This window comes from Equus quagga, chromosome 3 (genome assembly GCF_021613505.1).
Source record: "Equus quagga isolate Etosha38 chromosome 3, UCLA_HA_Equagga_1.0, whole genome shotgun sequence".
NCBI classification, from domain to species: domain Eukaryota; kingdom Metazoa; phylum Chordata; class Mammalia; order Perissodactyla; family Equidae; genus Equus; species Equus quagga.
The window spans coordinates 53,649,363-53,793,541 of NC_060269.1; the positions used below are offsets into that span (position 1 = coordinate 53,649,363).

Here is a 144,179-nt window from a genome sequence, read left to right on the forward strand (position 1 = left end):
TCAGAAAAAAAACACTTCCAACAAACAAAAGTGCAGCACCAGATATCTTCACTAGTGAATTCTACCAAACATTCAAGAAGATTTAATATCTATCCTTCTCAAACTCTTCCAAAAAATTGAAGAGGAGAGAATACTCCCAAACTCATTTTACAAAGCCAGCATCACTCTGATGCCAAAATCAGAGAAGGATGCCATAAGAAAAGAAAATTACAGGCTAATATCCCTGATAAAGATAGATGCAAAAATCCTCAACAAAATATTAGCAAACTGAATTCAACAATACATTAAAAGGATCATACATCATGATCAAGTGGAATTTATCCCAGGGATGCAAGGATGGTTCAACATCTGCAAATTAATCAACACAGTGTAACACATTAACAAAACGAAGGATATAATCATATAATAACAGATGCAGTAAAAGCATTCAACAAAATTCAACATCCACTTACGATAAAAACTCAACAAAGTGGGTATAAACGTAACATACTTCAACATAACCAAGGACGTATATGACAAGCCTACAGCTAACGTAGTCAGTGGCAAAAAGCTGAAAGCTTTTCCCTTAACATCAGGAACAAGACAAGGATACCCACTCCTGCTGCTTCTATGCAACATAGTATTGGAAGTCCTAGCTAGAGCAATTAGGCAGGAAAGAGAAATAAAATGCAGCCAAACTGGAAAAAAAGAAGTAAAACTATCACTATTCCTGGATGACATATTTTTATATATAGAAACCCAAAAGACTTCACCAAAAAAATTTAGAACTAATAAACAAATTCGGTAATGTTGCAGAGTCCAAGCTCAATATACAAAAATCAGTTGCATTTTTATACACCAACAACAAACTACCAAAAAGAGAAAATAAGAAAACAATTCTGTTTACAACTGCATCAAAATGAATAAAATACCTAGGAACAAATTTACCAAGTGAGGTGAAGGACCTGTACACACTGAAAACTATAATACATTGATGAAAGAAATTGAAAAAGACACAAATAAATGAAGAGATATTCCATGCTCATGGATTTGGAGAATTAATATTGTTAAAATGTCCATATTACCCAAAGCAATCTTTGCTTCAATGCAATCTATATAAAAATTCAATGGCATTCTTCACAGAAATAGAAAAATAATCCTAAAATTTGTTTGGAACTACAAAAGATCCCAAATAGCCAAAGCAATCTTGAGAAAGAACAAAGCTGGAGGCATCAGGCACCCGATTTCAAACTATATTACAAAACTATAGTAATAAAAACAGTACGGTATTGGGCATAGAAACAGACACATAGATCAATGGAACCAGATAGAGAGCCCAGAAATAAACCCATGCGTATAAGGTCAATTAATGTATGACAAAGGAGGCAAGAATATACAATGGGGAAAGGACATTCTCCCTAATAAATGGTGTTGGGAAAACTGGACAGCCACATGTACAAAAATGAAACTGGACCACTATCTTACACCATACTCAAAATGGTAAAAGATGAATGTATAAATAAGATGTGGTACTTGGAATAGTACTCAGCCATGAAAAAGAATGAAATCTTGGGGCTGGCCCAGTGGTGCAGTGGTTGGGTGCTCACATTCCGCTTCAGCAGCCCAGAGTTCGCCAGTTTGGATCCTGGGTGCGGACTTGACACCGCTTGGCAAGCCATGCTATGGTAGGCGTCCCACATATAAAGTAGAGGAACATAGACATAGATGTTAGCTCAGGGCCAGTCTTCCTCAGCAAAAAGAGGAGGATTGGCGGCAGATGTTAGCTCAGGGCTAATCTTCTTCAAAAAAAGAAAAAAAGAATGAAATCTTGTGATTGGCAACAACTTTGATGGATCTTGAGGGTATTACCCTCAGTGAAATAAGCCAGGCTGAGAAAGACAAATACTGTATGATTTCAGTTGTTTGTGGAATCTAGAAAATGAAACAAACCAACAAAGAAAACAAAACCAGACTGATAGATACAGAGAACAGAGGGGTGGTTGCTAGAGAATAGGAGAGTTGTGGAGTGAGCAAAACTGGTGAAGGGGATCAAGAGGTAAAAGCTTCCAGTTATAAAGTAAATAAGTCATTAGAATATAATGTACAACATGGAGACTACAGTTGATAATATTGTATTAACTTTGTATGATGATGGAGAGTAAGTAGCCTTACTGTGGTGATCATTGTGCAATGTATACAAATGTTGAATCAAGATGCTGTACATCTGAAACCAATATAATATTCTATGTCACTGTACTGCAATTAAAAAAAAGACAGAAAAGGGGGCCAGCCTGGTGACCTAGTGATTAAGTTTGCAGGGTCTGCTTTGGCAGCCCAGGGTTCTCAGGTTCAGATCCTGGGCATGGACCCAGCACCACTTGTCAAGCCATGCTGTGGTGGCATCCCACATAAAATAGAGGAAGATTAGCAGTTGTTAGCTCAGCAACAATCTTCTTCAAGTAAAAAGAGGAAGAATTGGCAAGAGATGTTAGCTCAGGGCCAATCTTTCCCACAAAAGCAAAAGAAAACACAGAACAGCATGTCAAAGGCAAACAGCAGGTCCGAAAAGGCAGAGTTCATATAGAGTACCTCACCAAGTTTGCTCAGGGTATGCCTCTTAAACAAAATCAGTATCTTCCCTAGTCTACAGAGAGAATATGTATAAATCTTATTTGATTAAGCCCATTGGTCAATTGTATCAAGAAATAACTGGAGGCTTACCCTAGGCAATCATGCTTGTCTTAATGATTAGCACAAATATCATTTTTCCTCAAATGTTTTCTCTGAAATACTCCAACAACAAAGGATCTAGGCAAAGATGTAACAGCAACCCTGGCAAGCATACAATCTCATTGATGTCTCATGTTTCACTTTTTTTTAGCAAAAATGCATATAAATTTTGCATTTTAACCCATAATGTATCAGAATTTTTTAAATATGAAAGTATGGGGTTTTTTGAAAAGTATTGTCTACACGTTCTCCGATAGCCCTCTGAATAATTCCATATTGTTGGACTTATGAGCTCTAATTTTACAGATGAGTAGTCTGAGAATCAGAGAGGTTTCATAGCTTGTACAAGGCCCTGCAGCTAACAGATTGAATAACTGAGTTTGTCTGATCTAAGGCCCCCAAGAGACCAACAACACTACCGTGGTCATCAAAAGGTAAGTGGCTACTCCAGTGAGGCTCAAAAGTAGATGTCAGAAATAAGGACAGAGACAAGAACGGACTACCTTTGATTTCCAAAGTTAATTATTATTCAGAGGACTCCTATTTAGTTGAGTCACCACCTATCCTAAAGTAAAATACAATTTCCAACTATTAAACCTGGAAATATGCTCAAGCTAACTATGTTAACGGTGTTTTCAAATCCAAGTTTATGAACCACGTTTAAGGTAGATTTCTCACTTATTAACACCATTGTTTCTCAATCAATCCTGTCAAGCTCCTCATTGCCCAACCCTTGACTTACCAAATCAGTTAGAAATATTCACTTAAAAAAATGTATCTAATATATACTCGTGCCCTTTCTATGTTTGCCTTGTCAGTTACATTAAGCTATAAGGTTAATGCAATTGTGTATCACATTTTTTTAAATAATCAAGCTGGTACCAGGAAGTCTGAGCATTTTTAAAAGTTATGAATTCAATCTAGAGGGGCCATTTTAACAATTTCAAATGGATCTTGGAGTTAATTTATTTACAAATAAATTATTTTGTTTTGGGACTGAAATCAGCACCACTACCCTGCCCCAAGTCCAATCTTCGAGTTTAATTTGGCCCTTAGTAGTCAGTTCTTCTTCCTAAAACCTCCCTAATCATATGCATTCATTTTGTCTCACCACTTCATCTATACACAAGGCACCAAACCCCCTTCTACCTGTGGTCTGTAGTTTCCTTGTCACTGTCCAATAGCCAGCAGCAGTCACAAGATGGTTGGAGTGAGTCCTCAGAGGTGTCCTGAGAAACTCTAGAAAGGCAGACAGAGCTACGCTATTGCTCCAGCTGAATCACTGGCAGCACCCTCCCTGCACTCACTGGATCATCCTGATTTAGGTTTCATTTCCCAGAGAGGCTGAGAAAACAGGAAGGCTGAATAACTTACCACAGTTTCAGTGTTAGCCTACTTGTTCCAGCCACACCCTTTAGAAAAGTGTATGTCTAGGACACTAAGGCAAAGGTCAAAAGTACACACCACACACACACACACACACACACACACACACACACACACACCTGTCTCAAGGTCTCACTTCAGTCTGGCACATGCCCCAACTATCAACTACTCTAAGGACTTAGTTCAACCATTCCTTTACCTTCTCTTCCTCCTTCTTTTATTTACTTTTTAAATTCTACAAAAATTAAAGCAAGTATAGAGGAAATCTTGAGACAATCAATTAAGGTCTTGAGACACACTAAAAATTATTCATTAACTCAAAAGTCGTTATCAATTTGGACTAGGACCTAACACTTTGTATGTGCTCAAAAATGATCTGTTGAAAGAAATTTAATGTCCAGTGGAAGATAAAATCCAGCAGTGGAGACCTTTTCTTCAGCAACAGTGCTATGTAGAAAATTATCACAATGAATCTTCCTCAAGGCTTCGATGGGACAGAGAAATAATACTCCGCTGTCAAATGCCTATTTTCTTCATATTTTTCATGATACAGGTGTCAAAAATTGGAAGGTTAGAGAAAATTTGAACCACAAGTTTCTTAATTAGGAATCTTTCTCTGATTGCCTTATACCCATTAATTTCAGAATACACAGTCTATTCAAGCATATAAGAAAAACTTATAGAAACTAACCTCATGCTAAGTAAAAAAATAAGTAGACAAAATTCAAAGGCTCAGTGTCTTAGAAACCATCTTCTCTGACTACTTAATCAACAATGGAAGATAAATAAGACAATAACAACAATATATCTCACCTCTGGAAGTTAATAAGAGCCCTTCTAATTAATTAAAGGGTAAAAAAATTAATGAAAAAAGTTAAATGCTGAAATTTAAATAATGTTAAAAATATTCGTAAAAATGTATGGAATGCATCAACATTGCGATTAGAGAGAAATGTTTATCATTAGCTACTTATATTAGAAAAGAAATTAAGATGACACTTAGTGAGGTAAGCATGGAACTTAGCTAAAGAAGTTTAAGAAAGAACTATAGGAAAAAAGTTAAAAGAAGAACATGTTTAAAAGAAAGTGAAAGAAGGAAATAAGATTACAAATTTATTGACACAGGGGCCAGCCCGGTGGTGCAGTGGTTAAGTGCACACGTTCTGCTTCTGGCGGCCCGGGGTTTGCCAGTTCGGATCCCGGGTGCACACATGGTACTGCTTGGCATGCCATGCTGTGGTAGGCGTCACACATATAAAGTAGAGGAAGATGGGCACGGATGTTGGCTCGGGGCCAGGCTTCCTCAGAAAACAGAGGAGGACTGGCAGTAGTTAGCTCAGGGCTAATCTTCCTCAAAAAAAAAAAAGAAAGAGAAAAAAATTTATTGACACATAAAAAAGAAGAAAGGATTAATAAGGACAAAACTAATATTTTAAAAGAATAAAATCAACAAAGTTTGTCATCATTTGTCAAGAAAAAAGGAGAGAACAAAAATAAAATAATTTTAGGAATAAAAAAGGGAATCAAAACTAAAAAAATGGATCAAAGACTTGAAGACACTTGAAGATACATCCTGAAACTATAAAACTCCTGGAAGATAATATTGGTAGTACTCTCTTTGACATTGAGCTAAAAAGGATCTTTTCAAATACCATGTCCTCTCAGACAAGGAAAACAAAAGAAAAAATAAACAAGTGGGAATTCATCAGACTAAAGAGCTTCTGCAACACAAAAGAAACTAGAGTCAAACAAATAGACAACCCAACAATTGAGAGAAAATATTTGCAAATCATATATCTGACAAGGGGTTAATCTCCATAATATATAAGGAACTCACACAAATGAACAGTAAAAAAGCAAACAACCCAATCAAAAAGTTGACAGAGGAGATGAACAGACATTTTTCCAAAGAAAATATACAGACAGCCAATAAACACATGAAAGGATGTTCAACATCACTAATCATCAGGGAAATGTAAATCAAAACTACACTAAGATACCACCTTATGCCTGTTAAAATGGCTATAATCACTAAGACTAAAAATAAGAAATGTTGGAGAGGGTGTGGAGAGAAGGGAACCCTCACATTCTGCTGGTGGGAATGCAAACTGCTAGAACCACTATGGAAAACAGAGTGGAGCTTCCTTTAAAAACTAAAAATAGAAATACCATATGGCCCAGCTATCCCACTACTGGGTATCTACCCAAACAATTTGAAATCAACAATCCAAAGTAACATATGCACCCCTATGTTCATTGCAACACTATTCACAATAGCCAAGGCATGGAAGCAACCAAAGTGCCCATCGACCAATGATTGGATAAAGAAGATGTGGTACATATATACAACAGAATACTACTCAGCCATAAAAAAGACAAATTCATCCCATTTGCCATAACATGGAAGGACCTAGAGGGAATTATGCTAAGTGAAATAAGCCAGTCTGAGAAAGAAAAACACCAGATGATTTCACTCATATGTGGAATATAAGCAAGTACTGGGACAAAGAAAACAATTCAGTGGTTACCAGGGGAAGGGGGGTGGGGGAGCAGTGGGGGTGAAGGGGAGCACTTATGTGGTGACAGTCAAGAAATAATGTGCAACTGAAATCTCACATTGATGTAAACTATTATGGACTCAATAAAAAAATAAATAAATAAATAGAGGAAATTAAAAATAGAACTACCATATGATCCAGAAATCTCACTTCTGGGTATATATCCAAAGGAATTGAGGTTAGGATCTCATAGAAATATCTGTACTCTCATGTTCATTGCAGCATTATTCACAATAGCCAAGATGTGGAAACAACATAAGTGTCCATCAACGGATGAATGGATAAAGAAGATGTGGGGTGTGTGTATATATATACACAATGGGATATTATTCAGCCATGAGATAGAAGGAAATCCGGCTATTTGAGACAACATGGATGGACCTTGAGGGCACTATGCTAAGTTAGATAAATCAAACAGAGAAAGATAAATACTGTGTGATACTACTTATATGTGAAATCTGAAAAGGCGAACTCAGAGAAACAGCCAGTAGAGTGGTGGTTACTAGGGGTTGCGGGGGGTGGGGGGGAATGGGGAGATATTGGTCAAAAGGTACAAATTTGGAGTTCTAAGATTCACAAGTTGTGAGAATGCAATGTACAGTGTGGTGATTATAGCTAATAATACTGTATTATATACTTGCATGTTGCTAAGAGAGTAGATCTTAAATGTTCTTACCACAAAAAAGGAATGCTAATTGTGTGACAGGCAGAGTCTGTTGTTATTTCTCCCCTTTCATTTCTGATTTTGTTTATTTGAGCTTTCTCTCTTTTTTTCTTTGTTAGTCTGGCTGGGGGTTGTCAATTTTATTTATTTTCTCAAAGAACCAGTTCTTTGTTTCATTGATCATTTCTACTGCCTTTTTTGTTTCAATAGCATTTATTTCTGCTCTGATTTTTATTATTTCTCTCCTTCTGCTGACTTTGGGCTTTGTTTGTTCTTCTTTTCCTAATTCAGTTAGGTGCAATTTGAGATTGCTTATTTGGAATTTTTCTTGTTTGTCAAGGTGTGCCTGTATTGTTATGAATTTCCCTCTTAATACAACTTTTGCTGCATCTCACATGAGTTAGTATGGCATGTTATCATTTCCATTTGTCTGCAGATATTTTTTGATTTCTTCTTTAATTTCTTCAATGATCCATTGCTTGTTCAATAGCTTATTGTTTAGTCTCCACATCTTTGTCCCTTTCTCAGCTTTTTTCTTGCAATTAATTTCTAGCTTTAGAGCATTATGATCGGAGAAGATTCTTGTTATTATTTCAATTTTTTTTAAAGTTATAGAGGCTTGCCTTGTTTCCCAACATATGGTCTATCCTTGAGAATGTTCCATGCATACTCGAAAAGAATGTGTGTTCTCCTGTTTTTGGATAGAGTGTTCTATATATGTCTATTAAGTCCAACTGTTTTAACTTTTCATTTAATTCCACTTTTTCCTTGTTGAATTCCTGCCTAGATGATCTGTCCAATGATATGAGTGGGGTGTTGGGGTCCCCTACTATTATTGTGTCATTTTTGATATCTTCTTTTAGGTTTGTTAATAGTTGCTTTATGAACTTTGGTGCTCCTGTGTTGGGTGCATAGATATTTATAAGCATTATTTCTTCTTGATGGAGTGTCCCTTTGATCATTATATATTGCCCCTCCTTGTCTCTTGTCACCTGCCTTTGTCTGATGTAAGTATTGTGATACCTGCTTTCTTTTGTTTGCCATTAGCTTGGAGTATCATCTTCCACCCCTTCACTCTGAGCCTGTAGTGGCCATTGGAGCTGAGATGTATTTCCTGGAGGCAGCAAATTGTTGGATCTTATTCTGTAATCCATCTTGCCACTCTGTGTCTTTTTATTGAAGAGCTCAATACGTTTACATTGAGGGTGATTATTGATGTATGAGGGCTTAACGCTGTCATTCTGTCACTCGCTTTCTGGTTTTCCTGAATTTCCTGTTTCTCGTCCTGTGTGTTTGGGTCTACCCATTGATTTTTGCAGTTTCTTGTGCTGCATTTCTTAGTTTTTTCTTTATTTATTTTTTGTGTGTCTGTTCTGCTTTTTAGTTTACTGACTAACCTGAAGTTTGTATTCAGAATCTCGTGCATAACATAGTCCATTTTCTGATGGCCTCTTATTTCCTTAGTCTAAACTGATTCAGTCCCTCTGCTCCTCCCCTCCAAAATTATTTTAGTGTGTTATTCCAACTTGTGTTGTGAGTTTGTGGTTAAAGTGACAAGATTGTCTTGTTTTTGGTCCTTTCCTCCCCTTAACCCTAATGCTATAATTGAATATTTGTTATCCTGTTCTGATTCTATCTATTTGTCTCCTTACTCTGTGTTTTGCGACCACTTTCTCCCTTTTTTTCTTTTTTCAGGTATGAGGGCCTTCTGGAGGATTTCTCGTGGGGCAGGGGGTCTCGTGGCTATGAATTCCCTTAGCTTTTGCTTGTCTGGGAAAGATTTGATTTCTCCCTCATATCTGAAGGATATTTTTCCTTGATAGAGTATTCTTGGCTGAAGATTTTTATCTTTTAAAGTTTTGAATATGTTATTCCATTCTCTCCTAGCTTGTAAGGTTTCTGCAGAGAAATCTGCTGAAAGTCTGATAAGGGTTCCTTTGTAGGTTATTTTCTTCTGCCTTGCTGCCCTGAGTGTTCTTTCTTTGTCATTCATTTTTCCCAGTTTTACTACTATATGCCTTGCAGTAGATCTTTTTACATTGACAAATCTAGGAGATCTGAAGGCTTCCTCCACACACATTTGTCTCTCATTCCCTAGATTTGGGAAGTTCTCTGCTGTTATTTCTTTGAGCACCCTTTCTGCTCCATTTTCCTTCTCTTCACCTTCTTGGATACCTATAATTGTTATGTTGCATTTCCTCATTGAGTCGGATAATTCTTAGAGACTTTCTTCATTTCTTTTTAGTCTCAGTTCCCTCTCCTCCTCTGTCTGGAGCCATTCAACTTGTCTATCTTCGATTATGCTGATTCACACCTCTATGGTGTCCACACCAGCATTCAGGGGAATCTATATTTTGTTTTATCTCTTCCATTGTGTCTTTCATTGCTAGTATTTCCGATTGATTCTTCTTTATAGTTTCAATCTCTTTTGTGAAGTAGCTCCTGAACTCATTGAATTATTTCTCTACGTTCTCTTTTACCTCATTGAGTTTTTTGATGATAGCTATCCTGAATTCATTGTCATTTACTTTACTTATTTCTGAGCCTCAGGACATAATTCTGGGTTTTTATTGTTTTCCCTCTGGTCTGGAGCTTTGATGAACTGACTGATGCTGGAACTATGGGTTTTCCCCATTGTGATATTATTTGGTTGCATTTACGGCCTATTGCCACTAGATGGGGGTCAAGAGCTTTGTATTCTGAGCCCTCCTCCTTCAGCCAAGATGGCGCAGGACAGCGCGGGTGGTCGTGGGGGGGCATTTCCTCTTGCTTGCAGACCCAGGTTTCCCTATCAGCTCCCACTATCTGGTGTCCTGGGGTCTCGGCTTGATGAGGTCACCCAATGTGAAAGCTTTCACCCAGTTAGAGGGCTTCTCTCTAGGCTGCAAGGGCACTAGGGAGTCCTGGATGATCCTGTGGATGTGTGACCCCTCCCCAACTCCTTTCCTCATGGAGCCTCCCATGGCAGCCCAGTCTTTAGGGGAGGGAGCAAAGTTCCCTTTGCTGCATGAAACCATGCTGTGGCAGGCATCCCACATATAAAGCAGAGGAAGATAGGCATGGATGTTAGCTCAGGGCAAGTCTTCCTCAGCAAAAGGGAAGAGGATTGGCAGCAGATGTTAGCTCAGGGCTAATCTGTGGGCTGGTTTAGTTTGGCCAGATCATTAAATGTATAACATGTTGATGAAAAGTAGACAGTATGGCTCAAAAGACAGGTTGACGCCAGATTGTAGAGGTCTTAAATTGCATCTCAAGCAGTTTTTATTTGATCATAAAATCAGTTTTATGATAAAATGTCATGAGTTTTTGAGCATAAGATATGCCTCTGTAGCTCCAAACATTAAATATTCACTGATGACTGTTGCATTCCTAACTTTTATCTTTAGCTTAAATATCTCTCCTGAACCTCAAATCCCATCATTCACGTTACCTACCAGAAATGCTAATGAGGCAGCTCAATCTCAATATGCCTCAAACTGAAATTATTACCTTCTACTTCTCAAATGTTTGCCCTGATATATCCTACATAGTTTAATGGCATCCTAGTCCATTCTTCCATCCAAATGAGAAATGTACCTATTCTCCTGCTAGACTCTACTGAAGCCATCATCAGATCCTGTTAATTACATCTCCTAAATATTTTTGATATCCATCCCTTCTTTCTGTGCCTAGCACCACTGACTTTGTTAAGGCTTTTATTTTATCACCTCTGATTATTTTAAGGGCTTCCTAATTAGTCTGTCTCCAGTATTACTTTTTATTCCAGCCACCACCTAACTGCTAGAATTTTATTCCAAAATAGAAGTCTGGACATTTTACCCACATGCTTTACTGCCTCCAATGGATCTCCATTAAGTCTTTAATAAAATCCAACTGCCATGTGATGTCTTCCTCAATAATTCCAAACAGATATAGTCGCTACCTCCTCCATGCTCCCCAAGAGTATTGTATTATACATACCTGTCTCACAAGGATGCCTTAGGAATTAAATGATATATTACCTGCAAGACCTTTAGCATAGTACCTAGCATATTATAATTTCCCAATAAAGATTAATTATTATGGTTCTTACTGTCAGCTAGAAGTATAGTATGGCAGTTAAGAAGGTACGTTTTAAAGCCAGATTCCTCAGGTTCAAATTCCTAAGAAAAGTGAGCTTTACACTCAGTAGCTGCATGATCTTGTGGAAGTTATCTAATTGCTCTGAGTCTAAATTTCTACATCTATACAATGCAAACAACAGTTATGTCTATCTCAGAGGCTTATTGTAAGGATTAAAGGAAATAATTTTTATAAAATACTCAGCACATACCAAGGATAAAATTGTAATTAGTCTTTAATATGTCCTTCCTTTAATTTAAATATCCATTTACCTTAATCTTTCCACTTGACTCTAAGTTATGGTGCCTCCTGCTGTTTATGGCTTATGGTAATCATCAATCAATGTGTACTAAGTTTAAGTATGACTATGTGAAAGAATGAATGAATGAATGAAGCATTTAAAGAGCTTATCTGGAAAGTGATATATAGACTTGTTCAGAAGACAAGAACTTGTAATGTAAATCAATAAACATATAATTATTCAATAACATAGACCTAGGTAGGCAAGGTGGACAGAATAGAAAATAAATTTGAGAGACCTTGTAAAGGCTATGTCAATAGAACTTTAGTATTGATTGTATCAGAAGTTGGAAAATTCACTTATAGATGACAATTTTCTTATGACAAAGAAAAAGATACAAAAATTTTGCAGAAAATCTCATGCTTTCATTTCCTTCTATTGTTATGGCATGCATGAATTACCTTAAGGAAATGGAACAGCCCAGACCTTCAGTACTATGCTCTGGAAACACTAGGGGTAGTTTACTTATCAAACTCATATTTTGCAGTGAAGGAAAGATTGTTACATGGTACAGAGTCAAGAATCCACCACATGCATCCACACACATATATTTCCTTCTAGTGTACTCTGGAAATACTCCCACATGTCTTCTTTTTATCTTAGGCTTTATATTCTTCATTTCACTCCATAGTAAACCCTAAAAGTGGTGTGGCAATTTCCTTGATGGAAAAATGTTGGAAGTAGTTTGGAAGTTGTGGAGGCCAAGGAGAGAATAAGCCACAGTTGATGACTGTAATGACTTGTGGCTCAGAGGCTATGAGAAAAATCATAAAAATTTAAAATATTCATTATAGGAATCTAGAAAACAATAACAATGTTAGCTAAATATGCCATTTGTTAAATTGAGTTTTATTTTAGCCTCAGCATTAACTAACTGCACATCTGACCTGCATAAAATCAGCCAGGGTCAGGGTATCATCATACATTCTTCCCTATGGGACTAAATATCTCAGTAGAATTGTGTCAAGAGAGCATGTCACTTCAATGAAAGAGTCTGCATTCTTTGATTTTGAGGACATTGTCCAACTGCAGTAGCTATAAAAAAGACTTGTTATCAATGCCAGCATCTCAAAGATATGTGATGCAAGCATTCAATCTATTTATTAAGTAGGAAGTTAGATTTGGTTTCATATCAGCACAACCACGTAAGTAAGAAGAACTAATTTGGTTTTACATCAAACACATGGATATCACTTCCCCTAAAAGGTGCTCAGTCTAGTATGTGTGTTGATCCTCTGTCAGGGCATAAGGATGATAGAGTGAGCCTTTATTTAAAAGGAAGATATAAAGCAGGATCAAGAAGAGCGTTTGAGAGGAGAAAAAATTGGCTTTCAGAAAATCTTAAGGCTGTGGAAGACGTGCCCACCTGCCATGAGCCTTCCTAAACTAGACATAAATTACTGTTGAAATAATAAGACCAAGTTGAAGAAGTGAAACTTTCCCTTGATGCAGTTACTGATACGTGTAAAAAATATAGAATCAAACTTTTCCCAATATGTTCAAATCTTCATTTCTTTAAATAAAAATTAAAGATGGGGTAACTTCAGCATCAAAGTGGAGTGAGTCATTCCCCTTGTCTCTCTCCTGTAGGTTACAACCAAATGGATATCCACTGACCAACAGAGGATTCTCTACATGGCGCAAGAAGATGCCTAAGAGATCCACGCATCTATATATCTGTAAGTGGGTGGGCTGGACCCCAGGAAGCAGTGGAACTAGGGCCACAGCCCCTTCCCCTCCCCTAGCAGCAGTGATCCAGGGCACAGATCCTCACAAAGCAGCTTGGGCAACTGTGAGCAGAGATGAGGGTGACTCAGCCCATGCAACTGCTGGTGGAGTAGATACACCAGCAGCTCAGCCCATGTGACTGCCAGCAGAGTGGAGGCAATGGCAGCCTCACACACACAACTGCAGAAAAACCAGCCCCTGCTCCCGCAGCAGTGGCACATGGAACCTGCAACTAGAAGCATCAGGAACCACAGCAGAATTGATGACCCAGCCCCCAGTGGTGGCACCCTTGACATCAGCTCAACCAGCAATAGGGGCTGCCTGCAAGTCCATAGGTCCCTGGGACCCTGGCAGCAACAGTGACACTAATCAACCCAGCAACCCTGGCAGCAACACAGCCAGCACCCCAAGGCAACCTGTGAACATCAATGCAGGTGATGCATGGGGCACCAGCATCCAATCCCACAGAGAGTCAGTGGAGATGGTGGTGACACCTGAGACTGCAGTGACATCATAAGCAAGGCATCAGCCATCCCAGAGGAATGAGCAGCACAAGGAGGGCACTGACAACACCCCTGGCAGAGGCAGTGGAGGGTGGAAAGTACAGGTTTTCAAATACCACCAGAAGCAGCTCAGAACCAAACTAACCAAAGTAGTGTCTAAGTAAGAAAAGTGGTTATTACCACAAATGCACCAGAAGATCAAACCCATGAAGAATTACATTAACACAGCAGCACAGGAAAATGACAACTCTCCAGAAACCAAACTTAAAGTCACAGAAGATTACAATCTAACTGACAGAGAATTCAAAGTAGCTGTCATAAAGAAACTCAACAAGTTACAAGAAAATGAAGAAATACATTTCAATGAGCTCAGGAATAAACTTAAGGAACAGAAGGAGTACTTCAACAAAAAGATTGAAACTCTAAAAAAAACAAACAGAAATTTTGGAGATGAAGAACATAATTAATGACATGAAAAATAATGTACAAAGCATTAAAAATAAAGCAGACCTTATGGAGGAGAGAATCAGTGAGCTCAAAGATAGAAATCTAGAAATGATTCAGGTGGAGGAGGAGAGAGAGCTAAGATTTTTTTTTTAAATGATGAAATTTGAGAAATATCTGACTCAATTAGGAAAAGTAACATAAGGATTATAGGTATCCCAGAAGGAAAAGAGAGGGAGAAAGGAGCAGTGAGTTTATTCCAAGAAATAATAGGTGAGAACTTCCCAAACCTGAGGAAGAAACTGGACATGTAAGTAAATGAAGCTAATAGAACTCCTAATTACCTCAATGCAAAAAGACTTTCTCCAAGGCATATAATACTAAAATTGTCAAAAGCCAATGACAGAGAAAAAATATTAAGGGCAGCAAGAGAGAAGAAAATAACCTACAAAGGAACCCTCATGATGCTTTCAATAGATTTCTCAGCAGAAACCCTACAGGCTAGGTGAGAGTGGAATGATATATTCAAAATACTGAAAGACAAAAATTACATGCTAAGAATACTCTATCCAGTGAAATTATCCTTTAGATATGATGGAGAAATAAAAGCTGTCCCAGGAAACAAAAGCTGAGGGAGTATATCACCACTAGACATGCCTTCCAAGACATGTTCAAAGGAGTGCTCCTACCTGAATCAAAAAGGCAAAGGTTTACAAAGCTTTGAGCAAGGAAATAAATACAGAGAGAATCAGAAAACTGCAGCTCTGTGTCAGAATATGTTAGTAAAAACTTAATTATAACATAAAGGATAAAGGTAATAAAACACCAAAAATAACTATAACTGCTTCAATTTGGTCACAAAATCACAAAACAAAAAAGAATAATTTGTGACAACATAAACATAGAAAGGGAAGAGGACAGGGACAGAACCTGCATAGGCTAATGAAGATAAAAGACTATCAGAAAAAGGACTCTCTCATATATAAGATCTTTTATATAAACCTCATGATAACCACAAAAATAAAAGCAGAGCAAAGTCACAAATCATAAATAAAGAGAACACCATTACAGAAAACCACCAAACTGATGTGGCGTACAGAAATACAAGAACAAAGAAACAATGGAAATATAGAACAACTGGCAAACAAAAGATAAAATGGCAGTATTAAGCCCTCATATATCAATAATCACTCTAAATGTAACTAGATTGAACTCACTGTTCAAAAGACACAGAGCAGCTGGATGGATTAAAAAAGAAGACCCAACAATACGCTGCCTATAGAAAACACATCTTAGCTCTAAAGATAAACATAGGCTCGGAGTGAAGGGATGGAAGATGATACTCTAGGCAGATGGCAAGCAAAAGAAAGCAGGTGTAGCCATAATTAGATCAGATAAAATAGACTTCGAGATAAAAAAAGATAACAGGAGACAAAGATAGGCATTATATAATGATAAAAGGGACACTCCACCAAGAAGACATAACACTTATTAATACATATGCACCTAACACAAGAGCACCAAAGTATATGAAGCAACCAATAAGAGATCTAAAGGGCGAAATTGACAGCAATGCAATGATAGTGGGGGACTGTAACATCTCACTTACGTCAATGGATAGATTATCCAGACAAAAAGTCAACAGGGAAACAGGGGCCTTAAGTCAAACACTAGACCAGATGGACTTAATACATTCTTCTAAAGTACACATAGAACATTCTCAAAGATAGACCATGTGCAAGGAAAAAAAGCAAGGCTTAATAATTTTAAGACGATTGAAATTATATCAAGCATCTTTTCTGCAAACAATGCTATGAATCTGGAAATCAACTATAAGAAAAAAGCTTGGAAAGTCACATATATGTGGAGACTAAACAACATGCTTCTGAACAATGATTTGATGAATAAAGAAATCAGAAAATACCTGGAGACAAATGAAAATGAAAACACAACATACCAAAACTCATGGGATGCAGCAAAAGTGGTACTAAGAAGGAAATTTATAGCAAAACAGGCTTACCTCAAGAAACAAGAAAAATTTCAAATAAAAAAGCTTACCTTATACCTAAAAGAACTAGAAAAGAATAACTAAGAAATCCCAAGGTCAGTAGAAGGAAGGAAATAATAAAAACAAAATCATAGGAGAAATAAAACAGAGTCTAAAAAGACAGTAGAAAGGCTCAATGAAATTAAGAGCTGATTCTTTGAGAAGACAAACAAAATTGACAAATCCTTAGCCAGATTCACCAAGAAAAAAGAAAGACTCAAATAAATACAATCAGAAATGAAAGAGGAGAAATTCCAAAGGACACCACAGAAATACAAAGGATTATAAGAGAATACTATGAAAAACTATATGCCAACAAAATGGATAACCTATAAGAAAAAGATAAATTCTTAGAATCATACAACCTCCCAAAACTGAGACAAGAAGAAGTAGACCGAAATCTGAATAGATTGATCATTATTAAGGAGATTGAAACAGAAATAAAAACCATCCCCATCCTACCAAACTTTCAAAGATTTAATTCCTATCCTTCTCAAACTACTCTGAAAAATTAAAGAGGCTTGGATGCTTCCTAAATCATTTTATGGAGACCAACATTATCCTGATACCAAAACCAGGAAAGGACAACACAAAAAAGGAAAATTATTGCCCAATATCTCTGATGAACATAGATGCAAAAAGTCTTCAACATAATTTTGGCAAATCAAATACAACAATATGTTAAGAGGATCATACAATGATCAAATGGGATTTATTCCAGGGATGCAGGGATGGTTCAACATCTGCAAAGCAATGTGATACATCACATTAACAAAATGAAAAATAAAAATCACATGATCATCTCAATAGTTGCAGAGAAATCATGTGACGAGATCCAATGTTCATTTATGATAACAACTCTCAATAAAATGGGTATAGAAGGAAAATGCTGCAACATAATGAAGGCCACATATGACAAACCCACAGCCAATATTATACTCAATGGTGAAAAACTGAAAGTCATTCCTCTAAGACAGGAACAAGATAAGGATGCCCACTCTCTCCACTCTTATTCCATATAGTACTGGAAGTTTTAGCCAGAGCAATTAGGCAAGAAAAGGAAATAAAAGGGATGCAAATTGGAAAGGAAGAAGTAAAACTGTCACTATTTGTGGATGACATGATTCTGTATGTAGAAAACCCTAATAAAGCCATGAAAAAACTATTAGAAATAATCAATTAATACAGTAAAGTTGTAGGGTAAAAAATCAACATACAAAAATCAGTTGCACTTCTATACATTAATAATAGAGCAGCAGAAAGAGAAATCAAGAATACAATCTCATAAAAGGAACCCTCATACACTGCTGGTGGGAATGCAAACTGGTGCAGCCATTATGGAAAACAGTATGGAGATTCCTCAAAAAACTAAAAATAGAACTACCATACAATCCAGCCATCCCACTACTGGGTATTTATCCAAAGAGCCTGAAGTCAGCAATCCCAAAAGTCCTGTGCACCCCAATGTTTATTGCAGCACTGTTTACAATAGCCAAGACGTGGAAGCAACCTAAGTGCCCATCAACAGAGGAATGGATAAAGAAGATGTGGTACATATATACAACGGAATACTACTCAGCTGCAAAACAAAACAAAATCATTCCATTTGCAATAACATGGATGGACCTTGAGAGAATTATGTTAAGTGAAATAAGCCAGCAAGAGAAAGATAATCTGTGTATGACTCCACTCATATGAGGAATTTAAAACTATGGACCAAGAACAGTTTAGTGGATACCAGGGGAAAGGTGGTGTGGGGGGTGGGCACAAAGGGTGAAGTGGTGCACCTACAACATGACTGACAAACATTAATGTACAATTGAAATTTCACAAGATTGTAACCTATCAATAGCTCAATAAAAAAAAAAGAATACAATCTCATTTTCAATTGCAATAAAAGGAACAAAATGCCTTGGAATAAATTCAACCAAGGAAGTGAAATATCATGCTAAGCAAAAAGTTTCAGTTTTACACTGAAAACTATAAGACATTATTGAAAGAAATTGAAGAAGACATAAAGAAATGGAAAGATATTCCATGCTCATGGATTGTAAGAATAAACATAGTTAAAATGGCCATACTACCTAAAGCAATCAACAGATTCAATGTAATCTTAGTAATAATCCCAATGACATTCTTCATGGAAATAGAACAAAGAATCCTAAAATACATATGGAGCAGCAAAGGGCCCAAATAGTCAAAACAATCCTGAGAAAAAAGAACAAAGTTGGAGGTATCACATTCCCTTAATTTAAAACATACTACAAAGCTATAGTAATCAAAACAGCATGGTACTGGTACAAAAACAGACAAACAGATCAATGGAACAGAATTGAGAGCCCAGAAATAAAATCACACTTCTATGATGTGTGATACTCTAGGCAGCAGCAAAAGAAAGCAGGTGTACTCATAATTAGATCAGATAAAACAGACTTCAAGATAAAAAAAGATAACAAGACAAAGCTTATCACTGATAAAGGAGTTTAGAACATACAGTGGAGAAAGGAAAGTCTCTTCACTCAATGGGGTTAGGAAAACTGGACAGCCACATGCAAAAGAATGAAAGTAGACCATAATCTTACACCATACACAAATTAATGCTAAATGTATTAAAGACTTGAATGTAAGATCAGAAACTATAAAAGTCTTAGAAGAAAATATAGGCAGTACATGCTCTGACATTGGTCTTTAGCAGTGTCTTTTTGAATACCATGTTTACTCAAGCAAGGCAAACAAAAGAATAAATAAACAAATGTGACAACATCAGACTAAAAAGCTTCACAGCAAAGGAAACCATCAACAAAAGGAAAAGACAACCCATCAACTGGGAGAAAATATTTGCCAATCATATAACTGACAAGGGGTTAATCTTCCAAATATATAAAGGACTCATACAACTCAACAACCTAAAAACAAACAACCTAATGAAAAAATGAGCAGATGATATGAACAGACATTTTTCCAAAGAAGATATACAGATGGCCAAGAGGCACATGAAAAGATGTTCAACATCACTATTATTAATCATTAGGGAAATGCAAATCAAAACCTCAATGAGATATCACCTTACACCCATCACAATGGGCATAATCACCAAGAGAAGAAATAACAAGTGTTGCAGAGGATGTGGAAAAAAGGGAAACCTCATACACTGTTGATGAGAATGAAAACTGGTGCAGCCACTATGGAAAACAACATGAATATTTCTCAAAAAATTAAAAATAGAAATACCATACCATACAGCTATCTCACTACTGAGTATTTATCCAACGAACATGAAGTCAACAATTCAAACAGATTCACGCACCCTTATGTTCACTGCAGCATTATTCACAATAGTCAAGATGTGCAAGCAACCCAAGTGCCGATGTATGGATGAATGGATAAAGATGTGATACATACATATGGTGGAATACTACTCAGCCATAAAAACAACAAAATCATGCTATTTTTGACAACATGGATGGAATTTGAAAGTATCATGCTAAGAGAAATAAGTCAGACAGAGAAAGAAAATACTATATGATTCAACTCATATGTGGAAGGTAAACAAACATAGATAAGGAGAACAGATTAGTGGTTACCAGTGTAAGATTTGGAAGATGGGGGAAAAGGGTAAAGGGGCACATAAAAATGATGTGTTTGGTGATGAGCACAATGCAGTCTATAGAGAAACTGAATTATAATCATGTACACCTGAAATTTCCACAATGTTAAAAACCAATATGACCTCAAGAAAATTAAAGAAAAAAAATCCTAGACAGAGGAGCAATCCTCCTAGGTCTTCCTTCTTGCAAGAAAAAAACCCTAAACATAACACACAAACAAGAATCAGGACCTTGAGACTTGAGATATGACAATGCATTGAGTTCTCTGTGTTTCCTTACTGTGTCCCATATATCCAAAGCAATGTGAGGAAGGGTTAATCACCACTGTACTTTACTCTCCCCTAGTGTCAGTGGGGCCATCTAGCCACTCCCTGACTTGGCATTAATGAGAATAAACAAGACAGTGTGAGACTGAGCTAATTAAAACTCTGTTTTTACCTCGTTCCCTTGTTCATTTGTGTGCTTAATGGGGAGAGCGGCTGAGCCATCCAACATCAGTGAGCAAGAATGAGGTGGTGCAGAGCAGGACTAATCAACTCTGCCCCAACATACATTCCCTGTTACAGCTAAGCTTCCATCCTCACCTTTACAGAAGAGCAGTGTGGATTGGTCTTCTGATTTCCCGCTCCCTGGCGTCAGGAAGGCCCAATAAGAAGTTCAGGATACACCCCGCTGAGAGGTAACAAGACAGTAAAGACACTGCTCTACTTTCATCAGGGAGGTGTCAGAGGGACCGCCAGGGAAGCTGAACTTCAACAATGCCTCTATCTGCACAGAGGCAATGTAAGCCTGTGCTCATTTTGCCAGAGTGATGTCAGCAGGCCTCACAGGAAACTGAACCTGAACCCATCTTCAAGCTACACCTCACCTCACCTTGCCTGATAAAAAAGTGTATTAAATAGGATCCAGAGTTCATCCAAAATCTAATCCAAACATCCAAAATGTTCAAATGTATTTAAAAGGATACAATAAAAAAATCATTCGTCATAACAATAATCAGGGAAATCAAAATTTGAATGAGAAAGACACAAATGCCAATACCAAGATGAAGCTGATGTTGGAATTATCTGACAGGAATTTCAAAGCATCCATCATTAAAATGTTTCAACAAGCAATAGCACATTTTCTTGAAACAAACAAAAAATAGAAAATCTCAGCAAAGAAATTGAAGTTATAAAAAAGAATGAACTGGAAATTATAGAATAGAAAAATACAAGAACAGAAATTTTTAAAAATTGCTGGATGAGTTTAATGGTAGAGTGGAGATGACAAGGGTTAGAATCAGTGAACTTGAGGAGAAATCAACAAAATTAATCAATCTGAATAACAGAGAGAAATTAAACAGAAAAAGAAATGAATAGAGCTTTAGGGAACTATGAGACAATACAAAAAAGCTAACATTCCCATCATTAAAGTCTCAGAAGGAAGGAAAAAATGGGGGGCTGAAAAGATATTCAAAGAAATAATGGCTGAAAACTTTCCAAATTTAGGAAAAGACATACACCTACAGATTGAAAAAAGCCACATGAACCCCAAATAAGAAAAAGAAAGATATAAAGGAAACATCATAATTAAACTTCTGAAAACTAAAGACAAAGAAAAAAATATGAAAGCAGAGAAAAACAACCATAACCAATAGCAGAACACCAATTCAAATGACAGTGCATTTCTCATCTGAAACCATGAAGGCCAGAAGAAGAGGGCCAACATTTTTCAAGAATTGTAATTTTTAAAGATCTGTCAAGCATAAAAATGCTATATCCAATTAAAATATTATTCAGAAATGAAGGAGAAATAAAAACTGTCCATCGAAGAGAATTTGTCACTAGCAAACCTATCCATCAAAAATGGGTAAAGGAAGTTCTCTAAACAGAAAGGAAAGGATTACAAAGGAAAATTTGGAGCTTCAGAAAGGAAAGAAGAAAATCATAATGGGTAAAAATAGGGTTAAATATAATGGAATATTCTTCTTGGGAGCTTCTTAAATCATATTTGATGGTTGAAGTAAAAATTTAAACATCATCTCATGTGGTGTTCGATTATATAGAGAAAACACTTAAGACAATTATCTTTTTTAAAAGTGAAGAGGGTAAAGGGTGCTAAGTAAAAGTAAGGTGCTAAAGCCTTGATAGTGGTAGTCTGTAGTAATTGCAATGACTAAGAAAACTATACAAAGTGATATACTCAAAAACACTATAAATAAATCAAGATGGAATCCAAAAATTTTCAGGTAATTCACAGAAAGGCAAAAAAAAAAAGAAACAGAAGAACAAGAAACAGAGGAAACATAAATATTAACAGCAGTTTTATTTTTAATAGCCCCAAAGTGGAAAGAACCCAACATCCTTCAGTGGATTGAATGGTTAAACAAACTGTGGAACATCCATATCATGGACTACTACTCAGCAATAAAAAGGAACACACTACTGATACATGCAACAACTTGGATTGGTCTATGGGAATTATGCTGAGTGAAAAAAAAACAATCTCAAAGGATTACGTACTTTATGATTCTGTTTATATAAGTCTTGCAATGACAAAATTACAGAAATAGAGAATAGCTAGTGGTTGCCAGGGGTTAGGAATGGAGGGGGGGATGGGGTGGGTGGAATCAGATGGGAAGGAGAAAGGAGAAAGTGAGAGGGAGTGAGAGGGAGGTGGTTGTGATTATAAAAGTGCGAGAAGAGGGCTCTTTGTGGTAATGAAACTGTTCTGTATCTTGACAGTTGTGGTGGATACACACACCTCCACATGCAATAAAATTGCATAGAACCAAATACTCACACACAAATAAGTGCATGTAAAACTGATTAAATCTAAATAATGGATTAATTTTATAGCAATTTCCTGGTTCTGATATTGTACTATACTATAACTATGCAATATGTTACCATTTAGGAAACCGGGTAAAGCTATGTGGATTCTCACTGTATTCTTTCTTTTTCTTGATTATCTTTTTTTATTGAGATATAATTCACATATAACATTATATCAGTGTCAACTCTACAACACAATGATTCAATATTTGTATATACTGTGAAATGACCACTACAAAGATCACCACAATAAGCCTAGTGAACATCACCATGCGTTACAATTTTTTTTCTTGTGATGAAAACTTTTAGCACTTTCAAATATACAAATACAGGACTACTAACTATGGTCACCATGCTGAACATTACATCCCATAATTTATTTATTTTATAACTGGAAGTTTGTACTTTTTGACCCTCTTTACCCTGTTTCGCCCACTCCCCACCTCCCACCTCCGGCAATCACCAATCTCTTGTCTGCATCTATGAATACAGCTTTTGTTTTGCTTTGTGCTGTTTTCAGATTCTGCATATAACTGAGATCATGCAGTAATTGTCTTTCTCTGCCTGACTTATTTCACTTAGCATAATGCACTCAAGGTTCATCCATGTTGTCACAAATGGCAAGATTTCATTTTCTCCTCTAGACTTTTATTTAAAGCTACTTTCTGCAAATATGTAATAACTAATTCACCAACCACATCTTTCCAGATTTAGATTCCCTTTGCATAAAGGCAAAGAAATCCTACATTTCTTAAAGATATGCCTTGGTGAAGCGATCCCCAAAGTTATAGTTGGCTTTACCTAACCATTTAATGCACAAATATTCATTGATTTCATTCATATTGATGTGACATAGACTACAACACTTGATATTCACAGAAAATTAATCTTTTCTATTTTAAGGGATTTATTCACATAGGTTTAGTTTGTGCAGTTAATCACTACAAAATATATAACAAACATTAACTTTATTATCATTTCTGACTCTATTAAATTGTTTTGTGATAAGGTATCACCTAATTCAAGAACTAACTAAAAACTAAAAAGTAATTACTTTTCTTAACTTCATAGTCTCAATATTTTGGGCATAGGTATTATTGGGGAAATAGAATTAAAACCCAAATCTTCCCCCAACACAGAAATCCTCTCCACAAAGGTAGTGGAGAAATAAAACATCTTATGACCAAATAAGCATTGTGAAAATGTGATGAACATTACAGGAAATCAGCAATGAGATTGCAGAGACAGAGAGAAATCTCAGCCTTTTACATAGCCAAGTAGATACAATCCATTACACATGTTTTCAAGATAAACAATAACTAGTCCTCAAGTAAGAGACCTTGACAACACCATTTGCACACGATTTATCTTATTTGGTAATTGGGGTGACCATCTGTATTATCTAACTAACTTTATCCAGAGGAAAAGCAAACTTCTAATATCTTTATGATAGAAGGTAATTTTCCAACTTGGAGCAATTTGCCCACCAAAGTTAGGTTCCTACTCTCCCACAGAAACTTGGAAATAAAGGTGCTATTTCTCTCTCTCTCTCTCTCTCTTTTTCTTTATTCAGGCATAATTGACATAAAACATACTAATTCCAGGGGTACGCCTTACCTCCTATGTTTTCTTCTAGGAGTTTTATGGTTTCAGGCCTTATGTTCAAGTCTTCAATCCATTTTGAGTTAATTTTTGCACATGGTGTAAGACAGTGGTCCAGTTTCATTCTTTTGCATGTGACTGTCCACTTTTCCCACTACCATTTATTGAAGAGATAGTCCTTTCCCTACTGTATATTCTTGGCCTCTTCATCATAAATTAAATGACTATATATACACGGGTGTATTATTTCCTATAACAGCATATGCATCTACAGTTCTCCCAAAATACATTTTTTAAATAAATTCCTCTTCCAGAAGACCCTACACAAGCCCAATGCCAATATGATTTTTCCCACTCTTGGGGAAAAGATGGGAATAAATTATGGCAGTAAAAATGATTCTCTAGTAAATTTCATCAGGGTCTCTGTATATGTTTCTCAAAAAGAAAAATTTCACATTATTACAGCAAATGGACCATAAAATGCTTTGAGAGTTCCTATGCATACTCACACTTCATAAATTCTTTCAAGTTACTCTTTAAATTTGCTCCTAAAAATAAAAAAGGAGGCTTCCCATTAGACTCACCTCAAAGAGATTAGGTATAACTCTCTCTATACCTAATTACAGGAAATAATTAAAGGAATACCAGATTACAGGAAATAATCTTATTCTCCTCCTAAAACTTAGGGAGCCAGAACAGCTCAGTCATATGGAAAAAAAATCTTAATGTCTCCATCATGGGGTGGAATGTAACATTATAATATAACAATATTGTGTATCATTGTTTTGAGTAGAGATTTAGGGACAATAGAAACCACTTTGGTTTCGAAGTTTCTTGGTGTTCAGGAACTACTGTAGTGCATGTTTTAAAATAATGAAAATTGGTTTAACCCAAAGAAAGTATAAATCTCTAACATGGCACATGCAATGATGGGTCAATCCCAGGGAACAGACTATTCTAGCTCCAGACAAGATGAACTACGGGTGTTTTTTTAAGCCAATACAATCTATGTATAAATAATGTCATACAAAAGATCATCTTTCGGTAAAACATCTCCATAGGAAGAGAAAGCAGACCTTTTGTGCAAAGGATGAAATGCTCTATTCAAATTTATGATCCAAAATAGATTCTAGAACTGTGATCTGAGGCTTAGGCTAGGGAGGGAAAGTGATTATACATAAACTATTATATATACAATGCATATGTCTGTGCAAATGGATTGAAAGATGGATAGATTTAACACAAGGAGACAAACAGTAAATAGATTAAACCCATTTTATTTCTTTGTGTTTTCTAGTCACTTATATACAATTGAAATCAAGCCAAATCATCAACTATGTTTTATTTTAAAGCATCACAGAATTTATAACAAAATGCTCATTTATATTTTTTAAAAAGTAATTGAAGCTTACTAAAAGGTACTATTTTAACAGCCCTCTAAGTCACATAATCACATTTAAGTTAATTAGAGAGAATATTTTCAACTTCAAGACACTGTAATCATTTACTCTATCCTTACTAGACATTTTACAAATTATGACATTGAGGAGAAAAATGTTGAGAATGAAGTATTTGTTTCTGCCTCACAGAGTAAAAATTGGTCTTCAGTCACATACAAAATCCTTACATTTTCTCAATATATCTGCAAACTAGCTGAGACATAAGCATTATTACCCAACTATATGAAGAAACCAAAATTCAGAGATATTATATAACTCATCCAAGGCTACACATTAGAGAATACGGCAGATTTGATCACAACTCTGTCTCCAAAGTGCTTGCTCTTTCCACTTCAAATATATGTATTTCTGACAAAAAGCATGAGAATCGCAAAATATGATGTGAAAAAGGCCCATGGCAACATCTGAAGTGGTTTGGATAGACTTCATTTTTAGACTTTGTTAAGTTTTTCAAAAAAGGTTTCACTCAGTTGTTCAAATGCTAAAACCACGTTGTCTTCTTCATTTTCACATAGTTCACGCAAGGAAATACTGTAAATGGAAATGTATATGTATGAAAAGAACCCATTTTAGTGAGAGTCAGTATTATAAGAAGGACTTTCCCCAGGCAGGCAGAATTAAGTGAATCCCACTAGATGATGAAATGTTAACAAAATATGAAGAATAATGATAAGAAACATATTAATCTCAAAACATCTCATACAAAAAAATAAAATAAAGATAACAAGACACCTCTCATGCAATTTCTCTCCATGTCTATTGCTAAGAGGATTTTAAAGGCCACCAAATTCCATGTAACATGATCCCACCTCCCTTCAATAGACTCAACACAAATTCCCTTTCTTTTGTCCACATCTCTCTTATAGAGCCATTTTGTGTTTTTTTCTGCTACTGTGTCCAACATACACTGGAACCCACAGGCAACTACTTCTATGAAGAGTAAAATATTCTTTTCTTTACCTAGATGTGTGCGAAAATGAAAAAAACAGGTGTGGTAAACAGATTAAACGCCCTCCAAAGATATTTACATCCAACTCCCCAGAAATTTAAGAATATGTTGGGTTACATGGAAAAGGAAAATTAAGGTTACATGGAAAAGGAGAATTAAGGTTACAGATGGAACTGACATTGCTAATTAGCTGACCTTGAGAAGGGGAAATTATCCTGTATTATCCTGGTAGGCCCAGTGTAATCTCAAAGGTCCTAATAAGTAGAAGAGGCAGGCAGGAAAGAGCTAATGTCAGATGATGCAATCTGAGACTCTATCCATCAATGCTGGCTTTGAAGGTAGAAGGGGGCCACCATCACAGTAATGCCAGCAGCCTCTAGAAAGTGAAAAAGACAGTAAAATAGATTGCCCTTTAGCCTCCAAAAATGAATGCGACACCTTGATTTTAGCCCAGTGAGACTCATTTTGGACTTCTGATCTCCAGAACTGCAAGACAATGAATTTGTGTTGGTTTAAACCACTGAGTTTGTGGTGATTTGTTATAGCAGCAATAAGAAACTAACATTATATGGAAAGAGAAATCCAAGAATGGATAATGCAGCTAGGCTGATCAAGGACTGAAAACAATCAGGACCTGACATTTTATCAGCCTTTTGAAATTCATTATCCACTATGGTTCCACTAGAGTTCCAGTGGCTTCATTGACTTTCCACCATGGATGACCAGATATGTATCTACAACACTGAATTTCCTCCTGGTTACAGACCTATAGTTGTGACTACCACACATTTCCTCCTGAACGTTAGCCCACAGATGTTACACGACATGTATAAACTCTAACTCACTATTTTTGGTTCCCAGACCCCAAAGCTCAACCTCACTCCTATGTTTCCTATGTATCATTAACTAAAGTAGAAACTTTGGTATCTTCACCAATTCTATGAAGTTTACTGACAACTTCTTTCAACTCTATCCCATAGGTATTTCTCTAACCAGTCTTCTTCAACATTACTTCTGTTTCCTTAATTCAGACCCTCTATCCCTCTCACTTGCATGACTGTTTCAGCCTTTGAGTATCTGCCATACATATAAATCATACACATGTCTGTCACATATAAACCATAGACCCATATCACACTCATGCTTAGGCGCTGTCTACACATTGCTCAAAATATTAAGCCCAAACTCCATAATGTGACAATTAAGACCCTTTCTGATATATATCCAAATTGCCTTTAAAGTTGCTTTAAGCAACTCAGCATCCTCCACATCCCCATCACAATCCTCATATTCTACATGCCACCATAGTGAGTGTGAAGCCTATCCCTATATATCAGGCCCTTTCTCATTTGTGTCCTTTGAAAACACTATTCTCTCTACCCCATCTTTAAGACTTAGTCAAAAAACTACTTGCTTTGAGAATCCTTCTCTGAATCCAAGGTAGAGAGTAAGTCACCCCCTTATCTGTCATCCTGGCACTTACTACCATTGTAATATCCACAAGTGAGCTTCCTCTCACTACCCTATAAGATTTTTATAAAGCAAGGATAGATTCAATGATTCTCTGTATCCCAAGTGCTTAGAAGTATGCCTCAAAACAATAATACTTCAATGGTATTGTTGAATGAATGAGCCCAGCTTTTGAGACAGCTCCAAAGTCTCTGGAGTTTTTGGGAATGCTCTGAAGATTACAACTTGCATAACTATGAGCCACTCAAGGAATACACTACCTAGAGATACTCAAGGAATCTAGAGCAGTTTCCTAGTGCTCCAGCAACCCAAAAGTTTCATCTTCTGTATAAAAAGTCCAAACAGGTCTGACTAATCTCAGATCAAAGAAATAAAATACAATGACCTGACTAGAAAGAACTCCATAATGAAGGGATTCATGGCAAATTATATGTATGTATGTGGGTGTACATATATATATATAATTTTTTAAGTGAGTAATAGAAATAGGAATACCCATTAAGTGTGAAGTGCATGCAGATTGGAGGCTTCAGGAAGATGGACATTTAACCAGGAAACACTAGATGTAGGTAGGACCTAAGGATGAACCTTCTAATGGAGCCTAAGCATGGAGATATCTACAAAAAGTCTAGAACTGCTTGGGTCCCTACTGGGCTCTGTTAAAGACAAAAACAGGAAGCCAATATGGGAGAACGAGGTGAAGCCTGGAGAAAACACTAGATAAAGCAAGAGAATCAGGAATATGTGAGTCGATATAAACCAGAGACTTGATGGAGCCCTAAGAGGCCCTCTGAATTATCATGTCTCTGACATACACTGATTGTGGACATTGAGAACACTAGAGTCCATGGATTCTTGAGGCTTTGGAATATCACTGCGTTTTGGTATGTAGTGCCTGGGGCTGAGGCTTTGGTCTGGGTGAAACTTTATGTCAATGGATTCTGGAATTACTTCTATTATAGAAAAAATGCAACAAGGTGTTGAGAAGAAGTTCTGCAATGTCTTTGGGGAGCTGGAATGCATAGCACCCAAGAGGCTCAGTGGCATCTTAAAGTGCGAGCTCAGCATTTCTCAAATTACCATTAACTTACTGGAAAATCTGAAATCAATATTTAAAATATATAACACACCTGATAGATTGAATGGTGAGTGCAAAGTCTTTCAACAGCAAATAAGCTTCTCCTTCATTCATCCTAAATAAAACAATATTTTGAAAATTAATGGTATAAAAACATTAAAGAACTTCTTATTTCATATTGAAATGCTGGATTCATTAATAATAGATTACTTTTGTCTGTCAACATGTATTTACCGTAATCGTTTCGGCCACACACTCCTAGATGATGATTTAATCTTTGGGAATGATGATTATGAACTCAAGAATCACAAGTATCGCAACCAGAGATAATTCACAAGAGGCCAACAATTCAGAGGGATAAAGTCAAATACCATATGATCTCACTCATAAGTAGAAGATAAAAACAACGACAAACAAACACATAGCAACAGAGATTGGATTGGTGGTTACCATAGGGGAAGGGGGAAGAGGGGAGAGCAAAAGGATTAGGCTCATGTGTGTGATGATGGATTATAATCAGTTTTTGGGTGGTGAACATGATGTAATCTACACAGAATTCGAAATATATTATGATGTACACCTGAAAGTTAGATAATGTTATAATCCAATGTTACTGCAATAAAAAATAAAAATAAATTTTAAAAAGAGGAAAAAAAAAAAGAAGCTGACTATCTCAGGAGAACACCAAACTAGGAAAGTAAAGCTCAAGAGGGTGAATGGGAGCTAGAGAATCAAAAGAGAAGACCCAAATTAATTATTTACTAATGTCACAACTACTTTATTCACAATAATGTGTCATATTTTTTAAGATGATCCTTTTGCAAGAATGTCAGAAATTTTAAATACTTTAATTCAATAAAGATTGCTCAAAATTGTGTGTAAAATGCATATTGAACTCCTGATTGGTGTGACAGAATGCCCCTTCCCACATGTATGTACTCAGTGCCTGGACCCATTTCTCCGTTCCTAGGTAAACCCAAGGGGGTTTTCCCTGCTAACTGTTTTTGAAAATGGTTTACCTGCCAAAGAGCTAAAACAATAGTCATGTTCTCAGTCCTTAGATGTGTCAATTACATACTTTTTGTATACTTCTCTCAGATAATGGAGAGGATGGCATTATTTGTTATTGTTATTCTGTTGTAAAATATCTAACAATGAATAAATAGGACAGTAAAAAATAAAAATATATCTGTGAGTGTTTGTAAATATTTATATCTAGGGTATATCTTTACGTCACGTGAGTCAGCCTAAGTTTCAAGATTTTTCTGGTAAACTATGAACAAAAATAACACAGAATTCACTATTCTCTCTTGCCATTCGTCTGTAAGAAAAAAATCCAGTATGTTCAGCATGATTAACCTATACTTGAAATTATAAAAAGCCTTTTTCCTAAAATTCTTTAAGTTCATCCATTAGATATAGAAATAGAGATGGAGATAGAGATCAACAGAGAGATGAAGATGGATATAGAAATAGAAATAGAGATGGAGGTAGAGATGAAAGAGATAGACATAGACATGGACAAAGATGTGGACATGGAGCTAGAGACAGAGGTAGACGCAGAAGCAGAAATGATAGATACAGAAAGAGATAGAGACAGAGATAGAGATGGTAGAGATATGGATAGAGATAGAGATAGAGATAGAGATAGATGGAGTTAGATAAAACATACCTGTTGTCCTGGACTAATCCTATCAAGGAACCGTGTTTATAGAAATCAAGTGCATAGGCATTAAGTGGCATTCTTCTTCCTTGATTATCAAATGTCTGTGACCACAGCACAGGAGCCCGAGAGTGATCAATACCCATTGTGCGCAGAATGACCTGCAGAAACACAACTCTTTTTAATTTATTTATATGTACAGAAAGTTTATGATTTCTTACATTGTCCTTTGTAGTCACTTCCTTTAATAACATTTTTAAAGCACACTCTTCATAGTGAAGGAAGACAGTGCCTTTCACACCCACTGGGGTGGTGCCATCCTAAACAAGCCTAGAGAATGACTTGGTTTCTCCTATGAACATTATTGCCTCCCAGCATAATGATGGCAATTTCAATGATCCAGCTGCTAGACTCTAGCAAGACTCACTAGGAAAGAAAGGCTAATTTACAGTTTTGCCATTATCCTATTTGGTGCTGGAAATATCTTTGTAAACAGAGGACCAGGAAGCTGGTGCTTTGTGCGTCTCAAGGGAAGGCTTCAACTGAACAACTCTGACAATCTTTGGAACTCAATTACCAGAATAAAAATGAAGATGAGGAAGAAGGAGAGAAGAAAAGAAGGAGAATAAGAAGAGGAAGAAAGCAAATCAATGGTGCTTTATGTCTGCTCATTTTTTGCAAACTGTACTTTATGGGGTCTATAGACACTCTAGCACACTGCTAGTGAGAGTACGAATTGGTACAACTTCTTTTTTTTTTGTTGTTGTTGTTTTTTTTTTGTTTTTTTTTTTAAAGGAAGGATTTTTTTTTTAAAGATTTTATTTTTTCCTTTTTCTCCCCAAAGCCCCCCAGTACATAGTTGTATATTCTTCGTTGTGGGTCCTTCTAGTTGTGGCATGTGGGACGCTGCCTCAGCGTGGTTTGATGAGCAGTGCCATGTCCGCGCCCAGGATTCGAACCAACGAAACACTGGGCCGCTTGCAGCGGAGCGCGCGAACTTAACCACTCGGCCACGGGGCCAGCCCCTGGTACAACTTCTTTAAAAAATGATTTGGTAGTAGCTTGGAAAGTTCTTCTTATTATCATTAAAAACTCTTGGACTGTTCTTATTCCATTATGATCCAGAAAATCATTTTGACCCCCAAAACTCTAGATTTACACTCAAGAGAAACCGTTGCACATGTGTACCAGACATTCATAGCAACATTGCTTGTAATAGTAAAGACCAGAAACAAACACAAACATTTATTAAGAGGAGAATAGATCAACAGGTTGTTTTATATTCACACTATGGAATATTATGGAATGGTAAAAATAAAATAGAGCTTCCTGTCACAACATGGATGAATCTTAAGGGCATAGTGTTGAATGCAGAAAAAGCAACTTCTAGGAGACTACAGTAAGTATTCCTTCACAGTTTGTAAAATTCAAAAGCAGCAAAAATAAAAAGTGATTTTGGATATGAAGTTTTTTAAAGGAGAATTAAAAACACAAAATTTAGGATAGTCGATACCCTGGAGGAAGAGGAAAGACAAGGGAACGAAATAGAGGAGGAGCACACAGGGCTGAGTTGATGTGTACTCACCTCAGTTTTATGCTTTATAGCTTATCTATATGCCATTTAAAGATACGTGTGTGCATATTTAGTATTACACTAAGTATAACAAACAAGAAAAACAAAATAAGTTTTAAGAAATTATAGCTTATACTAGTAAATTAAATTTCTATAAAGCGAGTTGGGTAAGGCAAAGGTCATGTTACCATTAAGCAATGTTCTGGAAATATCGACCAGTGCAAGATGTTTCAAAATAGATGAACTAGAACTGGCCCCTTCTCTCTAGTATGCCATCAGAAAAAAACATGAGTCTGAATCAATTCATGTCCTATATCTTAAAGGTCTCTTCTCATTGATAGTGATCATGTGGCAATAAGATAGAAACATTATATCCTATTATAACTGTATCAGTGTGCCTCCAAAACCCCGTGGAGAAATTTGCATATGGAAAAGAATCAAAAGTGAATAGCACATACTGTCCATAAGTTGAATTAATTGTATAACAAGGAGAAAGGGAAATTATAATGCTTAACAAATATGTCTTTTTTTTTCAATGTGGTTAGCTGCAAGCCTCTTATATAAGTAATTAATTGTTTGTAATCATACGAATAAAATACAGAGGGAAAAGCTTCATAAAATTATTGCTGATGTCCAAAAAGGAGTTCAAAGACCTAGACATATTTGAAATATGTTGGATAATCCATTTGAATGTTGGAATAAACTTTTGGAAATTTGAAGCTAAAGTTCAGTCCCTTATTATTTCTATTCCAGAATTCCACATTCTTCAAAGGCAGTTTATTGTAAGACATTGCTCAGATGAGGGTAAGGCTGATAGAGCTAGCTAGCCACCTCTTCTTTCACAAATGCTTTTTTCTCATTTTATGAAACAAATAGTCTCTTTCAACTCACTATAGTACATTTCCTTGAGGTTTGAGAATGTACAGAGGAACAACAAAGGGCAATATTGCATTCCTATTGAGAAAGTGAATGACTTTAAGACTAAGTAAAAAAAATATATTTTATTTTTTTTATTTTAATGTGGATTTGTTTTCTTTTTTAATTAAAATTTTTATTTTGAGATGATTACAGAATCACCTGCAGTTGTAAGAAATAATACAGAGATACCATGTTACCCTTTACCCAGTTTCCCCCAATGGTAACATCTTACAAAATTATAGTTTACTATCACAACCAGGATATTGACATTGATATAGATAAGATGCAGAACATTTCTATTACCATAAGGATCCCTCGTATTGCCATTTTATAGACATATCCATTTCTCTTCTTTCCACCCCTTCCTTAACCTCTGGAAACCAATAATCTGTTCTCCATTTCTACAGTTCCGTCATTTCAAAAATGTTATATAAAAGTAACCTTTGGAGAATGGCTTTTTTCCCCCCAGAATAATTCCCTGGTGATTCATCCCAGTTTTTGCATGTATCAACAGCACATTCCTTTATAATGCTGAGTAGTACTGCATGATATGGGTGTATGGATGTATCATAGTTTTTTTAACAATTCACCTGTTGATGGAAATGCAGGTTGTTTCCAGTTTTGGGCTATTACAAATAAAGCTACTATAAACATTTCTGCACAGGTTTTTATGTGAACAGAAATTTTCATTTTTTGCAACCTTGCTGAAGTCACTTGTTAGTTTTCAGTTTTGGAGTTTTTTTTTTTATTCAGAAAGATTTGCCCTGATCTAACATCTGTTGCTAATCTTCCTCTCTCTTTTTTTTCCCCTCCCCAAAGCCCCAGTACATGGTGGTGTATTCTAGTTGTAAGTCCTTCTAGTTCTTCTATGTGAGCTGCTGCCACAACATGGCTACTGACAGACAAGTACTGTGTTTCCACATGCGGGATCTGAACCAGCAAACCCCAGGCTGAAGCAGAGCATGTGAACTTAACCATGGTGCTGCTGGGCCAGCCGCCAGTAAATCCTTTTAATCAAAAGATATTTTGTTGAATCTTACTGTGCTTTTCATTATAGTCATATATTGTAAGCCACCATTTACAGTTATTCTGTCCTCCCTTTGTTTTGGATTAATATGATCAATTTGCTTAAAATTATCTTTATTTTTATCTTGACTTTTGCCCCATGTATTATTAATGCTTTTTTCTTACTGATCTAATGTGTTATATAAACCTAACCTACATTTTGTTACTCTTTTAATTTTCTCATTCTACAGACAAAAGTGATGTGTTTGTATCTCATCCTTTCCACATAAATTATGGAAAAATATATTGTTTTGTATTTTTTGGAGCTACAGTTGAAAATTCATGCTGCAGCATTAACCAAGAACATTGCAGTGCAAAAACTGCCACTTTGGCATAACCTAAGTAGTATTTACTTAGCACACATAACACTGAGTGCCGCCTAATCTCATGTTTTCTCTCTGGGTCATTATGTGCCCAGCAAGGTGCTTTGTTCAAAGTAGTAGCTGTGTAAAAAAAAAAAATTTTAAGTTGGGTAGTTTCCAATTACTTGAATTCAACAAAATTGGAAGTGGATCTAATTGTTTTAATTAAGAATATATTAAAAATATATTTTGATGATAGATTGCAAAGTGACTTGGGGCATACAACTCAGAAAGAATTAGAAGAAGTGCATATTATTTTTGTAACGAAAGTTGTTTCATTCTCAGCTACTTATCTATTTGAATAATGTTTCTCAGAATCCAAATTAAGATTGATACTGGAACCCTGTCTCATTCTGAAAATAAGTAAATTTTCGTCCCATTGTTATGTGGACTAATTAAAAAAGAAATAGTCCCATCCATCTCATTAATATATACATTTCCAATACAATATTAATTTTATTTTTAATAACTATAATCAAAATTTATATTATATTTAAGCTTCTGTGATCAACAGGAAATAACCATTAAATTGAAACTGAATATATTTAAGCTAACAAATGTGACAGATGGGATGACTTTATGTTTAAAAATACGTTACATTAAGGTAAAATTATGTGGGAGAATGTAGAATCTAAACACAAGAGAAAAAGAACTATACCAAACTTTAAGCCATTAAAAATTTTATTCTTGACTTGTTTTTAACTTGACAATCAGGGGTATTAAAAGACTTTAGTATTTATATTCCATTTTATATATTTAAAGGAAAGATGAAATGGTTTTATTTCCATATATCATCATTTTATCTGAAGCTGGAAATTATGTCATTAGAAACTATTTAAATTTATGATAAAAAAAGAATGTGTCCATTTAAAATGCACAAGGGTCTATATAGTTTTTCAAAATTCTTGTAAGTGCTACTGTGCTATTTTACACGATAGAGGACTGATTTTGAAATAGAATGGAGTTGAGACACCAATGTCAACCCATAATATCAAATGTAACAAAACTTATTTTCTTTCTCAAATTTTGTATTAAAATATAAATCAAATTTCCACAAGTTTATTCCAACATTCAAATGGATTATCCAACATATTTCAAATATGTCTAGGTCTTTGTACTCCCTTTTGGACATCAGTGATCCAGAATGTAAATGGGATTTGCAGCCTCTAGCAATTCTGGGCAAGCCTGAAGATAGTTTTATGTGCTCTTTTCACAGCAAACCTGTGTCCATCTCCCCTAGAGTCTTCAAAGATGGAAGAAAAGTGGTGGACCTGGGAATTCTGTATCAAAGAGCTTTTATTCATAAACCCGATTTTCCACTTACATGACTGGGAGTTGCTGGTTGAAGCAAATCATCATCAGAGTTCCCAGAGAGACAGACAAATGGAGAAATAGCTACTCTTCCTTCCTTGCAGTTCATCAAGTGAGACACAAGCTGGGAGCCTTTACATTCATTACCTGCAAAATCTGGCCATAACAGGTTGGGATTAGATTAGTTTTTAAAAATCAGCCAAATTGTCAAACCTTGTATACCTGCTCTAGACCATGCTACGAGGGGAGTCATTCAACTTTGCAGGGCCTACATCATAATGGAGACTGAATGAGATATATCACATAAAGTGGGTAGATCATCTTGGCACAGAATACATTCAACAAACGTTAACTATTAAAATTATTATCAATATTATAAAACTTCATATTATATTTTACTTGCTTTGATCAACAGATAACAAAAGACTAAATTTAAATTGTGTACTCTTTTAACACAGAATTATTGTTATTAGCTTGGTACTTTTTCCCACTGAACTCAGATTTGGTCTTAGAATCTTTCTAGACAATGTGTTCCAAACAGTGACTATCAGTAGGTTTGGAAATGGCATGTGAAAAGAAATATTTTTCCCATTGCTACTCTTATAAAGCACCAGACATGCATTCAAAATTAGCTCTAATTTGTAATAAAGGCAGAATATTCACACACTCCAATTATGCCTCCTCTGGAATGCTCACAGTGCTCCACTGCCATTGTCTGCTTTTGTTCATGCTGCTGCTCATTTTAACAGGGCCCAGGACCCTACGAACTCTGCTTCCTTGACTTTTTCTAATTGATGATGTTAGGGTATAATGAAATTGAGAAATTACTACCCACAGTTCAACCCTGTCCCTTCATCCCATCACCTTTTCCTTCCTCTAGAAGATTTCTATGCAATAGCTTATGGAAAATAAGAGCAAGGATTAATGGTGTTTACCATGCACTAGACACTTTTTAAGATATTCCCATATGTTAATTTAATTATTTAAAGCTCACCCAAACTGGGTAGATAATGTTATTCTCTTTCTCATATATCTGTTGAGAAAATTTGAGGCTAGAATATGGAGTCACTTTCTCAAGGTCTCACTGCTAATAAGTAGCAGAGCCAGAGTTTGGATCCAGATAATCTGCCAAGAGTCTAAACTCACGAACATACACATATTTCCTCTCAAGAAAAACAGTGACAGAATGATCTCTATTTTCTCTTCATCTCATAGGTATCCTTACTCCATCTTCCAGGCTTGACCCAAAAGCAACCTTAAATCAAGATGGTTTATAAGTCACCTATTTAGTTTCAATCTCCATTGCCCTTTTAACTTCTAATTATCAAAGTTTCTTTCCTTGGAAAAGCAGAGGCATCCCCTTATTCTAAGGGGGACTGATCTTTCCAGGGCTCTACTCTTCTTCTGGGATAAAATAATCTTAGGCAAGATTATTTTTTCTTTACATTGTTCCACAATGGAGCTAAGATATACTTACTTATTTTTGACAATGGGAGTTGATATTCCTGTTTCATATCAGCCAGTTTGGAAACGATTAGTAGGAAGGAGGCAAAGTCCTCTGTGACTTTCATGTTATACTCATCTAAAGCAGCGTTAAAGTCCTCAGGGAGATCCTCAAGGAACACCTAAAGCGTCAAGGAAATATCAAGAACACCTAGAGGCCAAGTATTTTTCAGGGAGATCTACGCCTCCTTGAAAACTGAAACTGGAAGAAGGGTAAAGAACATTGCAATATAATTCTATAGTCATCTATTTATTCAATGACATCTATTTATTCAATGACGTCACTGTTTCATCCCTTCATCTGTGAAATTGAGGTAAAATTCATCTTTTGTTTCTATTTGCATTTATAAAAACCAATACCCTTACTCTTAAAAAATTTGCTTCCACATTACTTAATCAAAACCATCTTTTAAACAGAAGCATCCCCTCTCAAATGACATTAGACTTGTGAATATTTCAAAGAATCTGGTGGTACATTTGGAGAGCAAGTAGCTAGAGAAACTACTCTTGCACGCCTGGAATAAACTTCATTGGATTGTGAGAGTTTTTTAAACCTCACTGGATTCTTTTTGCTAGTATTTTGTTAATTATTCTTAGTTTAAATTCATAAAAGAGATGCATCTCTAATTTTCTTTTAATGCATTTCTCTTTTTTATAATGTGCTTGTCAGGTTTTGGTATTAAATTTAGGCTTTGCTCCCAAAAAAGTAAGTATTCCCTCTCTTTGTATTCTGTAGAAGAGTTTGTGAAAATTTGACGTTATTCTTTAAATAATGAAAGAATTCACCAGTGAAGCTCTCTGAGCCAAGGCATTTCTATGAGGAAAAGTTTTTTTAAATAACTAATTACATTTCTTTAATAGATATCAGACACTTGAGATTTTTTATATCTTTCTTGATTAGTTGTGGACAGCTGCATTCTCTAGGAATTTGCCCATTTTGTCCAAATAGTCAAATTTATTGGCATTGTCACTCATGATATCTTTTGTTTTTTTGACATCCGAAGTAAGATTTATAGTAATGTACCATTTCCTTTCCTATTATTTGTAATTTGTGCTTTTTCTCCATTTATTCTTAATGAGTCTTGCTAGGTATTAACGGATTTTATTAATCTTTACAAAGAAGCAACTTAGGCTTTATTGATTTCCTTTTTGTACAACTGTTTTCAATACATCTCATTTCTGTTCTCATTTTATTATTTCTTTTCTTCTACTTATCTCAGGTTAGATTTTCTGTTCTTTTTTGGGATTTTTTCTAGCTAGGACGTTAAATCAGTGATTCTTTTTAGCCTCTCTTCTTTTCTAAGATATGGTTATAAGGTCGTATATTCCCCTATAATCATTGCATGAATTACATCTTGTATTTGTATGTTTTCTTCATTATTATTTAATTAAAATATTTTATAATTTCCATTTTATTTCTTTTTTGTCCTCTGTGCTTTAGAAATGAATTTGTTTAATTTTCAGGCAATGAAGGTATTTCTGGGTCTTCTAGTTGATTTTTATGTGGCATATCTTTTTCCATCACTTTACTTTCGATCTTTCTGGGACTTTATAGCTAAGATGCGATTTGTATAAACACCATATAATTGTGAGATTTTTTAAAATACAATCTGAAAATCTTGATATTTTACCCGATGTATTTAGTAAATCCAAATTTTATGAATTTACTTGTATAGCTGATTTTCTGTGTACTGAGTATTTGTTTCCTATTCAGATCATCTGTCATCTATTCCTTTCTCTGCTCCTCTTGTCATTTTTATTCAGTTTTTTCTTCTATTAGTGCTTATTTGTGCGTTATTTTACGAGTCTTCTCCCCAGAGATTACAAAATGCATCTTCAATTTTTACAATTCTTAATACGGCAAGAACTTTAAAACATTTAACTCTATTTACTCTTCCCAAGACTTGCATTATGATTGTCATGCATTTTAGTTCTACATATATTTTAAATTGCATAATACAATTTATACAATAAAATAATTATTGTTTTTGGATGCAGTAGATACTCATTTATATCTAACCACACATTATCCTTTCCAGTGTACTTCGTGACCTCCTGCATTTTTGTTTCCCAAGTTTGGATTTTTTTCCATCTGCCTAACGGTATATAATATTTCTTTTTTTTTTTTCTTTTTTTTTTTTATTATTTCCTTTTTCTCCCCAAAGCCCCCTGGTACATAGTTGTGTATTCTTCATTGTGGGTTCTTCTAGTTGTGGCATGTGGGACGCTGCCTCAGCGTGGTCTGATGAGCAGTGCCATGTCCGCGCCCAGGATTCGAACCAACGAAACACCGGGCCGCCTCCAGCGGAGAGCGTGAACTTAACCACTCGGCCACGGGGCCAGCCCCTATATAATATTTCTTTTAGCACAGACCTCATAGCACACACACACAAAAATCTATTAGAACTAGTAAATAAAATCAGCAAATTGCAGGATACAAAATCAACATTAAAAAAATCAGTTGGGGGCCAGCCCGGTGGCACAGTGTTAAGTGCGCACGTTCTGCTTTGGTGGCCCAGGGTTTGCCAGTTCGGATCCCGAGTGCGGACATGGCACCGCTCATCAAGCCATGCTGTGGTAGGTGTCCCACATATAAAGTAGAGGAAGATAGGCATGGATGTTAGCTTAGGGCCAGTCTTGCTCAGCAAAAAGAGGAGGATTAGCAGATGTTAGCTCAGGGCTGAGCTTTCTCAAAAAATAAAATAAAAAATCTGTTGTATTTCTATACACTGACTAAGTAACTGAAAAAGAAATTAAGACAATCTCATTTACAATAGTATCAAAAAAAATAACATACTTAGGAATGAACTTAACCAAGGAGGTGAAAGATCTGCACACTGAAAAGTATAAAACACAGAGAAATTATAGCAGACACAAATAATGGAAATGCAGGCCATGTTCATGGATTGGAAGAATTAATACTGTTAAGATGTCAATACTACCCCAAGTGATTTACAGATTCAATGAAATTCCTATCAAAATCCCAATGGCATTTTTTTTTTACAGAAATAGAAAAAAAAAATCGTAAAATTCATATGGAACCACAAAATGGCCCAAATGGTCAAAGTGATCTTGAGAAAGAATAACAAAGCTGGTGGCATCATACTTCCTGATCTCAGAGCATATTACAAAACACAATTAAAACAGCATGGTACAAGCATAATGACAGACATATAGATGAATGGAACAGAATAGAGAGTCCAGAAATAAAACCATGTATATATAGTCAACAGATCTTTGACAAGGGTGCCAAGAAAATCAATGGGCAAAGGACAGTCTCTTCAACAAATGGTGTTGGCAAAACTTGATATACCTATGTAAAAGAATGAAATTGGAGCCTTACTATATACTGTACATAAAAATAAACTCAAAATGGTTAAAGACTTAAATGTAAGACCTAAAACTGTAAAACTAGTATAAGAAAATACAGGGACATTGTTCTCGGCAATGATTTTTTTGATATGACACCAAAAGTATAGACAACAAAAACAAACAAGTGGGACTACATCAAACTAAAAAGCTTCTGCACAGCAAAGATAATAATCAACAGAGTGAAAAGGCACTTACGGAATGGGAAAAAATATTTCTAAACCGTCTATCTGGTAAGGGATTAATTTCAAAACTATATAAGCATCCCCTATAATTCAATAGCAAAAAACAAAAAATGGGCAAAGGACTGGAATAGACATTATTCCAAAGAAGGCATACAAATGGCCACCAAGTATTAAAAGCATTGAACATTAAAAGTTTCTCAACATCACTAATCATCAGGGAAATCCAGATAAAACCACAATGAGATATCACCTCAGATGTGTTAGGATAGCTGTTATCAAAACAAAAAACAAAAGATAACAAGTGTTAAGGAGGATGTAGAAAAATTAGAACCCTTATATACTGTTGGTGGGAATGTGAATGGGTGCAAGCACTACGGAAAATGTATGGAGGTTTCTTAAAAAATTAAAAATAGAACCATCATATGATCCAGCAATCTCACTTCTGGATATATATTCAAAAGAATTGAAATCAGTATCTTGAAGAAATATCTGCACCCTCATGTTCACTGCAACATTATTCATAACAGGTAAGATATGGAAACAACTCAAATGTCCATCAACAGGTGAATGGATAAGAAAATGTGATACATACATACAATGAAACATTATTCAGTCTTAAAAAAAAGAAGCAAAGCTTTCCATTTGCAACAACATGGATAAATCTAAAGACCATTATGCTAAGTAAAATAAGCCAGTCACAGAAGGACAAATACTGTATGATTCCACTTATATGAGGTGTCTAAAATAGTCAAACTCATAGAAGCAGAGAATAGAATGGTGGTTGCCAGGGGTTGGGGGTAGGAGGAAATGGGGAATTGCCTTTATTTGATATAACATTTCTGTTATACAAGATAAATAAGTTCTAAAGATCTGCTGTACAACATAGTACCTGTAGTTAACAATAGAAGACTGTGCACTTTAAAATACATTAAAAGGATAAATCTCATGTTAAGTGCTCCTACAAACAAAAAGAAAACAAGGACATTTTTGGAGGTGATGGATATGTTTAGTACCCTGGTTGTTGTGATATCATGGGTGTATGCATATGTCCAAACTCAACAAGATGTATACGTTAAATGTGTGCAATTTTCTATATAGCAATTATATCTTGACAAAGCTAAAAAAAAAAAGAGTAAGGTGGATATTGCATATATTCTTGATATGTTATTAAACCAATTATAGTATGTTTACCCTGTTTTAAATTATGTTTAAAACATATACTAAGTATATTTACACATTTATGTATGAAAATAAAGTGAAGTGAAAACTTTTTTCCCATTTTCTTCTAGCTCCCATTATTTTGGTTAAAAAGTCAGCTATCAGTCTTGGTATTGGTTTTCAGTTTTAATGAGCTTCAGGCTATGTCTGGTTTGTCTCTGTTGCTAGGTCATAATCCTCTTGGGATTCTGAGTATGAGGCTGGTTGGTTTCAGTCTTCTCAGCCTTAAAAGACTCCCAAAGATCCACCTCTTTCCTGTAGAGTTTTTTAACTTTCTTTTACACCTTCCAGTCCTAAATGACTTCAATGATGAGGGGAATACAAGCCTGTGCATAAATGCAGACCCTTCCCTTTAGTGAGTTTTTATTTAATAAATGCTACAAGACTGTAAGAAATTTGGTGTAGTGCCCCTACATTTCATGCAGATCTGGTACCCAGTAACTGTCCTGTGGTTAAAACTCACTATGTCTCTCAAGTTTCTAGTCTGTCATTCCAGCTCCATGTGATCAGCAAAAGCTTTATTGCTGTTTTTTTTTTAATAAAATCTCATAGGAGAGGCTCTCTGCACATGCTAAATACAATTTTTAACCCATGTCCAGAATTGACAAATCCTTTGGGAGAAAAACCGTGGTTGAAAATTCTTATCACATCTTGTATAAGGTCTTGCCATTTTATAATTTTAGCCAATCCAATCCTCATTACTTCCATAGCTCTCTGTTGCAATAAGAGTGATGGCCACCTATTATATCCTACTTGGAAATGCACAAATTTCCAATAATCTTTGATTAACAAAAAAGAGAGGGACAGGAGGCCTCCACTCAAATCCATCTTTTATTATATTTTTTATGATGACCTTCTTCATAAGAATAGATATACTTTTCTTTTGTAAGTTAAATATTAATTTATTTAAACAAAAAATTAAATAGTTCAAGAATGTACATGTGATGAAAAAAATGTGAAGATGATAGGTCAATGACTAAAGTTGTGTTCACTGATCTAAAGAATATTCTGTGAAGGCTAAGATTTGTAATTTGACTTCATGAGGTTAGGCAATACAGATCACCCTTCTCTTTTTGTTCCTTGCCACCTTTTACTAAGGTTATCTAGTATAACCAGCCTATCCCACTTTCTCAGATTCTGGTAGAGTTCGTTAGTAATAGCATTTGGTGCTGATTTAATGATAGGGAATAATGATCAAAGAAAAGGTTGTAAATAAAATTGGAAAAGAGTTTTCCTCCTTTCAGTCCATGTAAGCCAAGGGGTGATTTCTTAGATGACTATTCTAATATTTTTTCAGTGAGGATATTATAGTTCACAACATACTGTCCCTGTCCATAGCCCTACCTCAAGGTAAAAAGATCCTAAGAGCATTGCAGATTCAATGATGGGAACTATTAGTTCATTACCGTACAATTACCTACATTTTTTCTTTAGCCACTTAATGCTGTAAGATGATACATTCAAATGAAAAACATGAGGAAAATTTTTTATGCTATTTTTCCTCAAGGCATTTAATCTTTTGATAGATTTATAGAGGGAAACATAAATACAGACTAAATGTAACACTGATTATCAAAAGAATACATTATTATTCTACAAAACAAAAGAATCCTACATTAATAAAATCCTACTGCTGTTGAATCATTTATGGTAGGATCTATTAAATTATCTTAATTATTTAATGTTGTCAGAATCATAAATTTTACCTTTGATTGATAAAACTTGACAGTAGTATCTTGGAACTTTGCTGGAAAATGTCTTCTTCCAAACAGATTTGCCAATACCAACACTAGCTTTTCCATAACATCTTGAGAAAAACGTTTTGAGCCTATAGAAAACAAAATGTCTTGTTATAAATGTAAAGTGTGTTAATCCCATTTTTCACCTTAAATTAAATGTCATATTGCATTTCATTTCATGGAAAATAAAACTTTTTGTCCAATATAGCAAGTGAGGAATGACTGTGTCTACTAGCCGTTATACATCTGTCCCTTCTTTTCCATTCTCGCTGCTCCCCCTCTAGTTCAGAGCCTAGTCATTCGACCACAAACTGCCTTACCTCCTTATCTAGATTCTCCCCTCTTCACTCTATGATCAGTTTTCCTAAAGCATTTTATGATCACGTCTCTCACCTACTCAAAAATCTCTGATTGCATCATAAACAAAATCCAGTCTCCTTAACCTAGCCTTTCAGGTTTTCCAAAATTCGGCCTACAAATAATCTCCAAGCCTTATCTCCCTGCCTTCCCTTCCTGCCATCAGATTAAACGTAGTCGACTTGCTCTCTATCCTTCACCATAAATGAGCACTACATTGTAGTGGTGAGAAAGGTGCTACACTTAATAACATGGGCTCTGGAGTCAGATCACTTATATTTGAATCTTGGCACTGACCCTTATTAAAATTTTGTGACCATGGCAATTTATTTAACTTCTCTATGTCTCAGTTTCCTCGTTTATAAAATAGTGATAACCATACTCTCTGCCTCACAAAGTTACCAAATTTTCTATCTCCGTGTTTATAACTGCATACACCCACCACACCACACCCCACCCCTCACACACAGCAACAAACACAACTGCACTTCCTGTTGCCTGAAATTATTTCTCCTCTTACAGAGCTTTTGGGGGGATCAAATTTCCTGAGTATCCTTGTTTCACAGAATAATGCATGTTCAGAGCATAGTGACTAGACCTATTGTGCAAAATAGAGTGTTCCTATCAGTTAATGATGGAAGATAAAAGAAAGTAATGGTGTGAAAGGCATTGAATTCATCAGGCATTAGGAACTATAACAAATTTAAGCACAAAGAGAGAAACATTTCTTTAGGGACACTGTTTAAGGGGTCTATTGTTTAATTATAAAAATCAAAGGCTTTTAATAGAAACTGTGTTAAACGGAATATTAGGTCGGCATTACAAATGGAATTCACAAAAAATTTACATGATATTGGCAAAAATATATTCAGGGGAAAAACAAGATTCTAGATTATACAATTAATATAACAACAGCTATTTAAATACACTATACAGTTATATTCAAAGAAAATATGAGTGAAAGACAATATTTACAAATATTAACAGTGAATATTTTTAACATAATGCTTTCCTATATCCTTTTTCTATGATGACTACATGTTATATTTAAGTAGAAGAAAATATTTATTAAAAGAGCATATATTATTTACTGTGTTCTGAATCCTGGAGCCAAGGAATCACTGAAGTTAATAAGAAGTTGATGTTTTAAAATATTCTTGTTTCCCATATAATCTATATTAGTAAGTATATAAAACTTTATTTTGTCTAATTTGGTATCTATAAATTATCTAAATATTAACTTGTATTCTCTTTGTAGAAAAAATATTCCCAAAGTGCTAGCTTCACTCTAGCCTCCGTTGCTATTTTTAGACTATACGTATGAAACATCAAGCTTACCTTTCTTGGTTGGCTGACAGAGATTATGGAAAAGGCCACTTACAAGAAAACTGACAAAAACAAGATTAGAAGGCTCATGATAATGCAAATGTGATACAAGTCCAGCAAACCCCGTCGGATTTCCTTTTTGATTTAAATAGCCCTAAAAGAACAAAAATAATTTAGTAGTTTGACTCAATTCACCACATACATTAATCAATAAGTAACTTATTAAGTACCAGTTTAAAATAGTACTTAACGTCAATATAAGAGAGATTGATAATCATTACCTGGCCCGATTTTGCTAATTATATCAATTATAAGTAATATTAATCATTAGATATAACCTCCTAAAACTACAATTAGTGTAGCATGATAAGAAATGAAAATAGTACCAATCTTATTTCACAAAAACACAAAGCACAATCATACCTCTTTCATCAGGAACTGGAAAGAAAATAAGAAGTAAAGTTTTAACATCTCCATGGCTCTGGGTTGTTTGAAGGACAGCAATGAATGCTTTAGCACTGACATCACCTTTCAAGAGAAATACATTAATCCACAGCATGTTAGTGATATGAAATACATTTGTAAATGACAATACGGGTGCACTATAATTTTTTTACTGTTTCTATATATTATGATCTTTTGACATCTTAAAAAACCTTTCTGGCTGAGGAGACAGTGTTCCTCCTAAGGGTAGCTAATCCCCAAAAAATAACAAGAACTTGCCTAAAATCATGCTTACTATATGCAAATCAATCAATCCCAACTTTATACTCCCAACTACTTCCTTACCTAACTGTCACACACCCAGCCAATATTTCTCCTATCCTAAATCATTCCAGGGTCGGGTACCAGGAGACTAGAGACCACCCACACAGCCCAAAGGAATTATTTAAACTAGTCAATCCTAAACTGTTTACTCTGCCCTGTCTTGCCTTTCATACAAAAGCTCCACTAAAGGCAGTGACCTTAACCTTCTCCCTGCTCCTGTCTTCTGCCTTCTGACCATCTGGTGTCTTTCATATGTGGTCCTGCATGGTGAGGCATGCCTCCCGTCTCTAGGACCTGTGAGTACCATAAACTGCGTTTTCCTGAACTTCTTCTCTGTCTCCTCTGGTGGCCAAACCTGACTGAGCATCACATAAAAGAATATAAAATAATAAGATAGATATTACTCATATCTATTATATCACACAGATACTAGGAATACATAAGATTTAATTAGATTTCATATTGTTTGTTTTACCATATTCTTACATGGCAAATATTTCCTTTAACAAAACAGAACATATAAAACAGAATCATCACAAATGCAACATATTGCCAAATAATCTGGTAACAAATGTTAATCCAGTTTAAGAACTTATAGCTCTTGGTTTGTTCTGGAAGAAAACAAGATATTATATTATTCTATGTCCCGCAGTATTGTTGCAAAACTAATGGAACCAGTTTGATTAAAACCAAATAAAAATATTTCTTGGTTTCAAGTGTAAAACAGCACTGAGAGAGTAATTCAGATATCTTTCAATTGCCCACTAAAATATCTATGAGGTCCCAATAAAAGCAAAATGTCCCAATATCACCAAAGTTTAAGCCTGGCTGCCTTGAGGCCTGAGAGTTTATAGAAGCTGGGAAACATAGCTACTCATTGCAAGGCCAGTGGACTAGGTGGAAGGAAGGAAGAAGGGAGGGGGCAGTAGAGAGGAAGGAAAGAAGGGAGGAAGGAAGGGGATGTGCTCTTCACTACCTTAACTTTGGGGTGATACTATTTGACGTCACCCAAAATGCCTTTCCTACAACTTCTTCTCTCTCTTGCTCTGCATTTAGTCACAGATGGCAACAGCCAGAAAAAAGCAAAGTAGTAATGGGGTGAGCAACTCATGGGGGTTCACTGTAACCTTAGAGATGCAGACTGCATAATTAAAGTCTTATTAAGATAGCAAGACTCCTGATAGCAATGCATACCGTGGTTTGTAGTGATGAACGATATCCACATGATCAGTGTGCCAGCAAGATTGGCAAAAGTAAAAGATGAATTTTCAGTCCAGAAAAGCGTATAGTTGAAAAGCTGTTCAATACTGAGATTTGAACCAAAATCTATTCATCTAGCTCCACATTTGAAAGGATTTTTAAACAGCACTGAGGTGGGCAGAGAGTGAAACCAGAAGAAAAGCCATAATGCTGTTCTTTAGCAAGCTACCAGATTTGGATATATTTACCTTCATTCAAAAGTAAGAAAATAGAAAAACTCACAATAGATCAACTCTTTCTAAGAAACTGATCATCTTCCTAAAATTATTCAGTCATGCTACAAATATTTATTGAATGTCCATACCAGAAATTAAGACAAACAAACATCTTTGGCCTTAGGGTGCTTACATTCCAGTGGGAAATATAGAGAAAATAAATAAAAACTTGACATAGATATTTGGTGCTACGTAGGGAGTGATATGTGCTACATATAAATGGGCATAAATGAGTAAAACTCTGAACAAGCTAAAAGCGTGAGGCTATGCTTATATCTGAGGAAAGATTTTAGAAGCAGAAAAACAGCAAAGCCGTGGTCGTCAGACAGCAATGTGCCTGGAGTGTTTGTGGAGCAGGTAGTGGGTTCATGTGGGAGAGGAGAAAGAGGTGAGTTCGAAAGCTAATCAGAGACTAGCTCCTGTAGAACCTTACAGACCGTCACAAGAACATTGGCTTTTACTCTAAAACAAAAGAGCTGACCTATGAAAGTGTTCTTTATGCAACAAAAAATTTTTTTTTAATTACTTGGTATCCTCAATGGATGTGATATGACCTCTATGAAATGCAGCATAACAGCATAAGGCAGGTGGACAATATAAACTGACATTTTAAAAATAATACATTATTATGATATAAAAGAGTGATATATGAAGTAGAAAAAATTTCAGGAAAACTAAAAATCCAGTAGCAGAATTAAAATCGATCCACATTTGTGTTACCAAAGAGCAGAATTGAAACTTTGCAAGGCTGCATCAGTGATATAGAAGATAAATCTCATATGTTCTCTCATATGAAGAAAAACATAGCAATGGAGAAGAGAAAAAAGATTTTCAATTTAAAAATTATAACCTTTCCTTAAAAAGAAACTGAACAAATTAAAACAGAAATAAATATCAAAGATCTAATTTAAGAAATATATTCTTAGTTCCAAAACTACCTAAGCATTGCACAATGCAAATGTACTTAACAATACTGAATTACACACTTAATAATTGCTATGATGGTTGACAGATGAATGGATAAAGAAGATGAGATATATATATATACAATGGAATACTACTCAGCCATAAAAAAACAAAATCATCCCAGTTGCAGAACATGGATGGACCTTGAGGGTATTATGTTCAGTGAAATAAGCCAGACAGAGAAAGACAAACACAGTATGATTTCATTCATATGTGGGAGATAAACAAACATATGGACAAAGTGAACAGTTCAGTGGTTACCAGAGGGGAAGGGCTTTGGGAGGTGGGCATAAGGGGTAAAGAGGCACATACATATGGTGGCTGACAAATAATAATGTACAACTGAAATTTCACAATGTTATTATCTATTATGACCTCAATAAACTAGAAAAAAATTGCTGTGATGGTAAATTTTACATTATGTGTATTTTACCATGATAAAAAAAAATCTGAGCATGAAGACTGAAAGTTCTCATCATATGATAACTAAAACATCAATTAAAAAAAAGACCCTTGGGCTGGCCCGGTGGCATAGTGGTTAAGTTCGTGTGCTCTGCTTCTGTGGCCCAGAGTTTGCAGGTTCAGATCCTGAATGCGGACCTAGCACCACTTATCAAGCCACACTGTGGCAGCATCCCACATAAAATAGAGGAAGATGGGCACAGATGTGAGCTCAGCGATAATCTTCCTCAAGTAAAAAGAGGAAGATTGGTAACAGATGTTAGCTCAGGGCCAATCTTCGTCACAAAAAAAAAAGCCCCCACAAAACAGAAATTCTTCGGAAAAAAATTTGAAATATAAGGATTTTTTAAAAATATTCATATAATTACATAGGCAGGAAAAAAAAATCAAATTAACTACAAGAGCACAGGAATTAGTATGGCTCCTGTAGAGGAGACTCTAAAAGAGTCTGCTCCTTTATAACAGTAAATGCCAGAAGGCAATGAAGCCATCTTAGTTTGATGTAATGAGTAAAGAGAATATTCTAAGAATTTTATGCCCACACTTGAGTCTTTTATGTGAAATTACAAGTAGATCTTCTCAAACATGCCATGGCAAAGAAATTAAAGCACTCTGATAACATTTTTGAAAAAAATTGGACGGCTTTCTAGAGGATGTATTCTCTTCTATACAGAGATAAAAATTAAGAACTCAAAAATGAGGAAGTTGTGGTCTAAAATGATACGTGCCTGCTCTGTAGGACCATCGACAACACAAGAACCAACTCATCACAAAAGCCCTAGTAGAATCTTCACCTCAGCACATAGTATCTGATTTAACTGGGCATAATAATCAATAGCCAAAACCAGGGAAGAGTGCGTCTCTTTCACAATGCATCTCTATAAGGATGAAAATCAAATTATTTCATTATGAATTTTAAATCTTTCATTCCGTGATTGGACACAAAACATTTTTCTGAGCAAAAAACTCCAGGAAAAGTTTATAACCATATTCTAAAGTCCAATTAAATATAAATGTATCAGTGTTTAAAAAACAAACACACACTTATGCCTAGAAAAATGACGGAAAAAAATACCAAAATGATAATATTGTCCTTGAAAAGCAGAATTAGGTATGAGTGACTGTTTCTTCTTCTCACTTTTTACATTATGCAAATATTCATTGATGAACTTGGGTTACTTTTTTATGAAAAATAAACTCTTTTATTATGCAATCATAAAAACAAATGTGTTTGTGCCTAATAGTGGAAACAGAAATCTAACCCAGTTCTTTTTAAATCCATGCCAGCACACTTAACTCCTAAAGGACAATGCCTATTATACATGGAAACAGTAAGCTTGGGTAATTCCAAATTCCATCCGGATGCAAATTCTATGATTGATAGAGGAGCCAAACAAAACTAAATATTATTTTCTCCCTGCACCCCCAATCCTCTACTATTCAAGACATTACTGCTGAGGTTCAAGTCAGGCCTTCCCAAAATATACCACTTTGGTATACAGATTATTCTGATTTAAAGTTACTTAAGAAACAGCCAGTGCAAGAAGGACACTCTGACCCTCATTTGTCCCCCTGAAAGCAGGAAACAAATTCTCCACGTGAAGGGTACCCTTTCTGCACGTGGAGGGGAGAAGGCATTCTCATCAGCAGAGGTAGGGAATTCTGAGCTCAGAAGGCCGTATAAACAAACTTCATTACTTCTTCACTAATTCATTAATCAAAGCCCAAACCCCTTTGTCAATTTCTCACAAATAACTGTTTCTTTGTTTAAAAGGTATAAAAGTGCCTGCTTTGGTCACTTCTTTCAGGCTCAAAATCTGGGGGTTTCTGAACATATGAAATTAAATTTGTTTTTTTTCTCCTGTTAATTCGTCTTAGTCCATTTAAGTACTAGGCCAGCCAAAGAACCTAGAAGGGAAGAAAGCAAAAGCTTTTCTCCCCCATATTATGACACATTAAAGAATGAGGAAACTGAAAAGTTACTGCTACAGACTTCTGAAAGAACAGACCTGACCACAGCCATGCCAGTAATGACGGTTCAGCCTCAGACAGGGTCAAGTACGGTACCTTTGCCATGGCATCCTCTGGGTCATCTCCTTTGGAAGCCAGCAGCATGAGTCTCAGGACCAGGGTTATGCTGAGAGGGAACTGTCCTCTCAGTTCAGGAACTTTGGATTTTATGAGTTTTTCTATTTTGGGCATTGGAATATCAAAGAAATAAACATCTCCCAGCAGGTCTTGACCTCGTCTTCCAGCACGTCCAGACATCTGGAAACAGAAAAGAATCACAGTGTAAAACTTCCCTAAATACTTTCTCCAACACAGTGTAAGAACTGAGCTTTTTACATTGGATTAGAGCAAGAAAATTGTGTACATGTCCAAGCATTAAATAACTGAAGCTAAAATCCAACCGTGTAGCACTTTGGAAATTTACACGGCTGAGACACAGCTGAAAATGAGACGTTTATCATTATCGTGTGCTTAATTCATGCCAAAAATTGCGCTAGGTGTTTGCACAACGATAGATAGAAGAAACAAAAAGCAAGAAGAAAAGATTAGACCCTGATTTCAAGTTCACCTGCAGCTGAACTTATTACACCAATTTTCTCCCTCCCATCTCCCCTTCTTCATCCCTTTCCCTGCCATGACGTCGCTCACACACGAGTGTGTTCAGTTACAAATATCCATAAAAATTGTGCACAAATCAAGGAAAAGCATGAGTGAGATAAAATTCAGAAACACCACTTGTAAAAAGCAAGTTAAGAACAAAATTTTACTGTTTACAGTTATATTAGTTCTCATTTATTAACTGCTTTGAATGTGCCAAAGTTTTTTTTTAAATAGACCTCACAGCAACAACAATACGAGGTAACTATAATCATTATCCCCATTTCAAAATGCAGACACTAGGGCATGGGGAGTATAAGAAACTTGCCCACAGTCAAACTAGGAAGTGGAAGATCCAGGACTCAAACCTTGGCATTTCAACTCCCAAGTTCTTCATGCAAAATATCACAACACTCTGGCTCCAGTGCCCTAAACATGAGATTCTCAAAGACGATATAAGAGGAGAGTTTATGCAGAGCACAGCAGCAGGAGGAGAAATCAAAAGGACAGGGGTTGGTAAAGTGATGGGAAGTAATAAGGATGTTATCTTGGGCAGGAACAAGGCATCTATGGGAATGAGAAGTAAGTGTTTGGAGAGGAAAGTAGAGCAGCACTTTGTTAAAATTTGAATGTTGTCTGATATACGTAAATTTGATGCCACTAGTAGAAATATTCATCAAATGTTCCTCATCAGGGAAACCAAACGAAGACAAAATACACTGCATCAAGAACGTAGTAGAGTAAGGAGAATGGAAAATCAGGAAAACTGTTAAATAATGCAAGGTCGAGAATATATGATAAAAGATAGTGGAAACAGAAATTACAAGGCAAAACTCAAATACCACTACAGCAGAGTAATGAAGTGGGCTGGTGATAGATTGTGTATCAGGAGCAAAGAGAGCAGCATTAAAGATAACTCGAGAGCCTGAATTCATTTAAACAGGAAATGAACAAGTAAATGTTTACTGAGCACCTTCAACGTGTATCTTTCCTACAAATTATTTCATTTCATGCTTGCAAATGCTGTGGGATAGTCATTATCATCCCTATGCTGGAGATAGGACAGAAGGCAGTTTAGATATCTCACCGAAGGTCACATATCGGGTTAGTGATGGCCACATAATCCCGAACTCACATGCTTTCCACTACCCCACAGCTAAAAATGACAATCAGGCATGAATGAATGTCAGGGTGTGCTAGCCCATGAATTGCAGCATGTTTGCAAACTAAAGGCTCACATTTTTTACCATTTTATGTCCATATTTTAATTATCCAATAGTGAGTTTGTGCATATTCAATACCTGTCTGTAATTTAAAGCATCCAGATAGATTGAGTTTTGAGCAAAAACCACAGATTTACAAGGCATGTTGATTCCTAAAGCAAGTGTCCCAGTAGCTGTCACCACCTAGAAAGAAAATAAAACAATTACTTCGTAAAATAGCATTTCAATAGAATGCCATATAGTTACTGAAACTCATTGAACTTCATCTAAATCAGTGGGAAAGCTAGAGATACCAGCCACACTGGTCTTCTTGCTATTTCACAAACACAGCAAGCACATTCCCAGCTCAGGGCCACACCAGCTGCTCTTTGCTAGGCACCTAATATTCTTCTCTTGAATATTTGTTTATCTGGTTTGTTCAGTACTCTGCTCAAATGTCAAAGAGAAATTTCTGGCCTACCACATCCAAAATAACCATCCCTATCATCATTATTTCTCTCCCTGTCCTACATTATTTCTCTTCATAGCATTAATGACCACCTCAAGTAATATTATTTGTTTATTTGTCTTACACCAGATTCCAAGCCCCATTCACCATTGTATCCCCAAACTGAGAAGAGTGTCTGGCACATGACAGGTGTTTAGTAAATATTTTTCAATGAATGACTAGAAAGGAAATTTCCCTATGACAGGGTAATAATACTTTCACAAACCCACTTCTAAGCAATTGCCTACTTCATCCACTCTAAATTATTTGTGAAGGTTATGTCTATGGAAATAACATATCTAAGGAACAAGTGCAAGGTGAAGTTTCATTTTCCCCTAAATTGCCGTGATAACTAACCAGAAAAAGAGTAGGATGAAATTTACAATTTTTTAATAGTCCAGTTTTGCTTATTTTCATATAATGCTGAGTATTTCCAATTGCCCTCTCTTTCTCTTTATATTGTTTGTCATATATGCCATGGTCAATGTTAAAGTACATGGAATAATCTTCTCTAATTATTCTGTAACCGAGATCTATACATCTGTCAAAATGCAACACACTGTTAACTGTTCTTCTAAAGTTCTTTAATAGGAACAAAAATGGGAAAAGTAAGAACGTTAAATTTAGAATAAATACCTTTTAAAAATGCATTCTCTATAACAAAGCTATCACTATTTCCATAGTACCTTTTCTGGAATGATCTAGGTATTCACTTATTAAACTAATAATAATTGAGGAACTACTATTTAACAGATCCTATTTTAGACAGAGGATATGCTGATCAAAGTAAATGGGCCTCTCAATTCACAATTCATGGTTCACAATCATAGAAAATTTTGTCTCTGGTTGCTGACTTTTAAAATAAATAGCTTGTTATTAGTTAAGAGAAAAGCTAAGAAAAGTTGTTAATGATCTATGTTGGGTTTTTTCCAGATTATAGAATTGTCCTTTAAGTAGGGTGTCAGATTTTCCTCAACATTTAGTTTATTAAGATTAAAAGACACTACCTAGAGTAGCAGAATCGATCTCAACCTCTCTCTCCTCTCTCTCTCTCTTTCTCTCACACACACACATATAATGGACATCACACAAAAAATTTAATATGAGTAATTTGAAAAAGTCAGCCTCTCTTTTTAAATATTACTCAAGATCTAAATTAGCTAGGAAATTACATAAACCCTCTTTGTGAATGGGCATCCCTGTACATCCTCCTGGGACATACTAAACAAAACACAACAAGGGTTTCCTTTGTAGGCTGTTTAAGGTCATCTTCCTTTTGTCCACTATCAGTGATAGGAGAGAGAGCATCAGGAGCGACACATCTAAAAACTCTGCCAAGACATGCTGTGGGTCCAGAGGAAGTAATACATTCTCGCTCTTATTTCAACTATTATACTGAGGGACAGATCTGATCAAAATGCTATCATAAATGTCCTCCACGCCCATGAAAGAATTCTACAGCCATAATTATACAAATAACTGACAAAATTACCTAGATATTATAAATGAAAAAGCAAGGGGTTGTTCCACTAATACCAGAGGTATATTTCATTATAGAAATATTTGGAAAACTACCTGTTTAGGGAATATTTTAATCTCATGAAAAAGAGATAAACTAAATGATTATAAACATCAAAAGCTTTCCCTCAATCACATGAGATGAAAAATATGCAGTGATATCATGGCTTATTATAAAACGACATAGATGAGAAAAAGTGGTTGTTTTCCACTTGTCATGGACAATCAGCTTCATGTAGACACAGCTTCAATTTTTAGAATGAAAAAATGTACCTACCCTAATAAATCCTTTCCTAAAAAGGATCTCAACTAATTGTTTCTCCTTGGCGCTCAAAGAGCGGTGATGATATCCAATACCCCTTTTGGCCAAAGCGATCAGTTCTGCACCTTTTCTTGCAAATTTTACTCGATCAAACACCATCTGCAAACTCTGAAAGAAATAAGAGTTTTAAAGATTCTGATAACTTCTTAGCTAATTTTCATTTAAATCACAATAAAAAATGTTTTAATCAAAAGAGGCATCCTATGTAATAATTTAGCTAAATGAGGCAACCACTGAAACTGAGTACAAAGAACATTTTATGGCAGCAACAGGAACTATAGGAAATATTCCCAAATCTTTGAATAGACTGTCTCGAGCTGTTTCGCTCCACTTCAGGGCTGAAAAGTCCTGACAAAGCAGGAGATGAAGCATGTAGCGGAGGGTGAGGGAGAACCCGCGCCTGCCTGGCGGAGCTCAGTTCTCTACTGCAGCCTTAGGAGTTCTCTTCAGAGACTGAGACTTCTCCAAGAAGGCAGAGTAGGCTCCTTATGGTCCAGGAATGCTTACTTCTCACTGTAAATCAATCACAAATGCCTTAAAAATATCCATGCCCTAGGGAGGAAATTCACCTGTGTAAAGAGTTATACGTACAAAGATAAACACTGCTTATGAGAGGGAGAAAAAACAGCCTAAGTATCCAAAAGTGAAGGACATTTCAGTTTTTTTCGTATGGTCATCCATACAAAGGAATATCAAAGATCCATTAAAATGACAATGTAAATACATAGTTATTAAAAAGGAAGAGACCATGAAGAATGAGTATGTATATGTGTGTATATATATGTATACATATACACATGCATACATATATATATATATACAGTGTGTGTGTAGTCACAAATAAAAGATATAAAAAGCTCCTCCAGAAGGGCAGTGATGACTGCTGACTGATGGCATTGCGTTTGTTGTTACTAATTTGTATTTTCAGTCTGTCTACCATAAGCATGACTTATTTGTAGTAAAAAAATGTTTTAAAGAAAAAATGGCATACCACCTTCAGATATTTCAATACCTTTTTGGTGGAATGTTTTGACTATAATAAAGGCCTCTGATTTTGAGAAATTCTGTGCATATTACTTAAAATGTGTTGGACCACATGTGACCAAATATTCAAATGAGGCACGTGAGATTGAAGTCTAGAACTCAAGCTGTGAAAAATAGCATCATAGAAAGAAATAAGGAAAAGGCAGACGCTCTCAAGGGTTAATTGTTAACATGCAAGAAATAATCCATAAATCCTAGCCCTGTCCTTTTTAGACACGCTCTTCAGAGCCCTCAAGAGTTATGTGTAGCCAGGTCATACACTGAGATTTCTATTCTGGCACAGATAGTATTTGGTTATTACATTCAACAATGTCTATAACTGAGAAGTAATGGCTGATATGCGAAATAATTTCCTAGAGAACTATTTCATTCTAAGTGCTGACCTCAAGGTCCATCGCTTTTTGATCAGCATACGTGCAGTCCTGAGGGATTTCCATGTTCTTCTCCAGAATCTTGAGTAGATTATCATGTTCAGCTTCATGTACCAGGCTTTGATCCATTTTTCTGGGCTTTTTCTGGCTTTTTTCATCTCTGTTCATAAAAATAATTTTAAGTAAAGAAGAGTCAGATTTGGCCACCATAGGAAGCTCAAGACTTCCCAGATCCCCCCGTCACCCCGATATTCACTCCTATATACCTCTGTACTATCCTGACTCCAACTTCTCCCTCTAACGCACTTCCTCATTAGCCTCTAGAACTTGTGGTCCCTCATCTGAAAATCCCCCCATGCACCCATATTTTCTCTGAACGTTCCCTTTCTTTCCTACTGTGAGTAGTCTCCTTGCCAAATCCAGTTCTCCCCAGATGACCTCATTCCTCCTTGCTAAAGTGCCATTTGCTAAAGTGATGATCATTTTCTCTTTTTCAGCCTTCGTGACACTAGGCTTGTAGGTAAGGTCGGTGTCCCCCTTGCTCCACATTGTCAATTACAGGCCATTCTACTTCTCTCCTTGTGGTGGATGCTACTGCTGCTCTGAGTTTGGTTGCTAAGGGCTCTGGGCTACACAATTCCCTGGAGAATTGCCCTCAACTGGAAAGAGCCTCTTGGAAATATCTGGGAGGTTACAATCTTTCCTGGAATTGGGGAAGTGGTTCAAGCCAGTAACTGACTGATATGAGGTACAAAACTCAGCCATCTTGATCCAAGTTGGGGCAATTCTGTGGTACCCCCAGATCTCCCTGTTGGACCAAGGTCAGGCAATATTCTAGCAAAATTCACATCATTTCATATCTTCTTCACGTTCTCATTTTTGCTTCCCTCACTTTCTTAAATGTCCCTTATAAGGGCACTCCTTCATTAAATCACTTACACAGGTATCCCCATCTCAGAGTGTACTACTAGAGAATCTCACCTAAGATTCTCTATGGACCACAGCTCCATAAGCCCCAGCTTAGGTTCTATGTCATCAGACTGTATTATCCACTACCCCTCAGTGTAACAGTCTTTTACAGATACCCAGATCACTTACCTTTTCTTTAATCTTTTTGGTTTGTCTCTTAACCATGCACATTAGGCAACTCCAAATATGAGAGGATGAGCTCACTTATATCCCATCATTAAGTGTTCTCACCTCTAACTAACATTACCTTTAACTCAAGGGAGAATGCCATGACTATGGAAAGGCCTGGCCCTAATGTTTGCAGAGCATGGGGCAGAGGACTAATGGAGATCCACACGTTGTCTAACTATTTATAGGTTTTAAATCAAGGTCACGAACTGCCAAATAAAATACATTCTCTCCTCCTACCTTGACAAATATAGCTCCATAACAACTTGAAATTTAAGAGGGTGAGAGTGAGCCCCGGGTAGGCATACCTCCTAAACTCCTAACTCCTACTAATTTTACTGGAATGGATGCAGATGGAGGAGGGCCAGAGTGGTGCTGTCCAAAGCACAGAGCCCAGAGCAGGGCCCACACCCACCCTCAGTATAATGATGGTGCTGAACAAGGTATTGAAACATCCCTTATACTTTTATAGCTTGAATTTTTGGTCACTAACCCAACTTGAAATGGTGACTCCTAGTGCCCTGAGGAAAATTTGTCTAAAGAACGTCAGTTCCTGAAAAGGCTTACACCTTCCATATTGTCTCTCTCTGGGCTCTTCACTTCCCCTTACTTCCAGGAAAACAGCACAACAGGCAGAGGGAAGATAAGCAGAAGAGTCAGAAGAAAATTCTAGCTTGCTCTAGAATTTGAAAAATCTGAATCAGAGATGCTCTAAAAGCTGTTTGAACTTTAAAGGAACTATCAACCATTCATTCAAAAATATTTGTGAAACAACTACTACCTGCCAAGTAACGTGCTAAGCACTGGACATAAAAAGAGGAAAATGTGTGGTCCCTATTGTAAAGGAGCTAACAATTTAGAAAAAAGAAAGACATATAAAAAACAACAGCAATACATTACAATAATTGATCTATTAACTATTGAAAGTATAGAAAGAGCACTAAATCTAACGGGGAATTAGGGCAAGATTTAGAGAAGAGATAGCAAAGTTACAAGCATTAACTTTGGGAGCAATCTGGAAGGAGGGCACTCAAAGCAGACGGGTCAGATTATGAAAAAACATAGAGGTAGAATAAGTCACGTAAGGAGAACCATAAATGAGTATTGTTAGAGGGGAGTGGTAGGAAGCGAAGATGAAAAAGTTACAGCAAAGCTCCAAACATGTTGATATACCAACAATAGCCAAGGAGTTTAGAGTTCATCACCTAAGCAAGGAAGAAGGAAGAATGCTGAGAATAGGACAATTTAATCAACTGGAATGTTAGCAAGAACACTTGCTGGCTAGATTGGAGAGTGGTGAACCTTAAGGCTCTGGAGTCCAAAAAAATCTCTCTATCATCCAAGGAAGACACGACAAGCATCAAAACCAAGCAGTGACTAAAGATGGAGAGGATAACAGGGAGAGAAGAAATATTTTGGACCTAGAGTTGTTAGAATCAGGCATTGAGAAGAAGGAAGAGGAGTCAAAAGAGCAAAGTTATACCAAGCATAAAATTATTAGCATTTCAATCCATTCTCGAGCTCATGTTCACTTATGTGACTGCGATGGTCTATCAGTGACACCTCCATGTTGTGACCCAAGACAACGTGAGTGGACTTCATTTAAGCCTTCTGAGAGCTGAGAGTCGGAGTCATGTACGCATCAAAGATGTGCTTATTTTGAAGGATGATCATGTCAGGTATATAACCCACCTATGCTCATAGGCTGTGGTCCTGCCTCTCCCTAATCTTAAGGAGACTGATCCATGCAACTAAGGAATATATAAATGTTATGGCCACTTATCTTTACCCCATTGTCCCACCAAATTTACTCAATTTGAAAATAAGCCCAAGCAATAACTAGAACTTCTTTGTAGCACATTCAATGTACATTTCCTACTGGGACTTGGGAAGTATTTTAACCACCAATTTGTTTAGTCAAATACTTACAGTGTCTTTTGTTTCTCTATGGATTTTTTAACTTTTCGAAGTTTGTTGGCCACAACATGGGCTTCTTTATCAGCTTTGAGAGACCTTTTACTCTGTTGCTTTTCCTCCAGGAAATTACGCGCACTATTAGCACTTCCTTCTACAGTTCCTAACTTGAATCTGAAAACAAATGAAAAGAATGCTTGCCTTGAAAATAATACCACAAATAAAATTCAATCATATTTCCATCTACTGATATCATCCCGACATACACCTGTTGAGTTTTTAATATCCATCTTGGTGAGTTTTATCCTGAAGAGGCACACAAAATGTTCTGGGTCGGCAAACTCCTTATTAAATACCTTATAGTAAATAATAAGCTCCTCTCCTTGCCCCAGACCTTACTCCTGGGGCAGCAGCACTGAGAGCCCATGGGAATTTTTCCTGTAAGGGTAGTCAGACATTCCACGGGCAAGGGACAGAGGGCAATGGATTTTCCTTATTTATATGCAGAGGAGGGGTCCCTCTCCCCCCTCCTGAAAGATGAGAAAAAAACTTCTTTGAACAAACAATTTTTGCTCTTTTATTTATTTTTGTTGTTGTTGATGTTGTTCTTGTATTTAATTCCACTGACCTTTAGAGCTGCCTCATAACACAATCAAAAGCCCTTAGTATTAGGTAAATACATATAAGTTCAGATTTCCTGATGGTCAAATCTTCTGTGAATTTTAATGTCTCCTTTGTTTTTCTTTATGTTTTTTTTCCAGCTTTACTGAGATATAATTGATATATGTAACACTGTATAAGTTTAAGGTGTACAACATGATGATTTTATACATGTATATATTGCAAAATTATTACCATAATAACGTGATGCATCCATAACCTCACATAGTTACCTTTTTGTGTGTGTGTGGTGAGAACATTTAAGATCTATTCTCTTAGCAACTTTGAAGTATACAATACAGTACTGTTAACTATAGTCACCCTGCTGTACACTAGATTCCCAGAACTTATTTATCTAATAAAAAGAAATTTGTACCCTTTGATCAATATCTTCACATTTTCCCACCCCTCATTCCCCAGCAAGTACTTATCTACTCTCTGTTTCTATGAGTTTGGCTTTTTTAGATTCCACATATAACTGAGATCATACAGTAAAATTTTGATTTTTTAGGCAGGATGGTGAGAATCTTGGGTTCTCACCCTAACCTTTGGATTGTGACTACTTGTTTCCAGAGAGTGGATAAACCCCAGTGTTGCTCGCCATTACAATCCAGAAATGTCTCCAGGGTCTGGGCTTTATATCTTCGAAATGTAAGTACCCAGGGACCTAGTGGTCCAGACTTCCTGGTACCTTGGGACTTAAACCAAAGACCTAGTCCAGGTTGTAAACATTTAGCCCTTTCAGACCTGAGCGATTAACTAGGCAAACGGCTACAGATCAAATTCTCATAGTATGTAAAGAGTAAAATGTTTCTAGGGGAAGCAAAATCAAACATCCCTTTCTTTACATCACATACATTTCCCTGTGTCAGGAAGCTAGGGCTTCTGACAAGAAGACTTAAAAATCCACAGAAGTGTTTTTCCCCCACGATAACTTACTGGCAAAATGCTATGGCTGCCAGTAGCCAACAGCCATTATCACTATACTCACCATAGCTTATTATAGCAAATCATGGGTTGGGTCTACACAATAAAGTTTTTTAAAGGTAAATTGTGAGGCAAAGGGGTTTTTAAAGTATTTAAAGAGCCAGCATTAAAAGAAAATGTTGTAAGCTAGTGAAGAGTAAATAAACTGGCACACTGGTGAAGCAAGGATTAAGAAAGTGGCAGTTTATGCCACATGGCAAGAAATTCCATATAGCAGACAATAAAATAATAAAGATAGTAACCACATAGTATACTTACTACTGTCAGACACTGTCTTAAATATATTAACTTATTTGGTACTTACAACAACCATATGATGAAAACACCATTATTATCCCTATTTTGTAGATAAGAAAACGAAGAGATAAAGAGATTAAGTGACTTGCCCAGATCCCACAGCTTGCATGTGGCAGAACCTGGCCTCCAAGCCTATGTTCTTAATCATGACATTGTGTTGCTTCTCTTTTTACATTAATGCATGTTACTTGATCTAGGCACACATTCTCTACTAAATGGCGTGATTTTCATCACAGTACTTCACTTTTTAAAATCTAGAGTATTTGGAAATAATTTTCCTCTTAAATCGCTCTGATAACCTATATAGAATGAATATGATCTGGAGATTGGACCTCAGCCTATAAGATTTTGTAGTACTGTACTAGGTGCTTCCATAATTTACTTTTACTTAATTTTCACTCCAGCTCTATGTGTTAATATTTTTATCATCTCATTTTGCAAATGAGGAAACTAAGGCTCAAAGCTGTGAAGTTGGGCCTAGAAGTGACAGCTAATAGAGGGCAGAGGTAGGATCCAAACTTGGGCCTGACCATGAAGTGTGTGCTCTTAAATACATGCCGATACTGTCACTAAACAATAACAATGCTCCACGCGTTTTGGTTTTTTCCCCCCAGAAACTAGATTAGAGAAGGTTGACAGGTACATTATTATTTGAAAAACTCCCACAGGTTCAGGTTGAGCCCTGACGAATCCTCAGATTTGTCGACGATCTAGGGTTAGTTAGGAACAAATCACGCTGCAGAAGACCAAGGATTTTCACGGCATGTTTTGTAGAGAACCCAAAACTCCATAAAGATGTACCAAGATTCAACTCCACAAGCAGAATTAAACCTTTGATGTTTTTGTGAAATATCTTACCTTTTTTAAAACATTGGTGGGTTTTAATATATCAAAATTAAATATAACTGTTTAACAAAAGATATGAAAATTACAACCATAGTAAGACATGATTTTACATAATAAGAATGGCAACAGTTGGAAAAACCAATGCCAACCATAGGTCAAAATGGGAACCCTCGTGAACCACTGATGGACATCAGCTAACAAGCCATTATGGAAGAAAAGCATGTTCCATTTATCCCAGTATTTTAACCATATTCTAAAATATAGCAATTGTGCTCCCATGTATAAGCTCCAGAGAAGCTTTTACAGGTGCTCAGAGCCATGTACTCTATTGTACACTGTCCTTTTTTTATGGAGACATAATTGACATATAATATTACATTAGTTTCAGGTATACAACATAATGATTCAATATTTGTATACATTGTCAAATGATCACCATGATAAGTCTGGTTAACACGTGTCATCACATGTAATTACAGAATTTTTTTCTTGTAATGAGAACGTTTAAGATCTACTCTCTTAGCAACTTTCAAATAGGCAACACAGTATTAGTATTATTCACTATAGCCGCCATGCTTCACATTACATCCCCATGACTTACTTATTTTATAACTAGGAGTTTGTATCATTTGATGCCCTTCACCCACTTTGTGATTTTACTTTTTAAATGTTTTGAGTATGTATGTGTGTATGAAGAATGCATACAGGTATTTCTGGATTGCTATTTTACAGTTAGGCTTTCAGAAATATACCAGAGGTCCAGAATTGTGTTTGTTTCTAACTAAAGCCTGGAGCCATGCTCGAAAGTAAAGTCGGTGAGTTGGATAACTTCTTGGTGGTTCAGAATTTATTTTCCTTGTCCCAACAACAAAAGTAAAAGGAGCAATTTTATTGCAATCCCCAAAAGTTCCAAATACAACCATACATTCAATTATCATTGTTATTTTAAATATACATTACCAATGATGATTTATTACTATATGTTTGTTTATGTGTGAACAAGTTTCATTAAACTTTGCCACCTGAGCAAAGTTCACACCTAGGAATTTACTGAAAAGTTAACAAGACCTAAATAAAAATATAATAGTTTATTGTAAAAAGAAAACAAAAGAGGGGCTGGCCCCGTGGCCGAGTGGTTGGGTTCGCGCGCTCCGCTGCAGGCGGCCCAGTGTTTCGTTAGTTCGAATCCTGGGCGCGGACATGGCACTGCTCATCGGGCCACGCTGAGGCAGCGTCCCACATGCCACAACTAGAAGAACCCACAACGAAGAATACACAACTATGTACCGGGGGGCTTTGGGGAGAAAAAGGAAAAAATAAAATCTTTAAAAAAAAAAAAAAAAAAAAAGAAAACAAAAGATAGAGTAAGAAACTAAATAAAGAAGGCAGCTTGCAATAGCATAAGTAAAAATATTTTTTTAAGAATTGAACTAGAAAGGTATATTTTTTATGCATTCTGATAACAAATGAGCATCAAAGAGAGCAATGAATACTATATTACAACAGTAAAGTTTGTATAACTTTCCTCAACTTAAAAGAATGAGCCTAATACAAATTATAACCAAAAACAAATTAAATTAAATGACTTACAAAAAAAATAGTGCAGGTAACTTCTCCATTTTCCTTAGCTTTTCAACGAGAAATGGAAACATTTTTATCATGTTTTCTGAACCAAAAACTGAATCAGGACTAAGATTCTCCAGGACCATTTCGGCCTGTAGCAATGAATAAAAAATTGTTTTAAGTTCTGCATAAGAAAGAACAGAATTACTACTTTTGGCTAAAATATTTTCATAGTTGTTTAATCTATGTTTCTGTGGCTCTTCAAAATGAAAGATAATTTTAAAATAATTATGAAGGTATATTACAAAATTTTGCAAAGAGCCATAAAAAATATATAAATCAATACACTAAAGAACAAAAATAATAGACTAATATATACGCACACACATATATGCAATTTAACACGCAATTATTTAAGGCAACACAAATCAATCAGAAACGGAATTGTTCAGCTATGGCAGAAGGTGGGGTGATTCAGTTTCTCTCCATATCATGTAGAAAAATTACTTCCAAATACATTTTAAAGGTTTTTTAATGAAAAAATAAGTGGAAGAAAATGTAGGTTAATTATATTATGTTTCTGAATGGGAAGAGATTATCTAATTTAAAGTGTAATGGGAAAAAAATCCCATGCAAAAGGTCTTAACATATGTCACTCCCTAAAAATCGGAAACCTCAATAACCAAGAATAAAGCGAACATCAAAATGTAAAGACTATCAGCTTACTTAAAATAAATACGCATAAATTTATACGACCCCAGGTTAAGGTTTTAATACACAAATAGTTCCTACAAACAGAAATAAAAATCATAAAAGAAAAAACTCCAAGACAAAAAAAGACAAAGTGAAAAATTCTTCTCAGCTACTGTTACTGTGATTCCAATCTCTCTATGGCCAAGGCATGAAGATCACTGACTCTGGGGACAGTGACACCTCTGTTCTTATCTGTTGCAACATCTCGCAGGAACCAGTGGCTTCTAGTACATGTTTTGGAAGGCACAGAGGATAAGACAAAAACCAGTTTCCCTTCTCTCTTTTTGTTCTATCTCAGAATCACTAGACTACACGTTCAACTTAAAATTCTAAAATAAAAATTGAAGATTAAAAAAACAGAAAATAATAATGACTGAAGAATGCAACTCAAGACAACAACAAAGAGTACAGAGTGCTTTGCCAAAAATGTCTGAAAATTACCTCCTCCACATTGCCATTTTGAATCCAACTTGTGAATTCTGCCTTTAAACTCTCTTCATATTTTCTAGCATCCAACTTTTTAATGACTATTTTATTCTTAAAATGAATGAATTCCTCTGGACACAACTCCTTGAAAAGAAAAACCACAAAATTTAAAAAAATCATGCAGGATAATCCAAAGATGTTTCTGAAGTATGCATTTCATTAACAGAATTACAAACTTCTTGAGAGAACAGGCCGTAGAACTTCTTCTTATCTCCCCAAGGTATCTAGAACAACATGTCATAGGATGGATGAACTCTTCAAAGGCAAGACTGTAGAGCAAACTCAAATAGAAGAGGAGAAGAGACAGCAATGAGGGCATAGAGAAAGAAGGGGAGTACAATGAGAGAAAATGGAGGAATATAAATCCAAGACAGAAGAGAAGATTAAAGTATTATCCTAGAAATTGAAAGAAGAAATATTTTCAGGAATTAAGTGGCATTCCACCCCAGTAAAGCAAACACAAAATGTTAGGAAGAAGAATGTCTGAGAAGGGCCAATTTTATTTTGGAAAGCATCTGTTGGTAATTTTTAAAAAGCAGATAGAAGTGATTAGAAAGGATGAGAGTTTATCTTTCTGAACAGCAAGTTTACCCATCCACTATAACAGCATTAATTCAAATTAACTGCATAATTATTATTTACCTGGGCTCTGGGCCAACTTTCCCAGCATTGAAACATACTGTCATAAAGCTGGAGGGTTTCTCGAGGTGAAAGGGTAAGATCAGAAGGGAATCCATACCTTTCAATCTACATTTAAAATAAAATTAAAATTTTTAATATTCCTTTTACTTTTCTTATATTCTATCCTTTGCCTCATAGTCATTATCACGAACCCAAAGATATTGAAAAACAGCACTAAACTAAAATGTTAAAATGTTAAATATTCAATGCAAACAAAATACTAGCCAAGAATGTCTGTGAGTTATTAAAACAGAAAAAGAAAAAATCCCACTAAAAAGTTTTTGTATTATTTCCTAAGACCTTTTAATGGGGCTAATTTTCTAAGAACTGTCTTCGCAATTCAAATCAGAGTACAGAGAAGCTAAAAGATTTGTGGACTCTGTTTAGACAGGAAAACACAAGGTCTACTCTGCAGCTGCAACTGAAATTGATTTAATAATGAATATGATTCTTTGCTTTTGAGTTCCAAGCCAGGCTAAAAGGGGAAAATCTTATTTGTTTAAGTTCTAAGGTAAGAGCTGGGTCAACTTCAGGACTAAGGTTCTCAGATCACCTTCAAGACATTCAAGGAAAGTTGTCCCCCAGGTCACTGGCTTGTTTCAGCTTTAAGCTTTCTGGATATGCAACTCATTAATTTTTCCACGAATATTTTAAAGTATAAATAAAAAATTCCTTTTCTCAAAAAGTTTGCATTATAGTATTTTTTACTGGTTTCAACCACTATCAATACGAATCAATTGCCTGTGAAACGATGATCCCTGAGATGTTAGTAGGTATTCTTCAAAAGAAAACGGGAGTAAGGGTATGTTCATACGTATTCTATTAAACAGGCTTTTTCAAGGTTTCTCACTGGAAATGCTAAATTTCAAAAAAGGGACTATAGTATACAGATTTCTCCAAAATTATTTGAGAATAGGGCACTTGTTGAGTAAATAGCTGTTAACAAGTTATGAGACTCAGGTTTGGAAATTCTGGGCTAAAAAAGCCACTCCGAGCTCAACACAGTTGAAAAAAATTGTTTGGTAGAACGGAAAGTGCAGTAGATTTTGAATCAGAAGATCCAGTTCTAACTCCACCTGTAATTGCTAGTTCCTCATCTGTAACACAGGAATTAAAATATCTGTACTTCCATCTTACAGACTGCGGTGATACTAAACAAGATAAATATGTCAGCATATGTTTTTAAACTTTTAAAACTAGTGGATAAATAAGTCTTGAAAATCTGATGTACAGTATAGTTGTTATAAACAATAATACTAATTATAAGCATTAAACATGCTAAGAGATTAGACCTTACTTATCCCCATCACAAAAAAAGAAACAATAATTATATGACTTGATAAAGGTGTTAACTAAGGCTACAATGACAATGATATTGCAATATATAAATATATCAAATCAATATGTTGTACCCCTTAAACTCACACAATGTTATATGTAAAATATATTTTGGTTTTAAAAATCAATTCGATTTTGTTGTTGGCTTGGAGCCTTGTAAAACACCATAGGATGCAAATAATTAAATAGAATCATCATTTAGCATCTCTCAGTTTGAGCATTGAAAACTAGCTAGATAGTAAGGACTGTATTATACCGAAATAATAAATGAATGCATTATTTTGGAATGCTATCATTTTGTTCTCTTATTATTACTACTTGAAAGTGGTAACATTATGCCTACCAAAAAAATCCATAAAATAAATCCAAGAATTATCATAACTTTTAAGACATAAATCTTCAGTTTTGGTCACTAGAATGCTTAGGATTTCTTAAGTCTCTTAGCCTTTTACAGAAGCCTGAGTTTCCTTCTTTTCTAAAAAGGACAATTCTGCCTATGTAATAGATTTGTTGTAAGAATTAAGATATACAATACATGCCATAGGCCTAGTAAAATACGGGGCACATGGTTGATGCCTCAACTGTCAATGTGATTGATTAATGATCAATTTACAAGTCTTAATTTTTAAAATAAGTTTAATAATTTTGTGACTAAAAGCTGGGAATTCAATTCAGTTGTTCTCCACTGTAGCTACAAAGTAGCTACACAGTAATTAATGAGCTGGCAAAAACTCAGCCAGCCTCGGTAGGAAAGGAAGAGAAGTAAAAGGTCATAGATTTGTACCATCCTTCATTTATAAATACAATGGTATTATACTATGATGTTATTTTTGCAAACCGCGTTGTCCTTAACACCACAGGTGATGATAAGCATTAATCCACGCTGAGCAGAAGGAGACAGGCAACGGTTCTTTTAAGGACTTCCTGGGGCTGACAGTTCTCCAGGAGGCGTGTGGCATGGTAACTGATGGCAAAGGCCAAACTCTGCTTCTTGCCAGAAACCAGCCTCATGGATTGAAGGCAAATCCCTCACCTCAAGTGGACTGAGGCCAGCTCACTCATCCTGCTCCACCGCTTCCCCATACCGCCCCTGATATCAGTTCCCCTACATTGAACACAGCACACATGGGGTTAAAACCAAAGCACTTTGCCTGCTTAGTTTTTGGCTTCCTGGCGCTGGAATCCAGCATCTGTCATGGACACAGATAACTGAGGACATCCCTTATCTCGTCACTTTCTTTCCCACAAGCATCCTCAGGCTGCTGGGAAAGCTGCTGACCAGCAAGGTCACAGGCTCCCTCCTCCCAGCAAGTAGTCTCAAGGCCAAACACAGGCTGCTGGAAAAGCTCCAACCAGCAAGGCCACATGCTCCCCCTCCCCTACCTAAAACCCCAAATAAAAACCCTTGCTTGTAGCTTTTCCGGGAGTTTGGGGTTTCAGCGTTAGCTACCCATTCTCCTTGCTCTACGGTTTGCAATAATAAAGACCTACTTTCTTGCACTACACCAGGTGTCAGAGATTGGCTTGTGCACAACGGGTGAGTGAACTCACTTCAGATTTGATATCATTCCCTTCTGAAACCGTTTCTACGATCGAGCTATAAAGGAGATGACCAAGGTGGATGGCTCTTCTCTTTATGTTGCCACAATTTATTACGCTTTTTCTTGCCACTCAGTCCTTTCATATTAATCTACAATGTACTATACAAGATCAGGAATTATTTACTCATTTGGAAAGGTCTACTTACTTTTCATCACTGTTACTTTAGGAAAAATACTATATAAACAGACACTACACCCACAGCTGTCAAAACACATTTAATAATGCCCAAGGCTTTAGCTTCATCCTGCATTCCTGCAGCAAAAGCCCAGAAGTCTCACGAATGCTCATTCAACAGCACGACCTTTGCAGAAGTCATACAGGGTCAGAGCACACTGTGGCAGTTCTATTGCTTTCCAGTTACTCCATTAATAGCTACTGAGAACAGAGGAAGGCTCTGGAGAGAAGTCACAAAAGGATTCTGAAGAGGTCTCACATTTAGAAGAGCCATGAAAGACAAACAGGATCTGGATAACTGGCATTTAGCATGTGGGGTAAAATACTTCAGCAACAATATAAATCATGAAGGCCTCCAGGTAAGATATATCAAGTGGATGAATAGAAAGGACTTTTGGGCCAGGTCATAGAAGACCTTGGAAGCCAAGCTAAGGAGCTGTGCATTTAACTATCTCCAAAAAGAAAAAGAAGAAAAAAGCCATTAAAGGCTCAGCAAGATCAGAATGATCTTTATTAATTATTTATCTAAATTAGCTTTGTGGATCCAGACATATTATTTAGACAGAACATGGAACTACTTCCTGTGACAGCATACATTTTAAATAAAGAAAATTTCAGGTGCCTTAAAAATTGTCAGAATAGAAGGCTTAATCTAACAACAGAATTTAGAATATAATTAACTTGCCAGTTCTTGGAAGGAAGACAAACTATTGACTAATTATCACTCTGAGACGCAACCAGAGCTTGAATGGGCCATTCCTGGGACTATAGTAGGAAAGGAAGAAAAATATGCAAGAAAAATTTAAAAATCTTCCCCCACTCAAACCCCAAGGCCTCAAAGGAGGTCCTCTTAAGACCCCTACCTTATTGATTCACTACCCAAAAATCATGTTGTGATTGTTATGTTAGTGAAAAGTGTCTTTTCCTTGTTTAACCTAATTCACAGTGATCGGATTCTCACATGTACTTGGTATTGTCCACATACAGTTGTAGCTGCACTAAGAGAAGAGTTAATGTCATAAAAGTGGACAGATAGACATGAGCGCTGAGAACAAGGAAAAACAGACAAAGATAATGTCCACGAATAAATAAAATTCACCAAAAAAACTTCAGGTTAAAATTTTCAAGTTTTTTTTAAGCTTTGTGGATCCAGACACTTTTCGAGGAACCAATAAAAACTATGAAGCTATTCTTGTTACTTTGACTAAGGTTAAATATCTGTTATAAAGCATCTATTCTGCAATTTTGATAAACATTAACTAGGCAGCTTTTCAATTATGATATATGTAAATAATTTCTACTACTCAGAACAAATATGGCTGAAGTATTACTTACATGATCTGTTGTTAATGCTGCACATGGGTGAAAATGATTAAAACAAATGTCACCATCTTTTACTGAACAGATATGCTTCTCTAAATCATTGTATCTCTCTCCACAGAGCACTAAATATGAAGAGCAAGAATTTCCAAATGAACAAATGCATAATGACTGGAATAATTTTAAAGTAAAAGATAAAATTCTTACGAATATATCAAACATACCAAGTCTAACTTTATATGATTGCTTCATTTGCCAGTAGTCATTGTGAGAATTGGGACAAGAGCCAGAATTTCTTTCAGAAGAAATATTTTTTCCCATTATGTTATCTGCTTGTCTCCAGTACCATTTTACAGATTGTAGCCACCTTAAAAAATAAATTTACGTATTATTTAGGCAGAATATGGAACTTCTTCCTGTGACATCAAATATTTTAAATATAAAAAATTTCATGTGCTTTAAAAATTGTACTTAAGGGAATAGGCCTGGAGCCAGACTAACCTGAGATTGCATCGCAGCCTCCTTACTACTAGCTGTGGCTCTTGGTTGAAACACTTAATCTCCCTGTGCCTCATTTTCCACATTTTAAAATGGAAATAACAATAGTAGTATTCAAAATACTATCTAATAGTAGTAATGGAAATAGTAAATCATAAGGGTTGATGGGCATTTAAAATAAATTAAAGCACTTAGAACAGTACCAGGCACACAACAGTCTATGCTATACTTGTTATTAATAGACAAAAATCTAGCCCAATGACAAAATGATATGGGGCTTTCAACTAATAAGGCTTTGCTATCTTTTTAGAACATCTACAAAGTGGGAAAATATAAGAAATCTCAGGGTCTATGGCTGACTATGTCATTAAACCATTTCATTTTTTATTTCTTGGTAAAGGACAAAGAAAAAGGAACATAAATTGATGGCTTCCGGTGAAGCTTTTTTGAGATATAAGGGAAATTTCCTACTCAATTGCAGACCTGGCTGGGAGAGCATCTGATTTTCCTTTATAGACTGTGGCCTTGCTCAGCACCTGCTGGAAGGTGCTAGAGAGACTCTCTTCCTTGAATAGAGATAAGTTAATAAATTCACCAGAAAGTTATGAAATTCTCCAGAACCCACATAGAAAGTGTAATATTCAAACATGCAAAATCAATAAGCATTCTATCGAGACTGAATCTAATGCCTACTCAGTAAGATGTTCAGGGTTGCTTATGGTAGCCGAAAGAGCCAGAAAGGGGCATCGGATCATAACGAGGAGATGCTCCCAGATTTCTGCTCCAATTTCTCCACCAAGACAATGGACCTATTAAAGACAAAAGTTTCTCCATTAAAAATTTGATTTAAAAATAGCAGATGAAAATCAGACATGGAAGCCTGAGTAGTCATACATAGTTTCCTGTTACCTTTAATCAACCACGCCAAGTTTATATAAATATTGGCAAATTCAGACAATAGAAAATCTTGACACATAAATTTTCTTTAATCCTCATAACCATTCATCAATAATTCCTCTTTATCTGACTTTTGAAAATGTCTTTCCAATCTATGCATTTCTCTCCATTTCTACCGCCGACCAAGTCACTGTCACATCTCAGCTGCTCAACCATAATCTCCTCATTACTACTAGTCTAGCTTCCTTTCCTGGCCCCTGCATTCTTCACATCACAGCCAAAATGATATGCCTAAACTATAAATTAGATCAGGCCATGTTCTTAATCAAATTTCTTCAATATCTTCCCACTGCACGTGGAACAAAATAGAAACTCCTTAACAGGATGTACTCCTTAACAGGATGGCCCCTACTTCCCTCTCTAGCTTCATCTCAAGCCACTCTCTCCCATCTTGCTCCAGACATACTAGGCTTTTCTTTGTTCCTTGAACACAACTTTCCTACCCCAGAGCTTTCTTACATCTTGTTCCCTCACTTAAAACGCTCTTACCCCCTCCTTTCAACCTGTAGAGTTCAATTCACTGTCACTCCATTAGACAGGCGTGTCTGACCGCCCATTCCAGAGATGTCCTCCTACCACCTCCCTGCCATTATCACAGTCATGACAGCCTACCATTTCTCTTTCCAGTATGTACCAAAGTGGGTTGGTATAGACATTTGTGTGCTTAATTGTTTAATTCCCTTTTTGCTGTTACTCTGTGACCTTAGACCTAGGCATTCTCAGCACCAACAGTGCCTGGCATTGTGGTGGTACACCTGAAATAATTGCTCAATAAATGGATGAATGTCTTTTGACCAAATAAAGCAAATTGAAATAGATTTATAGAATATTCTCAAAGGTAGCCTTCTTTAAACAGATTAAATTATGACACTTGGCAATCAACTAGAAAGGACTTACTATCTAAGCCAGACAATTAAAAGAATTTTTTTCCACTGCCCGTTGGGTTTTCCCTGGTCAGATCATATACCACTCTGCCAAATATTAATCTTATACTTTGTACTAGATAGCACTTTTCCCTGATCCTGCCATAATAGACATTAACCTTCAAAACCTCTCAGCTTTACCCTTGTATAGATCGGGGAAACTGAGGTATCCAATGTCATATCATTTCAGAGTTTTAAGATTAGAATATAATTCAAGGTTCTAGATTGCAAAGACAAAGTTGTTAGATTTTGTTTTATGAACAGGAATATTCAAGGCCCTCAAGATACAATAAATACAGATTAACCAAAAATAAACACAATAAATCAGTATCAAACAAATCAAAAGCACAGCCTACTTGGTACTCCAAGTTTACAACAGGAAAAGTTAAGTTCAATATATGGTTATCATCTTTTGGCCCCTTTTAAACTGAAAATTCCTTGAAGCAAAAGAATATATCCTTTTATTTATTTGTTTATTTATTTATTTTGCAGGGGGAAGATTCACACTAAGCTAACATCGATTGCCAACCTTCCTCCTTTTTTTCTTTTCCCTTCTTTTCCCCTCCCCAAACCCCAGTACATAGTTGTATATAGCTGTAAGTTCTTCTGGTTCTTCTGTGTGAGCCACCACCACAGCATGGCTACCAACAGATGAGTGGGATGCTTCCATGCCTGGGAAACAAACCTGGGCCACCAAATTTTAACCACTAGATCATCGGGGTTGCCTCGAGAATGCATCTTTCTATAATGTTTTAAGTGTCTTTGAATAAATATTCATAATAATGCTGCTATAAAAATTTTCTAAGTATCTTCCATTTGTCCCCACAAATCTCCACTGTTTTCTACCCTGCTCTCTCTGCCCAGGGAAACTGACCTAAAGAGACTACTTCAAAAGGGCTCCAGTCCTCTCTGGTTCCATTGGATTTGTCCAATGGAGAGCCTTGGCAACACATGAGAAGAAGGGAGGAGAATGAGAGTGAGGTCTTTCTTCCACTGGATCCCTTCTTAAAAGGTTACTTTGAGCAAGCTATGTCCCTTAACTAAGGTAACTGCTCCTCACAATGAGGTCAACTCCGTCAGAATCTCCTTTTGAATCTCAGTAACTGCTTCTTTGCCTTGTCCCTTAAGCCTGGGATAAGCTACTAGCTCTGGATTACTGCACTAATCTTTCTAGTTTCTCTCACATATATCTTTGGAGAATACTCTTCTTGAATTGTTGTATTTGACCATGCCATTTGTTTTCTTTTGGGACTGTGACTGATTGGATAACTTACATAAGTGACATCATTATTAGAACCCAAAATTCTTTGCTTTAGAGATCAAAGATTGGATTTTGAAATCTCTGTCCAGGAAAACTTATGCCCTGGTGGATAATTCTGCTCCTCTGAAACAGAGTTACCAATGACAGAGTCCTCTCCCATACAGAGCTCTGCAGAATTCACAGATATACCCTATTAAGTCACAAGAGGAAAATGGAGCCAAAAGACTGATTACGATTCACTGGGGAAACCATTCAGAAGGAAGTATCTCCACAAGCTGAACTCCATACAAAGCGGCAAAGGTCCTAAAGTACCAAAAATCTTCATTATAGCACTTTTGCACTCTAGGAAATCAATCCAGAGAAATAATACCAAACCTACCTCATCAAATATAACATATCTGATCCTTTTCACCCATTGCTGGCGATGAGGAGATAACAGCAGAATTTCAAAGCAGGCAGGCACTGTGATAAGTACCTAAAAATAATGACATTGTATAACAAACATTTTGAGCATTTACTATGTGCAGACACAGTTATAAGAATATAAAAGAGTTATAACTCCAGAATATACCTGCTGATAATTAGGATATAATATTGTGTCTGAGAATGTTTCATTAACATTGTGATATATTAGTTTGAACCTTATGAAACTACAATTTTTATAGGTCACTATGGTAAAACATCAGATTTAAAGTTTAAATTCCTATTTATGAGCATTCAAAGTAATAAAAATAGAAAGAGTTAATTGTCACAAGTTTATTTGTTCAAAATCTGACCCTGAGATACCATCTAGGTTGAAAAGTGTTTATTAAGGATCAACAACTATGGAAGTGGGGGGAAGCAGGATTGAACACAGGGAGAAGCTAAACCTCAAAACAGGTCTGACGAAGACTTGGCCAACCCGGCTCAGGATTCTGAAGTGAATATTGGCTGTCAGAGCCATTCCACATCAAACTGAAATGGCCCGGTATTTATACCTCTACCTAGCTCGGTCTTAGGATCCGGACTGTGTAGGCAGAACTGGGGGAACTGAGAGCTGGCATTTGTCTTGAGCACATTCCCCCTATCTGGGCGGCAAGTCTTTCCTTCAACAGCGATCTGGGTAGCACATCTCCATGTCTACCTTGCAATGTTCTATAACCACGTTTTCACTTTTTATTTAGTCTTAGTTGTTTATCTGTGAGTTCAATAAGGAGCAAAACTGTCTATGAGTTACTTAACACCAGGTATTCTATCCATAAAAAATTTCTCAAATTATGGTGAGTCTCCTACTCACCAAGAATGGTAAGAGTATTCCACTTATCAAGAAAAATTAATTCTGACTGGAAATTGGTGTTTGCTAATTTTGTATAACATTGAGTTCTTAAGACTATTTTGAATACATTTATAAAGAGTGACACAATGAAATCTTAAACCAAAATACGTGTCCTTAGAGAAAGACGAGTTCTACTTCTCATTCTTTGGAATGTAACAATATTAAATTTTCTCTAAAGCTATTTCATCTTTTGCAAATTCAAGAAAATTATTTCCATAAGGCCTTTTGAAGATGTTGAATTTCCAGTAAAAGAGACATATAAGCACTATGACATAATTTGATAACAAATGTATTAATTAATATACCTTACCTGACAGTTTAGGGCATCATGACGGTAATCCCTTGTGAAAACACCACATAGAGCTTCCCCCTTTGGCAGATCTTTGGTAAAACGATTATAAACAGTTGCTGCCACTTGATTAACAAGGGCCTGATTGACAAGGAAAGAGGTCCATTAATCGCATAAGTACAGGTGAGACCTCAAAGAACAGAAACTGTATAAAAATATGTTCTGTTATGAGTGTAGAAAGCTTAATAATCTCTTTCTTATACCCATCTTCTCTAAATACACTAATGAGCTTTCTTTGAGATACTTGACTAAGCCAGTGAACTGCGTTGATAAACCTCAAAATAAAGTACAATGGGAAAAAATGGCTTCATCAGGAGAAAAAAAAAATAAGTGATGCCCACACATCAGAAAAATAAAGTTGAATACCTGGGTGACCAAGGTTTAGAGAGAAGCCATGAGTTTACTATAGAAAAAGCATATATACTATGAAGTATACATCCTATGAAGCTGTCAGTCTACTACATAAAAAGGTCAAGTGAGGGATAGCCAAGGTAGATTTGTGGTTTTTATAATTGGGGACTTCCTCCAGATGTCTAAAATTTGCACATATGCATGAATGAGTAGAACCATGCTTGGATCAAACAGGTAGCCTGGCCAGTGGAATCTGAGTATTTGGAAACCTACAAATATCTCTCTATTTCACAGCTTATGCCAAAAAAAAATTTAACAGATTAAAATGTAAATTTTAAAATATAAGCATAAAGATACTAAAAAGTGAACATTTTCATATATTTAAGCACACACATGGAAATGCTAAGTGAAAATATTGGTAGATCTGACTATAGAAAGATATTAAGAAAATGTTGTCATCATTAATATGACCACACTATAGTAAAAATGATACTGGCCCTGATATCAGTTTCCCCACATTAAACCCAGCATATATGGGGTTAAAACCAAAACACTCATTCCCTGCTTATTCTCTGGCTTCCCGGTTCCAGAATCCACTATCCTCCATGGAGACAGACACCATCAAGGACAAGCACCTGGATTATCTCCTCCCCACAAAGAGATACAGGCTGGTGGGAAAGCTGCTGACCAGCACGGTCACAGGCTTGCTCCTCTCTGCAAGTAGTCTCAAGGCCGAAGACAGGCTGGTGGGAAAGCTGTTGACCAGCAAGGTCACAGGCTTCCTCCTCTCTGCAAGTAGTCTCAAGGTCAAAGACAGGCTGGTGGGAAAGTTGCGACCAGCAAGGCCATATGCTTCCCATCCCCTACCTAAAACCCCAAATAAAAACCCTTCCTTTTAGCTTTTCAGGGAGTTTGGGATTTCAGCATTAGCTGCCCTCTCTCCTTGCTCAGTGCTGTGCAAATATAAAATTTCTACTTTCTTCCACCACACCCAGTGTCAAAGATTGGCTTGCTGCGCAATGGGTGAGCGAACTCACTTCAGGTTCAGTATCAAAAAGATAAAATGACAAAAGTATATTCACTATAATTTATAGAGAAAGAGTAATATTATTATGTAAACTTCTGATAAATCAAAAAAAACACAATCCTCCTTTCCCCCCTGAAAAATATAAAAATGAGCAAATGCATCCACAAGTAGTTCATAAATAAAGAAATGTCAACACCTCAAAATCATACATAAAGAAGCCCAAATCATTAGTGATTGCAAAAATGCAAATTTAAACATGAAATAGAAGTTTTCACTTATAAGCATGGCAAAACTTTTAAAAAGATAATAGGAATATCAGAAAAGATAAGAATATACACTCCCATATACTGCCAGTGGGAATAACAATGGATTTAAACTTTTAGAAGAGCAATTTGGCAGTATGTATTGTGTGGACTTACCAATTCCACTTGTAGTAAACTTAGTTTTCTTGATATATTGTATTAATTTCCTGCAGTGAGCACTTATTACTTTCATAACCATGAAAAACAAAAAAGCTATAATAAAAAATAAAGTGCAAATTTCAACTGATCATGTGATCAACCTGGTTCTGAGGCTGACCACAAGCTGCTCAACACTACACATGCTCCTAGAAACTAAAATGGAGTCTGAATTCATTTTAATCTGTAGAATTAAAACTATCCCAACTAAATGTGCCTTTCTTAAGAGTAATCACATTAAAAACAAAGGATTGGGAATCAGGAGAGGCAAACATACTTCCTATCAATCAAATCTTCCCCTAAATAAAAAAGATCACTCTTTCTGTTTCTAAGTTCAACATTAAACAGTACTAGACATAAAAGAAATATGGCAAAACAGCCCATCTGGAGAAACAGACCAGTCACTAATGCCCAACAGCAGATTAGATACATCCCATAAACTCTGCGGAGGCAATATTAAGTTTTTAAGTGACTCAACACTGCCCAGGAAAGTGTGGATACTTCTCTCAATTCAAGCATAACGCTGAATGACAAGATCACAAGACCAGACTTCTTCCTCACAATGGTTCTAAGGAAAGTGTTATTTTGCCCTTTGAAATTGGAAGGAGAAAATGCAGGTTAAAAAATAAAGTGAAACTCACAGAAACAGAGAACAGATTGGTGGTTGCTAGAGGCAAGGATCGAGGGGCAGGTGAAATGGGTAAAGGTGGTCAAAAGGTGCAAACTTCCAGGAATAAGATAAATAAGTTCTGGGGGTGTAATGCACAGCATGGGGACTATAGTTAACGATACTGTATTGCATGTTTGAAAGTTGCTAAGGATCATTAAAGTTATCATCACAAGAAAAAGATGGTAACTATCTTCAGAGATGGATGTTAACTTATTGTGGTAATCATTTCACAATATATACATATATCAAATCATTATGCTATACACCTGAATAATACAAAGTTGTATGTCAATCATATCTCAATAAAACTGGATAATAAATAAAAAGGGAAATAGATTCACCACGTGACTATATGCGTTATTTTAAAAGAGGAGGTTCAAGAATGAAAGAGAATATTACATTCATTCCCTTGAGCGTTACCTTTGTTGGTGCGACATACACCACCACCCCTTCATCGCTCTCCTTCAGCACCTTCTCCATGCAGTAGTAGGACGCATAGGTTTTGCCTGAGGATGTTGGGGCAACAATCACTGCTGACTCATTATTATCCACAACATCAAGGAGCTCTCGCTGCAGGGTTTAGAGCACCATTTGTGTCAATAATGTGAACAGCACATTACCAAAACAAATATATTAATGCACTTCCAATGCAATTCTCTGAACCTCAAATGGAATTATTGGGAGTTGAAAACACACATGAGATGTACTCAAGAAAAATCTGGAGAACTCACAGCATTCTCTCAGAAGAGAGAACTGTTACGCTTTCAAGCATCTGGAGGTGGGTTTGTGTGCCAAAAATGGAGAGTGAGTCTGAATAAAATATCTTGTTATTAGGAAGTACGTTGACTAAGTGCGGAATGGCTTTGAGAAATTCAGTTCTAAGAAGTAGACTATATGTATTTTTGTGATGGTAGAAAAGTGGCTGAGGAGAAAAAAATTTCAATGATTTATAATTTTACTACTTATGTTCCACTTTCTGTATAGAAGAATGCCAGGTACCCACTCTGGAGGGCATGTGGGACCTTCATCCTTTCAGTCTATGCTTTTGTTCATCAAAATGATGACTAGCCAAAGTATCATAACCCAGTATGAAGGGCAGAAGATGGAAAAACACTCCAAAACCCCAATTTTACACTCTCTTAATCTAGGTCCACTCTGGGTCACACCTCAGAGTAAAGTGGACATCAGAAGAATTGCAATGTGTGTAGGATTACTGGAGAGCACTTGGCTGCCTGGTGTCCTACACTGAAGTAAGGAACTGGTCCTTCTACTCCCGAAAAGGAGGCAGGAATTTTTTAAGGCATCCTACCATCATCAATATAAGGAAGATAAAGTCAAATTTTGAGTAGGATAGTCTATTAGATTGAACCCATCAAATGGCACTTTTGTAGGAAAACATGTTCAATTTATCAACAATTTTGTATGGTTCGATCTATGCAGAAACACACCCTTTTATTATAAACTTTATATCCATCAATATTACATTTATTTATAGAAAAATAGATAGTATGGTGACAGTATAGCATGTAAATATCTAAACTGTCTATACTATTTAAACTACCCAAATTTCTCTGTGCACATTTATATATTTACATGTGAAACCCTATTGACCCAGAGAAAACTTGGAGGCTGCTCCATGATGACACAACTGGATAATACAGACAGAACTTCAAAAATATATACATGAATTCATCAAAATACTTCCAAGGAAATGGTCTATTTATGAAAATGAATGAAATAAAAATTTCATTTCTTTAAATGTGGAAAAAAGCCTACATTTTACATTTCCAATGACAAAATAATTTTAAAAAACATGACTCAATATAAGAAGTTCATGCCAAATATAATATGTACAGCCACAATAATGAGAAACTCCTGAAAAATAGTAAAATACAAAAAGTTTTGCTTATACAGTCGTTACCTGCCATGTGTCAGGAATAAAATCCTGAACTCTTGGATCTGGATCTTTTCTCTCATTTCGTATCAAGTAATGGCCCATATACTGTAGTTGAAACCGAACTGGCCCAATGCCAACTGAATATTTATTCTTTTTCTTCTTCTTTATGTCATCTCCTGCAACCTATATTATTTTAAAAGTGCGTTTTGAAAGTGATTTTAAATTATAACATCATTTAAATAATTAAAATATTTATTAAAGAACATTTTTATGAGAAAAGCATTTTACCATCTTTTAAATTGTGTAATATTTATTGAAGAAGTCTTTTATCACCTAAATCATTCTTAACTAAGAGTAAATTGACAGACATCAAGATTTTCAAACATCTATCAGGGCATTTTTAGCTACAGTCTGATATACTTAAAAACAACTGAACAATCACAGTATAGTTTAAATATTTTGCTAGAATTAAACACAGGATTAGTTTTAAGGGGCTGCAGAGATTATCTGGCATTTAATCTGGCTGTCCAGACCAGTATTTTTACAAGTTTTCTAATTCTAGATTACTTCAAGTTAAGGCAGTTGGATTACTAATAATGATTATGAACTCAGAGGAAATATTCTCAGTAAAAAAAAAATCAAGAAGAGTGCGAGACACTTCATGTATACCTAATAATTACTCTATAAAATGGAGCTATTATGAAAACATTACCTGGGTTGGATATAAAGAACTTGACAACTCATCAAATCCTAAATACTTAAGACATCTGGCTAAGAATTGCCGATCTGCCTCTTGCAAAAGTTCTGGGTATTTTTCCAACAAGGAGTGGATCCTTTTCATGATTTGAACAGCTATACTTAAATCTTTTGTGGTTTCACCTTGGTAAAGAATAAACAGTAAAATTGTTATAAAGACTATCAAAAATAATAAATACTTGATTATCCAAGATTAGTCATCCAGGTTATCAATCTGACTTAACTAAATTCACTATCTTACTTGAAATTAATGAAGGTTTCAGAATACAGAGGGCTAGATAAAATAAAATTAAAGTGCTACTATACACACTTCAGCAACCCCATGGATAACTGACAGGTAGCTGTAAGTGTAGAGAGAAAGAAAAATCTTGCAGTTCATGATATAAATAAGATTGTTAAAGCTCAAGTTTGTATAAGTTCTGGGGAACCACAGATCTTTTCTCCATGTATTATTTTCATGCCTTCTCTACTATGTTCAAAGAAAAATATTCAGATGACTTTAAATATCTTGTTAAAAGCTTACCAACATTTATTGAGTCCAAAGTTGCCCATAGATAAGTATTTGGTGTAATCATTGGAGACTTTCAATTCAATCAGTCTATTACAACTGCCAGATACAAACTTTGCTAATTCTTCCCCATTTCTTTATATAATACCCAGCCATTTTTTTCATCCTCGCTGCTAATCTTTCCATATTTACTATGTTGGGACTGTTTTTGATTCCACCTTTTTTCCAAGCAATCTATATTTTACCTATTTAACAAATATTATCAAATACGTATTGAATGCCGTAGGAGGCTACAAGAGAAATTTAACACAGAATTCTTACCCTCCAGGAGGGTTAATTCTGATTTCTCTGAGTAGCAGCCAACTGCAAATCCTGATACACCATCTTGGTTGGGGAGAAATACATAAGCCAAGTCTTATGTTTCTCACTGCCATGGAATTCACTGGCGGAATCTTCTTCTTCCTGTCTCTTCCTTTCCTTACTACTATCTACTGTAGAAATTGTAAAGTAGAGCATATGGAAGCCATAGCAACTTTTAGAAGAACTCAGCATGCTAGGCAAACAAGATCCTAGTTTTACCCAGAAAGAAAATAGTTATACTTCAGATCTCAAAGATGAATGACAGATTCTCCCTGGGTGCCTCACCATCTTTATCCGTTCCATTAGCCATGCCCACAGCTTTATAAGTATTTACTTTTAAATCTATCCTTGATTGTGATTTGATTTGAATTTGTTTATGAATGTGCTGTATGTTTGCTACTGGCACACTTTCTGAGATTTCATCGCTCATCAATACAATTGAGACAATAATACTTACAGAAATTTTCTAAGGATAAAATCAGATAATGCATGTAAGGCTTCTAACAATTCCCTGTTAATAAATGACAGCTATCATCATTACATTTTTTTAATTAATTCTCCAATTCAACAAAAAGAAAAACATAGAATCACATTCCTTTACCTCGGCAATGTTCTTTCCACGCTTTCAAGGAGGCAGTTAACCCTACCATTTCAACCTTAAATTTCACTGAGTTACATTTACATGATTTCAAAAAATCTTCTAGTTTCTTTATTCCAGAGTTTAAATTCTCTTTCATTTCCTCTTCAATAGAAAATGACAGAACATTCCATTTTTTCTCTTCTTTTTGCTCTTCCTTGGCCAATAACCTCTTCTTATTCTCTCTAGTAATTATTTCAGCCTTGGTCTCCTGCTCAAAAAAGGAAAGGAAAGGACTATAAAGCTTCTCAGCAGATAACTTTCTAGATTTCTGAGTGTTGTAGATTATAAGTCAAAGAATAAATATAATAAAATCAGAGACACCAGGCCACTTTTTTTCATGTCTCCACACATCTGTTCCTGCTGCTCTCTCTGGAATTGGTTTTCCTCTTCCATTCCTCCATGGTCACCTCCCTATCCGTACTTGTCCTTCAAGACATTTCTTCTATGAAGCCTTCCCTACCTGCCCCAAGCCTAAGTCATGAATTCCTCCTCACCCAGGCATCTCTCTATTAAAGCACTCAGCATGTATACTATAGTTGTCATTTTACTTGTCACACTTCCTCTCTACATTAATTTCCTTGAGACAGGAATATGCCATAGTTGTCTGTATGCTCCAAGCATAAAACATTTGGTTCATAATGTTTAATGAGTGAATGATGAAAGAGAATGGAAATGAAGGAAAGGAGTGGATAGAAGGAACAACATAAATACAACTGATTTGCTTTATCTAGATAAGCATTTCCAACTCAAACACAATATGGACCAACTTTTACTATACTTTTACCAATCTGACTTACTAATCTGCAAAGACACATTAGAGAACTGTTGTATTCTCAAGAGAATTCTGACAAACCTGCCACTGTTCTGATTAGTCACGAAATTAATATCTAAACTTTGCCTATAATGAAGTCAGTTTTACTCGTCATCACTTTCTTGGTATTTGACTCTAATCAATAATATTTGAGCTTTCCCAATGATTTAATCTTCTAAATCTATTGTCTTGGTTAACTCAGCATGGTTGTGTCTCAATAGGACAAGGGCGATCTTGGCTTTCCTTCATGTGCAATGTTTGTTTTATCTTGAATATGCAGAATTATTGAACTGTTGCTAGAAGGTCACATTTATACAGTGCTAAGGGTATTTAATTCCCATGAGTCAATCTATTTAACTTCTAATAACATAAAAGAAAAAAAAGCATGAGTTTTTTTCAGTATTTATACCTCATACTATGTAATGAGAATTTTTGCAAAATTTCTGTTTTATAACCTCTCTCAAAAAAAAAATTGAAGAAGCTTCTTGGTAGCCCAAAATGAAAAAGGAAAAGTTGCAATTGGATGGTCTCACTAACAATAAAATTGCCTGTGAAAACAAAAAGGAGGTTTTCACCACAAGGAGAAAAACAATGACCACCTAGCTTGGCTTGCAGAGGCTGCTTTTTGACTATTAAAACAAAAGTCCTTATTTCTGCTTGGGGTTTTTTTTTTTTTAATTTCAGCTTTATTGATATATAACAGAAAAACGAAATTATAAGATATTTAAAGTGTACATGATGGTGATGTGATATACATATATCTTGTGGAAAGATTTCTCCCACTGATTTAATTAACCCATCCATCACCTCACATATCTATCTTTTTTGGGGGGGGGCATAACATTTAAAATCTACACTCTCAGCAAATTTCAATGATACAATACAGTGTTATCAACAATAGTTACCATGTTTTACATTAGCTCCTCAGACCTTATTCATCTTATAGCTGAAAGTTTGTACCTTTTACCAACCTCTCCCTATTTCTCATCCCCCAGCCCCTGGCAAAACTCTGTTTCTATGAGTTTAACTTTTTTTTTTAGATTCTACATATAAGTGATACCATATAATATTTGTCTTTCTCTGTCTGGCTTACTTCACTTCGCATCTCCAGGTTCATCTATGTTGTCACACACAAATGGAAGAATTTCCTTCTTATGGCTGAATAATATTTCATAGAAAGAATAATCTAGAAGTGGGATTGTCAGATCCTATGGTAGTCCTATTTTTAATTTCTCAAGGAACCTTCATACTGGTTCCATTGTGGCTGCACCTATTTACATTCCCACCAATGTGCACAACAGTGCCCATTTCTCCACATCTTCACTAACACTTGTTTCCTCTTGTCTTTTTTAGGACAGCCAAACAGGTGTGAAGTGCTATTTCACTGCAGTTTTAATTTTAGCTATTAATTAATTATTAATAATAATTAATAAATTAGTGATGCTGAGCACATTTTCAAGTATCTGTTGGCCTTTCATATATCTTCTTTGGAAAAATGTCTATTTAGTTACTCTGCCCATGTTTTAATCAGATTTTTTTTTAATTTTTTTGCCATTGAGTTGTATGAGTTCTTTATATATATTTAGATATATGATTTGCAAATACTTTCTCCCATTCAGTAGGTTGCCTTTCCTATTGTTGATGGTTTCTTTTGCTGTGCAAAAACATTTTAGTATGAGTAATCTCACTTGTTTATTTTTGTTTTTTGTTGCCCTTGCTTTTGGCATCAAATTTTTAAAAAACTGTTGCCAAGATCAATGTCAACCATCTTGTTTTCTTCTAGTAGATTTATGGTTTCAAGTCTTCCATTTGTCTTTAATCCATTTTGAGTTGATTTTTGTGTATGCTATAAGATAGGGGTCCAGTTTTATTCTTTTGCATGTGGCTGTCAGTTTTCCCAACACCATTTATTGAAGAGACAGTCTTTCTCCATTGTATATTCTTGGTTCATTTGTTGTAAATTAATTGACCATATATGTATGGGGTTTTTTCTGGGCTCTCTATTCTGTTCCATTGATCTATGTGTTTGCATTTATGCCAATACCATACTGCTTTGATTAGTATACTTTTGTAATATAATTTGAAATCAGACAGTGTGATGCCTCCAGCTTTATTCTTCTTTCTCAAGATTGCTTTGGCTATTCAGGGTCTTTTGTGGTTCCACACACATTTTAGGATTGTTTGCTCTATTTCTGTGAAAAATTCCACTGGAATTTTGATAGAGATGCATTGAATCTATAGATTGCTTGGAGTAGTATGGACATTTTAGCAAACTTAATTCTTCCAATCCATGAGTACAGAATACTTTTCTATTTACTTGTATCTTCTTCAATTTCCTTCATTACTGTCTACTAGTTTTCAGTGCAGAGGTCTTTCATCTCCTCGGTTAAATTCACTCCTAGGTATTTTTTTCTTTTGTATGCAATTGTAAATGGGATTGTTTCCTTAATTTCTCTTTCTGATGGTTCATTATCAGAGTACAGAAGTGCAACAGATTTCTCTACATTGATTTTTGTATCCTGCACCTTTACTGAATTCATTTATTAATTCTAACAGTTTTTTTTGGTGGAGTGTCTAGGGTTTTTTATATATAATATCATGACATCTGCAAATAGAGACAGATTTACTTCTTTCTTTCCGATTTAGATGCCTTTTTTTCCTGCCTAATTGCTCTGGCTAGGTCCTCCAGTACTATGCTGAAAAAGGTGGCGAGAATGGGCATCTCCTTCTCTTTTTCCTGATTTTGGAGGAAAACCTTTCAGGTTTTTAGTTTTATCATTAAATAATGATCTACTTTGTTTCTAATTATAGTATTTGTCTTAAAGTCTATTTTCTCTGACATAAGTATAGCTACCCCTGCTTTCTTTTGGTTTCCATTTGCATGGACTATCTATTTCCACCCCTTTAGTTTCAGTCTGTGTGTGTCCTTAAAGCAGAACTCAGTCTCTTGTTGGCAGCATATAGTTGAGTCTTTTTATTATTATTATTTATTCAGCCATTCTATGTCTTTTGATTGGAGAATTTAGTTCAGTTACATTTAAAGTACTCATTGATAGGCATTGACTTACTATTGCCATCTTGTTAATTTTTTTCTGGCTGATTTATAATTCTTTTGTTCCTTTCTTTCACTCTTCGTCTCTTCCTTTGCGATTTAATAATTTTTCTGTAGTAGTATGCTTAGATTCCTTTCACAGCTTTTGAAGTATGCAAATTGGCCTCTTTTAGGGAAAGACCAGGAATGGGAAATGAGTGTTTTAGTCTGCTGCCTCTGTGCTGAGCCCTGGGGGATAGCCTGGCAAGTCCATTAAGAACCATTTCTTTGTTATAGTCTTGTAAGTCTTTATGCAAGCCCTCTTGGCAGTCAAAGCTAGATGTTTTGGAGGCCCAGACCTCAGGGAGAAATCCTAAAAGTTAGGGTGCTAGATGTTGGATTCAAACCATTCTCTTCTGAGGAAGAAGCCGAAGGTTGTAAATTTCCTCTCAATTGTATGTGCCAGAGGTGGGGTTTATGGTCAGAGTGTGTCTCAGCCCTTTCTACCTGTTTTGTTGTAGGTTTTTTCTCATTCACCCCATGTAGGAGTCACTCAGCTAGTTTCTGGATTTCCTTAAGAGGGAATTTTTCTGTGTGTAGCTGTAAAATCAGTGTTTCCATGAGAGAAGGTAAGTTCAAGAACTTCTTATATTGCCATCTGGGACCGGAACTCCCAAAGAATTATATTTCTAATGTTATGTCAACATTTCTAAATCCAAGCCTGTATTCATTTAATGTCTTATATTCTTTGATATAAATATATATTTTATTATGTATAGAGGACCATATACAATCATGTGCTGCATAACAACATTTCAGTCAATGACAAACCACATATACAATGTTGGTCCCATAAGATTAGTACCGTATAGTCTAGGTGTGTAGTAGGATATACCATCTATATTTGTGTAAGTGCACTCTATGATGTTTGCACACTGTCAAAATCGCCTAATGATGCATTTCTCAGAACGTCTCCCCATCATTAAGTGACACATGACTGCAATAAGCTTTCGTATGCAGGTTAGACTTTTTTAACAGGTAAGTAAAATTATAAGCAATCATAGATAAAAAGGCATAGCATGGAAAGAAACCACGAAAAGTATTGAAAAATATTAACTTAAGAAAAGACAAAAAAGTTTAAAATTTTGATAAAATTAATAGGACGTACATGTGTCTTTCTGCTCTTGGGTTCACTGAAATTCTTCTTTGGCTTGGTAGCTTGAGTTACAATGACTTTTGAAGAGACTGATTCTAATGAATTCCCATAAAATCGTTGAAAAACGTAATACTTTTGCACGGATCTAAGATAACGAGGATCTCTAGATTTTTCTGAAAAAGACAAGACTTAAATTGTAGCAGTACAATATTTCTTCAATAGCATTCTCACTAATTATTCACACCATCCCACCCACACATGCATTTTCTTTTTAGTTTGGAACAGTAATTTAGTCTGATTACTTTTGATAAATAATGAATCTTAAGTCAGGTTATCTCTAGGCCATAGAACAATTCCTTATCTTATTTCAAGGATGGAAGTGACAAAACACTCTTTCATTGTCTGCCTCCCAAAGCAAATATCAGGATGCTACAAAGAATAACAGATTCTTGGCATTACCTCTGTCATGTGTCCTGTGAATTAGGTTAAGAAGAGGAAAGTAGAGGCAGAGTCAAGAAGACATCCACCTAGAAAATTCTTGCTTCTTACGTCCCTTGATAGAAAAATCCTTACTCCAGACCCTAGCCACAAAGCCAAGAGCTTAATAGCTGAGAAATACTTTCACTATGTAAAAATCCAACGACATAGGAAAGTTCAACAATCCAGGTATGACTTACTCCCATACCCAAAGAAAACCATAATACTCATTTAAAGGGAATAATTAAGCTGGTTAACTTTTCTATGTCTATATCTACATGCATCAAATCAAACCACTTTGAAGGATGTTAATGATTAATCTAAAAGATCCCCTCAGATTTTGCAGGATCTTGGTAGCTCTTCATATAGGGAGGCTGATAAGTATTTCATACAAGTATGCTTACTATGCACACTGCTAGATACTTTTGAAAGTAAGTTTTGTCATCTTGAAGGAGGGTGGGTGTGAGCATAGGGGTACACAAAGGCGAGATGAAGACAAAGAATGAACCAGGGAGACAAGATCCCTAATTCAGTCTCAATTTATCTACTGTTGGTGGTTTCAGGGGCCTCCTTTTGCAGTTCCAACCATCCAGAGCATGAAGGCAGATAAAATGCTAACACTTGTTACATGCAGTCAATTTAGTGGTATGAAAATAGCTGAAACTACTGGAAAGACTATGCCCTCAATATTTTCGACTTCGAGGAAAATAGATTTCTTAAACTACAAGTCATGTTTACTTAAAACAGCTTCTAACTTTAGTGAGGACAAATGCTGCAGTTGTGCATTTCCTCCAAAGATATCTGCATACCTACGTACAGACGACTGTCCGTAAACAAAGTGGGACTTTGTCATTACCGTCTTTACTGATGTAGATCTAAATATCTTGTAGACCATTACAATTCAAGAAATATAACTTATAGCTCATAACATGATAATGTTTCATTATAAAATAAAAGATGGAGAGTGAAATTGATCTTAACTTATTTGACCAGAGTCACAGAACTCACCATCAAATTGACACTTTGTCCTGTCATAATCATCAGTAAGGGGTCTGTGAGAATGCCAATGCACAAGTTCATCAAATTCCTTTTGTTTAGCCAGTGAAGTTACAATAGGATCATTGCTGTGACACAAAAAGAAACATATGTGTATTTTAAGTTGCATGCCTACAAAGATAGCACAGCACAGACTTCATTTCTTTACTGAAGTATAATTGACATACAATACTAAATTAGTTTCAGGTGTGCAACACAGTGACTTAATATTTTTATACACTGCAAAATGATCACCACAAGAAGTCCAGCCACCAACTATCGCCACAGCAAGTTATTATAATCTTATTGACCATAGATTTCATTTCTAAATAATATTTCTAAAAATCATAGCCACCTTTCCTCTCTCTGTGATATGATGTGGGTGGTAGAATGTAAAGAGCAGTTTATTATGGGCTTAAGAACCCAGAATCCATCCCATATCTCCAATAGTCCCATCAACATCAACAAATATTCATTAACTAAAAACATGCAGTTGAAGTAGTTTTACTCTAAGGTTAAAACCATGTTGATTTTAACCTAGTTATGATTAATGCACATTCATAAATTTGACATTAAACTTCATATGTGTTACAAACATATTACTTCTAATAGACGCTATTTAACCTGTTGCATTTCATAGAATCTTTAATGAGTAATTAATCCATTCCACCCAAGTATTCAGTGAGGCACTTTCGGTCTTATACCTCTTTAGAAAAGGCAAATCTTTCAAAATGTCTCCAGCAAACATATCAACCACCTTACATGACATTGGAATAAAACCCAAATTAGGCATCTCTTTCTTGGAGGTGGCTGTAAATAAGTAAAAAAATAAGACAAAGTCAAATGTGAAACTTTCATACAAGAATATTATACATTGTTTTCTAAAACACATTAAAAATATTTTTATTGATCTTATTAACATTTACCAATTCCAGCCCTTCCCATAAAGCTATTTCCCACACTAAAACATTTTGGAACACAGTGAGGTGTAAAGAAATAGGCAGCATTTAGTCATCTAGGTAAGAAAGTAGGTAGACAGATACATAGGGAGGGAAAGAAAGAGAAACATCTCTGTTTCCTATTTTCAAATGTTTATTCCTTTTCTTATTTCCTATTATGAGACAAAGAATTTGAATATGGAAGTCTCATTCAGAGGTCCCCTACATATACTTTTATGAAAATGAAATAAAAAAGAAGTAGGGGAAAAATACAGATAGTGAAATTGCTTGAAATCATTCACAGTACTCTCTTACATCCTCCTTGATATCTATCTATGTATATGCGTATGAATATGTATATATATGCATACATATCATAAATAGATATCATACATATCACATATATATCATACATATGATAGTTGGCTAATGAATGCCTTTTTATTTAGTATCTAATTCATAATTCTACATAAGCTGACATTGCTCTTCCCGTTACCCCCTTGGCATTCACTGTTCCTGTGTTTCCCCAGCACCTTCCTACTGCAAGGCCCTGTGACTCTCTGCCTGAGCATGATTCTTCTTACAGCCATATGGAGCAGATCAGAGTGCTAAGAATTTAATGCCCCAGAGATAGCCTTTAGCCAAAGGTGTGACTAGAATTGCAGGGCAAATACCTCTGCTATCTTGCTCTTCAGGTAAGACATCTCCAAGGTGATTTGTACACTATTCTAAGATTCTCTGTGAAATTTACCTGTAGTTGTCCCCACTGGAAACCTATTTATTAACATGTTCTGCATTGGTTTTGTTCTCTTCTTGATATTATCTAACCATACCTTTATTTGATCTTCCTGAGATCAATAAACTACTTGTACTCAAGAGTCTTTGTCTGGTAGAACTCATTCTGACATAAGGGAAGAGGATGTATATTCTTCCCCCATATTCTGAAAAATATACTTATATAAATACATCCCAAATTCCCATTAACTTTCTTTCTCACATTTCTTCTAAGGTCATGTTATTCTTCCTGAAATTCATCAAATAGAAATATCTTCAGTGATGCTATGATGATGGATAAATCAGTTTTTGTATTTCTGAAAATACCCACATTAGTCCTCATTCTTAAATTATATTAAACTATATCATCATTATTGGGAAAGTCTATTATTAGACTAATTTTTGTTCCTTTGTAGGTAACTCTGGCTCTTTTAAGATATTTCTTTATTTTTTATATTCAATAATTTTACTGTTTTGTGTCTAATGTGCATATCTGTCTGTCAATGTGTATGTGCATATGTTTAATTTATCTCACTTGGGACTTATCAAATATCTTGAATGTGAAAATTCTTATCTTTCATCAATCCAGACAAATGCCCAGCCATGATTTCTTCAAAAATTGCCCAACCCACACTGGCTCATTATCTTCTTCTGAATCTCCAAATGAATGAAAGGTTAGACTTCTTCATTCTATCTTTCATGTCTTTTAATATATCTTTTATATTTTTTCATCTCTATTTCTTTTGTTTGTTTTTTGGTGTTCTAAATTTTTTTTCCAGCTTTATTGAGATATAATTGACATAACACTTTGTAAGTTTAAGGTATATAACATGTTCATCTCTATTTTTCAATGTAATCCTTTTAATCTATTTCGAGGTTCACAAATTCTCTCTTTAGCAGTATTCAAACAGCTTTTTATCCCATCCATTAACAATATTTTCATTTCTATCACTTTGGTTATTTTAAAATGTGAATGATGTTTTCTAGCATTTTGTTATTTTCTCATGTTTCAAATGTCGTATTTTATTTCTTTAAGCATTTTTAAACACATATAGTATACTCTACTTTTGATAATTACAAAATCTGAAGTACTTAAGAGTTCTAGTTATGTAGCTTAATGTTTCTCTTAGTGACTTATTTCCTCTATTGTTTCATAAATATGTAGTTGCATTCATATTTGGCAGAGAATCCTATAAAACATGGTTTATGATGTTGTTCCTCTACAGAGAATGTGCCAGATTCCTTTGATCACATTAAGTTAATTTTCTGGCTTAGAGTTGTCTTGACGCTGCTAATAGAGTAAACTGAAACCCCAGATTCTTAGGAGGGCGGACCTATAATTAGAAATTCTCATAGTGATTTATTTTGTATTACCCAGAGATTAGTCTCTCCTTTCATTTTTGGCTTTGAAGATTTTGCTTTTATTGTTTTGAGCTTAGCTATGATTATATAAAAAGGCATTTGGTGTCTCTTATCCAGCATTTCGATTGTTTCCCACAGAGATTTTCTGCTTGATCTATACCACCATATTGATGGAAACGAAAGTCACAGACATCTGGCTGTTTTTTTAATTGGCAACAACACTAGTTACAAGCAAAACATATAACTCTGCAAAACTATAGTCATAACATATCCCCCCAATGATATGTAATTAATTATTAAAATGCATAGTGCCAGAAAATTACTATACTTGTAGCATTTAGTTAGCAGTGCTTTTAAAACATCTTCAGAGGAGCAATCCTTCTATTTCAAATCAATTTAGAGATTTATTACCTTTGATTGGTGATGGATTGTTTTCAAGAAAAGGAAGTTTTGTTGTTCTCACAGGAAATGGCTTTCCGACATCAAACTTTCTGACCAACTTTGATACAGTATTCCAGAGATGTTCATAATCCTCCCTAATGACATCTCCCAAATTCAAATCTAGGCCTATATAACAGTTAAAAGTACGTAGATATTAAAAGTCATTCACACATACACAGAAGTACACATTTTGACTATATGCATAGAGCTCTGAAATACTTGTCAAACAGTGAAATTTTCAGTGAGTTCCACACTGCACCTAAAAGAAAATGGTCTCTTGTGTTGACTATAAGACTGTAGATTTTAAAATTTGCCTTGTTTTTCTTTTTGATAACTAAGGGTTAAAATTATAACTATCTTAACTAACAATAACAGATGGTGACTATCTAATTATTCTTTAAGGTATTCAAAAAGCTTATGCCACACATAACTTTACAACCAATAAAACTGAATAAACTCTATTATTTTTCAGAGATGAGAAAATTTGTAGAAGATTGCTAAATTGATATTTAGTTTACTCATTCCAATGCTTGCAAAATGTAGGAACCAAATCCAGAGGTCAAAGCATGCCCAATCAGTTATAGCTCTCTTAAAACATGTCTTATTTTTCTTTGACTATTAAGAAATAGCAGAAAATTTATTCTAAGAAAATAATTCAGAGAAAGAAAAACAAATTACATAGGACAAATTTATAAATCAGCTTTATCTTTGGAGAAAAATTAAAATTCCCTAAATATCTAATAGTGGTAGGATGATTATGTTAATTAGAGTAAATACTATGAAAAATGTTATGCATATATTTAAATGAAAAATTCAACTGTTAAATTTATCTAGAAATGTCCACTACCCAAACACATATTTTCTCCAAAAATACTTGTGGAGTAATATTAAGTTAAAAATGTTTTAAAATAGCACATTAACTCTGATTGCAACTAAATAAAACTTATATACGTGAATAAACAAAGACTGGAAGGAAAATTATTACTATGTTGTATGTTGGAAATATAGGAAAGTGATTTTGAAATTTTAAATCCTTTCTAATGTTTATCTCCGGGTATCATTATTGTAATATACCAAGACGGTACCTTTAATATTTTCATTTTCATAGTAAAAAGCAATATTCTTCAGCAAAGGCTCATCGCTTAAGTCAGAAAGGTGAATTAAATTCAGATTCCAAAATTCAAAAATGTTTATATTACTTAGGATGCAATATTCACACCACTTTTTCTGAAAATTGGAAATAAAACCAAGTTATTGACAATTTTTATATTAGCAATAAACTATAATATAACTTCAAATACATTAATAATCCTACTGAATAGCAAGTTGGCAGGCACTTTCCAATTCTTATTAACGTAAGCCCTTTCCAGTGGGGTAATGATGAATGCTTTATATTTTAAAAAATTTAAAGCATAAAAGAAAATAAAACTGACCCAAAATTAATTCAGCATAGTTCTTTGTCCTGAATTATAGAAATCCATATTTGACTCTTAATATAATTTTTTTCTCACACTGTAATCCAAAGATACAGTCCCAAGGCTATGGAAATACTTCTGCTTTCAAATGTTTTACTGTTTTCCAATTTTACTTTTGGGTTAAAAGAGCATTTAAAATAAAAAAGAACATTCGATTCTTCAGGGATCTAGAAGAGGCTGAACCCTTCAAACTCAAAGATCCCCATCCACCTTCATTGGTGTGAACCTACTGAGTGTATGATAGCGAGGCTATGTTCCCACCCAACACAGGCAGAATGTCTTCACTGATCACACTTAGCTCAGAGTACAGTAGACATGAGTTAGTGAACTCAGCAAGTGAGAGCCTAGTCATCCTTTCAGTCAAGGACAGTTTTTGAGGAGTTAAGTTCAGAGGTGGGAAAACAGAGGCCTCTCTGCTCCACACTCCCTTAATGATAAAACACAAACACTTTCCAAATGGGAAAATTTATTCATATTGATGTGGAATTTTAACGCAGAGTTACCCAATAGAAATGTAATGTGGGCAAGCTGCATATGCTATTTTAAATTTTCTGGAAGTCACATTAAAAAAACAAGCTGAAATTAATTTTATTTTATTTAACCCACCATATCCAAAATATTATCATTTCAATATGTAATCAATATAAAAATATTAATGTTTTTCATACTAAGTGTTTGAAATCTGATGTTTCTTTTAAGCTTACCGCACACCTTTAATTCAGACTGCCCACATTTCAAGCGCTCAATATGCACTTGTGGCTATTGTCTACTGCCTTGGACAGCCTAGCTCTAAGCAGATAAGTTAGGGAGGCTGCCCAAGGTTCCTGATGAAGTCAAAATACCAAAGAAGTAGGAACCTCCTACCTAGAATATAGTTTTATCTACAAATAAAACGCTACAGAGCTCTCCACAGAGCAGTGGCAGTGGCTCTCAAACTTCAGCATAAGCCTCACCTGGAAAGGTTGTTAAATAAAACAGATTGCTAGGCACCATTCCCAAAGATTGATTCAATAGGTCTGGGGTGAAGCATAAGAATTTGCATTTCTAACAAGCTCCCAGGTGATGCTGATGCAGTTGGTCAGAGGACCATACTTTGAGAATCACTGTCAAATAAAGTTTCCCCCTCAATCCCTGATCCTTTCCCATAGTACCACTGAGTAAACAGTTTAACGTGAAAACAGTGCAGCAAAGTTCCTCAACTCATTCTCTTCAGACAAGAAGTGCCTCCATGTGGTCTCCAAGTGTCCAGATTTGAGTAAACATGAAACTCTCCCTTCAGTTTGCTTAGCTGCTTTCCCCAGAGGCCTCAGAAGATTCTCTGTATTTTGAAAATTTCAGAGGCTATCTGAAGTTGTACTGTCAGCCACAGGATGCTGCCAAAATGAAGCATGAGAGTGGGAAAGTCCAGAGGGGTGTTTACCTATGGGATAATCTGCTGTTTCCCCACATCAAGGGAGCAGAGGAGGGCGGGAATGGCACAGATTTGGAAGCTGGACAGACATGAAGTTAGATCTCAACTTGATCATTTATTAACTGTGCTAATGGGCCACTTAGCCTTTCTGAGCTCAAGTTTTTCGTTTGTAAAATGAGGATATAAGAGGAGTGTTGTTATGTCTGAATGAGGTAATATAGGTAAAGTACACACATAAAGCAGGTGCAGAATAAATGGCAGCTATTTCTATCATGCCCAGCAATCCACGCCATCCTAATTAAAGAGTGATGCTTTCTACCAGCTAAAACCACAAAGTATGTCCTGCAGGGTCATCCTAGAACATTCCATAATTTAGAAAGACTTTGTAAAGTCCTTTTCACCTAATGCCCATTAGACATAAAAAATTGTTTATAAAGCTTTTCATAAATGAAAATTATACATACAGAGCATTCATTTAAATCTATAAATCAATACCACAATTATTACATTCATACCATTCAGTAGCTGATTACGTAATTTGGTCAACTTTATAAAGTTGAGCAAAAAACTAAGTATTTTTGAGAAATAAATTTACAAGAAAACTCATAGCACAGTAATATTGATGCTGTAATGTATTATTTCAATATCTGACATGTTGTATTAATAGGTTTACGGTATTAACCTGACATAACTTATATTGAAATGTCTAAGTAAATTACATAGGAGCTAGAAATAGAATCATTTTATCCCGTTTAATTAACCATAGTCTGCTTCTTTCTGACTATCAAAAACACCTAGAGGAAAGTTCCCCAAAGGGATTTGAGATACAGAAAAATATTTTCTCATTCAATCATCAACAGAACCACACGGTATTGTGTTTAGCACATCACAAAACCATCTTCTTAACGCTTCTGTTAGAGCAACTGTAAATGTTCACAAATACAGACCCAGACATGCAATCAATGTACTTTTCCATAAGTGAACTTCAATTGCTGACCCCCACATCCCCATTATACTATTATGCTAAATATAATCTAAGCACTACCAAGTAAAATTAGTCCAATCCACCCACTTCTTAGTCACCCTCAGATCAATTCCCTTCATGAGTCCCCTCTGCGTCCCCCATGCCAGACTTTGACAGAGGTGATTATACATGTCATCCTCATTTCAGTAAGAAAGGGTGCCACTGCTCAATATGGCTGTCTCCAGTTTTATGTTACTGTCCAGTAGTCTACACAGGCAACAGACCCAGGTCCCGTGAAAGAAGATTGAATGGTCAATGGCCACAGACTGGCTTCCAGTTGGTTCCCTGGAACTCATAGTCCACTGAAATACAGCCCTCAGATGCAGATACAGATACAGATTCAGAGGGAACTTTCCATGCCATGTCCTACTTATCCCCTCATCTGGTTTCTGAGAACTCTTTGAAAACCAGCAGGTCTTCCTCCCCACTCAATCATCTAGCAGGACTCTCTTAGAGCCTACAGAACTTTCAGATGCCCTCCCTCTGGAAGCACAAGGACCATTTCCCACTCATTCATACCTAGACACCACACTGCATTTTCTAGACCAGTCCCTGGCACATGTGGCCATGGGTCTCCTAGGTGAGGCTGGCTGTCTCCCAGTCTCTATCCTGAGGACTGCAGTTCAGCTTCTCTCTATGCACAAACCCCTAAAACTTCAGGGGGCATTCTGTCATGCCCTTCCCACCCTACTCATGGGGACTCCCTTTATTTGTTCTCCAACTCTTTCCCCTCCTCAGTTCATGCACACTTTATGGAGGTGCAGGGGAGGGAAGTACAGTGGGGGCAGAAGAAGATAGTTGTCTTTCTCAGTAATACTTGTAATACATGGATCAATAATTATTATTATTTTAAAAGCCAGGAATTCAGCTTTCATTTTTCCAATCCCACATGTAAGGGCACATGCCAATCTGGAGGTCGGGGTTGTAAGGAGGGAGGTAGTGCAGATAAGAGCCTATCACAGGCGTGATAAACTTGGGTCAGACAATTACATTTTTATTTTTGCTAACCTGCAGCAAAAAACTGTATTTTCTTTAATTATAAACCCAGACAACGTACCATACTCCTACGCAGGAGCTGGGATTTGGCACCAGGAGAAATCACCAGTATTTTCACAGTACCATGTAAGTGCCGCAAATTATGTTTATACTTATCATACATTGAAAGTAAGGTAGTTATTTGATTACCCAATGTTGCAACAAAGAAGCACATACATTACTACATCACAAATGTATGTTTTAATATTTTGATAATTTCATTTCAATATAACTTATTTCCTTGTAATCCTAAGTATCTTATTTTAAGCATTGATATTATTCTGAGGAAGGGGACATAGAATTCATCAGATAACCATAGAGGCCCCAGCAAAAAAAAAAGAAAAAGGGATAAGAATCCCTAAATAATTCTTCTCATGTCGTTCTGACAAATTTGTTTGCTTTGGATGGGAAAATGAGAAGATAGGGACTTGAATGCAATTCCTGATTCTGCCCTGATAAAACCACTTGTCTTGCTATCATAAGAGATAGAAGCTGCTCATGCTTCCACACATGGCTTTACCTCAGGATTGAGAAGTAAAGGTGGTGTCCTCATCACCAACTCGTAATTTCCAAACTACTCTTCTACCCTATTCTATAAAAGCCTCTCTGTACTATTCAGAATTCCTCCTCACATCCCCTTACCATGTTCTTTGCTCACTCCCCCCACTTAACAATGACGATTTTCACACCTGGCACACATTCTTCCTCTCTGCCTCTGTCTTACTGACACCACAGATAACTTCAACCTCCAGGTAGACAATTATTTCAACATTTCTTGAATTTCTTCTATCCAGTGACCCCTCAAAACTCTATCCCAGTTTCATATTCTCACAGACACATCCAGGACCTTGTCATCACCAAAACCTACTCTCCTTTTCCTTCTTGGTTTTAGCTCCCTCAAGAAACAGACCCTGAGACTCAACTTTAAGCAAAAGAATTCGTTTCAGAGTGATCACAAGAAACACCAGTCAGGGAATGCAGAAGTGAGACAGAAAAGAAAAGAAAACCAATAAAGGACACATCATCCAACCCATGACCACTGTGGACAACTTGAGCTTAACTCCCCTGGGGAATTCTGGGAGACAGTGTAGAACACATTTCAGAGTTATCCCAACCTATACACAAGGAAAGTGGGTCTCCGTCCACCAATTCTTCATCTGTCATTGGTGGAGGACATAGGATTGAGGGGCATTTATATCCCAGCATTTCAGGTCAAGATAATAAAACCTTCAGGCAGAGGGTTGTAGGCATTTATAGTAAGATGAAAAAGTAAATGAGTAGGAGACATAGGCAAGGGAACAACAAGAGTGTCTACCACGCTCCCTGATGAATAGTGAATAGTTCCTTACTCCACCCATTGACCTGTCCTTCTAACTTTGTATAATGATCATCACACTTCTTTATTGACCATATCAGGACCTCTTCTATAGGTCCTCTTCTTTCTCCCTATCCAATAGAGTCCTTTGGTTTGTCTCTGTGAAACTGTGTCTCCTAGTCTATCATTTCTACCACTCTCCACTAAAATCTCTTTTCCATAAAACTACACAAATCTACAAGTAGCTGTTTCCGTGCTTAAATTCTCTTGTCCTTTTTTCCCCATGTCATCCAATCAGTTGCTTTCCTTGTGCCTATGGCCATGTTGTTGAGACTACTGGAAAAAGATAATTATACAGTAACATATATTGATGTCACTATAAACGTTTTGTCAAAAACTTCAAATAGGCCCTCAAAACTGCTAGGTAGGACATGGAAGTATCTTTTTGTTTCTCAATATAGTTTATTCTCCCACAATACCCAATAAAAATCTCCAAAATATTTCCTTGTTCTTAAACTTCTGGACTTGCTTCCTTGCCACAATTTTCAGCATATGACTTTGTCCCCTACTTCACAAATAAAATTAAAACCAGCACACAGGAACTGTAAACTTATCCTACAACTTCCATGATAGCCAATGCTGCACCATTCTTTCTTTATTCTCTCCTGTAAGAATGGCAATATCACTCCCTCTATCTATGGATATCCTCAAGATCCTGTCCCCTCTCACCTTATTTTTCCTGTATTTTCATACTATCCCCTTAATTTTTATAATCAGCATTTAAACATGCTATATTTTTGCCATTTTAAAAGCACTCTTAACTGACCCTCTTTCCTCTCCAGCTCTATCATATGTCACTTGCCTTATTCTTAACTTCTTACATTCAAACTTCTCTTCATCTTTATTCTCTTCCTTCCACTCACTACTGAATCGACTCTAACATGGATTTTGCTCCCCACTACTCCATTAATATGTCTCTTAATTACAATCAACAGTGAGCCCTATGTGATTAAACCCAATGTATTATTTTCAATCCTCAACTTCCTACAATTCTTGATAGCATTTGATACTATTAACTACACCCACTTTTTCAAATACCCAGTTCCTTTGACCTTCAGAGCAATCCATCCTCCTGGCTTTCCTTTCTATTCACCTAAGCATTTCCTTCTCAGTATCTTTTCCTGGTGTCTCAATCTATTCTTAACCATTTAATATTGGAATATCTCAGGTCTCTGTCCTAGGCCTTCTTATCATATCTCTCTCCCAAAATAATTTCATCCACTACCATGGTATCAACTAACATCCATAGTCTAATGATTCTTCCAAATCTTTATCTCCAACTCATTCCACTCTGCTAAGCTCTGAACTAGGATTTCAAACTGCTTGCTAGATATCTCCATTTGGAGATTTCATTGGCATCCCAAACTTAATATTTCCAAAACCGAACTGATGATCTTCCTCTGCAAGTATCCTTCATATAATGGCATCATCCCCACAAATGTTCAAGCCAGATCTGGAGTTGACTCCTCTCTATCCCACACGCCCTGCACTCAATCACTAAACTAATTCTACACCTTAAATAATTCTTAAAATTGCCCACTGCTATTCATCCCTACTTATTACTTCCTTAGTCCCTAACATCATCAACACTTAGATGACTGAGGTGATAGTCACCTAACAGGCTTGCCCAAATCCACTGCAATGGAAACCAGAGAAATCTTTTTAAATGAAAGTGCCACTCGTCTGCTTGAAACCGTTCAAGTGGTTCTTATTGTGCTTATGATAAACTTATATCTCCATTCTCTTAACAGGACCTTTAGAATCCTATATGATTTGTCTCTTACCCATCTCTTTAGCTTTATCACCTTCTCATATTCTTTCTATTCCAGTTACATTAGATGTATCTCAGTTCCTTGGTCATGCCATCCTCAGGATGATCACACATCTGTTTTATCACCTAGAATCCAGTTTTCATCCTCTCTCCAACCTGATAACTCCTACTCATCCTTCAAGACTTGGGTTACTTCACTTCTCTTCATTTCTTAAGAAAAGCAACACTTTTCAGTTGAGTCTTTTTACTATCAGATTCTAAAGCATCCTGTCATTCCTCCTCAATAGTAATTTTTAAAATTTCATATCTCTCTTCCCTGCAAAATATAGCTCCATGAAAGTGGTGGGGTGGAATGGATAAATACGTTCTCTTTTTTTGAGGAAGATTAGCCTTGAGCTAACTGCTGCCAATCCTCCTCTTTTCATTGAGGAAGACTGGCCCTGAGCTAACATCCATGCCCATCTTCCTCTACTTCATATGTGGGACGCCTACCACAGCATGGCATGCCAAGTGGTGCCATGTCCACATACGGGATCCGAACTCGCGATCCCCAGGCCACAGAAGCGGAACATGCGGACTTAACCGCTACACCACCAGGCTGGCCTGATAAATGTGTTCTTATTTTTCTTACTGGATCCCTAGTGATTCACACAATGCATGTGCATTAGATAAATATTTGTGGACTGGCTTCCCAACTGATTGGTTCTAAAACACTTTCCTTGGACATTTTGACTATAAGTATCAAGACCCTAAAATATATCCATTTAAATTGATCAACTAATCCCCTTCTGGGTATGAAGTCTAAGTCAGTACACCTAAATTAAAGGGAAAGGCTTATACACAAAGAGCCTGGAGAACAGCAGCATTTATAATACAACATTTAAAACCCTCTTAATATCCCGTAATAGAGGAACGGGTAAGTAAACCATGGGACATCGATTAAAAAACAACAAGTAAAGAAAGCTAACCAAGAATGTGAAAGAAAATAGAAAGTATATGAAAAGGAAAAACATTACATATAAAATGTTAGAAACAGTAACAACAGAAAAATCTATGCATTTAAAATGAAGAGAATAAACCACAACATTGATGGTTATTAGCATTGATTTGAGTAGTGGCCATAGGGGAAGTTTTTCTTTTGTCTTTGTTGTTTTGCTAAAGCCTACAAATTTTCTCTAAATATCCTCTATAACAGACAAAAATGATAAACTATTACATCGATTTCTTTAATTCCTCTCAAGAGCAGAACTCAATGGTCAGCAATCTCTTATAGTTGATGACATAAAAACCTGATCTTGACAGAGACTAGTGAAAGGAAAATAGGCTCGTTCCTCAGCTTGGATATACATCACGCTGTTTGTTATTACTAGCAAACAGAGTTGTTGAAATAAGAAAGTGATTGATTTAGACCATTAAACCTTTAAGGCCCCCAAAGGGCTGACATTGTTCCCATACAAATCTATTTTTGAAGGTGATCATGGTTTTTATATACCAAACAATTGAAACAAAAAGTAAATAAACTAAGAAAGAGCATATTTACCATTTTTAGGGAAGTCTCAATGTTCTTAATCCAATGGGAAGTGATGAATCTAGTACAAGCTCTTTGAGAAAGAGGTAAGTGGAGTAGAAAAACCACACTGAGACAATGCAGTTTACACAAATCCTCCATCTCTTGCAGGGTTAAGCAATTACTTTCCACCTAAATAAAATAAAAAGATAAGGCAGAGAACAGCAGGCTGTGAACTGCATGGTGCACCGCAAAAGTCGACAGGCACATTTTGCTGTACAGGAATCACACATTCTTCATTCTACCTTTTTGAGAAAGTCCTTTTCTTCATAGATAAACTACTGCATTTATACAGATGTGAGGTAAGGAGAACAGGAAACTGTCAGCTCAATAGCAGTTTACATAAAGCATTTTTCAGTATTTTTAGTCAAGCCAAAGTTTACATGATCCTATAGGACTCTGCACTGTTGGAGTCACACAATAAATGCTCTATCCGGCCCAAGGCATCAGACTTTAACAGGTATATTAAAAATTACTAGGGTGAGGAAACCGGGACATATCTAAAAAATTACCCAGTTAGAAAGTGGATAAAGAAGCAGGCATATTTAATATGATGGGACATGGACCTTCCAGCCATCTTCAAAGGTTTGCAGGGTTGTCAGTGAAGCAAGCCTAAGACTTGCTTCCAAGTACCTCCAGAGGGCCAACTAGGGCCTCATGATTAGAAGTTCCAGACACATTTGGCTTAGTATCACTTTTGTAAGAACAATTTAAAATGGCATGCCTGATCATGTAGAACTGTTTTACTAAGAATATATTCAAGCAGATATTGGAAAACCAAATATAAAGGATGCTAGGTAAAAGATGATGAGCCCTGTTTATTCATGAAATTGTAGCAGAGACAAAACTTCACTTTTCTTCAATAAGAATCTTCAACAAAGAATCGCCCACTCAGATTGTATACAAAATAGTATGTGTACACATGTGTGTGTCTGAGTGTGTGTGTGCAGACGCATGTGTGGGTATATACAGGGATGACTAGTTGGAGATCAAACCCATACTGCCAACAGATTCTTAATGGATTCTATCTGCAGTAAAGAAAGTTAAAACCTTTAGTATCTCTCCAGCTAGAATGGCACTAAGACACTACATCAGGAATGTTCTTTCAAAAGACAGTTTGGTTTGCAGAACTTGCACAAGACAGACTCGGTTTCAATCCACTCTACTATTTAACATCTTTGGTTTGACAAATGTAACCTGGACTATCTGAACCTCAGTGTTCTCATATGTGAAATAGGAATAACACCTCCTTAAAATGGTGTTGTGAGACTTTAACGGCACAAGGCAAATAAAGAGCCCAGAATATTGCAACACTGCAAGCTCTCACCAAGTGCTAATTTCCTTTCTTATTTCCCCTTCCTCTGGATGATTGGAAAAATTTGCCTAAATATGTACTAAGGGATCATCCACATAGTAAAACACTAAATCACATAACAGCACAATAGATGTTTCTTATAAACAAATTCTAGTTTTTCCCCCCTTTTTTGAAGTTTACATCAACAAATTAGAGAAATAAATGAAGTATCAAATGGAAAAAGTGGTAGATGAAAATAAAATTTCAAAAGTGGAGAGCAATGGTGTTTCACAGTAAAGTTATAACAATCACACCTTTTGGGTCTTAGTTTTCTCAACAGAAGCAGTCCTCTTTCTGTTTTCTAAAAAGCGATGGTACATCGTCAAAGACAGTGAGCACGAAGTAACACAAAGAACACGCCGAATATCAGACCCTTCTGGCCAGAGTTGCTTAAGCAGAGAAATAGTTTCACACGCCTGTCACAAAAGGAAATGGTAAAAGTCATGATATTTAGAAAGATATTTTTATTCACAAGTGATCATACTAGAAGAAATCATACAGAATAGACACGACTACATAAAACTATAAATATTTCTGTTAAAAATAATACACAAAATTTTAAAAGAAAATAATTACAACAAATATTTCAGTGAAACCATTAAAAATTTAAAAATGTAAAGAACTCCTATAAATCAATAAAAAAACTAAGCCTTTAATAAGACAAGAGCAGATAATTCACAAAAGAAATACAAATCTTAATAAAATAGAAAAAATGTTCAACTTATTTAGTAATAAAAAGAACAATTAGATAGCATATTTTTACTTTCAAGTTAGCAAAGTATGTATTTTAATGATAATAAACAGCACTGGAAATCATGTGATGTGTCATTTCTCTTACTCTTTGCCACTAAGTGTATAAATAGATATAGAATTACTGCAAAGCTATTTGGCAGTACATATGATTATCATTAAATATGGTGATACTTTTTGATTGACTATTCAAGTTTTATGTATCTAGATTAGGTAAATAATACAAAATGTGTACTAAAGTTTATGCACCAGGATGTTCATCAAAGTTATTTGTAAAAGCCAAGTTTTAAACAATTTAAATGTTAGCATTAAGAAAATGTTATGTATCTAATATAAATATAATTTATGAAGAATTTTTGATAATCAGAAAATGTTTAAATAACAATATTAACTTAGAAATTAAACTAAAAGGGTATATATGCTATGTTTTCAATTGTATGGAAATGCATGGAACATTACTGAAAGAATATGTTCAAAAAATGTGAGTTTCTACCTCTAAGCGGTAGAACTATGTATAATCATGGTATAGTGAAGATGAAAGGTATTCAGAGGAATAAGATTATGACATACTGAAATCTAGATATTATACTTCTATTAATGAAATCTGTCACCTTATCTTCCAAAGCGGGGCACTGGAATAACTTTTTTAGAACATTTTTGTATTTTCCAAATTCTATTATGCATTTTCCCTAAATTCTATCATACATAGAAAGATACGTAGTTTTGTGGGACTCCCGTGTAGCTGAAAACAATGGTCTATAGTAATCAACTTCCTAAAAGTATTAACTATTTTTACAACTAGAAACATTCTACACAAAATCACACCCCCAGAATTACTTAAGAAGACAGAATACTGATACTGCAAAATAACTATGTGCAAGGGGGAAAAATGAACAAATCCCAGCTCTGCCATCCCTCACACTCCTGTGCCACACTTGCCACAACTCAAGGCTTTATAGGGACCAAAGAGAGATTGAGAAAAATTCCAGGAAACACAAAGGAGGAAGATTAGTGAAAAGTGAATTAGAACAACCACTAGAAGTATTAAATCTACCCTAAGTCTGAAAATACAAAAAAGTAACCAGGCAGACTAGAACACAGACTACAGGAGAGGAATTTCAAAGTGCACACAATTTAAAGCATCAGATGGCATATTTCAAAGTACACACAATTTAAAGCATCAGATGACATATAAAAAGGTCAGGCACATGATTTAATGAGACAGACTCAATTAATGGGGACAGATATGACTTAAAAGGATACGAACTATTTAAAGAATAGGAACTATGTAAAGCAATGATTTTCCAAAAACATAGCTTTAGGGGAGAAAACAAAGCTGAAAGGAAGGAAGAAGCACTCTTTAACAATTAAGTGGTGAAGCAGAAAGGAAGGCAAGGAGAACATTTAGGGTTCTGAAAGGTAAAAGAAAACCACAGAATCACAGGACTCACAACCCCTCACCCACCACCAAAATAAATAAACAAACAAACAAAATTTCCACCAACATGCCTGGACTCTGTGGACAGAAAAGGGCACCATTAAATTAAGTTAGGAATCTTGTAACACACCTGAATCTCATATAAATGAATGAAAAGAAAGGAAAGTCCATAGAGAACTACTGCAAAAAATGGCAGCAGGAACAAAATTTCACACAAATTAACTGAGAAAAATCTCATCATCTCCATCAAAAATAATAACAACAACAACCATAAAGCAGAAGAAATCTCTGAGTCTATCCTTTAAATACAGCTAAAGAAATTCACACAAGCAATTAATGAGATGAAAAATGATCTTTATTCAACAACTCACAAACCAAAAACAGAATTGGAAAAGAAGAAAAAAATGATGAATTTAATTCAGAAAAATAATCTTAGAAAAGGCAAAGCTATCTCAGAAATTAAGAATAAATTACAAAATGCCCAAAGGGGAGTAATCTCAGCAAAAATTTAATAAGAAGTATTGAATAAAGGTGAGAAAATGAAATGGCATAAAGAAAAAAGAAAAAGAAATCAGAGAGAAAATAGTGGAAATGAAAGAAGCAAAGAAAGAACAGTATCTGTATTATCAGACACCTGAAGAACAACAACAAAAAAATAGAACAGAGCTAATATTTCAAATGATAATCTAAGAAAACCCACCATAGGCAATACGTGGTGCTAAGGGATACTGAAAAACCAACAAGGCAAAACTTCATAAACCAGATAATGAAAGATAAAATAAGAAAATAGAGGACTAAGAATATTTTTTTAAAAGCAAAATGTACAAGTACAAAGGTAATTACTATAACAAAACATGCAAAAGTACCCTAATAAAAAAAGTTTTAAGTAAAATAGCAAAGAAAACGCATCTCATCATTAAAGAAATGTATCAAATATACCAAAATACACAGATAATATGTAATAATATAACAACACATATATATTATACTAATATAACAATATAATAATAATGACGTATTATGATAGAATCAAGACCAAACATATCAGTTATAACAATAAATGTGAATGGACTTAATTCACCTATAAAAGGAAAAAAGGTTTCAATTTAGATCACAAAACAAAACTCATATATCTGTATGAGTATACATATACAAGATACACAACTAAAGCAAAGTGATTCAAAAACACTAAAACTAAAGGGATGAACAAAAGTATACTAAGCAAAAGAAAACAAAAAGAGAGCAGAGGCTAGCAATCTTGGTATCAGGCTAAGTGGAATTCAAGCATAAAAGCATTAAATGCAAAAGGAAGAGCATTCTTTTATTCTAAAAACCACAATCCATAAAGAAGATATAACTCTTACGAATAGTAACATCAGTCAAAAACATCAGTAATAACAGTTGCAGACAAGATCCACTGATGAGTTCTAAAATTAATCGGCAAAAGTTTGAGAAGAAACAGGATTTGCATAGTCAGGAAAAACAGTAACTTTACAATGGAGAAAGCTGGCAGGCACCAATCTAACCAGCGTTCAGACATATCAACATCAGGAACCCTTGGGTACACTACAGTGAGGACACAACTTCAATCCAGTGGCATTCTTGCCAAAAATACATAATCTCGTTCCAATCATGAGAAAACATCAAACAAGCCCAAATAGAGGGATATTAAAAAAATAACTGATCAGGGGCTGGCCCCGTGGCCGAGTGGTTAAGTTCGCGCGCTCCGCTGCAGGCGGCCCAGTGTTTCGTTGGTTCGAATCCTGGGCACGGACATGGCACTGCTCATCAGACCACGCTGAGGCGGCGTCCCACATGCCACAACTAGAAGGACCCACAACGAAGAAGATACAACTATGTACCGGGGGGCTTTGGGGAGAAAAAGGAAAAAATAAAATCTTTAAAAAAAAAAAAAAAAAAAAAAAAAAATAACTGATCAATGCTGTTCAAAAATGTTATGAAAAACAAGGAAAGACTGAGAAACAATTACTGATTGGAGGAGCCTAGAGAGAAATAACTAAATGGATGTGGGACCCTGGATAGAATCCTGGAACAGAAAAGGAACATTAGTGGAAAAGTAAGTGAAATTCAAATAAGGTCTGAAGCTGTGTTAATAGCATCCTACAGATGTTAATTTCCTGATTTTGATAAATGTACCATGGTTCCACGAGATGTTAACATTAGGGAAGGCTGGCTGAGAGAGAGATACAGAAATTCTTTACTATTTTTGCAACTTTTTTTATAATTGAACAATTAATTCAAATAAAAAGTTTTCATAAAGTTTCCATACCTCTTCCATAATATTTATCCATTTTAAATCTCCAAAAACAGATTGTAATGCAACAACTCTACACGTTTCCAGTTTTTTAATGAGAGTTTGATAAGCATTCTCAATCTTCTCTACATCCTGTGAAAGAAAGGCAAGTGACATAAATTGTCATAAATAAGATATCTAGCTACTTTCCAACTACAAAAAATCAGGATTGAAGTTATGACTGTTACAACTGTCATATATTTCTAATTTAAAAAAAATTACACTGATGTAATTGTAAGTCAGCAATGCTTTTTTTTAAAGCCTGCCAAACAGCACTATTTTGTCTTTGCCAAATTAACTCTTTGTCTGGGAATTTAGTGTTTTATTTTTTTAACAACTTTATGAAGGTATAGTTAACATAAAATTCACTCACTTTCAGGATACAATTAAATGACTTCTGGTAAATTTACAGAGCTGTACAACCATCACCATAATCCAACAGTTAGAACATTTCCAACATCTCAGAAACGTTGTGCCCATTTAACATCTTCTATTTTATTATGAAAAATTTCTAACATACACATAAATAGAGAATAGCATAACCTCCCCCCAGGTACCTATCATCCAGCAACAGCCATTACCAACATATACTGGATTTTTATTTTATGATAATAAGAGAATAAAATAATAAGTACACAGATATGAAAAAAATAAGACAATGCATAAAAAGATGGGGCTTGATGAATTTGGATAAATGTCCACAAACTGATAAATGAAATAATTTCTTTAAGGTGAGTGTCCAATAAATTAGGAAATAAATTATTTTACCAGAAATAAAATCCGCTGTTTAAAAAATTCTTCTTAAGGAGAGATTAAGAAGGATGCTTGTAGGGCACACTTCAAACTCAGATTCAGCAATTGCTGAGACAGACCAAAATGATACCAGCTGACTATAGTACCTCCTTCCAATGTAAAAATGAATCCCAGAGCTGTTCCTGCTCACAGTAGGCAACTAGAGTTGGAAATAGTTCAATGACTGGAGTTCTAAGCAAAGGAAAATAACCTGTCTTAACAGATTTCATAACAACCATCTAGATGTCTCCAAATACCATGGGGGTGTAACACTATTCTCAAAAAGTGAAAAATGTTTTTGACTAAAAACTCATTTTGAGGAAATATAGAATTACCTTCATATTCAGATTTCACCTTAGTGAAAATTAAACAGAAACTAGATTTATTTATAAAGTCAGTATGCATTTTCTGAATCCCAATAGTTAGTACAGTAATTGTCAAATATAGCAATACAGCAAAATAATATGATCATGGAATTAAAATTCTAAATACTTGGAAAATTCTATTAATGATTTAACATCAAGAAATAAACATTTCATTTATTTTCCTTCTTCATCAACCTTCTCCATTAGTTTCTCATTAAAAGCTACCACACTATTATCATATTATCATTTCATTAGTATGTCTCAGCAAGAGAGGCATAACTTTTACCTGCAATTTAATGCATTTCTAGCCCTCATTAACTTGGAGGCAGTATACCATTCTGTAGTTAAGCACATAAGGGCTGGGATCAGACTGTCTCTTTTCAAATCTGTGCTGTATTATTCATTTAGTGTCGATGATGAGCAGATCACTTATTCAAGTACCTACTTCCTCATCTGCAAAACATAGATGATACTACCACCTACCTTAAAGGGTTGTTGTGAAGGTTAAATGAATTGACTCACGGGAGGCACGGAGCACTACTGTTACGACAGTAAGTGCTCAGTAAATGACTGCATTTGTGTTATTATTAATTTTCTATACCTCTCTGTTAAACCTATAATAATTTCGATAGAAGAGGTGGAAAGAAAATTGTCAAGCAGTTTAGAAAAATTTGTAAAATGTTAGGAAAAAAACTGTCTTTTAGATGTAAATTACCTGATTGAAAAACGTTTGGTTTCTGTAGTTGCTTGGCATAAAGTACGCATAAAGTCGAAGAATATCAGATTCTTGCCCTGAGGAAAGCACGGCATTGACCTTCCTTGACCAAGACTGAATGATTAAAAAGTTGAAAAGGTGTGTTTGTAGATGGTTCAGGCCTTCATCTGCAACTATTAGGAAATATGGATAACTCTCTTCCAAGAACATTTTCCAGTTTTCTGAGAAGCATCCAGAAAATGTTGTTCGAACATCAATGGTGGTGTTCTGCTGAAGATGAAGAATTAAAGCAGTTCTCAAAGGAAGAAGTTCAGGGAAGTTGAAATATGCGTACTCAGCATCCTGTGGGAGGATGAAGTACATTACTTAGTAATTATCATTTAGTAGTGTGCTAGTTTAGTTAGTTAACACATATCGTTAAAGTCATTAAAGGAATAGGTTCCAACACAGTTTTGTTGTGTTTGATAGTCAGGGAATCAACTCTTAAATCTGACTGGCATTTCACAAATACATACCAAAATCACAATTTGGATTTAAATACACTTGTCCGTTTTAAATAAGCACGTAATACTCAGAGTTTATCCCATTTTCCCTTCCCACTCTAATTCTTTTCCTCTCCAATCTACTTCAAAAAAGAAAAAGGACAGAAAAATATGTAAAAGCAAATGGTGGATATAAATTATCCAGAATGGGAAGCTGAGGTGGATCATTTTGTTTGAGAGGACTGTCCCAGATCACTGTGACCCTCCTGAAGGAGCATTGATTTTTCTCAACAGACCAAAATTAGTGCAGTAAACTAGACTGTAAGCATTAGGCTAGAATCCCGGCTCTTTATTCAAAACATTGCTTCAAGCAGTCAACAATGTTCAAAAATCTAATAATAATACGGACCACAAAATCATTGAACAGACATGCACCAAAATCCTTAAGAGTAACACACTGGTTACCTTTAGAGATAGGATGAGGAAGGAGTGGTAGTAGTTACACATGTCTGTCTTTGAAATTGTTAAAGTTTTATTAATTATATCTATATTCAAGAAAAGAAGACTAAATACATCCCCTTGGAGGTATTTACTATAGAGCAAATAATAATGAAACAGCTTTGACATTCTTCTAGGCTCAAATAAATTGACTGTGGAGTTTTGAAGACACGAGTAGCTCTCAGAGTTGGAACAGTAGAATCCAGAGATGAACAGGGCCACTGTTGAGGAGACTTCTCATCCACCTTCCTGATCCTGTGTGTCCTTCCAATAAAGTTCCATTATTGCAAATAAAAAATAATCTTAAATGTGGTCATTTCTGAATATTGGGAAAACGACTAATTTTTTTCTGTTCTTCCTTTTAAATTTTCTGAATTTTTATAGATATATTTCACTTTCTAATATGAAAAAACTATTTATAAAATAATAAGAACTTTTAGTTTTAGTTCTCAAATCATAGAAAAGAACTCAACTGTCACGTTACCTTGAAGAAAACTATGGAAAATTGTCCTCCTTTACTAAGAAGATCCACAAGATAGCGTTCAACGAGATAGAAGAAGTGGAGCTCCTGCCCTTGCTTTAATGATTTCTCACATATGCATGTGACAAGTAATGAATCTCCATCAATCAGGAAAAATTCAGATTCAACAAAATCATTGAATAAACTAGAATATCTAAAATGAAAACAGTTAAAACAAAAATTACATATAGATTAAATAAGGTCCAAAAAAGGCAGTAGTATCATCATTACTAGCTCATTATCATTATCATCAATAGCTGAATTTGCTGAGTAATTATTTTATGTCAGGCTCTATGCTAAGACTTTTCAAATATATCCATATACATAACTACCCTTCATAGGGAGAAGGAAGGGCTATTCCCATTCTATAGAAAAGGAAACTTAGGCTCAAAGAGATATACGATATCAACTACATATTTATAACTATACATAATATACATAATACATATAATATACTATACTGAGATAGATGATGGATTAGATAGATAGATAGATAGATGGACAGATAGATACCACATATCACTTTAAGGCCAAATAGATATACAGGGAATATGATCCAAAATTTTACATCCTTTTATTTGTTACTACAACAACACTCACTCAGCTTTTGGCATTTCACTTAAAATTAACTGTGACATTTCCTTGAAAAACATCATGTATTCTTCCAAACCTAAGAAAGAAAGAGAAAGAGAATGGATTATTTTCAACCAATCCTTTTTAAAAGAGCTATCATTTACTTATTATTTGAGAAAGAATAAACAGTAATAAAGTTACTTTAATTCTATTAGTCCATGTAGTTTACAGAATCATTATGTTATAACTTATAAAAATTTTAAATTGAAAATTACCCATTCTTGCTGCCACCTGTCAGTTCTCGTGGAGCTTAAAATCTATCAGTAGAGACAAACACTAAGCAGATAATCATACAAACAGTGGAAAATTGCAAATGTGACAAAGTCAAAGAGGTCAGAGGAAGCTTCCCTAAAGAAGTAATGCTTGGGCTGAGTTCTGAAGGATGAAACAAGAATTAATTAAGCAAAGGGGGGGGGGGGCGGGCAGTGGCGGGCAGGGATGCAGCATTCCAAGCAGAAGGAATACCAGAATACCATGTGCAAAAGCCCTGTGGCATGAAGAAGTGTGGATGGAACTAGATCCCGAAAACCCAGTTGGGCTGAAGTGGAGAAAGTAAGGGAAGAGCTAGCTATGCTAGTTAGGGCTACAGAAATAAAGGGTGTGCAGATCCTTTGAGGACATGTTTTTCATTCTCAAATCCACTGATGGATTTTAAGCAGGTAACAAATGATTGGCTTTGCATTTCAGAAGATTACTCTGTGTACATTACTGAGAATAGATAGGATGGGAGCAAAGTTCCTGTTAGCAGAGCAGGGAGAAAGCCATTGTTCAGAAGAGTAATGATAGTAGTTTGATGTAATACAGCTTGATGGTGGTTGAGGCACACATTGGTATTACATATTTCGAAGGTGAGCACAACATAATTCGGTAATGGATAGAAAACAGGGGAGAGTTAAGATTGTCAAGGATGAACAGGATTCTACCTGATGCAACCGGAAGGATGACTAGACCATTCTCTGGACAGGAAAACTTTGGAACAAAGCCACATTTCAGGGAAAGATCATGAGTTCATTTGTGGTCAACCTGAGTTTGACTTGCTTTCAAGAATTACCATATGATAAGTCATGTAAATAATCATACAGGTCTAGAGGTCAAACACAAGGGCTGGGCTAGGCCTGAATATGTGATTAATGTGAGTATTATCGTAAGGGAGGCCATTGACACAGATGTGGGTTGCTTGGACAGAGAGACACAACATCATGGGTGAAGAGAAAAGGAATGGAAATCCAGTTTTGCAGATCACTAATATTTAATAAATGGCAAGAGAGAAGAGGAAGAGTCTGCAAAGGTAACTGAGAAAGAACTACCAAAGAGGCAGAAGAAAATGCACTTAAGTATTTTGTCATAGAAACCAAATATTGAGACATTCCTCAAATATGCCATACAGTGTGTTAGGGCTGTGAAACTTGATGGAGAAAGAGAGACAGACAGACAGAGATAGATACTCATATTACACGATGTTAAAAAACATAATGGTGAAGCACACATTGATATTAAATATTTAAAAAATAATACGAAGAAGTATATGACGGTAAAACTGAGTAAGTTTGAAGAAAAAAGAAATTGCTGTGGGCTGGAATATTTAGGAAACAATGGAGACCGGGGCAACAGCATAGTCTCTTGCTCACCCAGTTATTCCATCTTTTTTCAAGGATCTATAGAGCATCTACTCCTCACCAAGCATTGCACTTGCTGCAATATATGCAAATATGCAAATATGCATGAAACATGGTCTTATCCCTTTACAACCTGGTAAGAGTTGAAAGAGAATTAAATCAAGCAGGATAACATACTGAGTGATCTAGCAGAAATGGCACAGGAAGCATTAGAAAAACGAGGAGGAATTCTTCAATTAACTGGAGTGGTCAGGGAGGGCCTGTGTTCTGGAGGTTTCAAGGGAGAGTTTGAAAAGATGATGAAGAATTACAGATGCATGTTGAGGAAGGTAAGACAAATAGAAGATAACACTCCAGGTAGCAACACAGAGCCAGAGTTTAATAGATAGAGATGTGAAACTACAGGATAAGTGTGAGATTCTGCAGGTTGGAATCTTGATTGGAGATGAGATAGGAAAAGTGGGTATGAACCAGATTATAAGGGTCTTTTGCCCAGGGTAGAAGTTTAGACACTTTCCTGAAAACAGAAAAGGTGAGTCAATGAGAACAAAGTAGATAAGAAACATTAACCCTAAGTATGTTATAGAATGGAGAGGTCAGAAAAGATGAGTGTGAGATTCCACAAGATGAAATAAGTTAATTCGTAGGTCCTCAGATGTTCACAAGGCCCTTAACATCTCGAGAATTTTTTGATGGTAGTCCCACAACAAATTAAATACTTACTAGTTCATTTCTTAAGTAGTTAGCTCCAAACAAATTAGTAAGTCTTAACAATTTCATTTGAAAATATAATAAACATAAATTGAAAGAAATAATACAGCATTTAAATTAAATAACAACAATTACTAATGAGATGTGTGTGCCTGTCAGACACTGCACACACCTTTTCAAGAATAGCCATGGTGGCAGAATAAAACTCCTGAATTTGGCAATTAAGGCATTCCGTAGTCTGCCTGTCTACTCTCCTCTCACATCCTATAGGAAACTTTCCCTATTAAACTTTACCCCAAATTCATACCCGCCTTAACATTTACACAGAATTTATAATCATTATGCTAAGTTCTCTCTCATTTAAGGGAGAGGCATGTTAGGGAAAATAAAACCAGCTCCCTACCGAAATAACTACTGAATGAATATATATAAAAAAAATTAGAGTCACTAGACATTTGTGGAGAGAAAAAAGGAAAAAATAAGAAGCCAGATGAGTAAACACGATTCAAGGACAGAATCGTTCTTTAAAAAGTTCTAATTAGAGTTCTCATTAATCACTGTGATATTATCCAACAAAATATCAACAAACTGCTACAGCAAAAAAAAAGTAAATGTTCACAAAAATTTAAAATATAATTTCAGAAAAAAATTCATGTGCAGAACAATAAAATGGACTTGGTGAAGTCTCAAGTTAGGGATCTAGGGGTTAAAATCCAGGATATTTCTTAGAGGACAGAAGCAAAAAGCAAAGAGATGAAAAGTAGAAAAAATACTAATGACTATAGAAGATAGGTCAAAAAGTTCTAAATCCTTCCATAGTAATTCCAGTAAGAGAGAACCAAAATTCCAAAATGAGATGGGGATAAAAATAATCAAAGATATAATATTTAAAGTAATATAATAATATTATACCAGAGTTAAAGAAAAATATACAGTTTTATATTGAAAAGTTTTTCCAAGTACTGAGCAGAAATAATGGTAAAAGAGAAAACCACACTTAGACACAGCTCATTAAAATTGCAGAGCTCCAAGGATAAAGAGAAAGATGGAGATGGGCTACAAAGAAATGTAAGTCAGAGAGGCCACCATAATTTTGTAACTGCTGTTTACTGGTTTTCTATTTTTGACTTAACATAGAAACAAATCACAAGAATTAAAGTCATAAAATGCTGTAAATTGCAATAAACCCTGATAACATAAAAATAATGTAATTAACCAAATTGCTATATTCAGAAAGGGATTATTAGAAGAAAAAGAAGAGTGTATATGCTCATTTCCACATTTTTCATAGCAGGAAGTCCAGAGGTAGCATCCATAGATAATATATCAAACATTAAGAGTTTCTGGAATCAAAAAGTTAACCTGACTTTCTTATAAGTACTGCACCATTGGGTTACCAAATAATAGAAAAGAGGAAGCTTCATCTCCATTAGCTGGAGGTAATCTAGTTAATAAACAGAGATGGGATGACAGAATTAGAATGTCATCATTTTACAACTCCTAATGAATTAATAGATCTTGGTATTTTTCGTGACAGCACAACAAAAATAGAGGCAAACATCTGCTTCCATATAGAACAGCTGCACCAGTATTGAAATACTCTAGCCAAAAAAAAAATTTTAACCTGAATTTGACCAAAACTCTCATAGCAAGAATTAATGACAAGACATTTAGAAGACAGAAGAACATGTTAAATGATACCAAGAGGACTAGGGGAATCTCTACAAGACCAAAATAAAACCAGCCAGGAGCCAGCCCAGTGGCATAGTGTTTAAGTTCACATGCTTCGCTACCATGGTCTGGGGTTCGTGGGTTCAGATCCTGGGCACAGACCTACATACTGCTCATCAAGCTATGCTGTGGCAGCATCCCACATGCAAAAAGTAGAGGAAGATTGGCACAGGTGTTAGCTCAGGGCCAATCTTCCTCACACACACACACACACACATACACACACAAACAGCCAGCTTACTAACAAATTACAAGAGGATAAAAGAGATTATAACAAATTTAAAGACATATCATCCAAACAGCAGTGTCAGAACATTATTTGGATTTGGATTCAAACAATCTTAAAAAGGAAGAAGGGAAGGAGGGAAACAAGGGAAATGGTGGATTATGCATTGGAGGAGAAACAGCCCAATCCAGAGAACAAGGCCCAAGGAATGGTGGAGCCACTTGATGGAAGGAGTCAAGTTCCTGAAACGCTGGAGAAGAGCTGATCAGCAGTGGGCAGAATTCTTAGATGGCCTCCAAGGCTGCATCCACCCTGGTACACAAGCCCTAGATAATCTCCTGCCCTTGAGTGGGGGTAGGACCTTGAATTTAATGCAACGGTCTCTCCCATGATTAGTTTACATTGTATAAGACTCTATCAAAGCAGAGGGGAGGGAGGCTTCTCCTGGCTCTGAAGACATTAGCCACCATGTTGTAAGACAGCCAAGTGGTTTTGATCTGAGCGTGGAATCTAAAGGCTGAGAGTAATCCCCAGCCAACGCCAGCAAGAAAACAGGGAACCTCAATCCCATAGCTGCAAGGAACTGGTTGCTTCCAACAACCTAAATGAGCACCCAGAGCCTGAATGAGATAGCAGCTGCAGCAGACACCTTCGTTTCAGCCTAGTGCAATGCTGAGGAAAGGACTCAGGTAACCTGTGCCTGGACTTCTGATCCACGGAAACTATAAAATAAAAACTTTCTATTGACTTAAGCCACTAAGTTTGCGATAAATTGCTAGGCAGCAATAGAAAACTAGTCCCCTTGACCATGAATACATTCTTCTAACTGTTATATGAGAAATAAATTCTTATTGTGTTAAGCCACTTAAATTTAAGAGGAATCACCTAGGAGATCTTATTAAAGTCCAGATTCTGGGGGCCGCCCCTGGCTGAGTGAAGTTCACGCGCTCTGCATAGATGCCCAGGGTCTCCCCCGTTAGGATCCTGGGGACGGACCTAGTACCACTCATCAGGCCATACTCAGGTGGTGGCCCACATGCAGAGCCGGTAGGACTTACAACTAGATTACATAGCCATGTACTAGAGGGCTTTGGGGAGAAGAAGAAGAAGAAGGAAAAACAAAGATTGGCAAAAGGTGCTTGCTCAGGGCCAATCTTTAAAAAAAGAAAAAAAAAAGGCAGATTCTGATTCTGCAAGTTTGGAGTTGGGCCCCAGATTCTACACGGAGGAGGAAGCTGCTTGCTGCCGTCAATATCTAAGTTTTACTGGCTGTGCTCAGATCCGACGTCCCTTACCTTCTCCTCAATACCCCAAATCCCCAGCACCTTTTCTTTGAAGAGGACACTTTAAATGCCAACACTCTCCCCTCTCTTTCAGACCTCAGACCTCCGCGTTCCTCACGGCGGTCCCTTTCCTCTGCTTCTCCCCACGCCCTGCCTCCCGGGGCCAGTAGGGACCTGTTCGTCACCGCCTCCCGAAGCCCTCTTCATCCCATCAAAGGCCTAGAATCCCCGCGGGACACCTCTGCTCCAGGATCCTCCCTAGAGATATCCCTTATCCTGACCCCCAAGCCCCACGTGGGGCCCCGGAGCATCACCCATTCCTCACCCAGGATCCGGGATCCGGGCATGCTGTGTCCAAAGAGCCGCTGACTGGCGTGCCGCGAGGGGAGGGAGTGACGGAGAGGGGACCGAGCGCAGGGCTGGAGTGGAAGCTCCAGGGGGAACCCGGACCTGGGCGGAGCCGCCCGAGTCCGTCTTTTATAGCTAAGGAGGGAGTTTCGGTTTCCTTTTTCACTGCAGGGAAGTTTAAGTTTCGTTTCCCTCCATCCCAAATTGGATGAGGCAGGTATGGGAAAAGGGGGTTTTAGCGTCCTTCCCTTCAGTCTGAACCTTGAGAGAGAGAGAGGGAGCAGAGGCAATGATATGGGCCTTTTGCATATTTTACAATGATGGTTACAACCATAGGGCACGTTATATTTGCCTCAAGTCCTTTCTGATGACAGGACGTCTCTTTTTTCAATTTTCTCTTAACTTTTTAACTCCATATACCATCCTTACTTAGTGTCTGAGAAGAATATACTGGGCACCACCCATACCCAATATAACTAACCCCCTATGATTTGGATTTGGTTCCCTACCCAAGCGTCTCAGTCAGTTAATTTTCAGTCTGTTGTATCTTCAACTTCTCCCTGTCAACTAAAATGCACTGTTCATTCTACTAATAGACTCAAGTCACTTCCAATTTAAAACACTAAAAAAAATGATATCCTGCTCTATTTCATCCCTTCTCTTTTGGGCATGGTACCCTTTAGTGGTCTACACGCATTGTCTATACTTCTTCACCCTCCTTCAAATTCTCAGGTCCCTTTAGTCCAGATCTGCACTGAAATTTCTCTTGGTCAAAGGTTACCAATGACAAGCCAATGACTCAGAAATCCAAATAATGCTTGTTTAGTCCATGATTCATTTTCTTCTCTCTCGTAAATATTTAGAAGATGTTCTTAACCAATTTCTCTTTTCCAAGGAGCCCGTTCTCCCTTGGTGTCAGTTACAGTACTCTACTTCAAATCCATTTCTCTTCCTACCTTCTCTATCAGGGTTAATGGAATCATCACATGACAACTGCTCACGTTAGAGCCCTGAGAACCATTGCTGCACCTTCATCTCCTTCAAATCCCAGTGAACTTGAACGCCTAACACTATGGAATCTAGACTGTCTTCTCTCTCCCGTTTTCCAAAGGCTAGTGCAAGCATCCCCATTTCTCATCTGGATTACTGAAATAGCCTATTCCCTCCTGAGTCCACCCTGTTGCTGCATTCCATTTTCCACCCTGCTGGCCAGGGTTATCTTTTAGTGAAACTGAGCATGTCAAGTAAACACTTGAAAACACTTCAGTACTTCCTTGTTGCTTTCAGACTAAATCTACCTGTTAGTATTTCCCCTCTTTAGAATCCTCCAACTGTTTAATATGCCTCCTTTCACCCTTTTGGTGAAGGAGTGAGTCCCACCCTAGAGTTATGGGTTGGCCAAACACATGCCACTGACACTGGACAGACGTGATTATCAGCAGCTTCTTAGTCATATGTACTCACAGCCCAGGGGAGGAGGAACCTGCACACCATGCAGAGCCACACAGGGCTTGAAGTTTGGAACAAAGTAAACAAGGTGGGACTGTGGTAGGCAGACTTTGTATAACCAGAAGGTGGGGTAACCCTGGTTCTCCTATGAATACATGATTGCTTATTTATATAATTTTGCTGGCTGGCAACGACATGAAAATTATTAGGTAAATACAGCTGGCCTGGCTGCTGGAGGAACTAGCCAGGTAGGGAGACTTTCCTGCTGAGTGGGGGGCATATCTGGTGGCCTCCTTGGAGGGACTCATGGAGCCCTGGGAGGCTCAAAGATATCAAGGCAGTGATGGGGTTCAGGGCATGCCACCCCAAAATATGGCACCTTGGCATATTGAGTATCTTAGCTGAAGGAGTTTGAGAAAAGTGGCAGAAGCAAGGTCACTCTGACCTCCCCCCATCACCCTTCTTCCCTGAAAACAGGAGATAAATCTTCCATGTGAAAGGTACCCCCTTCCCCACCCCCTACCAGGAGGAAGGAAGGCATCCTTATCACCAGGGACAGAGAATTTAGGGCCAAGAAGCTCTGTATAAGCAAACTTTGTTACTTCTTTCTCATTTACTACCCATAACCCAAAGCCCTTTGTCTTGTCAATTCATCATAAATTTACTGTTTCTTTGTCTAAAAGGTATAAAAGCTTTTTTCTCTGGTCACTTCTTCAGGTCTTCATTCTTTTCTGAAGGTTCGCATATAAATGTAAAAATTCAATAAAATTTGCATACTTCTATCTTGTTAATTTGTCTTATGTCAGGTTAACTCTTAGGCCCAGCTACAGACCCAAAGATGGTAAAGGAGAATTTTTCCTCCCCTAAGGCAGCACATGAAATTTTAGACCTTATCATACAATGCCTTGATGTCATTTTAAACCTTGGTGATGACTGAGATTTTAAGGAGTAGGAGAAATGTCTCCCTAGGAAGCAAGGTAGGCACTTAACCAGGACGGAGAGAACCAACTGGAGAGGTGATCATCCCAACATAAACTTTAGAAGTGCCCAGCTTTAAGGCCACTAAAGGCAGCTGAGGGATCTGTGTGGCACTGGTGCAAGGAGTGCATGTCCCCAGGGGGCATAAATTTACTTTAATCAATGCATGTGGCAATGGTGGTACCTACTGGGTGATCCATTTGCTACTTTGTAACTTAAGTAAGAGCTCTTTGAAGAGTCCATTGGACCTCATAGTTAAACCGATTAAATTGACTGCCAGGGCCATATAAGGAAGGTGGAAGTTCCATTGAATGCTTTCCTCAACAGCTCTTTCTCATGTTTTCTGAGAAGTGAAACGAGTCCTCAGTCACTATCAGTAATGTTTGGAACTCCAAATGGGATAGAGAGTGTCCTGGTGAGGTGTTGTGTTGTGGCTTTAGTATATGTAGAGATGATACCTGTTACCTTAATTTATATTTTGAGGATCTATGAAGCAAGAGATTTCCACAGTTCTTTACCACAAAGGGAGGGATGCCTAGGCCACAGCCCAAGAATATATGTAAAAATATACGGATGGGGCCAATTATTGGCCAGGGAATCCAATGATGAGATGACCGTCCAGTTTGGCCAATTGTGCTGACCTTGGGTCCCTTCCTTTATCAGGGACATTTTGGTTAAGAGATGGGAAAGTAGCAACATTCCACTGAGCTCCATCACTTACTGTAGTGATGATTCCATCGATAAAATCTACAAACTCCAATTTCTGTTCACTCAGTTGATCCCAAGTGGTCCCAAGGTAGCCAAGATGTCTCAGAGAGGGGCAACTTCCTCTGGCACTATGGCATCTAGCAAGGGACTGAGGATAGGAGACAGTGGGGACTTGGATCCCTCCTACAAGTGAGATATGCCAGGGAACCCATGTTTGGCTCCATCCTGTAGAAAGGACGTCTCAGTTGCAATTCCAAGCTTGTGGGATATTGCTTCCATGACCCATGGCATAATGGGCAACTGAGTACAGAGGGTCCTAGGCTCAGGGCCTGTAAAAGCCTCTGTTTCCAGGAGATCCAAGAATGTGGCCAGTAAATATCACTCTAATGATGGATAGTACAGAGCTGAGAAAGGGCAGTATTTTGTATCAGATGTCCGTGGGCAACTTATAGTCATCATAGGTGCTCAAGAGTCTCCAGGAGTCATGAGAAGCAGTTGTTAAGGCTTCTATGGTGAAGGGGTCTCTGAGGGCACTTACAAGAATGCCTGTTGATGTCAATTTGGACAGATTTTATGGCATTTTGTTGGAGGGGATGCCATTTAAGTTGGACTGATTTGCAAGTTACAGCATCAGTGAGGCTAACTAAAATGAGTAAATGCAGAATATGTTGCCTCCAGAGCCCAAAAAGAACTAAAAGTTGTTGGACTTGCATTAATGTTGGGGGTGCTGAGGGGGACAATAGCTGGGGGTTGACATTGTCAGAGATGCAACAGCCTCAGTGCGTCAAATAATTTCGGGGAATTTCACCAGGGTGGCAGAGCCTTGCACTATTTGGGGAGCAGTGGCCCATCGCCTTTTCATAAGCCACTTTGTTAGTATTTGTATCCCCTGAATGAGCATTTCAAATGGATAAATGGATCTCCTCAGAGGATGATATCATCAATGCAACATCATTCTTGTGTTCCTGGAGGAAGGTGAACACAGTTAAGATCTTGCCTGCAAAGATAGTTGCAACAGCAAGGCTGCTGAGGTACCCGCCTAGGGAGCCTAGCAGAGGTATATCGTGTCCCTTCAGGGATGAAGGCAAACAGTGGCTGAGAGGCTGTTGAAATAGGCACTGAACAGAACATATTAGCCTTTTCTAAAATAACAAATTATTTGCCAGCTGCTAATTGGATTGAGCCAGTAATTTTAATAATACTGAGTTTTGAGTACAAGGGCCTTAATGGGACCCACAGCGTTAAGGTTGTGGTGTGAGCAACCACTGTGAGGAACCATTCATTCTTTTCAGGTTTAAGAACACGCACCAAAGTGGGCTATTAAATGGAGAAGGGGTGAGGGTAACCAATGTTCATCCATCAGGTCTTATTCAATAAAGACTTATGGTTAAATTCCTGAAAATTATTTGCCAAGAGTGTAGCGATTTAATACTGTACTGTCTTGTTTTTTTTCTTTTTCTCTGACTATGATGTGATTGTTGTTTCAGGAGCTTACCTGACAAGGCTTTGTAAGGAATTTCAATACTATTTATTTTTCCAAGTAAAATTAATTTTTTTTTTAAAAGCCAAGATAGTTGCACGCTTTCTTAAAATCATAATGCCAACACCTTTCATTACAAAGACAATTCATTTTCTACTAAATTTGCTTAGGTTTAAATTGTATAATCAGAAGCTCAGTATTAAACTTACAAATCATAAATAAATGACGGTATTAATAAATGTGTATGTATACCTATGGGAAAGTGATTACGTCAGCAATAATTTATTTACCTCTTTATCATGGAGAAACAAATAAAACATTCAAACAAAATCACAGACTCAGATATAAAATTAAAATGAGCTCACTGCATCTGTGATATTTCTGCCACAGGCTTTTTCAACACCTGTTGATCAGTCAATCAGAGGAAACCTCAGGGGCTGAAGATACGCTAGTTCTGTAAAAATTCTTGCCCAAAATAGTATTCAGCAAATTGCTCATCGAACAGAAGTAGACGATGGACCGACCTCAGGATCTTGTGTGGCAGAGCAACTGTCTTCAACGGTTGGCATTTTTTAAATATTTAAATCCTTCTTTGGTCCAACAGCTGGTTTCCTCCTTTGTCGTATTCTTCCTTCCTTTCCGTTTTCCCAGGGAGTGACGGCCACATTCTTCCACATGAGGTTCTCTTTGGTAAGCAGCTTCTGAAACTCTTATCTATACAGCTGTCCCTAGTTCTCGGGCAGCGACCACTCCACCTGCAAGTTTGATATTCCCTCGTTAGGGACCTCCGCGAGGCATGTCAGATGCGAACTTTAAGAGAAACAAAAGGCTGAGTTTCTATTTAGGTCAAATAAGTCTCAAAGCCATTTTTAAATATCCAGTTATCTTGGTAGATTTGCCTTTCCCCTCTCAAGGAGGAAAGAGAGATCAAACTATCTCGTCTAATCCAGCGTTTATTTCTCTTTACATCAACTCAATTTCAAATATTAAAATCTTCAGCCACAAAAAAGATGCTCACATTTTAATAGTGCATTCATCTTGCAAATACAAATGATTTTCTTCTTTTTTCCGTTATCTTTCTATAATGAGTTTTTTCTAGGCTATTACAAACATTTAATAAACATCACTTTATATAACCATTTTAGAATTCCATGAGTTTACTTAACCATTCCATAAATTGGAGAATAGGTTGTTACCAACTTTTTGCTACCGTAAATAATGTTGGGCTGAACATGGTTTCACATATGTCCTCAAAGTAGAGTAGGATAGGATTGACAAAGGATATGAACATTTTAAAGTATGAACATTTAAAGCGTGCAGAAGCTAATCTACTTATAAATGGAGCTAAAGATTTGCAAATCCATAGACAAGAGCTGGCCTGGAGTAAAGGACACTTTTTCAAGGATTTAAAATCAAAAAGAATCATTTTTAATGCTCTGATAAAAATATACTAAGTTCTTGTGTATTGCTTTAAGCTTCTAAGTTTTAGAGTGATTTGATACGCAGCAATACATAAGTGATAGACATTTTCATTTAGAACTTTGGAAGTGGAGCACATCTAAGTGTGACTGTAGAACCAAGTTGTTGAAGAGGAATAGAGGTGAAGATCAATAGATACAAGCAGATCAAAAAACTAACACGAAGCAATATGCCAGGGTGTGAAATCAATAGATAAATGGGTGCTTATGTCATCCAGAATAATGGCAGGACTTGGAATGAAGAAGAGAAGAAAGAGCCCAACCGGATACAAAGTCTTGATTAAATAATATCAGATAGAGGATGGTCAATTCAAGTGGCAAGTGCTTCAAAGAAGCAGAACTTTTTATAAGAAGAAATAATCATTTGGAAGCTGCACTGGGACCCAGCGAAAGGCCACTGACTCCACTTCCCATTCTCAGACGCACATGCAAGTGGGCTTTGCTGGTCAATGTGAAAGTGCATGGGAAACTTGCTTTAGCCATATTACCTTGGGTGAGGTAGGATGAGACCGGATGCAGATCAAGAGAGAGAGGTCAGAAAGAGTTTGACAGTTTCACTATTCACAGTTCCCTGGGGGACAGCACAGCCATGCAGGGCCAGTCAGAGGAAGCACCAGGGTCGGTCAAGAGGCAGAAAGAGGGAGATCTGTGGGCAAGTACCTTTATTTGTGTTTCCACGGGAAGGAATTGGTTGAGGCAGGGTAAACAGGTTTAGGATTGACTAGTTTGAATAATTTCAGTGAGATGTGAGGTAAAGGGGCTGTTCCCGGTTGTCTAGAACCTGACCCTGGGGCAATTAGGGTGGGTGTATAGTGGCCTGGAGTGAGGGTGTGGACGTAAAAGACTGATCAAGAAGGGGAACTGACCAGCTCCTAGCCAGGGCCTCAAAACCAGGTCAAGACAACATTTTCAAAACTATATTACAAAACTATTCATTTCCATGCACTAATATCATCCTTAATAAATCAATAGAAACTTGTTATAATAGCTTAAGAGCCTTGGCCAAACTACTGGTGTAAAATTTCTAATTAAGAGAACTTTAGTATTTTAGATTTTTATTTTACAATATTTTTATAACAGGTATGGTTTTCTCTATTATGCATAGAATGAAAGAAATATCACATTTCTTTTGCTTTTTTAATGAAATCATATCGAGCTGAGACCTCTCTCAGGAGCATAAACTTTTGTTTCTTCTTTTTCTTATGGATTTCTCTGTTCTCTAGCGTTATACGAAGATTTAAGAACCAGGAATTCCAGGGAAAAGTGGTAGAAGTCTCCCTTTGGTTAGTAAACCAACGTGCTCACCACAAGATTCATTGTGAGATTTGTTGTTCTAGCCCCCATGGCCCGTTAGAAAGTAGAGGCATCCACCTGTTTCACTGCAGCTCCCACGGCCGTGTTGCTTAATGCTCAGTGCCCAGGTGTCTACACTCAGACCCTGCCGTGAACTGCACTATCCTGCATGAGCGTTATGGACAATCACAGAACCCACCACCCCTCTACCCTTCCAGATTCTGAGAACCCAACTCTCTTCTGGGCTGGGAGCAGCCCTAGGAGCGCCAGCCTCCATCTCCCTGCAGATAAGCCAACAGTTTTCTTTCGATTGTATGCACAAATCAATGTCACTTTGAAGGGTTGCATTGCAACATTTTTATTCTTATGACTCAGAAATACAAAAAGGTGTGAATTTCCCCCTGGGATAAAGGAATTCTAAACATTAAAAGACTTGGCTAAACGTCCTGGGAGATAGAAAGGGGAATTTGTACTTTGTTATGTATCTTAGGAGGGAGAGAAACTTTTTCATTCATTTGCAAATAAGCCCACAGCAACAAAGAGAAATGAGCAACATTTTATTAAGAAAAATATTGGAATAGTGCACATTTCCTCAGGACACACATTAAGAAGGGGTTGTAAATTTTATCTGAGATTTCCAAAAGTTATTGCCTGTAGGCAGTTTAGTCTGGGAGAAAGAAAACTGGTGGGACTCTGAACAATGTACTATTAATTCAATACTAAAACATTTAAAAAATAAAATGTATATGCATATAGCAGAAGATTATAGTAAGAAGAGCATTCCTTATGAGGGTCACTTTTTCTCCTTAGAATCACGTACTGTATTTTCACTTGTTCAAGAACATGTTAAAAGGGCAGTTGGTTTCCAGCCACAAGGTGAGAGTGCAGAGGAACATGTGTAAGTCCTATGTTTATTAGATCCATAATTGTAGTTCTTTCTACACTAAGTGCCTTTAATTTCTAAGAACCCAGCCCTCAGGCCCAGGGTAGCTTCCCAGCCCGCTGCTGGAATTCCTGATCGTGGCAGTCTGCTGAAATGTGAGATCAGTTACCAAATATAGTTGAGTGGAGTAAGAGGCCAGATGAGAGTCTGAGGCCACAGTTGCCTCAGAGTGACCACGGACCAAGCAGTCTTTAATGAACGGTCAAGGCCAACCTCTGCTCCCTGGGAAAGAGGAAGTGCTCATCTGAAATCCATCACCTTTTTGGAGTCTTCAAAGTAACCAAGGATTGAAAAGGTCTGTAAGATGTATCTTAAAATAATAACAAATAATGCAACACTTGAAGCACTTCTTTTTAAAAAACTAAAAATATAACAGTAGTTTGCCTGAAGTTATAATACTATTTAGAAGATGACTTTATTTTGCTTTTATCTGGAGAAGAAAGATAATAAGAATATTTTGGTCTTTCCAAAATAAATATTACACAAGATGTATAATTGTAAGCATGCTATGTTGGTGTTATTAATCAGAAAAGTATTAAAACTATTCATGGAGTCAACTTTTGTGCATGTGTTATGTTTCACAGAAAATAAGAAGGCAGTTAACGAGGCTCTCACCCATACTTGAGCTAAATACTGACATATTGCATTTTTTAGCGACATTGGAAATTGTGAATTATATTTCCAAAGGATTTTTAAAGTAACTCACTAGGTAGAATAATTCAATTGAGACACTAAGTACAGGTATTTCAAATTATATTAACTTAAATTATTAATTATATTTTATCTAAATTATTAACTATATTTTATATTATATTAACTTGTTATCACGAAATTTATGTATTTGTCTTTCAAAACATTAAGGCTTACTAAAGAATACTACAAAATCTCTGGTTTCCAACTATATTAAAACATTACAGCATAACATATCACGTTGCTTTAAGTTACATGTGAAATTTTCTTGAATCCAGCATATGAGACTGATAAGGAGTGATTTCAGCCTCGTTGTTTTTTTGCGTTTGCTAAAATTGGCTAGTTGTAGTATAATTTTATAAATTGTTTATTTTTACAAAGAAATTAAATCCTATTAGAAGATAAATTTCCCTTCTCATATTCTTATCTTCCTGGCTATAACGAAGAGTTTGAGAAAATATCCCAAGAAGTTAAAGGAAGAGCTCTACTGTTCAGCTGAGTTATCCAGAACGATAAAATCAGAGACTACTAACAAACTATTGCCAAGTGTAGGCAAAAGCTGAGAGATTTATTTGGCCAATCAGCTAATATATTATTCACATTCCTAGGAAACAAATTAGAAGACATACTTATCTGGCACTAAAACCAACTCAAATCCAATTTCAGGAGAACAAAAATATCATTGATTTGCAAAGGGGTTTGAAAATAGTCAAAGAATTGTTCACTGGAAAATTCAAAGGATTGAAAATTTTCTCTGCAGAAAATTTTATTTAAAAACGTAGTATCGGGGCCGAGGAGGTGAAGTTCCACGTGCTCCTTTTCAGTGGCAGGAGTTCGTGGGTTTGGATCCTGGGTGCAGACCTATCCACGCATCAGCCATGTTGTCAAGGCATCCCACATACAAAATACAGAGGAAGCTTGGCCCAGATGTTAGCTCAGGGCAAATCTTCCTTAAGCAAAAAAAGAGGAAGACTGGCGATATAGGTTAGCTCAGGGTGAATCTTCCTCACCAAAACAAAACAAAACAAAACAAAAGATATGGTATCAAATAAAAATTTAAATAACTACTTTGTAAATTAAACAGGAATCCTTTGATTGCAAATAACAGAAACCCTGCTCAATAAGTTATGCAAAAAGGAAAATTTATTATTAAAATTCTGCAGAGTCTCACAGAATCCAAGGACTGGAATTTGTCTAGGCTTCGAGACCAAATGCTACCACCTTTCCACTAGCAAATATATCAGACTATCAACATCAGTGCTTATTACACTGTTAACAAGAATGAAATATCCCCATTCCTATCCACACCTAAACTCTCTTACCTGGTCAAGGGCATTGCTCCTGGAATCATCCCCTCTCTTCTGCTGTGGTAAATTGAGTAATAGCCCCCTAAATATGTCCGTGTCCTAACCCCCAAAACCTATGAATATTGCTTTATATGGCACAAGTGACTTCCCAGATATAATTAAATTAAGCTTTTGAGATATGGAAAAATTATCCTGGATTACCAAGGTGGGCCCTAAATATAATCATGGTGTCCTTATAAGAGGGAAGCAGAGGGAGATTTGACTACAGAAGAAGGTGATGTGACCATAGAAACAGAAAGATTTGAAGATGCTATGCTGCTAGCTTTGAAGATGGAGACAGGGGCCATGAGCCAAGGAATGCAAGGAAAGCAGCTAAGAAGCTGGAAAATGCAAAGAATCAGACTCTTTCCTAGAGCAACCAGAACGAGCACAGCCCGCAGGCACCTTGATTTTGGCCCATTGTTACTAATTTCAGACTTCTGGCCTCCAAAACAGTGAGAGAATACATTCTGTCTTCTCAGGCCACCAAGCTTGTGCTAATTTGTTATAGCACCATAGGATACTAATACCCTGGGCTTCATTGATTTCTCCCTCTATTCTAATAAATTAACAGCATACAAACACTCTGTTAATTCTGCCATCTTAAAAAAATCTTCATTTGATCTCATAAATGGCCCTGTTTATGTCCCCTCAAAAACCGAAATGGTATTAGGAGTTGGGGCCTTTGGGAGGTGATTAAGATTAAATGAGGTCATGAGGGGGAGCCCTCATGAATGGCAGTAGTGTCCTTACGAGTCATAAGAGAGTTTGCTTCCTCACTCTGCTTTCCACTATTTGAGGATACCAGTCAGCAGTCTTCAACACAGAAGAGGGTTCTCGCCAGAACACAACCATGTTGACACCCTGATCTTGGACTTCTCAGCCTCCAGAACTGTGAGAAATAAATTTCTGTTGTTTATAAGCCACCCAGTCAATGGTAGTTTGTTGTAGTACCACAAACTCCTGAGACAGACTCCAACTATTACTCCATATCTCTGCTTCCTTCTATTTAGATACTGAAAGTTATCTTTATCTGCTTTCTCTACCTCCTGGCCTCCAGTCTCTCCTCAAATTACTCCACTCGTAAGGGGACTCACTCCTTTATGAAACTGCATTTGTCAAGGTAACCAACAACCTCCACGTTGCTACATCCATTCTCATCCTACTCAAACTTCTACATAGTTGATTATTCCCTCTTTTGAAACACTTTCTTCACTTGACTTACAGGACACCACCCTCTCCTTGTTTTTCTCCTGCCTCACTGGCCACACCTTCTCAGTCATTATTTCCAACTCCACCGTTGATTCTGATTTTAAAGTGCTGGACTGATCCAAGTCTCATCCCTCTTCTATCTGTATTCACTCATGGTGATCTCATCCACTCCTGTGGCTTTATGTATTATTTATATACTAACTACTCCTTGATATATTTTTACCTCAAGCTCTGATGTCTATCTGAGTTCAAGATACGTTCATTTGAATAGCTAACAGTACTCAACCTATCACAAGGCAAAATTCTACATGTCATCCTTGTTTCTTTTATTAACTTCATATTCCTTGTATAATCCATCAGCAAGTTCTCTCAGTTTTACTTGAATTTTACCAGTTATCTGGAATTTCATCCGTACATAAGCTAAATACTGATGGCTAAATACTGATCCCTTCCAGTGGTATCCACCCTAGTCTAAGCCCCAGACTATCATAGTAGCATGCCTCCCCCTCCTCTCCTGTTGCCTGTTCTCATACAGTCACCAGAACCATCTTTTATAAATGCAGATCAGATTATATCTATATCCTGGCCAAAATAGTCTAATTTTTTTTTAATATTTAGTTTCCACAGTCTACAAGGTCCTACCTTCTATGGCCTTTCCTATCCTTCCACACTCATCTCTTACTGCTCTCTTTGGTATGCTCCAGCTATGCTGGCCTTCTCACTATATCTTCAACGTAAATTCATTCTCTCCTCAAGGTCATTGAATTGTTGTTACTTATGCCTGGAAATTTCTTTCCCCAAATGATTGCATGGCTTGTTTCCTCTCTCACATGTTTGCTTGTTTATTATCTGCCTATCCCATTAGAATACAAACTCCTTAAAAATAAGGAGTTTATTTCTATCTAAGTTACTCATGCACAGATTTTAGATCAGTGTCTGATGCATAGAAGGCGCCCAGCATGTGTTCATGAATAAAGGAATGAAATAAGAATTCAAATGCTGTCAATACTATCTGTCAGTGATGAATTCCTTTAACTATTTTTGTTCTTTGTGCCAACCAACCAACTCTACTTCTCTTATTCAGAGCAGAGAGCCTTACAGCTCACTGCTTCATCCACAAAAGAATTATTATCTCAGTGTGGTATTTCTGTGTCCAAATAATTCCAGAGAAGGAATTCATTGAAAGGGAGATTTCACATTACTATAATAAATGGAGTACGAAATGCTGTGAGTTCCCTGTGAAATCACTGTGCTAGGTTACTCTTTAACGTTCCTACTTCAAAGCAAAAACAAAAACCCACAAAATAACAAAACAGAGCCTTCTAGACTTACCTCAAATGAAGCAATGAAATTATGATTAAACACAGTTACTGTCAATAATATCTGCCCAAGGGGAGGTTTTGAAAAAGGTGAGGAGGAGATCTACTCTTTGAAACAGATACCAGGTTGCTTCTCATACCCTCTATTATTCATCCAAAAGAGGAGTTAAAATTAGCTCCGCCATGCGAAAAAAAAAGCATCATCTATCAACCAAAGACCTGGAACTACAAGTAGAAGGTGAAAATTAATGTGGTAAAGTATTAAGATTATTTTGGTTAGAGAATAAGAGACTATGGAAATTCTTATGATCTCCAGGAATCAGTTTTTCTAAAACTGCTGTCTCTGTGCTTAGTTTTTAAATAGACTTTTTATTTTTTGGAGCAGTTTTAGATTTACAGCAAAATTGAGCAGAAGGTACAGAGATTTCCCATATACCCTTGTCCCTGTATACCCTGTCTATACACAGCCTCTCCAACTATCAAAATCCCCACCACGGAGTGGTACATTTGTTAGAATCAATGAACCTACATTGACACTTCATTATCATTCAACATCCATAGTTTACGTTAAGGTTCACTCTTGGTATTGTACATTCTATGGGTTTGAACAAATGTATAATGACACTTATCCACCATTAGCAGTATCACAGAGAGTTGCTTCACCGCACTAAAAATCCTCTGTGTTCTGCTTATTCATCCCTCCCTGCCCTCTAACTCCTGGCAACCAATGATTTTTTTATTGTCTCCATAGTTTTGCCTTTCCCAGAATGCAGTATAGTTGGGATCATAGAGTAGGAACCTCTTCAGATTGGCGTCTTTCACTCAATAGTATGCATTTAAGGTTCCTCCTTGTCTTTTCTTGGCTGAATAGCTCTTTTTTTTTAGTGCTGAATAATGTGTTCCATTATTCCATGTAGTCTGGACATACCACAGTTAATCCATTCACCTACAAAAGGACATCTTGGTTGCTTCCAAGTTTGGGCAATTATGAATAAAGCTGCTACAAACATCCATGTGTAGGGATTTGTGTGGACCTATGTTTTCAAATTCTTTGGGTAAATGCCAAGGAATGTGATAGTTGAATCTTTTGATAAGAGTTTATTTAGTTTTGTAGGAAACTGCCAAACTGTCTTCCAAAGTGGCTAGACCATTTTGCAAATAGCGAAGAATGAGAGCTCCTATTGCATCATATACTTGCCAGTATTTGATATTGTTAGCATTCTGGATTTTGGCCATTCTAATAATATGTAGTGGTATCTCATTATTGTTTTCATTTGCAATTCCTTAATGACATATGATGTTGAGGATCTTTTCTTATGTGTACTTACAACTTGTATATCTCTTTGGTGAGTTGCCTGTTATTTTTACTTAAAGATTTTTATTTTGAAAGACAAATCATCATTAAAATTACACTGGATATGGAGAAGATCCAAGATGGCGGCGTGAGTAGTCTTCTTTGTCTCTCCCCCTTCGAGTCTACAACTAATTGGACATTCATCGCTTAACAAAGGATATCCATATAGCATCTCAGGACACCTGAGAGACCCACGCTGCTATACATCAGAAGGCGGATGGACTTCCCTCCGGGAGGAGGTGGAGATAGGTGAAAACTCTCCAACCCCGACCCCGAACAGCCTAGTACCTGCAAGTGGCTTTCTTCCAGCGGATGCCCCCAGAACATCGACACACACCTAGGGCAGGAGGGAGCACACACCAGAGGAGTGACGGTGGAAACAGGTGATCAGAGCCCTACCTAAGCCCCCCGCAATTACACCTAAGCCCAGAGGGAAGCTCCAGAGTTACACACCTGAGTCTGCGGGGAAAACCTCTACCCGCCATTAGCGGGGAGGCCCTTCCCAGCATCCACAATGCCGGGAGGGTCCCAGAGAAAATCCCAAATGGTGCGGCAGGGGGCCAACTGCCGCTGCCGGCCCCACTGACTGCCGGACGGGGCTCGGGACTACCGGAGATCTCCTGGGAGAGTACTGGGGCTGGGTGGAGCTCCAGCAGCCGGCTCCACGGCCCAGGAGTGAAGCTCCAGAGTTCCGCCTGGGCAGCAGGCAAAGTCTCTGCCTGCCATTAGCGGAGAGGCCCTTCCCAGCATCCACAACTCCAGGAGGCACCTGGAGAGAATCCCAAATGGAGCAGCGGCCCACCAGCTGCCACCACCGGACCCACTGACAGCAACTATCACGGCTTGGGGCTCAGGGCTAACGGAGATCTCCTGGGAGAGGACTGGGGCTGGGTGGAGCTCCAGTGACCGGCTCCGCGGCCTGGGGGGATACTCCAGAGTTCCGCCCCAGCAGCAGGCAAAGTCTCTGTCTGCCCTTAGTGGAGAGGCCCCTCCCAGCATCCACAACACCAGGAGGGTCCCGGAGCGGAGAATACCAGGCAGGGCAGCAGCCAGCCAGCTGCCACTGAACTCAAGGTCTCCGGCTATCCCCCAGACAGGGAAAGGGGCTCCCCGAGATCCTGGGGGAGAGGACTGGGGCTGGGTGGAGTTCCAGCAACCTGGCTCCGTAGCCCAGGGGAAAACCCTACAGTCTCACAGCAGCCTCAGTGATAGCCTCTGCACAGCACTAGTAGAGAGCATCCACCCGGCAGCCACAAGGCTGGAAGACCCTGGGACAAAAGTAGCATAGCTAGGTGAGCTAACCACAGACTGCAGAAGATGCCAATAGCTCTGCTGTGACCCATAGTGGACAAGTGAGATTTTGTGGGCGTCGACAGTGACGGAGCTGCAAATATAAGTGATCCTGCCCCTGGCCGCTGGAAAAGCCCATAACACAGCTGCAGACCCCAAGGAGAGGGCACGTCTAGGTGGTCTGCAACAGTAGGCACCAGCAGCCTGAAGCTTCCCCGTGACGGCCCCCACAGCTGAAGAGGGAACCCACAGGACCACTGTGACTACGAGGAGGGGCCCAGGCCCAGTTAGCAACAGCTGATAGAGTTCCTGGTTGGTGCAGTATAAACAGCTGCTCCTCCACCACACCAGTAGAAACAAGTGGAAGCAGTAACTAAACTCTATCTCTACGCGGAGGCACAAATCTACAACATCAAGCAATATGAAAAAATATATTAAATCTCCAGAACAGAAGGAAAATAACAAATACACAGAAAAAATCCCAAAGAAAATGAAATACATAACCTAAATGACGACGACTTCAAAACAGCCATCATTAAAAAACTCCATGAGTTAAAAGAGAATTCAGATAGACAACTCAACGAATTCAGGAGCTATGTCACAAAAGAGTTTGATACTATAAAGAAGAACCAAACAGAAATACAGGAAATGAAGAACACAATAGAGGAGATCAAGAAAAATCTAGACGCACTGAACAGTAGGGCTGATAATATGGAGGAAAGAATTAGCAATTTGGAAGATAGGAATATAGAAATGCAGCAGGCAGAGGAGGAGAAAGAAGTAAGACTAAAAAGAAATGAAGAAACTCTCTGAGAATTATCACATGCAATTAGGAGATGCAATGTAAGGATTATAGGTATACCAGAGGGAGAAGAGAGGGAGAAGGGGGCAGAAAGCCTATTCAAAGAAATAGTGGCTGAGAACTTACCAAACCTGGTGAGAGAGATGGAACTTCATGTGACAGAAGCCAATAGATCTCCAAACTTTATCAATGCAAGAAGACCAACGCCATGGCATATAGTAGTGAAGCTAACAAAAGTCAACGACAAGGAGAAAATACTAAGGGCAGCCAGGCAGAAGAAATTAACCTACAAAGGAACCCCCATCAGGCTATCATCAGATTTCTCAGCAGAAACTTTACAGGCTAGTAGAGAGTGGAATGATATATTCAAAAATCTGAAGGACAAAATCCTACAGCCGAGAATTCTCTACCCAGCGAAAATACGATGGAGAAATAAAAACTTTGCCAGATAAACAAAAATTAAGGGAGTTCATTGCCACAAAACCTCCTCTTCAGGAAATGCTCAGGAAAACCCTCATTCCTGAAAAATCAAAAAAAGGAAAGGGGCTACAAAACCAAGAGCAAAGGAGATAAGTAGGACAACAACAGAGAATAGCAGCTCTCCATCAGAACAGATTAAACCATGGGATGAGAAACAAAGGAAATTGAAGAAAACCAGAAAACAAGACATAAAATGGCAACAGTAGGCCCCCACATTTCAATAATCACTCTAAATGTAAATGGATTGAACTCTCCAATCCAAAGACACAGAGTGGTAGGGTGGATCAAAGAACAAGACCCAACAATATGCTGCCTCCAGAAACACACCTCAGCCCCAAAGACAAACACAGACTCAGAATGAAGGGATGGAGGACAATACTCCAAGCTAATAATGAACAAAAGAAAGCAGGTGTCACTATACTAATATCAGACAAAGTAGACTTCAAAGCAAAACAGATAAAGAAAGACAAAGAGGGTCAGTATATAATGATAAAAGGGACTCTCCACCAAGAAGACATAACACTTATAAATATATACACACCCAACACAGGAGCACCAAAATTTGTAAAGCAACTCTTAACAGAACTAAAAGAAGACATCCACAACAATACAATAATAGTAGGGGACCTCAACACACCATTAACACCAATGGACAGAACATCCAGACAGAAAATAAACAAGGAAATTATAGAATTAATTGAAAAATTAGAACAGATGGACTTAATAGATATATATAGGACACTTCATCCAAAAACAGCAGGTTACACATTCTTCTCAAGTGCACATGGAACATTCTCAAGGTTAGACAATATTTTGGGAAACAAAGCAAGCATCAATAAATACAAGAGAGTGAATAATATCAAGCATCTTTTCTGATCATAATGCTATGAAGCTAGAAATCAACTACAAGAAAAAAGCAGAGAAAGGTGCAAAAATGTGGAGACTAAACAACACGCTTTTGAACAAACAATGGATTATTGAAGAAATTAAAGAAGAAATCAAATATTATCTAGAGACAAATGAAAATGAGAACACGACATACCAAATCATTTGGGATGCAGCAAAAGCAGTCCTAAGAGGGAAATTCATTGCAATACAGGCTCACTTCACTAAATGAGAAAAGCTCACATAAGCAACCTCAAATGACACCTAACAGAATTAGAAAAAGAAGAACAAACAAAAACCAGAGTCAGCAGGAGGGAAATAATAAAAATAAGAGCAGAAATAAAGGATATTGAAACAAAAAAGACAGTAGAAAGGATCAATGAAACAAAGAGTTGGTTCTTCGAAAAAATTAACAAAATCAACAAACCCTTAGCCAGACTCACCAAGAAAAGAAGAGAGAAATCTCAAATAAATAAAATTAGGAATGAGAGAGGAGAAATCACAACAGATACCAATGAAATACAAGGGATCATAAGAGAATACTATAAAAAACTATATGCCAACAAATTGAACAACCTAGAAGAAATGGATAAATTCCTAGTCTCCTACAACCTCCCCAAACTGAATCAGGAAGAAATGGAGAATCTGAATAGGCCAATCACAAGTAAAGAAATAGAAACAGTAATCAAAAACCTCCCCAAAAACAAGAGTCCAGGACCAGACGGCTTCTCTGGAGAATTCTACCAAACATTCAAAGAAGATTTAATACCTATCCTTCTCAAACTATTCCAGAAAATTGAGGAAGATGGAGTACTCCCTAACACATTCTATGAAGCCAACATCACTCTGATCCCCAAACCTGACAAGGACAACACAAAGAAGAACTACAGGCCGATATCACTGATGAACATAGATGCAAAAATCCTTGAACAAAATTCTGGCAAACTGAATACAGCAATACATAAAAAGATTATACACCGTGATCAAGTGGGATTTATACCAGGGACACAGGGATGGTTCAACATCCGCAAGTCAATCAACGTGATACACTACATTAACAAAATGAGAAACAAAAACCACATGATCATCTCAATAGATGCAGAGAAAGCATTCGACAAGATCCAACATCCATTTATGATAAAAACCCTCAATAAAATGGGTATAGAAGGAAAGTACCTCAACATAATAAAGGCCATATATGACAAACCCGCAGCCAACAACATACTCAATGGACAAAAACTGAAAGCCATCCTTCTGAGGAGAGGAACAAGACAAGGGTGCCCACTTTCACCACTCCTATTCAACATAGTACTGGAGGTGTTGGCCAGAGCAATTCAGCAGGAAAAAGAAATAAAAGGAATCCAAATAGGTAATCAAGAAGTAAAACTCTCGCTGTTTGCAGACGACATGATCTTATATATAGAAAACCCCAAAGAATCCATAGAAAAACTATTAGAAACAATCAACAACTACAGCAAAGTAGCAGGGTATAAAATCAACATACATAAATCAGTAGCATTTCTATACACTAACAATGAACTAACAGAAAAAGAACTCAAGAACTTAATCTGATTCACAATGACAACAAAAAGAATAAAATACCTTGGGATAAATTTAACCAAGGAAGTGAAAGATTTATACAATGAAAACTACAAGACTTTCTTGAAAGAAATTGATGACGACATAAAGAGATGGAAAGACATTCCATGCACATGGATTGGAAGAATAAACATAGTTAAAATGTCCATACAACCTAAAGCAATCTACAGATTCAATGCTATCCCAATCAGGTTCCCAAGGACATTCTTTACAGAAATTGAACAAAGAATCCTAAAATTCATATGGGGCAACAAAAGACCACGAATTGCTAAAGCAATCCTGAGAAAGAAAAACAAAGCCGGAGGCATCACAATCCCCGATTTCAAAACATACTACAAAGCTACAGTGATCAAAACAGCATGGTACTGGTACAAAAACAGGTGCACAGATCAATGGAACAGAATTGAAAGCCCAGAGATAAAACCACACATCTATGGACAGCTAATCTTCAAAAAAGGAGTGGAGGGCCTACATTGGAGAAAAGAAAGTCTTGTTAACAAATGGTGCTGGCAAAACTGGACAGCCACATGCAAAAGATTGAAAATTGATCATTCTGTTTCACCACACACCAAAATAAACTCAAAATGGATCAAAGACCTAAAGATTAGGCCTGAAACAATAAGTCTTCTAGAAGAGAATATAGGCAGTACACTCTTTGACATCAGTTTCAAAAGAATCTTTTCAGACACTATAACTCCTCAGTTGAGGGAAACAATAGAAAGAATAAACAAATGGGACTTCATCAGACTAAAGAGTTTCTTCAAGGCAAGGGAAAACAGGATTGAAACAAAAAAACAGCCCACTAATTGGGAAAAAATATTTACAAGCCACTTATCTGACAAAGGGTTAATCTCCATAATATACAAAGAACTCCCACAGCTTAACAACAAAAAAACAAACAACCCGATCAAAAAATGGGCAGAGGACATGAACAGACATTTCTCCAAAGAAGATATAAGTATGGCCAATAGACACATGAAAAGATGTTCATCATCGCTAATCATCAGGAAAATGCAAATCAAAACTACACTAAGGTATCACCTTACACCCGTTAGATTGGCAAAAATATCCAAAACCAAGAGTGACAAATGTTGGAGAGGTTGTGGAGCAAAAGGAACCCTCATACACTGTTGGTGGGAATACAAACTAGTGCAGCCACTATGGAAAACAGTATGGAGATTTCTCAAAAAGTTAAAAATAGAAATACCTTATGACCCAGCCATCCCACTACTGGGTATCTATCCTAAGAACCTGAAATCAGCAATCCCAAGAGTCCCTTGTACCCCTATGTTCATCGCAGCATTATTTACAATAACCAAGATGTGGAACCAACCTAAATGCCCAGAAACTGATGATTGGATAAAGAAGATATGGTATATATACACAATGGAATACTACTCAGCCATAAAAAAGGACAAAATTATTCCATTCGCATCAACATGGATGGACCGCGAGGGTATTATATTAAGCGAAATAAGCCAGACAGAGAAAGACGAACTCTATATGACTCCACTCATAGGTGGAAGTTAACATATAGACAAGGAGAACTGATCGGCGGTTACCAGGGAAAAGGGGAGGTAGGGGGAGGGCACAAAGGGGTAAGTGGTGTACCCACAACATGACTAACAATAATGTACAACTGAAATCTCACAAGGTTGTAATCTATCATAATCTTAATTAAAAAAAAATTACATTGGATGTTTTATATAAGACTACGTACATAAATACTGATTATAATACTGTAAGCAAAAGGAGAAAAATAAAAACAATGTGGATAATTGCCAATTAAACCCTTAATTTCAGAGTTTTTAAATCTCAAAAAGATAAATATTTTGGGCAATATATTAGGTCAAACCTAAGTTGATGAAATTATTTATTTTAACTGATTCTTAGCTTAAAAAAAGCTCCCAGGGCTTCATTCTATTTATTTCTTTTTAAAATTTATGTTGCATCTTTGTAGGAAAACAATTTACAGAGATTCTAGAATTTGGTTGAATATATCTTATTATTTATTGATATACATTTTTGGTCTCTATCCTTTTAGAGAAATCAAATCTCAGAAGGAATGTAGGAATCTGCTGGCAGATTAACGTTAGTAATTCAATTCAGTTAATATTTAATTAATTAATTCAATAAATTAATATTTGTTTAATCACTATTTCACTGTCTTGAATCACCAACACAATTTGTATTTCACTACATGAAGAAAGTTAACAGTTGATGGACATACATAATATTAATGTCAAGAAATAAAGTTCAAGGGCTGGCCCAGTGGCATAATGAAGTTCACATTTTCCACTTTGGCAGCCCGGGATTTCCCGGTTTGGATCCTGGGCATGGACCTACACACTGCTCATCAAGCCATGCTGTGGCAGCATCCCACATAGAAGAAGTAGAAGGACTTACAACTAGGATATACAACTATGTTCTGGGGCTTTGGGGAGGGGAAAAAAAAGAGGAAGATTAGCAACAGATGTTAGCTCAGGGCCAATCTTCCCCACCAAAAAGCATACCTAAGAAAAAAAAGTTTAAAAAAAAAGAAAGACCAAAATTTTTTATTAATAGACATGTCTGTAATAATTTAATTCTTCAACGTTTTTATTGTCATAAAAAGCACATAAAATGAGATCTACAGTCTTAACAAATGTGTGAGTGTATAGTAGAGTATTATTATTAACTATAAGCACAAAATAGTACAGCAGATCTCTAGACCTATTTCTTCTTGCTTGACTGAAACTTAGTATCTATTCTCCGTGAGGGGTTTTTGCCCTTTTTTTAACCAAGTTGTTTGTTTTCTTATTGTTGAGTTTTAGGAGTTCTTTGTATAATATGGATAACAATGCTTTAGCAGATACGTCTTTTTCCAAATATTTTCTCCATGCCTGTGGCTTGTCTTTTCCTTCTCTTGACAGCATCTCTCTCAGAGCAGAAGTTTTTAATGTTGATGAAGTCCAGCTTGTCAAGTATTTCTTTCACAAGATTGTGCCTTTAATGTCATATCTAAAAAGCCATTGCCAAACCCAAGGTTATCTAGATTTTCCATTATGTTATCTTCTAGGAGTTCTTGAGGTTTACATTTAGGTCTATGCTCCATTGTGACGTAATTTCTTGTGACAGCTGTAGTTATGTTTAGATTCATTTTTTGCATGTGGATGTCCAGTTCCAGCACCACTTGTTGAAAAGACTATCTTTGCTCCATCATATTTCCTTTACTCCTTTGTGAAAGATCAGTTGACTATATTTATGTACACTTATTTCTGGGATCTCTATTCTGTACCATTAATCTATTTGTCTATTCTTTGACAATACTACAGTGTCTTGATTATAACAGCTTTATAGCAAGTCTTGTAATCAAGTATTGTCAGTCTTCCAAATTTGTTCTTCTTTCACAATATAGTGTTGTCTATTCCAGGTCTTTTGCCTCTTTATGTAGACTTTAGAATAAATTTGTCAATATCCACAAAATAACTGTCTTGGATTTTTATTGGGATTGCACTCAATCTACAGATCATGTTGAGAAAAACTGACATGTCAACAATATTGAGTGTTCCTTTCCATGAACATGGACTATCTCTCCATTTACTCAGTTATTCTTTGATTTCTTTCAACAGAGTTTTGTACATTTCTTCATATAATTCTTGTAAATATTTTGTTAAATTTATAGTTAAGTATTCCATTTCTGGGTGTCGAATGTAAATGATATTGTGTTGTTTTTTGTGGGTTTTTTTGAGGAGGATTAGCCCTAAGCTAACATCTGCTGTCAATCCTCCTCTTTTTGCTGAGGAAGACTGGCCCTGAGTCAATACCCAGCCCATCTTCCTCTAGTTTGTATGTGGGATGCCTAGCACAGCATGGCTTGCCAAGCAGTGCCGGGTCTGCACCCGGAATCCAAACTGGCGAACCCCGGGATGCTGAAGCAGAACATGCACACTTAACCTCTGCACCACCGGGCTGGCCCCAATGATACTGTGTTTTTAATTTCAAATTCCACTTGTTCGTTGCTGATAAATAGGAATCTGGTTGACTTTTGTATATTAACCTTGTATCCTGCAAACTCACCATAATTGCCTATTAGTTTCAGGAAGTTCTTTTGTTGATTTTTTTTGTTTTCTACATGGACCATCATGTCGTCTGCAAACAAAGACAGTTTTATTTCTTCCTTCTCAATCAGTATACATTTTACTTCCTTTTCTTCTCTTAAAGTATTAGTTAGGACTTCCAGTAAGATGTTGAAAAAAAGTGATGAGAGGGGGGCATCATTGCCTTTTCCTGATCTTAGTAGAAAAGTTTCTAGTTTCTCACCAATAAGTACTATTTTAGCTGTGGATTTTTGTAAATATTCTTTATAAAGTTAAGGAAGATTCCCCCATCCCTAGTTTGCTGAGAATTTTCATAATAAATGAGTGTTGGATTGTGTCAAATGCTTTATCTGCATCTATTGATATGATCATGTGATTTTTCTTCTTTTGACGGTCGACGTGAAGGATTGCATTAACTGATTTTTTAATGTTGGACCAGCCTTGCATACCTGGGATAAAACCCACTTGGTGGTATTGTATAATTCTGTCCATACATTTTTAATTTTAAGTTGCTAATATTTTGTTAAGGATTCTTGCATCTATGTTAATAAGAGATATTGGTCTGTAGTTTTCTTTTCTTGTAGTGTCTTTGCCTATTTTAGTATTAAAGTAATGCTGCCCTCATAAAATGAGTTAGAAAGTAATCCCTCAGCTTCTGTTCTCTGATAGAGATTTTAGAGAATTAGTATGATTTCTTCCTTAAATGTTTGGTAGAATTCACCAGTGAACTCATCTGGGCCTGGTGCTTTCATTTTTGGAAAGTTATTGATTATAAATTCAATTGCTTTCATAGATATAAGCCTATTCTGATTGTTTATTTCTTCTTGTGTGTATTTTGGCAGATTGTGTTTTTCAAAAGATTGGTCCATTTCGTCTAGGTTATCAGATTTATAGGCATAGAGTTGTTCATAGCATCCTTTATTATCTTTTTAATGTTCATAACATCTGTAGTGATAGCCCCTCTTTCCTTTCTTTCCTTTTTTTCCTTAAGATTGGCAGCCTGAGGCAACATACGTTGCTAATCTTTTTTTGCTGCTTCTTCTTATTCTCCCCAAAGCTCCCCCAAGTACATAGTTGTATATTCTAGTTGCAAGTCTTTCTAGTTGTGCTATGTGGGACACCAACACGACATGGCCTGATGAGTGGTGCTAGGTCCACACCCAGGATCCACACCAGTGAGACCCTGGGCCACCGAAGCAGAGTGCACAAACTTAACCACTTGGCCATAGGTCCGGCCCCACTTCTTTCACTTCCAATATTAGTAACTTGTCCTCTCTCGTTTTTATTTAGTTAGACTGGCTATAGGCTTATCAATCTCATTGATATTTTCAAAGAATCAGCTTTTGCTTTCATTGATTTTCTCTATTAATTTCTTTTCAATTTCATTGATTTCTGCTTAATTTTTATTATTTCTTTTCTACTGCCTTCTTTGGATATAATTTGTTCAGTTTTTTACAGTTTCTTAATGTGCAATCTTAAAAAATTTATTTTAGATCTTTCTTCTTTTCTCATGCGTGCATTCAATGCTATATATTTTCTTCTAGCAATAATGTTGCTGCATCTCACAAATTTTAGTGAATTGTATTTCCATTTTCATTTAGTTCAGAATATTTTAAAATTCCTCTTGAGATTTCTTTTTTGATCCATGTGCTCCTTAGAAGTGTGCTGTTTAATCTATACATATTTTGGAATTTTCCAGCTATTTTTCTGTTATTGATTTCTTGTTTAATTTCATTGTTGTCTGAGAACAGAAATTGTATTATTTCTAATCTTTTAAATGTATTAGGGTGTGTTTTATGGCCCAGAATTTGGTAAATTTTGGTGAATGCTCCATGTAAGCTTGAGAAGAATGTGTTTTCAGCTGTTGTTGCATGAAATAGTCGATACATGTCAATTTTGTCCATTTGATTGATGCTGCTATTGAGTTCATTCATATCCTTACTGATTTTCTGCCTGCTGGATCTGTCCATTTCTGATAGAGGGGTGTTGAAGTCTGCAACTGTAATAGTGGATTCATCTATTTCTCCTTGCAGTTCTATCAACTTTTGCCTCATGTGTTTTGATGATCTGTTGTTAAGACACACACACATTAAGGATTGTTATGTCTCCTCAGAAAAATTACCCATTTATCATTATGTAATGCCCATCTTTATCCCTAATGACTTTCCTTACTTTGAAGTTTGCTTTATCTGAAGTTGACATAGCTACTTCTCCTTTGTTTTGATTAGTGTTAGCATGGTATATCTGTCTCTATCCTTTTACTTTTAATCTATATATGTCTTTATATTTAAAGTGGTTTTCTTGTAGACAGCATATAGTTGGGTATTATTTTGATCCACTCTGACAATCTC

The 144,179-nt window shown here is 36.4% G+C and overlaps 2 protein-coding genes across 6 annotated transcripts in view; both read right to left on the bottom strand.

Annotated features, from left to right (window-relative positions):
- Positions 1-25,737: 25,737 nt before the first annotated feature.
- Positions 25,738-118,519, bottom strand: LOC124237644 (probable ATP-dependent RNA helicase DDX60). 5 transcript variants are annotated; one of them, XR_006888052.1, is made up of 38 exons: positions 118,421-118,519; positions 112,496-112,565; positions 111,860-112,049; positions 110,396-110,737; positions 108,500-108,616; positions 104,276-104,437; positions 102,641-102,799; positions 94,095-94,236; positions 92,980-93,135; positions 90,199-90,304; positions 89,468-89,583; positions 87,995-88,155; positions 82,946-83,192; positions 81,433-81,599; positions 80,745-80,903; positions 79,244-79,393; positions 76,279-76,398; positions 75,033-75,128; positions 72,206-72,321; positions 71,239-71,381; positions 71,030-71,139; positions 66,542-66,646; positions 65,855-65,983; positions 64,688-64,812; positions 60,323-60,481; positions 57,269-57,416; positions 55,797-55,949; positions 53,593-53,697; positions 51,752-51,952; positions 46,437-46,541; positions 46,026-46,167; positions 44,298-44,419; positions 37,794-37,941; positions 36,330-36,472; positions 31,097-31,248; positions 29,477-29,539; positions 27,072-27,252; positions 26,345-26,458 (listed from the first exon to the last, which is right to left on the bottom strand). XR_006888052.1 is itself a non-coding variant. In XM_046657541.1 (37 exons), exons 1-37 carry the CDS (start codon positions 118,440-118,442, stop codon positions 26,359-26,361), a joined length of 5,151 nt encoding a protein of 1,716 aa, XP_046513497.1. In that variant the 5' UTR covers positions 118,443-118,519; the 3' UTR covers positions 25,738-26,358. The 5 variants fall into 5 exon arrangements, 2 of the variants coding, with proteins under 2 accessions (XP_046513497.1, XP_046513498.1); XM_046657541.1 differs by lacking the exon at positions 27,072-27,252 and having other exon boundaries at positions 25,738-26,458; XM_046657542.1 differs by lacking the exons at positions 27,072-27,252; positions 66,542-66,646 and having other exon boundaries at positions 25,738-26,458.
- A 4,819-nt stretch (positions 118,520-123,338) lies between these two features.
- Positions 123,339-144,179, bottom strand: part of LOC124237488 (probable ATP-dependent RNA helicase DDX60-like) — a 116,730-nt gene continuing 95,889 nt past the window's right edge. The window contains exon 40 of the mRNA XM_046657166.1: positions 123,339-123,868. Within this exon, the coding sequence (XP_046513122.1) occupies positions 123,787-123,868 (82 nt within the window). The 3' untranslated portion in view covers positions 123,339-123,786. The remainder of the gene's footprint in view (positions 123,869-144,179) is intronic.

Excerpts from the sequence above, each read along its gene's own strand:
- LOC124237644 (XM_046657541.1), bottom strand. The coding sequence starts at position 118,442 with ATGCCCGGATCCCGGATCCTGG. Across the intron at positions 66,647-71,029 it reads CAGCATTAACAACAGATCAT|ATTGAAAGGTATGGATTCCC; the intron begins GTAAGTAATACT and ends TTTTAAATGTAG. Across the intron at positions 53,698-55,796 it reads TTAGGAAAGGATTTATTAGG|GTGGTGACAGCTACTGGGAC; the intron begins GTAGGTACATTT and ends TTTTCTTTCTAG.